Here is a 105,811-nt window from a genome sequence, read left to right as displayed (position 1 = left end):
GAGTATCAAGTAGAGTGTCTCTCGCTTGTTGAATAGTTATCTGAAAATCACTCTATGCTTCTAAGCTCTTCGAATGTGACCGAGAAGGTTAATCAGAGGCAATGTACGGGACTCGATTGTGTTTGTCATTAAATGGACTATATCGTCGTAGATAATGTGGCTACTAGAACACTACATCAGACGCGCGACTTGAATACTTCACAATAGAGCTCAGTCACTCGCGACGCTTTGCATGTACTGCAAGCCCGGAACGAAGATGTAGGAGAATCCTAGTGGCACTAGATAACGTCGGTTTGTGACTATGTGTAAGTCACGGCAGCAGCTTGCAAGCTCGTGCGGGACAATGACAGTTGGTAGAGTCCATCAACAGTCCCAACCGCTATAGAATAATCAAAGAGTCGTGGCCTGAAAACTCTCAACAAGAACCCGAGTGCAACAGATAAGCCACACGTAACCAAGCCAATACCACAACAAGCGCATCACGCCCGTGCCAGAAATCGCCAATTTGTGAAAGCCCTCGGAAAGCACAAAACATGAAGCTCGCTGCCAATCACTAGGGTTTCAGTGGGAGAGACAAGAATGGCTGAGACTGCATTCGATGATACAGGCAACCTGGGACATCTTTGGATTCCTTGCCACTGATTGCTGTTAGTACACCCTGCTTGACATGCCATGTCCCATGGAGGAAAGTCGTTAGATGAACACTCATATGAAAACTACTTATCGCTTGGAAAATATTCTGTTAGTGACTCATATTCCTGGGGAACTTCCCATCTGCTCTGCAACCTACCTAGTTCGACGTGAACCATTCGCGTGCTACCTCTTCCAGTAAGTTGCTCACTTCGTACCTGGCCCAACATTTTTATCTATCTGCCACTTGCCGAGGTCTTTGGTGGCTACTTTCCTTTCTTTGAGAGGTGTATATTCTAAGATCTTATTTGCCATAGATGGAGTGTTGCAAGACCAACCGCATACTCGCTGCTTTCCGCACAGTAATTGCTCCTGTGCGGGAAATACAGAGGGAGTCGACTACATTCAAGTCAACGATAACGAGAAAGGGGTTCACTTGATTTGTCTTGATCCATTTGTCTTTGTGCGATGCGATCCCCTTGGGACGACTCCTAGGGCAGTCCAACGTTCTCTGAGAGGGCTCGCCGAGGCTCCGCGAGTCGGACAGGAAATAGAAGAATTGTCGAAGGTGATGGCGAAGTCAATGAAAGAAGAACGGTCACTCGGAAAGGCCCGCGATAAGGTATCAGCTCTGTCTTATCGTCGCCGAGGTCTTGCGTACAAAAAATGCTACATAGCTGCGGTGTTGTTAGCTAACCGTATTTCACCATTTCAACGCGATCTGCCGTGACAGCTGCATCCCGCGAAACCCGCCCGAGTAAGTGATACGTCCCTTTTATAGCCACATCGGGGCCATGCAATTCGAGACTCCCTCATTGGCGCCGATCAAATGAGGACACAATCGTATTAGGTGCAACCCCCTGCCGCGTGTAATGCGTCTCAATGCCGCGCAAGGTGGGAGATCGCGTGCTCGGCGTGTAGTCCATAACCGGGGTGGTTGTATCATCCTCCCACCCAATGCCGACATTCGATATCGTGCTTTTGGTTGCATCCAACCGAGTCTACCTAGGTAGATAGCAGCCACTTCCGAGATATTGGCCGGGCCCGGTGGGGTGAGGCGCGCTCCGTATCTTGCATTCGGGCTTTCTACGGTAAAATGTACCTGAATAGATGGCAGGGGCGAAAAGCTCAATGCAGCGGAATCTTCATAAGAAGAAACGTATTGAACCCCAGGAAAGCCTGTACACCAATTCCCTCAGGCCTATCACCTGTCCCAGCAGTGGTGGCACAGAGTCCCTATAGAGATCTGCCCTTCTCCTTCCTGGTCTGTGCCTGTGTTTGTCTTTGAGATCACACAGTCGGTCCTGACGCCATGGTGTCCTGGAGAAAGCCGTTCAGCGGCGGCGGCGGCGAGAACGTTGTCACGGCCGATAACGCGAGCCAGATCTCCGATGGAAGTATCACTTACATCGGAGAAAAGGGAGGCAACAATGCTGCTGCTACGTACCAAGAGGCATCTGGAGCACCAGTCGAGAGTAATTCGCCTCTGGGCTACGCTGTCGGGCCTATCACCATTCTGCTAATGAACATCAGCATGATGATAGGCACTGGAATCTACTCAACGCGTAAGGTCACCTTCCGCATCCAGTTCCGTATGGAAGTTGCTAACATACCCAAGCCTCCGCTATATTGTCAGGTACTGGGTCTGTCGGTCTGAGCTTTATCTATTGGACAATCGGCTTCTTGGTATGTATTGAGTTACTTAATCAGGCAAGGTCAGCACTAATGGTTCTCCCATCATCCAGGTTTGCATCGCTTCAGGATCAGTATATCTCGAATTCACAGCGTACTTTCCCAGCCGCTCCGGATCCGAAGTGGTATTCCTCGAACAAGCCTATCCACGACCGATGTGGTTCTTCCCGACAACTTTCGCTGTTCAGAATGTCATACTTTCATTCGCCAGTAGCAATGCCATTGGTAAAGATCTTCCCAGGGTCCGGACGTCGTCGGGCCGCAGCTAATTGTGTACGCGTGCAGTGTTGGCAAACTATTTGTTTGCCATTTCCGGCAAAGAGGGTACCGACTGGCAGGTGAAAGGTGTCGCATTGGCCGGCTACACAATTGCCACTCTATGTAAGAGCGCTCGTTGCTACGCCGCATCAAAGGGTAGTTTCATGTACGCTAACAGGTTTATCAATAAGCTTTGATCTTCAACACGAAGTTCTCATACTACTTGTCCAATGCGATTGGGCTCGTCAAGATCGCAACGCTGCTATTCGTTATCGTGACTGGATTCGTTGTCCTGGGTGGCAACACTAAGATTGAAAATCCTACAGCGAATTTTCAGAACTCCTTTCACGGTACCGAAGCCGCGACGGCTTACGGCTTGACCAATGCGCTGTACAGGATCATCTTTTCATACGGCGGATATAACAATGCCTTCAATGTCGTTAATGAAGTCAAGGTATGATGGTCGGCCGCCAGCAACAACCAGTACAGAAGCTGATATCTTTCCGACTACAGAACCCGGTCAAGTCGCTCCGGAAGTATGCGTTTCTGGCCCTTTTTGTTGTCTACGTGCTCTACATGTTTGCAAACGTGGCGTTCTTCGCCGCAGGTAAGTGCACATGGATGATCAAATGTCACCTGGTTGGCTTTGAGTAGATTTTTTTGACAGTGAAAACACCCCAGTGTCCAAATATGACCTTGAGAATTCGGGTACCACGGTTGCGACATTGTTCTTTAGAGCTGTATTCGGAGATAGCGGAGCGGTGCGTGGACTGAACTTCTTAGTCGCCCTGAGCGCCTTTGGAAACATTATTGCAAGCGCCTTGGGCTCATCGCGGATGATACGGGAATGCGGCAGGTAAGCATTTAGCAAAAATCAGTTTGATACGTTTCCGAGCCATCTGACGTATTCTTCTAGACAAGGAGTCCTTCCGTGGACCAAATTTTGGGTGACGACCAGACCGTTTGGGACCCCAATTGGACCTTACTTCGTGAAGTGGGCACTCACTGCCTTGATGATACTTGCTTTACCATCAGGAGACGCCTTTAATTTTGGTGAGTCGAATTCGATCTCGCGGCATTGCCACAGAAAACGTGCTTAACGTTGTATAGTGAGCGATCTCGCTGTTCTGCCGACAGCTGCCTTCAACCTGGCGATGGCTGTCGGTCTATATGCTGTGCGGTGGAGACGCAGGCGAGCAAACTTGCCGCCTCCCGAGTTTCGGACATGGCAACCTGTTGTTGTTTTCAACATTTTGGTGCAACTCTACCTGCTCGTCATGCCTTGGTACCCTCCAGAGGGAGGCCAGTACGCCGGCGACGTGAGCTTCTGGTACGCTACTTACGTTGTCACTGGCATTGGAATGTAAGTAATGGCCTGGAATCCTCCGATTCCCATTGTGTTGCGTTTATTAATCATATTCTCTGATCAGTCTCATTGCTTGTGGCACTTACTACTGGGTCTGGGCGAAATTGATTCCTAAGTGGAAAGGATATCAACTACGACAAGAAGTCATCAAGCTGGACAACGGAGCGCAGACTCATGAGATCAAGAAGATACCTAATGCCGAATTGGCGGAGTTCGATGCGACCCATGACGCCGCAGGCCGTTTAAAGGTTACGCCCGGTGAAGTGCATGATCAGGAGAAGCTCGGCAGCGGCTCTGAGGACGGTGAGGTAGGAAAAATTGTTACTACACAGACTACTTTGCGCTTGTAAGGGAATGAATCTTTCGTCGGATGGTGCGACCGGGAAGGCCGAAGACGCGAGGCAGCAGGCTTGAAGGGCTGGGAAGTGAAAACGAGTTGTGGATAATGTGAATAAGCTTGACTACTCTGTCTCGTTGCCGCGGAAAGAACGGGTCCGAGTGCCCAGTTTATCTCACAAATATTCCCAGAGCTCATCTTACTTGATTGCACGTCATTTTGGCAAACTTTCAGCAGCTTTCTTTATTCTTATAGTGCCCATATGCCTCATCTAAGCTTCCTGAGTGCGTTGGATACATATTTTACCCCTTGATGAGTATCGAAACATTTCTAAGATACAGTCAGCGCCAGTGACTATGTGGCGAGAGCGTCATGCTCGCTGCATATATGAAGACAAAAAAAGCATCCATTGATCGCTTAGGATCAGTGACTTGTGTTAAAATCTTGAGCCTCTACTGTATCTTAACGAGAGCTGCTCACGTCGACCCGACCTCACCCGCGCCTGAGAGAGGGAACCATTGCCCTCGACAAGCTCACAGGTCAATTCTCATCTGGCTTGGTCACTCCTCTAATCGCACGAGAGAGCCCAAAGGTGAGCTTCGGAAAGAAGATTCTCAGAGAGGTGACATCTGGACACAACGAACACTTGATGGAGGTACTGAGGTACCGAATCAGCTTGTCAGCACTTCGTTCTATAGGACAAATGCCAGTCTATATTCCAACGTTGCTGGCAGCCAAAGCATCAGTGCACCCTTGAGGGTATTATCATGCTTCTTGTCAATATTGCTCGTTCAAGGGTTGTGTAGCCAAAAACACAACTCCCATGCGTCCGAAATGAAGAGACGGGGCGTAGCGTAGCAACAAGCAGCCTAGACCTGTTGCTAAATCGCGGGGAACGAACAGGTGGGGACGGGGGGCGGAAATCATGCATGGAGCATTGCCCCGGAACGAGGCCGACTGCCGCTCCGATGGGGACTGGGGTGAGGCCACTCAGACGCCAGATGAGCAAGCTATGTTGTTGTAGATTGTAACCTGATTTGGGGGTTGTGATTGCCCTGTAACGTGCTCAGGAAACCAACATGCTTTGGCATTGGGACTTTCGGTCTTTAACGGAGTGCGAATGACTTGTCGAAACCGTTGTAAGGCGTACATCTTGGCTCTTCGTCCGATGCTTTGATGTGTCGTCCAGGAGTCTGAGTTCAGCAGAATTGAGTATCGGAGAGAAAAGTTCAGATAAGACCCTGACAGCGATCAATTCTTCAGTCCTTAATTTATGAGCACATTCTTGTCATACCGTACGATCACCAAAAATCTTGGGACGAATCCGTGATGAAACCTCTTTCGGGCTGTTCTCCCGGGATGAGGAGATATGGGTTCGAGGCTAATGCTGGATCTATAGTTCGTCGGTATAAGGAGCCACCCAGGGATCACGAAGCTTAAGTGGACGGCTTGGTATGCTGATATCACCATGCTCATCCATCCATCCAGCCAGCCAGCCAGCCATTACAACAGATCAACCCACATGCACACGCGCACATAATGAGAATGGGAGACAAGACAGCAAATGAGCCCAGACTCTGAGGACGAAATGCTGGCTAATTTGGGACTGGTGGCTGGCCGTTGCCGCTCCCCCTCTCGGGATCGGTTTCTTTTTCGCAAGAGATGAGGATTACCATGCTACTAGGTCACATCCACCCGGACGCACCGCGACGCCACCCGCGCTCGGCTCCAAGTGACGGGAGCGCAGCTAAAACATTGTGGCCCTACCACAGACTTAGACTCCCTGCCTAGCCCCCAATGCTGCATGGGCTCCAGCATCCATTCCATTCCGTGTAACCAATCGCAACTACTCAACTTCATCTCGGACCCTCACCACCCAAAAACGTTCTCGTTGTGAGCAGGTCCCACGACATGTCACGTAGATCGATGATGCTTCTAGCTTATTGTCTCCCAGCGTGCTCTCGAGAAAACCATGACAAAGATGTTTCTCAGCCGAGGCATGTAATTTGAGGGGACACCCTACATAACGACTGGCAAGCCCACAAAATACAATACAACGTACGCAGGCCTTTGTGCTCACGTATAGCTACACTTGTACATATCTATGGTTTACATGACCTGCCTTTGAGGAAAATTCATTTTCTAACATTTCAATCCAAATTCTGGAGCGGCGGTATATATCTGAGAGCAATATGAGGACCAATACCTCCCTCGCTGTCCTTGTCGGCAGCGTTGTTGTCGCAACCGCGCAGAATGCACCCACTGTCAAGACCATTAACGGCACGTTGCAGGGAGCCAAATGCTCCTCCAACGACGTGAACTCATTCCTGGGTATTCCATATGCTCGACCTCCCGTGGGGGACCTGCGCTTCGCACCACCGCAGTCGTACAACCAGACATTCGACAATCGTCAGGCAACGCAGCCACCGCCGGCTTGCACACAATTCAATGTGGCTTTCTCAGAGAGAGGCCCACAGTCAGAGGACTGGTAGGCTCCCATCTGCTAGCATGATATCTTCTCGATGTGCGCCAGCTGCTAACTCATATCTGCAGTCTCTTCGTAGACGTTTGGGCACCCATCGACGCTAAATCAGACTCGAAACTTCCAGTAAAAGTATGGCTCTATGGGGGAGGAAATGAGGCCGGTGGAATTTCAAATCCGACATATGATGGCTGTACGGCCAGTGAGAAGGTCATCTCGGTGTCCATCAATTATCGTGTTGGCCCGCTTGGCTTCCTGGCACTGGATAGCCTAGGTCTTCAAGGTAACCAGGGTATTCAAGACCAACTATTGGGATTGCAGTGGGTTCAAGAGAACATCGAAGCCTTCGGTGGCGATGCGAAGAAGGTGCTCCTATTCGGACAGTCTGCAGGTGCAGCCGACACATTCATCATTAGCAGCCTTCCTCAAGCCCCATCACTCATTAGCGCAGCAATCATGCAATCCGGAGCGGGGGACGAGCTGCAGACCACATCCGATGCACTGAATGCGACCGAGGCCTTTGTCAAGGCTCTAGGCTGCAGTGTGGACGATATTGCCTGCGTTCGGGCAGCCTCAGTCTCGGCCATCAACTCGTCGAGCGTCGCTGGATCTTCGTTACCACAAGTCATCGTCGACGGGACTATTATTCCTGCGCAGCCACTCGAAGCGGGTCTCAAGGTCCCGGCCGTAGCAGGATCAACCACCGACGAAGGCACCCTCTTCATTCTCAGCCAGTATCAAGCCAGCGTGCTGACGCTGAACTACACGGATTACAACGGCTTCTTAACCAAGACGTTCGGGCCGCTGGCACAAAGAGTCAATGAGACCTACCCGCTTTCGAACTATACCACCTCATCTGGTGGCCCTGTACTGGCAGCCATGTCGGCTGTCGTGACACACTCCGAGTTTAGGTGTCCAACACGAAGGTTCATCCGTCAAGCCAGCCAGGATGGTGTCCCAGTCTGGACGTATTCGTTCAACCACACTCTCAGTTGCCCTTGGTACACCATCATCCCGAGTTATGCCCTGGACCTACTTGCATCGACGCACACGGCTGAGATCCCGTTTGTCTTCAATGGCACCGCAAATATGCCCAGACCAAATGGCACTTGCAGCCTCTCCACGGGCGAGGTTGCCCTCGCAGCGAAAATGCTAGGCGCTTGGGACAGTATGGCGGCGAATGCGAACCCGGGCAGTGACTGGCCTCAATACAACACATCCAGCTCAGTCGGTGTCAATGTCGTCGGGGATGAATTCACTGTAGGAACGGTGGACTACAGCATGTGTGACTTCTGGGATGAAATTCAGGCTGCTACTGCGAACGGAACGTCTGGTGGCGGCGCAAACGGAACCAGTTCTGGCAGCGGATCAGCGCCCACATCTACGGCTGCCGCCTGGTCCTGGTTCGAAAACAGTGTCTTGTTACTATTGATCACTGCTGGGTCGCTTGGTGTGTCAATTTGTTTGCTGTAAAATAGTAAGTACAAGGAATCATGATGTGAATGTAACCGGATCGGCCGCGATATATTGCTTTAAAAAGAAGTCGAAAGCCAGACGCAGCGCAAGGAATCTAATGAGTGGAAAATATGGAGAAATATCAGCCAAGATAATGACACGAATTTGCTGTGCACTTGAACAATCACACTTTGGCCTTCGCAGAAGTTATTACGCGGTCCTGAGAGCCAGTCGCTCACGCCGTTGGGCCAATCGTCCACGCAGGTGACATCCAGGTACCGACCTGGACAGCAACTCGGTGACAGTAAGATGGCGTGGTCTCAACTGAGTGGATGTCTTAATTGAAGCAACCAAAAAAGCGAAGTGTCGATAGGGCGACGCCCCTAATCTCGTCTGCGGTTCATATGAAATCTCCGAGCTCACCCCCGGGTCGATTCTCAAGGCCGCTCTGTGACGATCTTGTTCTCAAGCAAGCGTAGTTTGTAGCTACTTCGCTGGAAACCATCTCAGTCTAAGTCTTTATTAAGGCACAATTACTGCGGCCTGCAGAGACCTGCCTCTTTCGGGCATAACGGCCAGACGGTAGCTTGCAGCCTCTAAGACACTACCTAGGTACATCCAACGCGTCCCATTGTCACACTGTCCTTCGTACTTGCTCTTTATGCCTCTCTTCCTTTTGGAAATCCGTAAAAACCTGGTCGATGATATCGTCTCGTCTGTGCTGCAATTAATTCTCTTTGCCCCGTAAGACGCGCGCTGGAGTTACGCGGCCTCGACTTCTTCACAACAGCTCACCTCTCAATCCATTGCCGCTAATACCACTGATATCATGTTAATTTCTAATCCTGCACTTTCATCTGTATCGTTTCAAGAACTGATTCAAGTCCTTATCAGACTAGGCTCTGGTAGCTTTTATCCGGTAGCTGACACTAGGTTCATAAAACAGTTCATACGTTTGTTACTCATCTGAAAACGTCGAGGTAGCTCTGTTATTGCAGAGAAGCCAGGGCTCAGAATGACCGCTGCGAAACGGGCATGGCATGAACTAATTGAGATGCACAATTTCAAGCGAATTATGAAATGTACGAAAACAATTACCGACCGTTTGCGAGTGTGCGGTCACCAAGAAGAATTGCAGGTGATTATTAAGTAGTATATTTGTCGTGACTATCCGTATCATTCATTACTACATCCACCGAGCCTGTCCCGCAGAGGTGTTGACCACGATCATTTCTCAGATTGGCGGTTTATCCGTGTTCGGATCCACCCAATCGCCTGTTGAATATTCAGGTGGTGTTGATAGCCTGATTGAGTCCTCTGGCATTTTCGTTATTGGATTGGAATCCGCCTCCACAGGACTGCGAGCCTCCATCCCCGGTAGCTCATATGGCTCCTCCTGATACGGCCTATTATGCGCCCAGCTCGAGCGTGTGGTACTTGTGATTTGCCTCGTTATCGGTGAAGTCACAGCAGACGCAGTACCGGTGCTCCCTGCACCCGCCGGGCCTTGACCATACATCCCCAGAGCATTCGACGAGGCGAAGGCGGATGCTGGCGAAGGACACCATGATGATTCGGTGCGGAGGGTTGTGGTCCTCGATGGGAAACCCCTTGAGGGTAGGGTAAGTGGTGATGGCCATGCCGACGGGTTATGTGGTGCGTGACCATCGTATAACTGAAATACGGCACTGTCGCCGGTGAGTTCGCTCGGTGAGGCCGTCGTTCCCTGTGGACCTCCTCTCCAGGCTTGCGCTTCTGATGGGCCAGGATATGCAGGCGTGGGCGGCACGACAGTCGCGCCAAATACTTGTCCCTCGTGTCCAGCTCGAGTCACCCCTCCTTGCCCTGCCGGACTGGGCAGCCCTGGTGTCATGGCGCCTGGGCTTAGAAGGTTCCGATTCTGATCTTTGTCTTTATCCTGCGCCCGTGCTGCTGCTGCTCGCGCCTCCGCTAATAGCTGCTTGTCCTTCTTTCGCTTAGTAAAGAAGATGATCATACATGCAATGCATGCGAGTGTCATGGCGCCTGCAATGCTGGACGTAATCACGCCTATTTTGGCGCTCAACGACAACTCATCGTCCTCATGCTCGTCTGTACTCGAGTCTCCGTCCTCGTCCTCCTCGTCGCTATTTGTACGCGATGTTGATGTTGTCGATGCTGACGTCGACGATGCTGTTGATGCGGGGGTTATTGTGGTCGAGAACGTTAATACCATCGTCCCGATTGTTGTTGTTACAGTGCTGGTAACTGCCGTCTCCTCGTTTCCTTCTGCCAGCCATTGAGCCTCTGATATGCTCAGTGGCGTCTTAGTCTCGGAACAAGATTGTTGCATGATTTCATAAACCTTGCTCATGGTATCGGCGCTCCCAAGACCTCCCAAGCAATCCGCTGAATCGAGAACAAAGTTGCCGCTGTTGCTACAAAGGCAGTCGTTCATTTCGCTAACTGTATCCTTGGAGGAGCAACCAGAGGTTGCGACTGCTTCTGTGAGACATGATCGTGCTGAGGCGGGATATGCTGAGAAATCGACGTCGACGGACGCTTGCGTGGGCGAGGTGAGCAGTAGAATGTAGACGATAATCGACGACGGCAACGTATCGAGCCTCATCTTCCTTGTTGGCTACCGCCGAACAACTCCACCTCTTGCGTCTTGATTAGAACAGTGTGCGCTGAAGCGTGGTTGCGCAGCTAGCGTCGCGGTGGCTGAGAGCAGTCGATAGAGGCCTGGCGAGCCTATCTCCACCGTGAATGTCTCGGTTCCAGCTTCTTTGTCCTCCGCATAACCACCAAGCAACCCGACAGTGGACTGTAATGAACGTGCGATACCGCTAATACGGTTGAAGAGCAAATCAAAACGGGCTTGGAGTTGAAAATGGCAAGAAGACCAGCTGGGCGAGGATTCGGGAGTCATCTGGATCCTGGAGACATTGACGGGAACGTGGGCCTTCGTCCGAAATACAACCCATCATCAACCCCAGTCGAACATCGGCAAACGCATACTAAAAGAGGTTCACGGAGATATTGACGTCAAGTTTTTCCCGGGCTTTCCCAGGCATTCCCAGTGCCGCGGCCGTGGTAAGCTCGCTTGAGCAGTCTGGTGAGCTCTCCTTTGGTATTCGAGCATCTTGGCGCCTGGCGTTTGAAACAGGCCCTTTTTTCGTGTTGCGCGCGTCCACGAGTCATCATGCTTGGTGAATTTGCCTGACGGCCCCTGAGCCGCAGGGTTACTCGCGAATTGCTCTTGATTGTTTCAGGGATGACAGCTATGGGCTTCCGCGTGAACCGTGTCCCACTGCTGTGGAGAGGGTTATTATGTTCATGCGGACGCACTGCCCGGAGGCTGCGGCACTGCGCCGCAGAGATCAACGTCAATAGAAGCGCAGCACAGAGCCGGAGCCCACGAGACCGACATAGTATGACGGTACACCCTGGAGACCGAGACGTGCGACTCAGGGGACGCCGGACCTATTCCCAGTATTTCGACGAGATCCCCGACCCAGTCGGCAATTCTGACAGCTATTTAGAGAGAGACCCCGTGTGTCCGATACCGAAAGGGGGGAGCGATCGGCGGACTACGAATCTTCTCAAGGAAAATATATCGGGAGTAAGAATGGCTTCCACAATCTAAGTACTGCAAGGACGGTACTGCCGGCACCAACGGGCAGCACCTGTGATCATCACTGATTCACCGGTCCGCGGCTATCTTGGCCGAGACGAGCCGAAGGCGAGGAAGCCCCATTGGCGGCAGCGAAAAGGGACGAGATTTGATAAGTAAGGACGAAGATCGCTGGTGGTCAAGTTTAACCTCATCCAAGCTTGTGCCGGCATGTGGGCATGCCAACCCCTTGAATCCACAGGTTTATTCACGTCGCCGCGGTCATGACTCGCATGCAGCTCCGAGCTGGCAGCTTGTCTGCGAGGTGAAATGAAACAATTATGCCGCTCGTCAGGACCTGCCAACTCAAGTCGACTGATCTTGAATTCCGAACGATTATTTTGGATGGCTGCAAGTTGCAGACTTGGAATGGCGACCTAAATCCACGTGGTTCATCGATGATCTTTACATGCACTAATTGCGGTACAAGACCAACATCATCCTCGAGCACGGACCCATGGATTGTGTCGTCGTCGCGACCCGCCCTCAATTAGATGTGGAGGCGAGGCCCCGCCGATGGAGAATGACGGACCGGAGCGGTGGAGCACTTCAGCGTTGACCATCAAGTCGGGCTGTTGATTATTTATCCTTTGCAGACCCTCTATCCTCCTTGTATGTCGCGAGCTGGAGCGAGATTTCCGCAGCTGTAGACATTTGGCCGTCCATCTGCCGCCATGGACCGAACACTACGAGCTGCGATTTGTTCAGGTTACGATGCCTGAAACATAGCCCTCAGATTAGCTTGATCGGGTGCTTGCGGGGGTCCGTCCCGCTTTCGAGGTCAGGCCACGGCGTTGCTCTAGAGCTGTCGAGAGGTGGAAGCCAAGGTAGAGCCGGACTACGGATGGCAGGATATCAATCGCGCACGACCGATGTCCTCAGTTGGTCTCTTTAAGCAGCATACTATGTACTCCCAGGCGCCATGTTTGTACTCCAGCGATGCGATTTAAACGGCCTGGCTTGACAACGGCTTGCTTCTGGACTAGTGGGCAGCCAGGACACCATGATTTGGAGGAGATATAAACATGGAAAGTTTCTGAATGCGACGACTTCATTCGGCAAACTTGCTCTGCAGCAGAAGCAGGGCACTTAAATAACAGACTGCTATTCCCGGTATACACCCAGTCCCGATGCCAGCTCTCAGTCCAACCGGCACTAGTAATGATGAGGGTGTCGGCCTCCATCAAAAATAGCCATTCGAGTATCTATGACACCTCTTCGGTGCTTGCAGCCGATGATCATGGCAACGTCGAGATGCAGTTGCCACCACAAGCCTCCTTTTTTCGTACATATTTGGAAGCGCATGGCGTGGATGTTTCGCTAAAAGAGTAGTGGAATAGATTAGTACAGAAGCGGTCCAGATTAGTGTCGGCAGCTACCTACCAAGTTGCTTGTGCTAAGGATACAATGCTATTGCCCCTGCCTTAGAGTCCGCGCGCATACGCGCCGTCGACGGGCGGACTGATGAGCTTCAACATCGGCTCAACACTCGGATGAACCTGCATCGGCTGGCCTCTCCTGAGAGCCCGACATAGCGGAAGCCAAGATCTACAGGAGGTGAATTATACGATAGGCTTGCATTGCCACGCGTCAGCAAACACGCAGATTCTGTTCGGGCGGCAGTTGGGGACTCCGAGTATAGCTCAAGATGGAATTCGAACCTGAACTCTATGTTGCAGTATAAGAAGAATGCACACTCTCTGAAAACTTTCCAACTCAAAAGGCAATTCCCTGTGGCACTTTCCCATTCACTCTTTGTTTTCACTTTTCATCACTTTCTTTTACAAATCACATTCTCTTCTTACATTCTCTTGACGAGAAAATGTTGACAAAGATATCATTCGTTTTTCTGCCTTTGGCAGTCTCAGCGGGTCTACTGCCCAGCTGGCTGGCTATGGATCGTCGCACCGATATCTGCGGTGTTAAAGGGTACGACCGGAACAACGGCAACTATTTTTGGAGTGCCAGTAAGAAGCTTACATCATATTCTGGCTGCTCCACCCGATGCGCTCAGAGCGAACGCTGTGAGAGCTTTGGCTTCAACGATGAAGCCTGCATGCTCTTCGATCTCTCTCTTGCCGAAAACTTCGACGCGGATCGCCACAGTGATGTGAAGTACTACGATGTGGGCTGCGTCAAAGATGCAACTATCTCCACACCCAAAGCAGCATCTTCTCTCACGCGTACGACCACGGTATCATCGGCGACGCGAACGGTCACCCGTAGCATTGCCCTCGCCACCGGGACTGGTGTTCCTTTGCGACCTACCAACGGCACTGGCTTCTTCCCTGTGACCAGGACCGCCGCATCACACAGCCTGATAACCGCAAGCAGTGACGAGCCTGCTACGCCAACGGCAACCGCGGATAACTCCGCCGCTGAAACCACGTCGTCGAACAGCAGTGAGGGTGACAACAGCACAGAGAGCGGTAGTTCTGGAACCGGTGTTGAGTCACAGATCGGTGACGGAATTCTCCCCCCAACTAGGAACATCACACTTGCGAACAATGGCACCAGCACTGCCCTCAACTCTACAGCTGTATTCAATAGCACAAGCACAGGTACGCAAAATCCTCTGAATTGCGACTCTCACCATTCAATTCGGAATTCTCTACCCCGCTCAGACTTTCCAGCAGTCTTGGTCATCTGAATACTAACTGTAATATTTGCTGTAGGATCCATGGGTCTTGACTGAGGGCAATCACCATCACCAAATGTATGAGCTTTTGGCTAAACCAATTTCTGGTCATAAAGTCTTCGAGGAATAATCACTTCTCCAATTCGATAAAATGGACGGTTTCCTAAAGTGGGCGTTGCAATCGACAATATCAAAGAACAACCAGTCAGGTGAATACTGGTCTCTTGACTCAACTACTGTTGATGATATCGGATGGGGCGAAGCGTTCTTGCTGAGCTTTGTCCTTACTGGAGCTATAGATCGTTGTAATTTTGTGTTGATATTACCATCATTATAAAATTTAATCACCGTCCCAAATATCTTCTGCCAAGGGTTGTTGATCTTATGGCACTAGCCAAATCTCCCCCCCCCCCTCCGCCGACATATCTCTTCCAGACAGTGATTTAGTGGAATAGAACAGATACTTGCATGCTGCAATATGTATGGCATTCAAAAACATATAAAATAGCTTCATCAAGTGATAGTACCTTACATTTTCAGTCTCCTAAAAGCCGATTCGGCGCTAGCCTCAAACATTTGATCTTTTTGAATAAATATTGACTGAAACCTCCATTTAGCGTCACTGAAAGACCGAAAGCTAAGTGTTGGCATTTTATTGGTGTTTCGGAATTAATAGAAAGTAGATTTATTGATGTAAATCAAACAACTCAGAGCATATAAAGCACGTACAAACTGGGTATAGAGTATCACAATACAGAATTTGTCACCATTGAATGCTACAACACAGCACACACTCCTAATCCCATCTTTAAAATCTTGCGTCGAGTCAAGCAAGATTGGTTGCAAATTTCATATCTCAGTACAGATAATACCTGCCGTCTTCGTCAAGTGCTTCAAAATGCATGGCCCGGAGCAATGGGGTCTCGTGGAATATATTATCGATCAAGTGGAAGAGCGCGATAATCAAGCAGAATGGAATAGATGTTCTCCTAACACTCATATCACACATCTCACTGGTGAGCTGATATTCCGCGTTATCTCGAGAAATCATACACTCCCAAGCAACATGTGGGATCGTCAAAGAAGAGGAGGCCACCTGTCAGACGGTATGACCAGCGTTACCTGGATCATACATGACAATTGCATCCCAGGACGACCCGGCGCACGATGGTTTGACCTCATCTTCGCCAGACACAATCACACTGAATCTCGAGGCGGATGGAACACGGATTACGAGGAATGGCGTGAATTTGTTAGACGAGAGTGGTTAGAGTATCTGCATTCTTCAGCGCCAGTATCCTCGACGACTTTCTCACGGTAGGACACACAGGAATTTCATTGCAAAAACAACATGCTAATGACTACCACAGCAGTCGCTAACGTGACCGGTGCTGACACTGTTGGCTTTTATTTCCTGGACAACCTTTTCGAACCGCATGCCTGAGGTTAACGAGCCCAATGCGGCGAAATAATGGGCAGCTTCTTGAAACCCGATGTCTGGAGCCAACAAGGTCAGGCCCTATATGAAGCGACAAGGATGGAGACGAAGAACATTCGGAGAATCGAGCGGACACCAATGAATTAGTGAAGGCTTTATGGGTGTTAGACTCAGTTTGATTGAGAAGAGCAAGTTGTTGAATACAAATCGATACATCATAGATGATACGCGATAGCGTCCTCGCCAAGTTGCCCGTAAACTTCATCCACGGCTTCCACCACGTCCTGTGGCAACGGCCCTTGGTCAATGATGTCCAAATTTGCGGCAAGCTGAGCGGTGCTAGATGCTCCGATAATGACAGTGTCACCGTTTGCAGGATCAAGTTTGCTGTGGTACGTGGTCCATCTCAGAGCCGCCGCATGGCCGTTAATACCATGCTTGGCCGCTACTTCCGTAGTTTTGTCCACAGCGCTTGCAATCTTGGGCTTGGAGTACATGTTCATATAGTGCTGCCCCACTCGGTGCTGTTCATGCGTGAATTGATTAGTCTCATCTGTGAATAACAAGGGAGATGCGCCGATACTCACAGACGTGTCAAACCGACCACCAGACGGAGCATTTTTCTGGCCTCCCACGAAGACACCCGCAGCGGCGGGGCTGTATGCATAAAATGCGATGCCGTGTTTTTTAAGCACTGGAAACAAGCTTTCCTCCCCGGATCTAACGACCGGGTTGTACTGCCCCTGGTAGACGGTGGGAGCAACATATCCCTTCTCCTTGCCAATTGCTACGAACTGCTCCACCTCGTCTGCGGTGTAGTTCGATAACCCAAAGCGCTTGAACTTTCCTTCCTGATACGCTTGATCAATAGCCTCGTATGTCTCCTCAAACGGAGTTTCGCGGTCAGGCATGTGCAAATACATGACGTCGATCTTGACAGCAGCCGGGAGCGCCAAGTCTGCGATGGAAGCGTTGATGCTTGCCTTGATTTGCTGAGCGTTATGAAAAGGTCCATTACCAGGGAGCCCGAGGATCTTCGTGTCGATGTTGAAGCGCGACCCAGCATCTACAGCTCCGAGACGGGGCTCGGACGAGCCGACTGCTCCGGGCGAGTAGTTGCGGGAGGTATCGATATGGCGGCCGCCACGCTCATAGAAGGTATCAAGAAAGATCTTCACCTCGTCAGGCGTATCATATTTGGCCATATTATCGGCTTTCTTATCACCAACCTGATAACGCTGTTAAGAGCTGTATTATGTATATGTGGCTTGGGAATACGCACATTAGCAGCGCCGAGGACGATGATTGGATGTTGAGCTTTGGACATTTTTGCGCTTCAGATTTGAGAAGGACTCTTCTCCAAAGGAATGAAATTACAGATCTGATCTCATGAAATGGGATAGTACAGCAATGGTATTCATATATACAAGTTACCTCTTAGCACCCCGCTCTCCACACTTATACATAATCACACGTCGATCGGATTTCAAATGCTCCAGATGTTGAGTGACGTTAACGCCGGGTCCGAGTCCGGATCGGGCTGACAAATCGTCCCGAGGTCTATTTTGTTCCACATTTCAACTCCATATTCCTTGGGACACCGAATTACTTAGTTGATGTATATCTTCGAGACTGATGACCTAAGCTTCTTGTTGACTGATCAGAACTTGAATGTCTACTAATTAAAAGGGGAACGCCATGATTTTAGATTTATTAGCCACGCTCTTGACCGGTACACTTGAAATTTTAGGACACAGGTTTGTCGGGCTTACGGTTCATCCGAGTCTCCAACAGCTAGCGAATAGACTGAGCCGAGCCTGTTGTCAATCTTGAGGGGTCAGATTTTAGACAGCTAAGCTATGCAAATGTATTGCGTGTTGATCATCCTAGCTGTGGAGTCAAAGAATGGTGCCAAAGGGTGAGTACGTGGCCACCCGATCTTGCTGTTGGAGAAATCCATCAAGAAGTCCCTGATCTATCTCTCAAGCTCAAACTCTCCGTTAGACACACATCTCATGCATGTGCAACCAGACAAGGTGATCATACAATAGAAGATTCACAAGCGATGTTTCAAAGTTGGAAACCAGTGGTTCACACACGGAGGATTGATAGTCATATTGTTGTGTAACTTCTCATAATTCAACACCTAGAGTACCCTCTAAAGTGAGTCCAATATCCCTCATCAGGCTCATCACGGGTTTGTGTTTACTCATGCCTGCATGGCTCCTCGTCAGCACCCAATTGAGGTCATCCGTCGTCGTTTTCAACACTTGATACGAAGTTTCAAGGGCAGTTCGTGGATGAAATCAATACTCAGAAGGCCTGCGAACTCAAAATAGGAAGGGCCGGTACCAATGCATGGACCTGCTCCTCTTTGCGTCAGCATAGGGGCTACCTTGCTCGATGTCTGCGGGATGAATCTCTGACTTGGCTGTAGGATATGTTGATTTTTAACGGGCAGCTGTTACTTAGGTTTCGTCGGCCGGAAGAGGATCCGCAGGAGGCGTCGGGGGATCCGGCGGAGGGGTAGGGGGAGGGTCTCCATTGTCTTGAGGCATCGTTCTGATATGCTTGCGTGCCGATCGAGAAGAGCTTCTGTTTTAATATTCGAGAGTTGGTCTAGGCCTAGATTCTGTATGGGTGCCTGTCAAGCTTGTGTAAAATCACAAGTGCTCAAAGTGCAATCGATTCGAATTCGAGATATTTATAGGTAAAGAATCGTCAGTTTTATAGGTGAAGACAGGGGAAAGCTATGTTGTATGATGCTGACCCGATTTGTGGTTGTATAGTAGTAGTGACGACAGACACCGAAGTCATCCAAGAGCAAGGAAGTAACAAACGCACAGAGTGACTGTGAGGCAATTTGAACCACTGAATTGGCTGCCAACCCGTGGAAAGCTTGTCGGTGCAGTCTCGTTCTGACCATGTTCTTGAAAGGTCAGCACAAGAGCTTGAGCCAATGCATGAGACGTACTTTACAGTCTCCAGACCTGTGTAAAATTTGCATGGCTGAGAACTAAGACTGGTGAGGCTGGAGTTCGTCCATCGTTGAAGCCGCGTGCAAATTTATTGAGAGCCTAACTTTTTCGACACTCCTTTCTCACTCATCGATATGAATGGTAGATGCTCTGAAGGTATAATGTTCACTGTCTCGATGAAACTGAGCGAATCCTCTGTTGGCCTCTCTCAGGTTGTGTTTACAAGGAATGGACCAGTCACTCAGGACATGTGTGCGCGGGTGTCGACATCCTCAACATCCACAAAGATACACCGAAGTTATGCATGATTGTCACTCAGGACACTGAGAGATGTGATGAACTATGTCATGGCTCCCGTCAAGAACTTGCTAATTCTACATGCACGGTTGACGACGGATTCGGAGATGGCCTGTACAGGCTGATGTATTGGGAGGCATGTAGCAGGCCTGAACGTGCCTGAACGTGCCGGAAGCTTTGCAACCAAGAGCGGCTGCAGGGAATTATTGATTTGCAGTTACAAGTGGATGTGCAACGGTTTTCGTCCACTCTGTTCACTCACTTCACCCGCTCGATGTCGTACGTGGAGAAGGTAACTACAGCACGGCGAGTTTCCCAATGCAATACACAAGACCTTCTTTAATGAAATTACTGAGTGATTGCATGGCAGCATGGCAGCAATATTGACGGGGGAAACGTGCCGAAAAGGCCAAGGCTGGCAATGATGAAATGCATGGTACCGCGAGCTCTAGACAGCTAGCGTGCGGTTGGCGTGCGCTGTATGGTGCAGCACAGTACAGAGAGGGGACAACAAGTGCTCTAGCTGCAGTGAGAAATTGATGCGGTGGAATGGAGGTATAGCAATGGCTCCCGGTGCACACGGATAAAAGATGATGACAAACAATGATGAATGACCCTTTCAAATTAGACTACGTGTACTGTTACTGTGCTTCCTCGGTTCGCTCTCAGCTGTGCCCTTCTGCATTTAGAACACCGTTTGGCTGGAGGCCACATCCTGCGACCGTCAGCGTCGACCTTCGAATTTTGGTGTCACTGTGCCTGAGTGGATGCTAGACCCCAAGCTTGAGCCCCGGAACTTCAGGAACCGGCCAGCAGATTTCACCACTCCTGCGTCTAGACTAGACTACTGAGTAGGTTACCATCAGCACTGCTACATCCAGGCGATCCTGTTTTCCATCATTGATCACTGCCGGAGACTTGGATGGATGATGAGCTCGGTCGCTGATCCACTATCCCCATCCTCCCAGTCGGTGACTTTTGCTTATGTCCGCTCCACCTGTGTTTGATCCCTCCTCCGCCCCGCCCCAGAGATGGCCAGCCGGACGGCCGGACCTGGCCGTGGACCTGGCCTTGAATGTTGGCCTGGGGCTAGACATGCTAATGATGGATTCTGGAACTCGGACGCCTACCTCCCTTTGCCTTCTGCTGCCCCTGTTGTTTCTATTCTGTGATTCCTTACCACCATGCCCCCCAATATTGAACCTGCTAGCTGAATATGCATCACCCAGCTCACGGCCCACAATTCCAACCCCAGGGTTTCTGCTCAATGCAGCCAATTCCTTACCACTGTCCACACACGGGCCAGCCCTGCCCAGGTAAGGGTTTTTTCGTCTTGTCTAAGTGGACAGAGGCTCCCTGGCTCAGGTATGCCGACCAGCGCGCTTCGATATGCCAATAACAGTTCTGTACCAGTCACAACACATCACTCGATTGATTACCAGAATCAGAGGTTCTAGTCACCGATCTGCAGTTCAACGTCTCTCAGTCCATATCTGCGTCCAGCCGCTTGCGTTACTGACTGACGGATGAGTTGCATGCTGACCAGTCAGACTACTGACTGAGTTCTACTGCTGAGTTCCGAAGTCTACCGCCGTTTCTCCCATCGGTCACAGGCCAGGCCCGGCCGGCCAGCCTTCTCTACCCACCTCTATTTATATAGCCATCCAGCTGTCCACTTGCCCGCTTGACATGTGCCCCTGCAGGAACACATCAAGCTTATGCTGGTCGGCCTCTGTAACCAGACCTCGAAAGTGAACGAGGCTGCATCATGCCCTTCTGCGTCCTATTTAGCTCCTTACATACGTCTCGCCTGCTTTAACGCCGCCTTGAATCATTAAAGGCCTGTTTGGGACTTCAATATTCGCTGCTCTCCCCAGATCTTGGTCAATCCAGCCAGGCCATCAGTGCCAGTTCCTTCTCGATCTACTCATATATCCGCATTCATTTTGCCTCGTGGAAATACACTGACACGACGACAAACCTACTCGGTCACACCCCTGATAGATGCCCTTCAGACCTCTGATGCTGGGATTGATCAAGCAACCTCTCTCCTAATCTCATATAGTGCATTACTTTGCTCTACCGCCCCCCTCCCGGTCTGATTACCCCCACATCGCTGGGACGCTACTCGAACCCTCGATTGTTTCTGCAGTCACTACGACACCCCTCTGGGACGACGACGGATAGCCATATTTTATCTCTATAACAAGACGCTACAATGGGCAAGAAGCATGTATATGACAATCCTTCTTCTTCGGAGTCGGACTCTGATTCCTCCCCTGCGACCTCTCCCCACCGCAACCGCCGTTATGAGCGACGCTCCCACAAGCGGGCGTTAAGTCCTGCTGCTAGACGACTGTACGCTCCCGCACCACAGGCTGCCGCCGACAAAGCTTCTGAGGACAAGAAGAAAAAGTCGAAGAAACCACCGCAAGAGAGCATTGACAAAATTTGGGAGAAGTTCTCCCAGAAAAACTTTAGCAAAGCCCTGGCGGTACTGCCTTCCTCTTCTGTTTCTTCGTCAACCTCCACGGAGCGTGGCAACGAGCTCTTATGCGCCGGATACGAGCGGGCCGCCGAGGAGTGTAGGAGAAGAGTCCGCAAGATCATTGCCGAGTGCAGGAGAATCAACACCCGTTATCGCGATCCAGGCTGGGACATTGTAAGTATTCTAGCTTCGACCACCACAAACCCGGATCACGAAACACACCATCAACCCATCCAAGGGTTCCTGTCAGAACCAGAACCCTACTTGTATACTACACTGCTGACCTGATTTAATCTAAGGACTGGGACTTCAAGTGGGAAAAGGGCCATTGCTTGAACAGCCTGGGGTCTAAAAAGTTCGATATCCGTGCGTCAAATCTTACCAATACCAAAGCGAATATCCCCAAAGCCGTCAAGCGCGTGCACGAGATCTTCAAGAAGCCCACTTTCATGGAAAATGTGCTCCCCGGCGACATCAAGCAAGGTAACCTTGGCAATTGCTGGCTCATTGCAAGCTTGACGGGTCTGGCGAATGTGCCGGATGGGGTCAAGCGTATCTGCGTGGAGTATGATACCAGTAAGTACTTTTCTCGGGATTCATGTCTACAGCTTCAATGTGGTATATTGACACTTACCTCCCGCGTCACAGAGATAGGAATCTATGGCTTCGTTTTCCATCGTGACGGCGAATGGATTTACTCAATTATAGATGACAAGCTTTTCCTCAAGTCGCCATGCTGGGACTCGCCGTCCATGCAGCGTGATCTCCTGAAGCAGATCGACCGGGAAGACGTTGAAAGCGTCTATCGTGAGACGTACCAGACTGGTTCAAAAGCACTCTTCTTTGCCCAGAACAAGGACCAGAACGAGACTTGGGTCCCACTTCTTGAAAAGGCCTACGCCAAGGCGCACGGCGACTACGGCTGCCTTCACGGAGGCTGGATCGGCGAGGCATTAGAGGACTTGTCTGGTGGTGTTACAACCGAACTACTCGGGAGCGATATCTTCGACATCGATGCTTTTTGGGTCAACGAGTTGAGCAAGGTCAATCAGGAATTTCTCTTCGGTTGCTCTACCGGTCTGCTCGACGGCGGGTACGGTGAGCGAGACGGTATCTCGGAAGGTCACGCTTATGTCCTTATGGAGGCAAAGACGCTGAAGGACGGGACTCGCCTTTGTAAACTCAGGAACCCCTGGGGCCAGATCAAGAAGGGCACCTGGGAAGGTGCATGGTCTGACGGCTCCAAAGAGTGGACCACGGAGGTTAAGGAAGAGCTCAACCACAACTTCGGAAGTGATTCGACCTTTTGGATTTCTTACGAAGACCTCCTTCGCAAATATCAGCACTTCGACCGCACTCGCCTGTTCCGAGACCCAGACTGGCGTTCTTGTCAGCGATGGGTCGGGGTGGAAGTTCCCTGGAAGGCGCAGTACAACGAAAAGTTCCACATCAAACTGACAAAGGAGTCCCCAATCGTTCTTGTACTCTCGCAAATTGACATACGATACTTCCGCGGCTTACAGGGACAGTACAATTTTCGACTGCAATTCCGACTGCACGAGGAGGGCAGTCCTGGAGCTGAGGACTACATAGTCCGCAGCCACGGCAACTACCTCATGGACCGCAGTGTCTCTGTTGAGCTGCCAAGTATGCTTCCCGGAAATTACGTGGTGTTCATTTCTGTCATCGGCGAACGCGACAACGACATCTACAGCACAGAGGAGGTCATCCAGCGCGAGTGCAAGAGCCGCACAGAGAACGAAAAGCTCGCTCAGGTCGGGCAGGCGTATGATCTCGCCCACTCCAAGGCTGCCAGCCACCTTAAACGATTGGGTGAGGTCCGGAAGAAGGCCGAGGGCAAAAAGGCCAGCGAATCCCGGAGAAAAGAGCGGAGAAAGAAGTGGGAGAGGCGACAGAAAGAGCGGGAAGTCAAGGCGAAGCAAGCGAAAAAGGACAAGGAAAAGAAGCTGAGATTGAAAGCTGAGAAGAAAGCTAAGGCTGAAGCTGAGAAAAAGGTGACGGAGGAGAAGGCGGCGGAGGAAAAGGCGGCGAAGGACGCCGCTGAGAAGAAAGCTTCAGCAGAGAAGAAGGCAGCAGAGAAGGAGGCAGCAGAGAAAGCTGCAATACAGAAGGCCGCAGAGCAAGCCGAGCTCCTTCGGGCCGAAGCCATGGATGCCGACAATGCCTCAGTCACTTCTAGTTGGACCACCTCGGGTACAGCACAGCACACGCCACAAGATAGCCCAAGGAGTGAGCCTGCTCAACCTGCCGCTATTGGACAAGATAGGGTCGAAGTCCCTCCAGCCGTCAGCAGCGCCGGTGCTACTCCTATCCTATGTGGATGCACGCCTGCTGCAAAGAAGACCGAGCCGGAAGAAACAACTAGAAACAAACCGATTGAGCTCAAGATACAATGCTGCTCCTGCAACCACCAGAACAAGAAGCCGGCCGCGCCACCGGCCGAGGAGTCAGATGGCTACTCCTCTGCGTCGCCCGTCGAGGACTACGAGAATCTGTACGAGCAGGATGACGCGACCACCTCCCTCCAGCCGGCTTCCCCAACCACACCGGGGTCGGACAAGACTGAAGACGGCAAGTCAGACGACGAAGACAGCGACAGTCCCGAACCATGGAACGCCATCGCCGTAGTCGGGTTCAGGGTCTACTCAAAAGACGAGAATCTAGAATTGCGCGTTATCCTGGAGGGCGGTCTCCTAGAACAAGACGGAATGGGGACCCTGGGTGAGGCTGATCTTGATAACGCAGTCGCCAATGCTGGTGGTCAGCGCGGCAAGCAGGAAGAGGAAAGCAGCCAGAAAGCCCAGGAGACTCCAGATGATGGCAAAGCAGATGAGGCGACGAAAAAGAAGATGGCAAACAATGATGACGGCGAAAATAAAGAAGCGGGCAATGAAGAAGAGGACAACTCGTCGGCTGATGGAGATCGTATGGCGCACTACCGGACCATCATTGAGAGGAAGACGAGTGAGTTTGATCGACTCATAGGGCATGAAGGTGAAGGGGTTGATGATTCCCGGTGAGAGTTTCGATGGCGAAAAGCCTGCCATCGTTGGACCGGAGATTCTGTGAGACATGGATGCGGTCGAAGGAGAACCTGCAGATATGGTCAGGAATGGTGGGCACCCAAAGACGGCCGAGTCGGACCACGTTCCGTCTCGTGGGTGGCTTCGGAAGCAGAATGATTTTGGCGGGACTTAGGATCTTAGACCTTTCCCGATAATATGCTTGCGCAGCGAAATTCAAATGAAACCTGCAACTTACTCCAATCTTCTCACCCTAAAATCTGAGTAGAATTTGGTATTAAAATTCCGTTGTCGAGTGTTCATCACTGTGCAAGCCAAGAGCTCAGGTAGACATCATAAATTTTCTTTGGCAAGTCAAAACCACTGCATTTACGAGCATTGCGCAGCTTAGGCGAATCAATTCCCAAAGGGTGGAAGAGAATATACACTTAGTCATGCGTAATGTACCTAGGTGATGCATATTCTTTTTCATATGCCAACGCAGGTTCGGGAGCGCATCAGTGTTGTGGCTGTTTCACTCAACATTTTTCACGCCTTGGCTCGAGTCTGGCCGTGTTGTCGATGGGGAAACTGAACGCACAGCGATCCCGTTTCTAAGGTCTCCTCAATATAATAGGACAAGAATTATTTATTCGACAAAGTTGATTCGTTGCTTCTACATGTTTATGATGGGTTTCAACAATATTATATGTGTGTCAATCCTAAATTTTGTGAAGTTTGAGCACGTACAAAAGAGTTTTAAGGTCTCATGTTAAATCGTACCAACGTGATCTAGTTTCATGAGCCCGAAAGCCCCCTGACTCTCAACATGGTTCATGCAAGTTTTGATGATCAGAATTTCTGACACTCATACTTCACTTGACATTTGCGCTTGCAAAGAAACAGTTCCACGAGATTACAAGCGCACAACTCTTCGTCCACCCGCCATATCTCTTTGAAATCAGGGGATGTCGGGAATTTGGCTTGAACTGCATTTCACCGTTGGATAGGAATGGCCGCATCAATAATTCGGGTATCAAAAATTCGGCAACGTTGTGCACCGTTAACATGCATGGGATTTCGTGTACGCTGATGACTGACTGCTCAAAGCAAACAGCTCCGGAATGTGCACCAAAATCTGAAAACACGGAAAATAGCGGTTTCCCTGTATTGTTGTGTTGGAGATTCAACAAAAACAAAAGCAACCGTGGACCATGAGGCACCAGCAACCCCCAACCTGTTTGCGGAAACGTGTTTGATACAACAAAGACAATCAATGGCCAAGGAGCATTATAATTTCCGACTTGCCCAATACCGCCACGATCGTGTATTCACATGCTGAAATCCTCTGTGAGATGGAAATGATTCCAATCTAGACTGCGAATAATTTTGTCTACATTGTCGATATTCGAAAAAGCTGAGGAACATTCGGAGAAAATGTAGGCGGATATCCTTTGTTCATTGTCAAAAATGACATCGATCTATCTGACAGCTGCACTACAGGTGCATCCGTCTCAAACGTCATTATCAAACATGCAGCCATGAGCTCGAAAAGATCGTGCGTTGCGTAAGTTAGACCACAAAGCTTGCTGGACCTCAAAATTTAGTTTTGTCGACCCGGTTTTGTCTTTCCTACTTACTCATGTCCCCAAAATCGACGCTCACTGAATGGATGTGCAGGCTTTACCTTATTATTGGCATGATCAACGAGTGGACGAAGACACAGCAACCGAGCCTTTCTTTGGTTGTTTTGAATGTCTCGATGATGTTGAGGAAGATTATAATATGTCCTGTCCAGAATGGTGGGTCACAATAAAAATGACCAAACAGTCTAATCTCATCTTCGGCTCATGTGGGCTGATTTGCAACAAATACACAGCACCGGCCAAGGCAGTGTCCACAGCGAGGCAAATCTCGTAGATCGACGAGTCGTCACGGATGGCCAAACGCAGAATCCGGCAGCATATGACTTGATGAAGAAGAACTACCATCAATACCTTACTGTCTATTTGATCTGGTTCGTGAGTCACAGATATCTCAGTGAGCACTTACCCATGAAGTAGTAGCTTCGATCCTGTGTAAAAGAGCAACACATATGTAGAGAATAGCTGAAGAAAATTGAGGCAATTTACTGACAATGACCTGGCCCCAGTGTACAGAATTTGGAGGGCATATTCCAGCAACAAAGACCCTGACGTTGACTTTGACGAAGACACTTACATCGAAGCCATCGACGGCTTGGCACGCGGCTTTTGGTCTGGCCCAATCCATGATTCAATACTAAGCCGCAGCATGGACAAGATCCTGGCTGAGACCAAGTGCCGAATAGAAAAGTCTCACCAGCCTCCAGACCCTATTGGCATGTGGGAAGACAAAGAGACCCACCTCTCCGAACATGTTCCTGTTTTAAATAACGTCTCAACGGCTAGTAAGCATGCTCTGTATATAATTTTGACCCGTCCAAGAAGAGACATCTGTCATGGGCCGTTTGTTTCACCGCTTCTGCCCCAAAGCCTTTGATCAGTCTGCAGCTTCTGAGATACGTAATGAGCACGTGATGACTGATACCTCAACCATCCCATGAAGGTTTTGTTCTTTGTGCTCCGATAGCTAACTCTCAATACTATAGTGAGGAGAGGAATTGCTAAAACTATGATGGAAGACTTTGATACTGACCTAGCTATTTATTGGTGGCCTGCGCAAGCCCCTGACGTGGATGACTTCGGCAATTCAGACCTTTTTAGAACACAACCGTTTGTAAACGAAGTAGGCGAATTCCACGAACTTAGGAACGCCCTAGGAGATGATAACCTACCAGGCCCTATGAAACCGGGCACACCGCGCCTTCCGTGGGATATTTTAGAATTCGTCCCCCTATACCCCGACGAAAATAGGAGATCTCGTTCAGAACGGCTCAAACGGGATCTGTTAGATGAAATAGACCGGGCTCAGTTGGATGCGGTCAGAGGTGCCGACACACTTTTACGAGGCCGTGACATAGACACGTATTGGAGCAACGAAGAATTCATAGACAAAACTCTAGGCTTCATTTTTAATCTGCTGGCCTTCGACCCAGGTTTGTCCAGGATTCGCATGCTCGAGCTTGGGAAAATGTTCCATTCTCTTCTCATGGAGCCGTGGTACATTCAATACGGACACCCCGGACGGCCTCAGGGGCAAAGCCCGCAGTACCATGAAGATAGCAACTTAGCGCTGCGAAACATTATCATCAGGATGGACAATATGGCGACCTCTCAAGACCTTCAAGAGATACATCTTGACTACGATGGATCGTGGTGGGGTAACGTCGCCTACGATCAAGTACTCAATCAGAGGATCGACAATGCCACGGGCGAGCACCTTCAGAACGCGGCCAATGGCACTTGGCAGAGTTTCTATAAGACGTGGCTCCAAATTCTCGCTAACGTCGAGGTGAGCTTTGTGAGCGCGACCCAGGAACAGCTAGACAACGCCACCTCAGACAGCTGCGCGATATGCGGCGACGACTTCAATATGGACAATGACTACGACTGCGCGGTTGTGATTCCTTGCGGGAACAACCACATGCTTTGCAAAAAGTGCTACACACAGCTCAGCCTGACGCCAACAAGGCCATACACTAGCATGATTACCACGAAGAACTGCCCCCACTGCCGAGGCGAGATAAATTATACTGAGTCAATGAAAAACCTCACAGATGGTCTTCGGCTCATGCCGAGGCTGAACACAGATTTCCCATATACAACAATAACCAACTAACCTCGAAATTTGAGAGCGTCAACAAAAACGCGGATGGCAGATCGAATGCCATTTCTCAAACGCTTCTTGTATCCTTTTCATATCTCGCCGTAATATCGCACTAGGTTTGGCTTTCAAGAAATGGCATGCTCGTCTATGCGAGTGTTGGCTGCAGTGTGGTCCTGGGTTAGCTTGCGGTCATGTTTGCACACATGACACAGTAAACTGCCCTACCTTTCCAAAGTGCACACACTGGCCCTTTGAAGTTACCGATGGCAGTTACACAAAGACGCATTTATACCAAGTAACGAAGCTGTTGAAAGACATGGGCTGTGTGTAGTCTAGTGAGCTTGCCCCAGAATACCATTATTGCTGAAGGTGGACCAAGTAACCGTTTACTTCAAGCTTTGCCTAGATCTAGCACATATTCGGGCAAGGGCAAGTCTGCAATATGGTCACAAGCGTTAAATCAGAACGAGCAAGTTACCTTTCTTAACAAGTTTAGATTGTCTGTCGACTATAGCAGCGTCTGCTCCCTATCCATCGTGATCTCAGTTCGATCATCATCCTTGTGCAGGACGCGCAGTCTTGGTATTTCATTCTTACTCCACTTTGAAGAATACACCCCCCGATTGCGAATGATCTGGTGTGCGAGTATCCAGCTCCTGTACTCTGTTACTGACAAGTAGGCCACTGGGAACCCGAGTATGCTTGAAATGTGACTTTGAACATCACGTAATTCGTTCCAAGCCTATCCTTGTGTTCAAAGCCTTCAAAGCCGTGTCTGAAGCCCCTGAGCTCCGCAAGTCTACCAGAAAACTTGAGTTGACCCGAAAAGAGGAGCTTTTTAAGAGGAGCTCTGGCGATGTTGCTGAGTCGCGTACGCGTGCACTATTGACGGGTATTAAGATTCGATTCTCGCCGAGTCATTACCTGTCCGGGTCGGAACAAAGTGGTCTAAGGTATCAATTCTGGGGCCAGGCTTGCCTAATGCCCTCTATTCACCTGGGGCTGTGACCATAGCCTCCCAGATCATCGGATTAACCCCCCTAAGTCGCGCAGACATACCACACATTTACTCCTAGTAATACCCTGAGGTCACCCCGTTTGCTTTGTCCGCTGGTACCCCCATCATAAACCGGGAACTTTCACCTTGATACCCATCCCAAAGTAAAGTCAGGAAATTCGGCCCAGAATATGAGAAACACAAAATCGCGATAACAGCCTGGAAATTCCTTTCCCCTTCGCCCCGATTCCTCATGATAATGTCATTATATCTGTTTATGGCCGGCGTGGCCGATAATGGTTTCGAACAAGGTGGGCCTACCCCACCGACCCACGCTTCCCTGACACCTCTGCCAAGAGACATGTCATGGCAGCCGTCTCGGCTTCTCCACGGGGAAGAGAAGTTGTCAAATCGTCGAGAACGGGGAGTCAGTCGGCCCCAGGACGCCAAGTCCCGGAGAATGCCACTTGCTGGAAACTGGCTTCCCTTCACGCTGCCCGGAAAACTGCAGAAGCTAAGCGCTGCACCTGGAGTTCACACCGTTGGTTTCCGTTGCATCGTGAATGAGTCGTGCCATCGTCCGGCTTGCAGGAATTGCCCAGTGTCCCCCAACCAATTGTGCTTGCTGGTAAGGATTTGTTTTAAGTCTGTCTTGCAGTGCTGAAGATTTATGCAATTATTTCGCCATCCCTGGGACATGCCTTGAGGCATACTCTTTAGAGACCTTAGATTCTGTTGAGAGCCTCAGTCAGCATATGTCGGTCCCGATGGGGAAATAGTGCACGTGACTAGCGACTCCTGCTGGAACCTGATGCATGATAAAGTACCATGAGAAGTGGGGATGGTGATGCTCGTGTCGAATGATGCCCGGACGGATCACCGGCAGCACCCGTCGGGCTGACCGATCGGCGGGCATCACGATCGCGATGGAGACATCCGCGAGCAGATCTCGCGGTAAATGGGGAAGCGCCCACAATATAGAGAAGTGACTAACCGAGACTCGTCGGCGACGATAGAGGCGTCCCGTTGCTGGGCGTCGCGTATCCACACACCGAGTCGAGCTTCATCTCGCCGACGCTGTACAGCTCGCACTTGACGCGCTTGCTGTCGACGCCCAGGTCGATCAGCTGCTGCATCATCGTCTTCATGAATGCCTCGGGCCCGCAAATGTAGTACTCAGCGCCGCCGTGGCCCAGGTGCAGGAGTGAGGGTGAACACTTGGGCAGGTCGATGCGGCTGTTGTAGTCATAGGTAACGCCCTGGATGTCGCCTCGCGTGAGGACCGTCTTGAAGATGGTTGTGTTCAAGTTGAGGCAGCGGCGTTTGAGCACCGTCAAGCGCGTATTGAAGGGCACATCCTCGCGGCAGCCATGTATCCAGGATATGTGGCGCGTGGGCTGCTCCTCAGTGACGGCGTTGAGGATCGAGACAAGGGGGCCGACGCCGCCCCCCGCCGAGATCAGCACGATGGGGACGCTGCTGGGCACTGTCGTGTCGAGGAAGAAGTCTCCCGACGGATGGCTGCACTCGATGTCGTCGCCAGTCTTGACGCGGTCGATGAGGATGTTGGAGAGCATGCCCTCGTCATGGTAAGCTGTGTGCGCCTTCGCCCGCTTGACTGTGATCCGGTAATAGTCGCCGCCTCGTGGTGAGTCTGACATGGAGTATTGCCTCGTCTGGTAGTAACCGATCTCGGGCACAAACAGCCGGATGCTGATGTACTGTCCTGGTAGGAACTTGGGGAGCTGCATGCCGTCCTTTGGCACCAGGTAGAAGCTGAACAGGTCATCGGACTCGCAGACTTTTCGGTCCAGCTTGAACTTGCGCCATGATCCCCACTTGTATCTTTCAAAGTCCTTGTAGATGATCTTTTCTCTGCCAATCATCATATTTGAGAGGATCTTGTAGGCCTTCAACCAAGCGGCCTTGGTGTCTGGCGTCAGGGCCGGGCCCATGACATCCTCGAAGGTTTCGATGAGGAGGCCACCGAGGATCTCATAGTGCTCAGGTTTTATGCCAAGTGTGCAGTGTTTGTTGCAGACCCGCTCAAGCTTGGGGATCAGCTCTGAGATGTTGTTGACGCTGGTTGCGAATCGTAGGATGACGACGGTCAGCGCCCGCGCCAGGCGTCCGTCCTTGAGGTGGATCACGTTTAGGGTGTTGTTGAGCTCGGGATGCCTTTTGACGAGGGTGCTGTAGACGATGTCCGAGATGGATTCACCGTGCTCTTTAAGGAACGGTATGGTCCCCTTGACCAGCTGGGCCTCCTTGTATGTCAACGCCATGCTTCAGGTTGCTAGTGCCAGCCTCCGACTGGCCGTGGACCGGGGGAGATATCGGGGATCGTGGAGGAAAGGTGGGAAAGGGAAACGGACTAATGCAGATATCAAGATTCAGGATAGAGATTTGGCATCTTCTGGTTTATATCGTACGATTACATGTAAATTAGAAAACGTGGGAGCCACGTTGTAACCCACGCCCGCGGGCGATGCTTGTGCTTGTCAGCCCGGATGTAATGCTACCCCTGGGCCCCCCTATTCGAGTGGTGACCGCCCCCCCGATGGCATCTTTTTTCCCGCCCCCGCCCAAATTACTTTTCCTTGCTCAATGCGTCTTTTGCGAAGCGTGGGTCTGCTGCCAGTCATGTCCGTCCTTTGAACGCGTAGCGGCCCTGTTCCAGATATATTCGGGGAATTTTGACCGTACGCAGCCGAGGATCTCCCTGGGGGGGACGTGTGGAATTGTGGTGGCAGTGCGGCCAGTCAGTCATTTTGGGGGCAAAGCCGTTGAATGGACCCTTGCCTGTCACAACATGACGTCGGGGCTTGGGTGGATCGCTTTCGGAAACGAGGTCCTTTGCCCGGAGTATTGGGTTACTAGAGCCCCCAGCTCTGCAACAAGCGAGTGTTACTTCGCACCTGAAGCGAGTGACACTTTGGCGACCAACGGGGTGCAACAGAAGCAAGACCATGCGACAGGTCATTTAAATATGCTTTGACCACCAGCCCCTCTCGATGCACACGTGGACGGAGGCTTGAAGCTTTGACCGTTCTATCTCTCTACTGTGGTATGTGTGTGTGTGTGTGTGTGTGTGTGTGTTCGTGCTTCTGTCTATCCACATCTTTGTCTCTGTCCCCCTCGCCTTTTGGAAACGAGAGGCTGGCTGACTATCCGCCCACTATCCCTGGTTTCCACTCCTGCCTTGTGAAACCCTGAGCCCTTGAGCCTGTCAGGCCTGTCTCCACGGGGTCGTCTTGAACACCGCTGGGATTCGGGTTATATGGTGGAATTCAGGAGCTGCTTGTCTCCATTGCTACCGCTCCACATGTGTCGGCAGATTACCAGGTTGGCGTGCCCTGCGAGTCATACAGCCGCGCTGTCGGACGGGGTTGCTGCTGTCTCCGCATACATGTAAGGATCAGATCTGAATATCCAGTTTACACTTTCGTTCCGGCTTGGACCTGCTTGTGCCGGTCGGCTTCTCTCTCTCGCTCTTTTTTTTTATTTATCTTTTTATTGCGACGATCAGCGGAGATGGCGGCGTTCGTGTTCTCTTTTGATGGCCGAGTCATTTTGTACCTGACAGCATGAAGAGCCGCAAATCCCCAGAAACTCCTGCGACTTGGCCATGCTTTGCCCGGCCTGTCCGGTCCATTGATGGCCACTCAGATTGCGATGACAGAACAGTATGTGCACTTGAGCGAATAAGAAGGTTTGGGATCAAGAGTTTTTTTATCCCTGGGCATCGCTACGCCGTACATACATACTGCACAGGACCTCAGTTACTTGGTTTCGAACCAACGCAGGGCATTCGCCAATTTGTGTCCACACTCATCATTCGCTGGCGGCCCTGAAGCTTGTGGTGCAATGGCTGCGAAGGGTTTTGAGCTCGGGCTCTGCAGGATATTACCTTGTTCAGGCGCTGCAGAAGAGGTGCACAGCGGCATTTGACCAACCATGTCAAGCACGGACGACTGGTGACGGGGATTACCAACCGTGCCAAGGAGATCACCCTTGAGCCTCAGGGATACAAGGCACGGCCGCCTTGCCGAACCGAGATCTTCCCACCGAGGCCGCTTTCGACGCAGTGCTCCGTACTGTAGATATTAGCTGACTGTGCAACCTCTGCAAAGAATGTCCGCCCAAGGCCCCGGGAGGGGTCAGGGGCTCCTCCCGCTCCTCCCGCGCCGCCCCAGCACGGCAGCCTACTGTACATGTAGGCGTGCGCCAACCCCGGCAGTTCAGATTCCAGGGGGTTCTGGGGGGGTGTAGTGTGCCTGTGGTGGAGGGGCAGATCACAGCGGGGAGTGCGGAATCTGCAAGCCGGGGCCTGAACAGCTGTAGTGTAGGAGCTTGGTACTAGCAATCCTGCGCCTTATTAATCTCTTTTTGTTGTTGTCTGAGCGGTCGATGAGCAAGCTCTGAACCTTACGAAAGCCACCGAACCACTGGTCCCAACGCTATATATGCGGGCCCCACTGCTCAGGCACATACATGAGATCTCTAGCCTAGGTTTGCTACTAGTCGCTTTGAGGATCGTGATTGGAGATAGGCTCTGACACTGGCCTTGACTGCGGTGCGGCCCAATCTTGGCGGTAGGTGCTCATGCACCCTGAAAATCATTATCATGGGCCCTGTTTTGTCTGCCTGTGCCCCTAAAGAACTGGCAGAAGTTTCTTACTAACTGTGATGTGAGTGTTCAATAATGTATCAAGCTCGCCAAGACCTGACACAGGGGCCGAGGCCCGCCCAAAGCTTGCTTCTTCCTCCTCCCGACCTCTGGAGACTGGTTGGTCACTTTGGTCATGCATGAGAAAGCCTACTTTCAAGCGGTCAGTTTGGTGTTCATACTAACTACCAAAGTCAATTGGCCCTGGCACGGCACGGAGCTAGTGCTTGCAGATGGTCCTTATCAGTCTTTCAGCATCGATTCGCTGTCTCGACTACTTTCCCGGCTTCTAGCCGCCACCAAGGTGCAGTCATGTTTGCCGATAGAAGCGGCAGAAATACAGTGTACGTGCGAAGTCCGAGCGATAGCATTTGTTCCACCAAGTCATCACATGACCGTGAACCTCATCAATTGAGGTGCGAGCTCCGGTCGTATTAGCAGCAATATTTTTTTCTTGGCCCACCCCAATTATGGAGCTTTTACGGACAGCCGCGCCGGCAGATGTGAAAATCGAGGTCTCCGCCGACAATATTCAATTTGCGCGACCATGCTCCACTGGACAAAGACTCTGCGAAGATCTACAGTGCTGAATATCAGACGAGCACGGGCGTGATCCAAGGCGCCACGGCTTGCAAAAGTTCAGGGGAAATTCAGTCACCGAAGGCGTGGCGTCCGATCTCGTAGCGAGAAGCAGGCCGTGAGGGTCCTCTCGGTCAGGGAATTGCCCCACATGCACACAAGACAATACATATCATAGTACAAGAGGACTATTGACCAACCCAGCCCGTCTGATTTGTCCACGTCTGTCAAACATAGAATGAATCTTGATACAATGTTACAAGGCAATTGCTAGTCTTTCATGTATCCAGTGGCCTTCTCTGCTTGTACATTCCCATTGCTGGGGGCTAGCTGAGACAATATGCACCAAAAAACCGCTCACGATATGCCTAGGCATAGATTTGGGCACAGAGCAGACTCTTGATTGCCGGCTCGCATGCGCTGAGTTTCAAGACCCTGGAACTAGTTCTCCTTAAGAGGGGCCTAAGAAGTGCCCAAAACGGCACCCAATGTCTGTGTTGCACACTACGGGAGGTGGAGAGTTTTCCGCGTTAGCATGTCTAAGGACCAATGAGCAATTGCCCTCCAGGATAGCTCTCATCCAGTCTTTCGCCTCCAATGTTCTGTACAGGCGAGATCTTCTACAGAAAGTTTCAACTTGATACTACTTCCTGGATCGGTGAAGAGGCGCTTGGCTTCCTTCACCACTCTCCTCGCAGCTTGCGCTGTTCTAAACCTGTGAACACGACGCCGATCATCCTATGCGAACGCCGATCGATGCCCGATCCATCCAGTTCTGGAAACCTTATTCATAGAGCTTTTTGGCCCTTCTGCAAGTGTGCTCCAAACCATGCTTCCTCCAAGGTTGTACCCGTCGAACGTCAAGCCGCCCCTCCCGGGGACGTCATCTCCCGAGTCTGTGCGGATGAACAGACGGGATGCGTGCTCCCAGCGTTCCCACAAGTCAGCGCTGACTTAGGCGTCGACGACAGGAGCATCCCTAACGAATCTCGGTTCCGCTGCCAATTGTCCTGCTGTCCCAGGCGGAAATTTGGAATCCCACTTGGGAATGCTTCCATGTGTTTGCTATGGATACGACAGAGTGGGCTATTCGTCATCGCCGAAGTACTCCGTTCAACATGACTTACCCCATGCTGGCCCCTTGCTGGCAGTTCTGACTACTTCCCTGCATGTTCGTAGGCCATGTCATGATCAATGCATAGTTTTCCTGTGCTGAATTACAAAAGGGACGGCACGGGTGATCCTGAGCCACATGTGCATTGGCTTCATTCGACTCTTTGAACGATCCACTGTTCATCTCGCTGCCCGAAGACCGTAAGTACTATTTGATCTTACGGATGCGCCCCGCAGGGACAATAGGCCGAGACAAAGTGGATTGCTTCTCTCTACCGCTTTGTGAGACGATGGCGATATGACATCCACAACCAAGAAGCCCGACTTGCCAGCGGCGAGTGGCCTCACTGGCCTCACGACAGACCTGCCAGAGCCTGGCGACTTTCCAGAACTTGATGCCCAGACGCAGGTGCCAGTAATCATTGCCATCTCAGTCGTCCTCGTGCTGTTCTCAGCAACACTGGTTCTCCTCCGGCTGCACACGCGCTACAGGGTCATCAAAGCAGCTGGTTTAGACGACATATCGATAGGTGTTGCTCAGGTAATTATGTCCAACAGTCAACCATGGAGTTCATTTGGCCAGCAGCTTATTCCCTATTCAGATATTGTCCATCGGTCTCTCTATCATCACAATACTGCGTTAGTGCCCCCCCCCCCCGGTCCGTCCTCAAGTGCTTGAAAGCTGACAACAGGCTTCAGAGGCGGTATATGGCCTGGGAAGACATACATGGATGGTCTCACTGAGCGATCGAACTAAACAACTAGAGGTATAAGCATCCGAACCTTGTCCATTCTCTTGATACTAACTTCTGACCTGCATCAAGCTCCTGCTCGCCAATGAAGTTATGTTCAATGTCGCCAAGACGGTTGCAAAGGTTTCTTTACTACTCCAGTATCGCCGAATCTTCAGAGGAACCCGCACGGCAGCCGTGTGTCGGTGGCTCATGATATTCGTGCCAATCTGGTGTATTGTCACAATATTCCTTGTTTCGTTTGCTTGTACGCCGATGGCACAGTTGAACACAAACCTCACAAATATTTGCTTGCCAAGTCTTACAGTCTGGCTACTTACCTCATCGGTCAGTCTTGTGACAGACTTCGCAGTCGTTATAGCGCCTATACCTGCCACATGGGCTCTGCAACTAGACAAAAAGCAGAGGACTGTGCTCGTTGTGTTGTTCGGCGTGGGTTTCTGGTAAGTGTTTAATGTGTTGCGGTATTCAATTGTTCGCGCATCTAATCTCATCTTGGGCAGTACCGGTGTTGTCGCGTTCGCTCGTATATTTACTCTCAAGACGACTCTCCTCAACGTGGACACGTCCTGGAATGAGGCTCCCATTACCTATCTCGGTGTCATCGAGGTCAACGTCGCAATCGCATGCGCATGTGTCATCACACTACGACCCCTGCTGGCTACATGGTTCCCCCGCGTCTTCAAGAGCTCGTACGGAAACATGGACCGATACTGCGCACCCGAGAATAACGCTGCGTACTTTGGCACGAAGAAGTCGTCCCGGGATACCGGTTCCCATATCGCACCTTCCGTCGAGATATACGGTCTAGCGGACTTAGAGGTGGCTCAAGTTGTCGGGATTACGAGCAGCCAGGAAGAGTTGACTAGTCCAGCCTACTTTGAACCGGCTCACTTTGCCAACCATCGCGCCACGTCACAAGTATCTGCAAACAATGCTGTGGCGCGGGCACCTTCGAGGGTCATAACGGGCGGGCCATCTCCGGCCGGCAAGGTACAGAATCCCCACGACATCATGGTCACCACTGAGACCACGGTGGAGGTTGAGACAGTAGACAACGGCAGGAAGCTTAGGCGGGATCATCAGAGTTGGCTCACCGAGTCATCTCATGGCGGTGACGAGCGTTGATTCAATATCACGGATAACGAACCGTTTGGTCAAGGCTTTTCGGTATCATTGGCGGGAATGGCGGCTTTCCTGTAATGCGTCTACGGAGCGACCCATCTGCGCTTAGAGAGATACCCAGAGCAGCTTTTTATCAATGTCTGCAGGTTTCTGATGTACGATCAAAGGAATGAGGATTGGCATATGCGTTAATTGTAATATCACTCGGGCGGTTTACGCAGTGATGTGGCCATTCGTGAGAGCGCCATGTAACTGTGTAATTCGCATGGCGACATCAACGCGACGTGACCCATGAGGCTAATACCACGATGCAGTCCTGCCCCTGGCACATGTTTTACACTGTAGCGAATGCGACGAGTTCGCGCGATGACCGGTCACTATTCAGGGCATTTGATGCGGTGCCAGGCGAGCCAGGGTGACAGAAGAAGGCTGTGACTCCTTGTCAATAGATGCTGCTATAGCCTCCGTGGGGCGGTCCGAATGTGCTACATGGACAGGCATTGCGACCACTTCCCCTAACTTTAGCTCGTTTTGCCCTGACGAGTGTTTACCTTCAACGTAGTATCCAATGCCAACGGGACCCAGCACTTGCAGCAGCCTGGCATCGGCAGAGCGTGCATAGATACCTATAAATTTGCCCTTGCCCTTGACGTTACCGCCTTTTACATGTACGATGACCGAGTGTTAATGCATACCGACGATGTGGCGTGAAAAAGCCCCTCCATCTCAGACACCCACGCATTGCCCGACAACAATGCAGTTGCCAATTCCGGAGCCCTGATCCGATGGTTGCATGCTTATATTCCGGACAGGTGCCGCGTGTTATTGACCATGCTGGGCTGCAGCAGTATTGTCGCTGAAATGTGGTGGTCGGTTCCAAGTTCTGCGAAGGCAAGCTACTGCGGTAGGAAAAGTTTATTTGGGCCAAACGGATGGACTCCTCAGCATTTGACGAGACGTCATTTTTTTCACGTACCCCGCAGCGTGTTGGTGATCATGATTAGATTGAGAAGGCTTTTTTTTGTGGATGTGTACGAGCAACATTTCCCAGCATCTGCCCTGTCGTGACTCTGAACAGCTGGTGGTCGACAACAAGCGGCAATGGACTGTGTGATGCCAAGACGCCTGCGAGCACCAGTTTGACGAGTGTGCAAATGGGCAAACAATTTTTCCCAAGTGACCCCGGTTTCGGCGAATACGGACTGTGCGGCATCTCGATTGATGTAAATTTATCTGGCACTTGTTCAACATTGAAAGCTCAATCACACAAGCCCTGATATTTTCGAAAATGGAACAGCTGTAACAAAACAATGAATGATCAGGCAGAGATCAAATAACATGCGCTGCCCTGGAGCTTTGCACGCCACAGCATGAATGAGCTATATGGATCAAGAAATTTGATTCCGCTGCAACTTGCACTAAGGGTTCTATAGTGTAGCTGGTCATCACATCGGATTCTGATTCCCTTCATCAGTATCCTTCCGGGAACTTGGGTTCGAATCCCAATAGGACCTTCCTTTTTCATGTTTTTCAAAGTTTTTGAACTCCCTTTTGCTCAACTCTTTTTTGGGGTGGCATCAGCATTAAAGCATGCGCCATAATAAGCTGTAAATTTGTGTGATGGAAGCGTTGTGCGCGGACCATGTCGGGAATAGCCAAGCCTCCTCCCCTCCCATCTTGAGGTTCCCATCTTGTAAACCTTTGCCGATGAGCCAACTCACTCGTATGAAATCTAGCAATAGTCTTTGTTTGAGAGGACATAGTAGTCATCCTGCATCCACCTTCCACTCGACAGTCTGCCCTGATACGGCTGTCGATTCCGAAGAACAACCGGGAATTCCGGACAACCCTTTCCCTGCCTCTCACCCGCAGGCCCGCAGCTGTCTTCCCAGAGCACCGGGACGTTTACTACGGATCCATGGTGTCTATATGCGGGTCATTGTGTCTAGATCCATAAAAGCTTATTTCAACTTCATGTCTTCAGTATCGTCGTCGTTGCTGTCATCCTAACTGGTTTTGGCTGATCCTAGATACTGACGAGCTGATACTACTTACTGCTTAGATGCGCTCTGACCATATCTCGAGCTCTAGTCTATGTATCATCATTGAATATGATGACACGTTGTGTGGTGCGAGGATAACCTACTCAACAAATGCCCTCATACTCGTCTCAGTCCAGCCACTGCAATGAGAATACCCTATCTGCTGTGATAATTTCTTGTGTCTGGTCAGGGAATAGTACAGATTAGATTATGCATACACACTTGGAAATCGAGGCGGTAAGGCAAGAAATCTGACCCCTACCTACGATACTGTAATGGGCGAACAAAATCGCTGCTGGGGGATCATCCATAGCGACCACCTGTCTCAGCGCTAAGACCCAGTATCTAGTACAGCTTCTTAATTTCGACACTTTTGAGAATATTTCGGTGACCACTGTGGCAGATGGTTATAATAGGAATTGAGTAAATCCACAATTGGAAGGTAGGTTGCTTCCGGAATCATGTTATGACCTAATATTAAGTGGAGGACAATATTGTGACAACCTCGACAGGAAGGGGTATTTTCAATGTCTGTGACCACAGCCTCCATGTTGATCTGCTTGTAAGCATTGAGGTTCACATTTCTTTTCGTCTCATATGAGTGAAAAAGGCAAGTATTTCTAATCCTCCTTGATTATGTCGAGATCAAAGATTTCGTGAGCTCGAACTGTCATTGACAAGTGGAGACAATGGACCATTCCAATCATGACGAAGGCCAGATGCTCAGCTATTTGAGTCTTTAATTACTCATCCACGCTCTCAATACACGTAAACAAACTCATCGTTCTGCTTGTCCGTCAAATCTGCGAACGCAAAGTTCCCTACATCGTATTGATTATTTTCAATGATATCCACGTACCTTTCCTCCATCGAACTGTCGTGTAGACGAGCTGGCTTTTCGTGATTGATTCTTCTCCTTTCCTGGGCCCGGTTCAGGAGCACAAGGTTGACCACTTGTACTATTACCGCCCAGAATATTCCAATATACACGCCAAGCGTGATCTTCAGCCCTAAGTCGTATCGTGGTGCATCGCTGGCTTTGAATAGCAAGGGCCCGAGTATGCTGCCTGTCGACGAGGCAGCACTGTAGAAGCACACGGTGACGGATTTCTTGGCCTGTCCAGCTGTATTGGCCAGTACCCAGGACAGTATTAGGGTATTACAACCAAATATGAACGAGAGGAGGTGGTAGCCAATTAAAAACACCGCCGTGTTCGTCGTATCTTGAGGAAGCGCAAATAAAATGACAAGGCCTGTGATAACTGGCACCAAGGCACTGCCCAGTGTCAAAGATTTCCAACGGAATTTTGTAGCCAACCAGGAGACTCCGAGGACAACGATGTACTGCAACGCCCCAAATGGGATGTTCAGAAGCAAGGTAGTGTGCTCATCGTAACCCAAACGATCGAGCATCAAGGGCCCAAAGGTATTTGGTACCTGGGAGCCAAGGCTGTTGGCGAGTGACATGATGAAGAACAGAGTCGTCTTGACGTCCTTGAGTGCCTCGGAAATCTGGCTCCATCGAATTTCGCGTGAATCAGAACCTGCTTGGTTCGCTCGCAGTCGTTCGATGGCCATGGCTCGCTCGTCTTCTGAAAAGAATGATGCGGTCTGTATGTTGTCTTCAAGCTTCCAGTATAAGATTGGAACGGTGAAGATAGTCATCAGGCCAGTGGATAGAAACATGCTTGTCGCCATATTAGTGACCCAGCAGCGTTTCAAATGTCTCAATCCAGACTCACGCTTTCCACGGTTCCATGTGAGGTGATCTGATCTTTCCGAATCCGTATGAGAGCACGGCAGAAAATATCATCGCCGGACCATTCGTTCCATACCAGGCCGCGACGCGTAATGGTTGTTCTACTCGACGGTACCATGCTCCGGTCATGATTGCGAAAAGAGGAAGACAGGCAGCCTCGAAAATACCCAGCATGAACCGGGCGGCCAGAAGTCCTCCGAAGTGATAAGCGGCTGGTGTACAGGCCTGTGCAATCCCCCAGCCAAACAACATAACTGGCAACAAGGTCCTCGGCGGAAACTTCAGTATCAAGAACGCGGAGAAAGGTAGCCACACCAGCTGAGCGATGAGAACAATAGAGACCACCCAGTAGAACCGATTGCCCACTAGATCCAGGTCGCCTTGGAATCCAAGGATCGTACTGTAGTCAACAACCGTTTTATCCAGGCTCTGTAGGCTCTGTCAGTCACCGATCTCGAGTGTGGCCCGGACTGCAAGGACGTTACTTGGAGAAAGTAGACCCAGACCAAGATAACGAGAATGTTTTTATCCGTTTTGTGGCGTATCCCACGACTTTTCTCATCTGTCACCCTTACTCGGCTCCCCGACATGCGGCCGTGTTCCCAAGGACCCTGGACAAGGCTTGGTTTCTTCTTCTGAGGTATGTCGGCTTCGCTCCATATCGAAGTTGTCCACCTTGTATCCGGAATCTCATGGATGATTTCGTCTTCCACCATGTTATTTGGTGTCGTTTCCCCAATGTCATCCAGAGTTGTCGGCAACGCCATGCATGGAAATTCTCCGGACGGCTGAAAACATCTGTCAACCAAAGGTCAGACATGGGTAGGTGCGAGGCCAAGACTTCAACGCCATCTGTAGCCACGGAACCGGAAGGTTCCGTTTTATCAGGCCTCACTTTGCGTAAAGATCATGCGAGGAAACCCGTCCGCTTCCTCACTGAATCGCAAGGACAGGGAGATCGCAATAAGAGCTTAGATGGTGTCTGTGCAAAGTGACATGTGCGCATTGATGGACTTGGTGTTGGGTGACAATGCGGGGTCGCAAAAGTGAATATCAGTGACGGTTTCATTTCGATGACATCTTTCTCGCCTCTGCACTACCCAAGAGCACTTGAGGTTCATGTTGTAACATTTGATAGTCTCGTTACCTATGTGACCGAACAGGTTCTTTCAACTGCAGCAGTTCTGCAGAGTGCAGACTAGGAAAAACTTGCAGGCCATAAATATTACACGGCGCATGTATAGTAGGTCTGCTCACTAAGTACTGAGGCCAGACTCCAAGCCAACCTTGACTCCGGAGGACGTCTTGTTGTGTAGACACGAATACGACGCAAGCATGTATGTGTGCGACTGTTCTCAATGGTTTGGCCGTAAAATGGTGAGGTAGGGTCGTATCAAACCAGTGCCATTCGCATGCCATCAAAACTCAATCTCGACCAATGCTCATGTCACCTAGGTTCATCTCAACCCCAACGCACGAGCATTCAGGACGCAATCATTGCAAACTTAGATAAATAATGACACGGGCTACCATGATTCGAACCTGCTGAGATCTACAAAGCATTGACGACCACTCGTGCTTTGACCGCGATCTGGAGTCTTGGGAAACTCACGTCACAATTGGGAAGGTTCAACCAGATATCCATTCACCTCGTCGGCGATTGTTCTGGACCGATCAATGGAGGGTGATCACCAATCACTCTACGGACACATAGATGTATTCTTGTATACGACAGTCATGGAATTGCCTCCCCGAATGCTGCGTTGAGCATGAGAATTGATGACCGGAAGGCTTCCGGCGTATTTGTTCCTGAGCCTAGTTCCGCGGCACCCGCAACCGCTGAGTGGGACGGGGTGACAAGGAGTCATGAAGTGAACATACCGTACTTGTCATGTCTGACCAGAAGCCCAAGCCGCCGTTGTAGATTTCCTTGTCCTCCTCCGCACACTGACTGTCTGACTTCGCAAATGTGGCTCCATTCAATGATTCCTGAACCAGGAAAGCAGGCGGGTACTTCAATCATTTAATCTCTTCTCATATGAGAACCAATAACCAGTCCAGAGATGTCTCCACTATACCCTGTCGGGTCGGAACTCCGTTGTACAGGAGATATACATTTCTATCAAGGGTGATTGGTGTTTTCCGTCATCGATGACTGCAAACAAGAATTCAGAGAATATGGTTTGGGCATTCTCAGGTCAAAGCTCACTCACCACATGTCCAGTGTAGCATCGAGAAAGTGTGCCTGAGCTTAAACGCATGAGGGTGTCTATGCTGGGCTGCCGTCTCTGCCGGCAGGATGAGATTAATCCGATCACACCTCAATCTTCAGCCGCTCGAGGCATCTCCCATAGCAGCAGCTCCAATACGCCAGATCCTCGAATTAAAGGAAATTCTTTTGTTGTCATTGGTGGCTCCAACTGACCTCGACATGATAATCTAAGCTTTTGCAGTTGATATGCGAATAGCCCAGTGCTGAGTGATGAGACAGAATCGCTAGCGTGGAGGTTGGTCCCACCACTGCTGGCTGGTACAAAGTGTAAAGACGCATGATGGAATAAACACACGCTCTGATATTGTGACTGCCGATGTCAAGCGTGCCTGTTTCACGGACTAGCGATCTTGTTGCGGCAAAGCAAATGCTGGATCCATGGTTCGAGGGGTTCAAGATTGACCACTGAGGACTTACTTGCCTTTAATATTTGGCCTCAATGCGGAAGTCCACCGTTTCTTGGGAATTACCTTTCGACACACGCTGCACAGCTTGGAATATCTCCCGAGCATTCCTCTATACAATAGGAGGTGACGGTATTGACAAACTTTCTCCGTAAGTCGTTGAAACTACATTTGTGCTTGTTTTGCCGTCGAAGGTAAAGCATGCCCCTATGAGACCTGTAAACGTTCGTGATTCGATATATTTTCCTACCCATATAGGCTATAGACTGCTACCTTGTACTTCCTTAAGACCGATATTATTATCCAAAGATTCCAGAGTTACTCTATACCTAGGACCGAGCTATGCCTATATGGAAAATCGCAATGCAGGAGAAATGCAGGCTTCTGCCAGCCTTACACAAGAAGCATGTAATTATACGGATCCATGCTAGCTGAGAAGAGATATTTCGGAGCAGACTTGAAAACCATGTTGAAATAGAACTCACATCTCCCACGATGAGTACGGCGACGGGCTCATATGTAAAGAAGTAGAGAAATGATTGTGAATCCTGGACTGTCGTAAACTTCCCGTGCGGATGAAAACGATATGTTCCTGACTGTCAACCGGTTAGCTCGGGCTCGTGCGTCAAACCGGAACCTGCGTTATTATCGATTTGCGAGCAGCGCACGCATGTGTCAATTTATTTGCCGCACGGGCTGCAACCTTCCAAGCCATCAGCCTCATCAACAGATATCATCGCACTTTCAGCCGGCGATATGATAAAATTTCTACAAATTGATGCTTCTGCATTTAAATGTCTGATTGGAAAGCACTTGAGAACCTATCTATGTCTCTGATCAGTTTTCGCACCCGGCATTGAGGAACCAGTGGGTCCATAGCCATCCCATGATCTTCCTCACATAAAATCGATCGGACCAACAGTGACCCACCAAGGACCCTACAATTGCCCGACTGTCCATTCCGGGTTCCCCAGCCACTACCAGATCCCAAATCAGGAGATCATGCGTGGCCCCGTCTGCTCTGCCGGGTTGTCCGTCTGTTAGCAAGATGCGTCGTAAGCCACCGATTCGTCCGATTTTCACTGGGGTGACGTCTCGGGAGGCGCAGTCTTGGCAGGGTCGATTGGATTTCCGTCACTAGCGGCCCTATTTGTCGCCGCACTGCCGCGCTGTCCTCGAAGCTTCTCCTGGAAATAATGGGCCCTCCCGCCACAAACCGGAGTATGTACTGCTGTATCTCAGGGGACCCGAAGCCAGCTGTTCATGACGCAGGGGCTCATTTGCGTACCGCGTGTTTGCGACTCCATCATGTCCCCTGCCGATAGCCGCTGCCATCACGAGCGAGGAATCCCAGGCCTTGCGTAAGCTGTCTAACTGCGGCATCAAAAGTGGACCAAATCGAATCAATGATCAGGTCTTCCAACCACTCTCTTAAATGCGTTTGTTTACTCGCTTCTCTCAGCTGAATAGCTTTTCCGTTTGGTTTCGTTTCTCTGTTTTGCAAGTGAATTAAATTAGTGCATTGACTCCTTAAAGTCTTTTCGACTTGGGAATCCACCTCACTCGCTTCCCACAACCAACGCCCTTCTTTGACTCGCTTTTCTTCATCAGAAAAATACCCTGATATACATTCTTTCTCGTTAACAAGATGCATACTACCATAGGAGCTGCGGCTGTCCTCTCGCTTCTGTCCGCAGTGGCAGCGCAGACATCGACGAGCTGCAACCCTACAGAGAGTCAGTCTCAGCCCCCTCGCAAGACTCCATTTCCCCCCTGCTGAGCTTGTATGCAACATGACCGCAAATTGGTACTAACCTGCGCAAACAGAGACGTGCTCTGCAGACCAAGGTCTTGACCAGTCATCGTACAGTGTCGACTTCACTCAGGGAGAGAGCAGTGATTGGAACGCCACCTACGGAACTATCACCTACGATGACACCAACGGCGCCATCTACACCATTTCGAAGTCCGGTGATGCTCCTACAGTCCAGTCTAACTTCTATATCTTCTTTGGTGCTGTCTCCGTTGTGATGAAGGCTGCGCCAGGAACTGGCATTGTGTCCTCGGCGATTCTTGAGTCCGATGACCTCGACGAGATTGACTGGGAGTGGCTTGGTGGCACCGCAACTGAAGTGGAGACCAACTACTTCGGTAAGGGGAACACGACCACTTACGACCGTGAGACATATGTCCAAATGGCCGACTCGCAGTCCGATTTCCACAACTACACCATTGTGTGGACCGAAGAGAGCACGATCTGGATGATCGACGGCGAGTCTGTCCGCACCCTGGCGTACGCAGACGCCAACGGCGGCTCCAACTACCCCCAGACGCCGATGCGCGTCAAGTTAGGAATCTGGGCTGGAGGCGACTCGAGCAACTCCGAGGGCACAATCGAGTGGGCCGGCGGTGAGACCGACTACGACGACGGCCCTTTTACCGCCTACATCAAGAGTGTCTCCATCACCAACTACAACCCGGCCAAGTCGTACACTTACGGCGACCTGACTGGCTCATACGACTCGATCGTGCTGGGCGACACCGACGTCAACACCACCAGCACGAGCTCTTCCGACACCACGTCGTCCATGGAGGCCGGTTCGTTGCCCACTTCTCCTGTCCCCACCGGCGCGCCCGTGAATGCCTCTGGTGTCACGTCTGTCCGCCCTTCGGCGACGGGCGGTGCGTCTGGCATATCTGGTGGTGCTCCCTTCGGAAACGGTTCGAGCTCGACTAACTCTAGCTCATCGTCAGCTACCTCCGCGAACTCATCCTCTTCGACGTCATCTTCCTCTTCTTCCGACGGCTCCAGTGGCTCGTCCAGCTCCTCATCCTCCTCGTCAGCTGCCTCAGGCTCATCTTCAGCGGCGGCTGCCGCCAGTGCTGCAGAGCTGAGTGTCAGCCGTGTTGGTACTTCGGTCATCCTGGGAGTTCTAGGATGTGCTTTGGCATTCATTTAGATACGGAAGGATTGTTCTATAGAGTTGTCTTCTCAGTGGCGGGATTCTTTACTTTCATTCACGGCTGGGTGGACCCCAGATGCGTTCGAGATCCTTTTTATCTAAGCACTTTACGGCGTTGGGAGACTTGATACCTCTAGAAGACTGATGGAACTTTGATGAAGAAAGGAGACTTCACGAAAAGAGCTGCTTCTTTTATGTGTATTCACACTCTGCTGTGCGTCTGTGACGGGGTAGACTTGTATTTTTTCGTGTTCTATATATGGATCTGAGAGCTACATTTGTACCTTCTCAGAAATACCTTGGTCAATGTTCCGTTTGGGCTCCGATCTCACTGCCTTGCTCGATTGTTCTTGAAGTCTTTCCAGCTCATATTTTCTGAGGGGCTGAGCCACACCCTGCAGCGAGCCCAGAATGTTTGCGAGGTAGTGAGAAGCTCTCAGAACGATGCAAGTAAACCCTGCCCATTTACAGGAATTATTTCTATGGAAAGTATTTCCAACGTGGATTTGCACACTGAAAGATGTGTACAGGGAAGGTCACGCTCGCCTGCAGAAGATCATGACCCAGCCAAGCCCTGACGTTCCTGTCTTATGAGGACAGAATATTGGGTTTGCACGGAGATATGAGACTGATCTTTGTTGACTCTTTGACCGTCTGATGGAATGTGATGCTGATTTTTCAAAAATTTTATCGGCAGGGTTGCCCCTGGCTGGACTCACGGGAAGTCCCTCCCCTGCCAAGCTGGGCATGGCGCGTCATTCGAATCTTCCCGAGCGGCACTCACCCATGCCCTCCGCAAAGAAAACAGCACAGCCAGTCCAAGATATATTGCCTGTCTCACATCACAACCTAGGTCGCGGCTGAAAGCGAGGCCTGACGAGATACAGCCCAGAATTGCCATGTCGTACGCCTCGTCTAGGGCGGATCGCGTGGGCGGAGAAGCGTCGTCAACATCAGCAAGGCAGGGCGCGACAACCCCTACAAATGCGCTACCCACGAGGCCAATAGAGGGCCAACTGCCTGTATGGATACCAAAAGCAGCTACAATCGGGTGTATGGGCCTGGCCTACTGGCTTTCCACACGCAATGAAGGCCTGCGAGGGGTGCATGCGTTGGTGTTTCCCTTCTTCGGCAGCGACGCCAGAAACCGCTTGCAGGGGTCGTATCTTGTCTCCAACTTGATATCGCCTGTGCTGATATGGACGGTCGAAGGCCACCGTGGAGGCAGCTCGATGGCTACACTGGCATTGTGAGTACATGGCCAAGCGTATAGAAGACTTTCAACTGACTAGCTTCGTCTCCGTCAGGCAATCGCTCGCTGGAGCAGCCGTACAAATTAGCGGCATCGAAAGAATCGCACCAATATACTATCTCTTCAGCATGACCACAGGCCATTATCTTTCGTCCCCAGAAGGTCAAGCCGTCCCTCCAGAAGTGGCAAAGGCCATCCTACCGGCCACCATACTTGGCTACGTTGTTCCGACGGCCCTGATTAGCCTGGTACCATTGACAGCGACTGGAGTGTCAATGTCTATCTTCAATATTCAAAGTGCTGTAACCTACGCATTTTTCTTAGCTCCAGTTTCTGTGCCGTTCTTGACGACGCTGATATCGAGTATGATACGGCACTACCACCCCAAACTTGATCCGGGCTTAAGATCGAACAAGCCAACATCCGAAATGAGAAGGACATCTGGGAATCAGGACAGCAACAAACGGCTGTCCTCGTTGAGAACGGCCTATGCGGTGTCATTTGTCATTCAAGCCGCGCAACACATGTACACCGTCACATGCAATTTCATAAAAACGCCGAAAAGCCAACAACGGCTTACAGCTGTTTTGAGCGGCTTGTTCACGTATCCCATTGTCCCTGGACAAAAGTATTCCACTCTTGCACTCTATGCTGGCGCAACGCTGGGCTTCGGGTTATACACAGTATGGGATCTTCGAAGACGCGGTATGATAACGAACACAGACACAAAGAAAGCGGCCGTTGGGGCCATTACCGGGCAAGCCTTGTTTGGACCTGGGGCTACATATGCTGGTCTGTGGTGGTGGCGGGAGGGTGTGCTGGCTAGAGTTGCAACATCGAGCGGGAACTCCACTTAAGCCCCTTCGGAAAATCCGAGTCCAATTCGGGTCATCCGAGTCTTGCGTGGAAAATAAGTTTGGCCCAAGACATTAAATGGGTTGACAGCTCTACCTGTCTTGATTCATTGAGTTCTGCTGCGCTGCGGACCTCCATTCGGATAAGAGTGTGGCTGGAATAAACAGCATCTTACGCCCCGGCACGATGGTCCGTTTGCCCTGCCTCGCCTTCCGGTTCCCTGGGGTCGCTCGCCTCACCATCAAACGCTGCATCTGGTGAAGCACTCAAGAGTGCTCTTCGGTCTATCCTTCTTCTCCAGGGTCGGTAGACGATCACAGAACCCAGTCCTACGACGAGAAAAAGCCCACAAATACTGCCACCGATGATCTCGAAGTTGTCCCCAATGGCTTCGACGCCGTCCCAGAAGCTGCCTTCCGGCTCAGCGACGTTCAACGCGAGCGTTAGGACCTGGATGACTCCAATGAAAGCAGACACGACAATTGTAATCCCGGTCAAGACGATGGAGTAGTATAAAATCGCGATGTGGTCCCGCGAAAAGGCCTTGGAAGTGTACAGGGCCATCATGAGAGCTCCATCCGTCGTGTCGAGGAGACACATGCCGGCTGAAAGCATTGTTAGAGACTGTGGCACATTCTTATTGCAACGGTGGTAAGAACTTACCTGTAAACAGAACCGGAAACACCAAGATCAGCCACAAGCTCGTGCCAGCAGCTCCTTGGATACTGGCAATTCCTAAGATGGCGATCTCGGAGCTGGTATCGAAACCCAGGCCAAACATCACACCAAGCGGATACATCTTCCATGGCCGATCAACAATCCGAAACAATTTCCGAAATACATTGGCCAAGAAGCCGACGCCTTCGAGCGACAGCTGCCCAGCCGCGGCGTCTTCTTCCCCAGGCCCCCGGGCCTCCTCGCCGTCTCTGATCTGCTGGCGCTGTCCCTCGAGCAACGTCCTCAGCCTCTTGACCAGGCGGAACAGAACCCAGGCGTTGCCTGCACACAAGATGAGCAGGAAAGCGGCGCTGACGCTCGTACCGACGATGTTTCCGACCCTCTGGAAACCATCAAAGCGGTCCCTCAGCGCGCCGCTCGTGGCCGCGACAACCACGCAGGTGATGGCGACGATGGTGGAGTGACCCAGACTGAACCAAGTGCCGACGCTGACGGGGCGCTGGCCGGCGGCGATTAGACGCCTGGTCATAAGATCGATGGCGCTGATGTGGTCGGCATCGAGAGCATGGCGCAGGCCCAGGGTATAAGATAGGACAGCAGATGAGATAAGGACCGGGTAGAAGTGTAGGATGATACCGATGGCGACCCAGATGATGATGTTGACCGAGATGAGAAGCAGGATCTGCCATACCACGGCCGGAGGAAGGGCGCGAAGAGGTTTCGGCAATGGCAGGTGGATATCCGGCCGGGACAAGGAGAAGCGGGGCATGGCCGCCGGTGTCTACGGACCTGGGCCCGGAATACTTTCAATGCTCGGTAACAGCTCCCTGGACAACGCGATATTAATTAAGGCTGGGATGAAACGGGACGAATTGCATATGGATTTGGATTGAGGAACTAATCCCAGCCTCTATATGACAGGGCAATGAGATATGCACGGGAAAAGCCCTCAGACCTGGCGAGATCGGAAGCACACACCCATTTTTTTTCTTCTCACAGTGCTGGTATGCAAGAGCAAGTCAAGTGCAAGTGAGGGGTTCCGCGGCGACGTTCTGCCGCTGATAAGCCTCCTACCACGTTACGTGACTAACTGACTAACGCACACCGGACAGCTGTGTGGAGTGCAGCATTGTTCCGACTCCTGCGTCTCCAGGTAGGACAAACTGGTGACCTGCCCTAGCTCAGAGCCTCGTTCTTAAGATGATTTTTCAGTACTGAACAATCTTGACAGCTCTGAGGCAGCAATATATGGATGCAAATGCTCCAGCAAAATCTGTTAGGTGAACCGATCCGCCAGCGGATCCGCGTCTCCCCCATCAAGAAAAAGCACCTCGCAGCCAACAGACGCTAAAGGTACCGGAATAAGGCTAGTGAAGTGGGCCAACAGCTCGGCTCTGCCATCTGTATGGGATTAATATCAAAACCTCGTTGTCATATATCCCATGCACTGTAGAGACCCGTTTCGCGGTGCTCACCTGACCCCTGACATCCTTCATAACGGCAGTCATCCTCCGCAACATATTCAGCCGCTGTCTTAGCGCCGAGCCAGCTGCTTCCAAACCCCTGGACCTCTCCAAGGAGATCCTTGAAATCACATCAATGTGCCAGCTGAACTCGGCTGTCATTTGTCGATCGGCAGATCAGCCGAAGCCCAAGAGGCTTGGTCAACAACGCGTCAGTGACGAAGAGTGTGCAGCGCAGATTGATCGTTTCAACGTTTCGGCATAGACTCAGAACCCATGTTAGACCACCAACTCGAGAGGCAGCAATGGAAGATTTCTCTTACGACCAAGTGGGACAGTGAAGAACACTAGAACGACATTGGCCTTGGCCCGGATCAGTCACAGGGATTATATGATTTGCTTGAAACTCGTTTACCCAAAGTCTTGTTCATCCTCCGCATCGCAAATGTGGCAAGATCTACGCCAGGGTCAAGGCAATCTGTTTGTAATAATTCGGCTGCTGGTTGACTTCCAGTGGATACACATGATGTCCCTGCACATTGCTCATCATCTTATAGCAGTTCTGGATTTGAAATATCCGTTGCTCCTGGAATGTCCTCAGAATAGCTGTCCCATGTCGTCAGCCGGAGCTTGTATACTCACACCGGCGCGATGGCTTTGCTTCTTTTCTATCTTTTTGCGGCTGCGAAGTTGCTGAGCATAGCAGCAGCACACTCTCACATCGACTATGTCACTGTGAACGGCCTCACCTACCCAGGCTTTATTCCCAGGCTTGGGGCAAACAACCCACCCGAGGCGGTAGGCTGGTATCAGACCGCTCTCGACGACGGATTCGTCCCTCCCTCCAACTACACCACACCCGACATCATCTGCCACAAGAACGGTGCTCCTGCACGAGCACACGTTCCCGTCTCGCCGGGCGACAAGATCCACATGCAGTGGAATGGCTGGCCAGCATCCCACGTCGGCCCGATCCTCTCATACCTAGCCCCTTGCGACTCTACCAATACCAACAACAGCGACGGCTGCGCAAGTGTCGACAAGACGAAGCTGGAGTTCTTCAAGATCGATGATGCTGCACCTGTTTTCTTCAACGAAAGTGGAGGCCCGCCCGGATTCTGGTCCACCAACACACTGATCGCGAGCAACAACAGCTGGCTGGTCGGGCTGCCACCCACGCTGAGCCCAGGGGCCTATGTGCTGCGCCACGAGCTCATAGCCTTGCATTATGCGAACAGGACGGATGGGGCGCAGAACTACCCCCAGTGCGTGAATCTGTGGGTGACTGCTGGCGGAGGCAAGAGAGCTGCTGCTAGGTTACCTCAAGATGGAGTGAGAAGGGCTAGAGCCTTGAACAAAAGAGAGACAGGGCAACTTGCGACGGAGATGTACCACGCCGACGATCCGGGCATCAGAATCGATATATACAGCAACTTGACAACTTATCGTATTCCCGGCCCCTCACTGGCCGGTAACGCGAAGCCCATCCCTGTGGCAAGCCAATCAAACATGATAGCGAAGGCAGCGGGTACCCCGGTATTAGTGTCGGGAACCACAGCTGTTCCTTTTCCAAAGGCCACAGAAGGCCCTTGAAGGGAGAGAGCTAGGCGCAGTCGACACGAGAAATATGTGTATGCTATGACTTCAAATATCGTCCACAGTCTTCATTAATTATAGAACTCAGATTTTCATGGTAGACAACTGTCAAGTTGAGCGTATTTGATCCCGTCCAAAATGACTGAAGAGCCCCAAGGACACAATTGTTGCCCGTTGAATCGCTTCATGATAGAGATGTTGATCTTAATGCGCCTCGCACTTCCCTTGAATTCTGTATTCTATTTCCCCTTGTCGACTAATTGTATTAGTAACGAATGATCTGAGCACACGGCTAAACAAGCAGCATGTCGTATCTACTCACCAGAGACCTCCTCCTCTGAACACATTCCTCATCACGACCTTGATCGTGTCGGCTATCTTCTGTACGGAAGATGGTCGACTTGTATGGACAGCATCGTCATCGCTTCCGCGTCCTGGCCCTGCCTCTACCTTCGCAATGGTCTGGGAGTCTCCTTCAGCTCGGATCACGTCTTCTCGACAAGGGCTCCGCCGCATCGCCTTGACGCGATTGCATTGTGCTGTCCTCCTGTCCGCTGAGCGGTTGTCCCATACGAGGTATTGTCGTTCCGAGAGCTGGAACATCCTTGCCAACCAGCCACCTGCCAAGATGATATAGGCAGTATCCGAAAAAGTAGACCATGAAGACAACAAGCCGAGGGAGCCATAGCAGAGCCAGTAGAGAGTAAGTCACCTGGGGCGATAGGGCGAATCGGGTGTTGCGGAGTCCGACAAACGGCCATTGAAATATATCGTTTAGGGTATCGAAATTTTCGGCGACAGAGAGAGAGGCTATTGAGCATACGAGTCCGAATATGTAAACGATCAGGAGTGTGGTGTACCATTCATTCCATGCAGTAGTTGCGGCCGAAGATGGCTCCTGGACTGCAACGACTGATGGTGTGGGAGTCATCTGAGACATCCTGGACGGGGAGAATTGTTTAGGATGTCGAGAGATTGTAAAATGACGGAAAACTTGAGAGGCGTCGTCGTGTAAAGTAGAATGCTTCGTGGTCAAAGAAGCTGCGGGTAAAGAGTTGCCTACGTCGCTGACGATGGACTCGGAGTCAACCACGGGTACAAGACGTATTTTTGGCCCCTGGTTGTGGACATTTGCGGGGTCTAGTAATTGAGAATGCGTACTTCTGGTTTGCACTGGCTACAGACAAACGGGTGTAGCACACGATTGATTCGTGCGTCCAGCAAAACTGAATGTTGACCACAGCAGGGTCCACGCGTCACAGAGAGAGCGATGCCCTGAGACATTGAAAATAGCCACAAGATTATTTATTGAGGAAGAGGATGTATGACACGCATAATTATGAAAACAAAAGCAATACTGCAACCTTTTCTCTGTCTACAGGAAGCTAGCTGAAAGCGGTACCATAAGAATCCTGCTTGGAACCTACGAAATTCAAACCACCTGAAGCTTGCTTGATCGTTACATCTAGTATGTATGTGAAGGACAATCATAGATGGCAGTCAGCCGATCCTGCTGGGAAACGATATTTCCCCAGACTTTCATAACCCAACAAGCTTCCTTTGCAAATAGCGGGAAGCGCTATAAGGGACGAATGTGCTGTTTCATGCCACATGCCTATATTCGCTGCTTCGAAGCCACTGGCAGATTCTGAAGATACATTGTAATAAGTACGATATAAATAGGTAGCTGGCCAAATCTCAAGCTTGTATTCCTAGCCACCGAACGATCTCCAAGGTTACCCTTTCGGGTTGGTCAAGCATGATCAGATGACCAGCCTCCGGAATCGTCACCAGTCCCTTCAATCTATTTCCCAACAGCTGTTCAAGGCTCTGCATCTTTTCATAAGGGATCCATGCGTCCTTCTCTCCCCAAAGAATTTTGACGTCGCAGCGGACCTTGGAGTACAATCCATTGTCAAGGAGCTCGGCAGTATGACTATCGCTGGACTGCTTGATCTGCCGAACAAAGTTCTTTTGCGGATCATACCCCCGGCTGGAATCGGCTGCAAGACCTGCAGCTAGCCACGGCCGCGCAAGCACATCCTCCCATTGCCGGTCGAGCCCATGGCTGTTGGCTCGGGCGCTCTGGATGATTGCCCTCAGGGCTCCCTCGAACACACCGGCCGGAAGCTGTTCAAAAACAGCCGGGTTTGATCGAACTGAATTGTAAAGCTTATCACCCCACGGCAGCACGCAATTTGTATCTAAGAGACACAAACTGCGATACTCGCATCCATGCAGTAGATGCGCTCGCATAGATATCACCCCAGCGATATCATGCGCAACAATATGGGGCCTTGTCTTCTCTTCTTTACCGTCAAGGTCGAGATGGTGGAGCAAGGCTGCAAGTGACTCGGCCTGTGCCTTCACAGATGTATCTGGCTCAGACTCGTGCTGGAAATTGCTGAGTGTCTGTGACTGCCCATACCCGGGGAGGTCATAGAGGACGACGTTGAAGCTGCCACTCGCCAGCAAGGCATTTGCGAGGGGCCGGAAGACGTCTGAGGACCACGGAGTACCGTGCACAAAGACGACCCAGGGATTTGCTGAGGCAGACCGACTGTGATCGTTGCTCTGACGAGCTAGGTATCTGATTGACCAGCCATTATGAGTGAAGGTGTCCGGAAGCTCGAAGCTGTCTGCATTTGGCATCTTAGAGTGCGACATGGACGGGTCAGAGAGCTTTACAAGCCAGGGCTGAACGAAATGGGATGTCGATGATGATGTCAGAGTCTCTGAAACAAGACACGATCACTTAGCTGGGCCAGTGATGCGAAGAGCCAAGACGGATGGAAATGCGCAGATGGGGGAGAGACACCAAATACTCAAGGTAATAAGCACAGAAATCTAGTCATTTATAGCAGAAGTAGAAGGGCGTCGACTTGCGAGTTATCTGGGCGCGCCCTGCACTACGTCTATGTAGCGGTGTCTTCCAAGGCGCGCCTTACTGTTTGTGGAGTAGAGGACTGTCCGATCGACGTGTTGATGCCGCCACCCACTACCTAGATAGGCCAAACATAAGGTACACTAAACGTGAGCTCTCGATGAGAAGTGCTCAGAAAGTAGGCACCAGTTTTTCACAGCATATACTACTCCAAAACGAGGGGAATATTTCTGTAACGTGTCTAACAAACGCTTCAGCCCAAATGGAGATCAGATTTCAAACGAACCACGCGGAGTGAATGACGACACACAAACATACTTTGAACCTCTATTAACCATTCCATGCCAGAGCTACTGCTTCAGGCAAAACATTACTAATCAATACCCGAAGTTCAGGCCCTTCTCGACGGCTAATACCAATTCAAACTGCATAGAAGGGTGAAGTTGGACATCAGGAGTCAAAAAAGAAAGGAAGGGGTATAATGACCCAGCTTCTTCTCGACGGTCGATTGTCACCGATGTTCCCAATCCAGTGCGTCTCAGCCTTCAGCGTGCGTGTGTTGAAGTTCAGTGAAATAACGGTGTCCCAAACGAGTATCTCCAGGTCGACCTCGTCAGGAACATGGTGGGACCCTTTGGCCTGCACACGGAGCCTCGCGAAGACCTCATCCATGATAGTCATAATTGCGAAAGTAAGGGGCTCGTCGAGTGCTCGCCTCACCAGTGTTGATTGTGCATTGTCGGTGTCATTGTCGGCTCCAGTCGGGTCACGGGAATGAGACGAGGCCTCGTGGTAGGATGAGAAATCGAGCTCTGCGTCAACTGCGACCCAAACCTTCCACTTGAATAGCTTCTTGTGAATGGCGAATCGGAAATTGTGTGGATCGATGGCAGTGATGTTGCATGCGCCAGTGGGTTCCTCAACCACATCGAGGTATACCTTGTCCTCGTAGCTGTCTGTGAAACTCACCGGAGATCCGTTGTTCGCGGCAAAGCGGTGTGCCACATCGAAGAAGACTTGTCGCCTCTTCTCGGGGTCTTGTAGCCCGCGCGCTAGACTCAGTGTGTCTTCCAACTCTTTGTTGATGCGCCTTCGTCTCCAACGGCGCACAAACAGCACCGGGGTTGCCACAACGGCCGCGGTCACCGCCGCACCGAGTACAGTTGCTTCCATTGCCGTCGTAATTGAACGGAGCTGTTGGACCTGATGGAAAGGTGGCCTCCTTATTTGTCCCATTATTAGGCGTGGAGAAGCCAATGTCGTCGGTGATGGCTGCCGCCTGGGAGACACTAGGAATGTGGCCACTCGGGATCGATACATTGTGAAAGTCCTGATGAAATCCTAAGGATTGCGAAAGCGTGCTTCGATTCAGTTCCAAGATGCGAAAGAACCTCTCTCGAAAATATCCTGTTCAGATGTTGGGTAAGCAACATTCATCTCCGAAGCTATGGATGGATTCCTAAGGGAGGATGAGAGGCTTGGAAAGAATCAGCCATGTCGCAGCTCCCCGCTCTGCAAATACGGCTGGAACATTGCTGCCTTGCAGAGACCTACATGTTGTGCAACCAAGAGACGGCATTTGACTACAGAAAAGGAAGTTTGCGTCGGGTTGGCACCCTTCTCGTCGATGCAGTCTTCAGCTCCCTTGGCCCACGTTTACATTCCTTGGCGGTAAACCAATCGGATTTTGAAATTACACCAACAGAGATCGTGGTTGATTATGAGAGGCTGACTTTTCTTTGTGTGTCTTTGAATTGACCAGACCGCCTATAGAATGGTGTGGCAGCCTCAAGTGATGGTGTTTGCGTAAGTGTGGCAATGCCGCAAATTTGGGGTGAATGATCTGCTCGGTACAGCGGTCTCCACCGTCCCTGCAGCCAGAAAAAATGTGCAGTGACTCTTGTCAGGCGAGACACATTCATCGTAATCGGTGAGTAGAGCGAGATGAGTCACAACACGGTGAGTCGATGACTTTGGGAAGAATACAGGCAGTATCGTAGAAATGAATCGCCCTCTGCTCACTTTTGGTGTGGCTCTGTTGCATTATTTGCCTATCTGGGAGGACCTGTTACCGCCAATGAGGGCCTCAACCGTTTCTTGATAAATAATTAGACAACAGCATGGGGTCTGAAGCCAGCAAAATCACAGACTTTGGGGTAAAGATCAAATAAAGGAGCTTGACAATGAGTTGACAGCGGCTGCCATACTGTCCGTCCATAACCGTTAACGCGCTGAGTTGAGAGTGCCTAGGTAAACAGCCAGAACCGACAGCGTGCGTGTTGTGACGATCATGTGCGGTTTAACGGCCAGGGGGAAACCAAGTAACATGAAAAATAGACAGAAAGCCCATATGATGACCCTTCTCTTGTTTCTATTGTTAGTCTAAAGTCTAATCGTATAAGAATGAGATAGAAAAGTTAACCCCTGATTATAAAGAAACTAGAAAAAATTAAAAGTACAAAGATAAGGATAAAGAGAAAGGAAGCAGCCAAAATCAGGCCTTGTGCAGCCGGCCATCAGAATCCAAGACCAAGGCGTCATGGCCGACAGCAGGTTTGTTCCACAACACATTGTTAGGATCATACAGCCTCTTGATCTTCAAAAGCTTATCATACTTGTCGCCATAGTAATCCTCGCGCCAATTAGGGTTGTCATACGTGCCCTCGTTCATATAGGCACCGCCGCCGGGAACCACCGTGCGTAGCTTCTGCTCCCAGCCGTTCACCACGTCAAGCTGCTGCACGAGCTCCGGCCAGTCAGCTAGCATGTTGCCCAACAAGCCGACATTGAGCAGAAACAGCGAGTCGCGCCACATCGTGCTAACGCCGTTCGTCTCGGCCTGGTTCCCAACCCGGGCGTGCGTCACATTCGTCCCCAAGATGACAATCAGCGAGTTAGGGACGTCGAGGATGTCCTCCAGCGCCGACACCAAATCATCCACGTTGTTCGTGTCCTCGACAAAGGCGCGTGGAACTAGTTGGCTGCCGATCGTCAGGTTGCGGGTGGTATCCAATGTTCCGCTGTGGTGGGTGTAGTGGTCGAGAAAGTCATTTTGCAACGTCGTCTCGTTAAGGGACGGCGTGATTTCCAGCTCCTTCAGCGCCTCATGATACGGCAGTAGGGCCTGAAGCATTTCATCCTCGGTGCCATCGGGCAGTGTTGCCATGGCGAGGTAAAAGACGCCTTTTTGGAGGCGCACATCGGTACGGAAGCCCGGGATGGCGTCGAGCACCGGCAGGTGCTGAATCCACGCCTTGACACCCTTCGCAAACACGTCGTCGTCATCAGATGTCCACATCAATTGCGCGCCCGCCACGGGTCCGTCCTTGTGAACCTTGATCGTCATGGATAGTACGACGCCGTAGTTCCCAGCGCCGCCGCCACTCAGGGCGTAGTACAGGTCCGAGTTTTTGGTGCGTGATGCTGTCAGCCGGTCCCCTTTGACGGTCACGACGTCGAACTCGAGGGTCTGGTCCGCCCCCAGACCGTACGCCGAGCTCAGAGGCCCGTGACCGCCGCCCTGGGTAAAGCCGCCAACTGCACCGACCGAGGGGCACGATCCGGCGACGGCACGGTAGCCTTGGGCTGCAGCCGCTGTATACAGCTCGGAGACCTCAATGCCGGCACCGACGCGAGCCGCGGGGCCCGTGTAGGCGGCACTTTTGTACTGGAAGAAGCTTGTATCTTTGAGGTTGTGGGTCCAGAGCCCCAGTGAGCCTTTGCCCATAGACCGCCCAAGAAAGTCGTGGCCCGTGTTCTTGACCGTGAGTCGGATGTTGTGATCCCGGGCGAACTTGACCCCGGCAATAACGGACTCAGCATCTGTCACCTTGATGGCGTACTGAGCGAGGTTTCCCAGCGTGCAGGACGAGGTATCATGGTCCGTATTCATGGCTAAAGCGCTATCGAATGGGTTACAGGAGTTGTTGTTCCAATACAGGTCGATGGTATTAACAGGACTTTCCACACTACGAGACGGAGTTGTCAGCGATCGACATCCAAGTCCTGCGCTTCCATGGGTGCTCAACTTACAACGGGGAAATTTGCGCCCATTCATTCTGGATCGTCGAGCACTCAGCTGCATTGGCAGTGACACCATAGCAGGGCTGGGCAAGTGGCACGCCTCGAATCAGGTTACCGCCTACAGTGCGATTGAGTGTTGCCCAGTCTCGATCACTAGGCCATTCTGGGTCGCCAGGCAAGAATCGGTAGGAAGGTCTGGACGATGATCTGCGAGTTGCTGCTGACAGCGTGGTGTCCGCAGTGGCCAAGATGGCAACGAAGATTTTGAGATTGAAGGGCATAGCTGGCGTGATGTACTGTTTCTCGTGCTTAGTCCTCTACATACTGACACTCCCCCTTCATCTCGAAGTATTTCATCCCTTTATATGAACGGGTGAAGCCCTCCTCCTACCCTTAGGCGTCTGTGAATGGGGGGCGAAAACTATCGAGAATGATCTTTAATGTTCCTACTGGGGCCAGAATCATCCTTGGGGCTTGCGGGTGGCAGCTTCCACCAAAACCTCAGCCCCGTGGGATTTCGTGGCCCCTTATCATGAGACGGTAATGCCGTTATGCCCCATTGCGCCTTGTATGGTTATATATACGTGTATTCAATATCTCCGGGCTACATGCGCGCAATGTACCTCTATATGGGTCGATATGCCTCGTGTGCAAGCTGAGAACACTACTCTAGAGCCCAAGGGATGTTTTTCTTCTATTTACGAAGCGTGAGTAAACCACAGAACGTTTAATGCTGTGTGCATACAATGGAATGCTTCAGTCTTGAATGAAACTCGGCTTGAGATCTAGGCAACAGCCTACATAGGACTCGTGTAGGCTCTTCAACTGGTCCTGCTATCAATCAGCTGAGTGATAATTGCTGCTAAAATAATGGTCTGACGAAGCCTCGGCGCCCTTAGCTAAAGCTGGATATGACGAGATGTCGGTGCGTCTACACCAATCACTTTCAGCGTATTCCCCCCCCCCCCCTCTCGTGCTGTCAGCAATGTATCCAGATGCCAAGGGTCCGAACTGATAGGGTGAGATAGCGAGGCTTGACATCTAAGGATTTGTAGCAGGGTTAAAAGGTCATGTGCAGAGCGTCAGACGGGGCGAGGCATGCCATGAGGGCTGGGCCTTCATGCCACGTGGGGCGGAGCAGGGGCTTTATTTTCTGTTTCTCTTTGTTGGTCGTTGAAAGCCTTTCAAGAGAGATACACATGCATTGACTCGTCTTGCTATCTGATACATCACTTTGGCGATCCAACCGCAGTCGCCAGCCCAAAAAGCTCACGCGCGGCAGCGTCTATCTTTCTCGATTGTAAGCGTGTAAGCGTGAACTCCCGGCCTATCTGGCGTCTATTTCCGGGTAGCCGGCCAGGTAGTGTGCTCTCCATACCACACGTTTTCAGGTTCCGTTCACGATATTTCGGACGACGAGCTGCACCATGTCCTCCACCTTGCCGTATTGCACCGTCGCCGGGATCTTCTCAAGAAGCTGGTCGCCTACGTGCAGAATGCGGGTGACACTGCCATCAGTAATTTCTACAACTTGCGCGGGCAGACGCCACTACACATACTGGGTTTGAGGCTGGCGTAAATACGCTCTTGCTTGCCGGTGCCGATGTTAAGAGTAAGGCGAGGAGGTTATAACAAGCCAGGACTTGAGGAATTCCACGCCCTTATCTTCTCAGTTATCTAAGATTATTATTATTAACTATCATAGAATTAATTGTTTTACCACATCCCAACATTAGCAAGAGGAAATCATGTAAAAGGATATTAAATTTAAGAATTGAAATAAAATTATAGAAGGAACATTGATGAAAAGATTGACCTGCCTTACTTGAATTCAAAATAGTAATGTCACAGTGAGTCCAAGAATGAAATTATGTTAATTTCAGAGACAACAATCATTTCCTGAGATCACAGATCTTGGGTTCACGGTGGCGTTTCGCACAAGTGTTAGATGGCACCCATATCATCAACTGGTAATTTCCCGCACGATTGGTTGTCTCTGATAGGTGTAAGTTGCCATCGATGATCTGCTTGATACAGTCATGTCCACAGCAGCTGTTTGCAGAGGAATGTGCTATGACTGTTTAGGCTTTTGTCAAGCCTCTGATTCCGTCAACGTGATCAGTGACTAACACGAGATCAGTCGGAACACGTTAAATCGACGTGGTAAGAAAACGTCGACAACCTTCAGAAGGTTGTTCCCACCAACGCTTGTGCTTTCTCCAGTTGCTCAACGCTTGACAACCAGATCCCAGCATACCTGCAGAACTGCTCGCCTTTTAGATTTGAAAACAGCTTCTTTCGCTTTCGTTAATTCGTGAGGAAGCAACAATGAAAGTCCCATCAGGTCTCGCGTGCCTCTTCGCCCTCGGCTTAATCAGGTGCGTACTGAAACAAAATAGGCTGGTGAACCCATACATATCAACTGACTTGGGACATAAACCAAACAGAGACGTCTTTGCCCGCATTTCCATCAGGCATTGCGAATGCCAGACACCCCCAAATAAATTAAAGGATGTCAATGATGACCTCATCGCCTCGATGCTCGACGGCACGTTGTCCTGGCCCAAGGACAACGATACAACAGCCAGCTGCTGCCAGTCCATCCACACACCAGGCGAGGTTGGTCGCCCCGGCGACAAATTTGAGGCAAGTCAAACTATAAAGCCTGAACATGTGGATTTATGTATTGACTAGGGTGTTTCCCAGAATGTCTGTTCAATTCAGAAAGACCTCACGCAGGGAACTCATAACGCCGCGTTCGAGTTCTTGAAATGTTGCTACTTTGACAAGACGATGCTTGCGGATTGTTTCGATTGATGAAAGTTTTCTGGGATATTTCAGAGGCCGGAAACTGATACTCATGACGTGCCGATCTGGCGCTTGCGTCGTAGGTGGCATTGGATAGGATGTTGATCTGAGAATTTATGACAATGAAGATTACTTGATACTGCCTCCAGTATGCAGACAGTTTATACCCACGGCGACTGATGAGCCCTGGATTGAGAAAATCGTTCTGTTGAGAGCTTCTCTTGACCCCTAGCTGTTGCGACATCGAGAATTTGTAAAGATCCGGCTTGCTGGTGGGGGACGCGACCCCGAAGCTGATCGATTTTGTTTGTCCAGGTGTGACTCAAGGCACTGTAACAAGAATGTGTGACTTGAAAGCTCTTCGCTCGGAATGTGTCCTATAAAGAAGACAACAAGTAGCCGTAACACAATATGGACTTCAAATTGATCAGGAATGTCGGTCAGGGGATCTGTCTGGTCATGCTGGCTTGCTTGCTTGCTTGTTTCAGCATTTATTACCTGCGTAGGCTCACCCCAGTCCCGATCTTCACGCTGAATGTTACAAGATAGAACTTGTTTTCCTGTCAATAGATCCTCTGACAACGGAAGATCTAGACGTTGACACCGCCAATGACCTGAAACTGACGATATATGGTTCAAAATTTCTCACAGCTTGGCTAGCACGCCAGACCTCACGAGAGACTGTATGAAGGTTTTGATCGACTCAATGGCCACCGACGCAAGATTTTGGGCCCCTTCGTACGATGGATCGAATGATGCGACTGTGAGGGAGACTGGCTCGGCTGCTTTGGAAATCTCTTCAAAGCAACCGACGATATCCGTCTCCAGTAAGCCACCTGGGGCAGCGAATCGATTTGCTCTTCCGATCGAGATGTCCAAAGAGTCCACGTCAAAGTGGACCATCGTGCGACGAAGTTGTTTTCGTTGCAGCACTGTCCTGAGTTCTGCCTTGAAGTCGATGTGCCTCTCTGTGCTGCCCCAGATGACGTCGAAGCCAGCCTTTTCCACTCTGGTCCGCTCCAAGTCGTTCACATCTCTCATTCCGACGTGTACAAGCCGGTCCAAGCTGATCGCACGGTGTCCTGGGACCGTTTCCAACATTCCTTTCCAGCACTGCCCTGCGAGCATGGCGATGGGCATCGAGTCAAAATAGCCGCTCAAGACCGTGTCTGGCGTGTTGAAGTCATCATGGGCATCGAACCACACACAACCCAACTGATTGTCTTCAAATCCTCCAGATGCATGCAGTCCGGCGGCGACCCCAACAGCAGAACTGCAATTCCCGGCGAGGACAATGGGGAACGCATTCTGCTGCCGTGCTTGTGTCACAAGTTTCGCTGTGCGTCGAATCACCTCGAAACTGCGGCCAATCTCGCCCTCAAATTCATCTACAGGCTCGATCTCCACCTCATGGACAGGTAGACCAAACACTTGAAGACTCTTGGCTAGACCACGAGCCTTGAGAAAGCCAGGCCCTGCTCCTGGTCCCCTGGCGCGGAAGCCGACATGATACGGGGAAAATATGAGTGAAATCTGCTGAAGAGGTGCTCTTGGCATCTTCTCCTTTGTGCATGAAGACTACGATATTTTGATGGTTGTGGAATACAAGTATGGGAGACAGCAGTATTGTTTACCACTATAGCTCGAGCACGTTCGAGTCACCATTGTACTGTATCTACCTGCTTATCGATAAGCGCCGGTGGCGGGGTGCTAAACATCCCGCCAAAAAAGTTCGGGTTGAGTGACGCAGACGATGATTCTTCACCTGGCACTACACCGTTTCTTGGCCTGCATTGTACATAGCCGCAATGTCTCAAGAACAAGTATCAGATGCTCTGAAGGAGCCCACAACAGACCCAGTGAACACAGAGGAAGTGGGACAAGAAGAAGACGACCTCGAAGACATTTTCGAAGATGACGACTTCGACCTCGACGGCCCGGAGACCAGGTCCTTCAACCGACAAACTGCCAACGGACCAGCAGGCGCCGTTTCAAGATCAAGCAAGCCCTCAGCAAACACACAGGCCAACGTCGACGATCAAATATCTGCACTCTCGAAGCACGCCGCCAAGATCCGCCTCGACGATGTCAAGCAAACCCAGGACCGTGACAAGGACAAGGCCGACCGCGCCACGAGCGAACTCGTGTTGGACCAGCGCACCCGAATGATCCTTCTGCAGATGATCAACCGTGGCATCGTCTCCGAGGTCCACGGCGCAATCAGCACAGGCAAAGAAGCGAACGTTTACGGCGCCGTGCTGCACCCAGACGATGGCTCCGAGCCAGCACAGAAGGCGATCAAGATCTACAAGACAGCGATTCTGGTCTTCAAAGACCGCGAGAGGTACATCACTGGAGAGCACCGCTTTAAGGGCGGCTCGGAGAAGGGAAACAACCGGAAGATGGTCAAGCTGTGGGCTGAGAAAGAATTCCGGAATCTGAGGAGGATCTACTCTGCCGGCATCCCATGTCCAGAGCCGATCTCGCTGAAACTGCACGTACTGGTTATGAACTTCTTGGGAGACAAGAAGGGATGGGCATATCCAAGATTACGGGATGCTCAGGTGTCGAGTGATGACGAGTGGAGGGACCTTTATATTCAGCTGCTCGGCATTATGCGGCGAATGTACCAGGTCTGCAGGCTTGTGCACGCCGATCTGAGCGAGTACAACATTCTTTACCACGACCGCACACTATACATCATTGATGTGTCTCAGAGCGTCGAGCATGACCATCCTCGATCACTCGAGTTTTTGCGCATGGACATCAAGAACGCAGGCGATTTCTTCCGGCGAAAAGGAGTCGACACCCTGGCTGACCGCACAGTCTTCGATTTCATCATTGAATCGCAGGGGCCAGTCGAGGAAGCTGAGATGAGGAAAAGCATCGAAGTGCTTTACGAAAGCAGACCTGCGGTTGGCGAAGACGACCAAGCTATCGCAAACCTCGAGGTAGACAACGAGGTGTTCAGAAACCAGTATATCCCACAAACGCTCGAGCAGGTGTACGACATCGAGGCAGACGGTCAGAAGCTTGGCACAGGACAGGGTGACTCGCTCGTGTACCGAAGCCTCCTCGCTGATCAGGTGGTGCTCTCTAAGGACGACAAGGGCACAGGCGAGGCTGCGGACGGCAGCGCTGGCTCGGATGACGAGTCTGACGACGGCGCATCGTTGAATGAGAGCGGGAGTGAATCCGGCGAAGATGATAGTCGGCCACGGGGAAAGAGGTTTCTTGACAAAGACGAGAAAAGGGTGAGTCAACTCGTCTTCTGCTTCTTCCCGCCTGCTCTTCGAGCTCGTGCTAACTTGAAGACCAGGCCCACAAACAGGCAGTAAAAGAGTCAAAACGTGAGAAGAGGAAAGAGAAGATGCCCAAGTCTGTCAAGAAGAAACTGGTAAATTCAACCTCTAGAAGAAAGAAATAAAGAAGTCAGCCTGCGGAACCGCAGTTTGGCGTTTTCTCGACATTTGAAAATAATTCTACAATGTTCGCCTTGTACGTGTCATCAGACCCTATCAAGAGAAGAATGCAGCACTCGGATGAAGAAGCCAAATTAGCTGGGACAAGCTTGTGTTGGAGCGTTCCGGCCCTGTGTTGGAGCATCCAAGCTTGCTTGATCCTTGGTCTGAGAGCCCATGAGGCCGCTTTGATGACCAAAGAGAGCCCTGACGATTGCTGCTTTCCCTAGACTTCTCTTTGATTGTTTTTGTCTCTTGTTTACTCCAATATATGGGGCAGTCTTCTAATCTGAGACTGGCTTTATGGCAGGCACAAGTTGTGGCTTCTCTCCTTTCTCTTAATTTCTTTTCATTTTCACTTTGGCTGTTTAAAGGCTATTTTTAAAAGCTGAAAGAACAGAAAGGAGAACGAGAAAAGCGGTAAAAAAAATAGAGCAAAACAAAGTGACAAATGAGAAGGTGTTGTGACCCGAGACAGCATATGGGGTTCCAATATCTCGCAAGTTCGAGTCCTGAGGCTGCATCGCCCTTGATGGCATCCTGTTCCAAATCTCGGCTGGTCATCTCACTTTTGGGGTATTAAGGATGACCAAATGCCCTTCCAATCACCGATTATTAATTCTTCGCCGGCACAGTCCAAAAGGAGCACGCGGAAAAAAAAGTGATCGATCAGACAGGCAAACCATCTCACCCCATCCGACAGGCTTCGGGTGGATTTTGCAATGATCGACCTCTTGCAAACAATGATTCTGTGCTCCAGCCTCGATGAAAGACTTCGACCCATCACCCCTCACCTAAACGCTGCTTAACCCAGACTCATGCGCTTTCTCCTGCTGGGCGGGCGCCGGCACCGCAGGAGGTTCAGCGGGCGCCGGCCGTGAGGGATACGCCATATTGCCCTGCATCTGGTACTCCTGCCGGATGCCAGCCAGGCCGGCCGGGGCCATCAGCGGCTCGCGGTATTCGGCCTCCTTCTCCTGTTGGACGAGGTCGCACAGGACACAGCAGCACGCGGTGGCGATGTCGGTCGCGCAGTTGCCGCGGAGGTGGTACTTGTCACGCAGGTCGGCGCGCTGCATGGACATGAGGATCCAGTGCAGGCCGAAGCAGCCTGACGCGCAGAAGAGGAGGCACTGTGTCGCGGAATCCATCAGATCACAATCCCCCCCGCCGAGCACTCTGGTCAAGTGACCACTCAAACTCACAGAGGTGTTGATCGGCTCGTAGCCCTCCATCTTGCCGTCCTTGCGCAGCCTGTGGTGCGTCTTGCCGAACGTGATGCACGGCAGGCAGTAGGTCACGAGACAGAGGTCGACCGGGCTGCAGCACCCGAACAAGGAGCTGTGCCATGCCTGCGCCGTCGGGGGCGAGGCGCTCTTGACGTGCTCCGAGGGCTTGGCGAGCACTGTGTTGAAGCGCTGCTTCCAGTCCTCGACATCATGGTTGTCGATGGGCCCGGGGGAGGCCTGCTGAGGCGCGGTCTGGGAATAAGCTGGGGCGGCCATACCAATGTGCGTGTCTGATTTTCACGATGCTTGTTTGGACTGTGCTCGATATGGGCATAAGTTGCGCTGTTCAAGAGGATGGGCGAGCCCGGAGCTGGCAGCTTTGGGGCTAAGGGCCGGGAGCTGGCTTTCTAGAGGTTATCGCAAGTTCAAGAATGCCAAGGAGATGAGACACAAAGAGACGGCACGTTCCTCGAGTAACGACGTGCCTCCCTTTTGAACACTTTTGCTGCGAAGAAGATGGGTCATGAACTTCATGCCAGTCGGGCTCCAGTGGCTTCAGGCTCTTTCACGTGCAATATTTACGATGTGGCTCTTTTTCTTCTTGCTTGATGCTTCCTGATAGCCCGGCTGAACTCGCACGTGCTGCGCACAGATCCAAGAAACAATGGAAGCTCCTTTTATCTTTCAGCTGCGGAGCGCTACAGCATCTTGAGACCAGGAATCAGGGATATCGAGTATTAGCATAACCTCCGCTGACGCCACGGGCTGCGTCGCTGCGGGTTGGTAAATTTGGTGGCATTCCTAGCTGAGGCTCGGTGGGCAGGAGGCGCTGCTCTGGGCAAGTCCCTGTTTTGACCTCGAATGTCTTTTTCAGATGCCAAAAACTTGCCCAAAGGGCATTCGCACAAGGAGGGTGAGGGGGCAGAGAGACAAAGAAAATGGTATCCGCGCGGTTCAGAAGTTACATGACAGACCATCAATAATTCTCTGGTGAATTGTGTCCTGCAATAAAACGGTTGGGTCAAGCCACACCCATATATCGGAAAACGCTTAAAATTCTGTTTTGACTTGTTCAATTACACGATCTGGCCTTGAAGGCATCTCCACCAAGTCGTTAAATGTTTTTAATTACACTCTTTTGGCCCATCATCCCTTCATGCTTGGAGATTTCTTACATGCGTAGTATGTGATGCGAGGGATGAAGACCATTATGACCTATATACAGCGTCTTAATACTTTTTTGATATGAATCTCCTTCAGGTCCGAATTGCAACGATGGTCTTATAAGCTCTGTTTACTAGGATGTAAATATATAGGTAGTGGCACGGCTGTGCAGTGGTTGAAGGTAAGTAAATTTAATTCGGAGCAGGCATACATAAGAAAATAAATACCATAAATTTCGATTTTCAATTTTCAATCTTACTAAAAGAATAGGCGCTCTACTTCAACGTAGACAGGTAGTTGAGTGCCTGTTTCTGTGATAGAGCGAATCTCGTGCACGTGAGAGGGCAAATTGTGTTTGAAGCGTGATCTTTGCCAGCTAAGGGGCCCCTCCGCCCTTCCGCTTCAGCTTTCATACCAAATTTGCGTTGAAGTTTGAGTTCAGAATCCAGCATGTATAAGGCTGTGCTGCTGATGGCTTCCAACTTTGGAGTATGGGAGGAACTGCTTGAACGTACCAGTTCAGCTGCCGAGGCACATTTACGAGTGGAGCCCAGTTCCTTACAATCATGTTGACAACTAAGCTGACACCAAGGATTCCTAACCCAAGGAAGACAAATCAGAAGACTTGCTCTCCAAGAATCTGATCAAAGCGGTGAGGGCGTAAGCCATGGTGGTGTCCGAGAGGTCAGGCCAGCTCCGGCCCGAAGCCGAGCGCCGACTCGCACCTGCGCAAGTGAGCGCGGTCAAGTGGCCGTAGATAATTCGTCACGGGTAGGAAGGATTGCGTTGAAAGGGTGTGAGGCTTGGTTTGAAGACCTCAAGAATATTACTTAAGTAGCTTCTCAGACCATCTCTAGGAGTCAATCCGAGATTGTCTCCGGTATCTCGCCCTTCCTTGTGCTCCCTTCCTCGCCCATGAGTCACACTGTCTCCCGCCCTCTGCCAAAGACCTTACAAAACATCCTACTCTTAGCTTTTACCTCTACAAGATTACCACTTCCTCTGAAATTTGAGTCAAAAATGGCCGAACCATCAGTCTTTCATTTTCCAATCGAAGCACCCATCGCAAACGACCGGGTGAAGCTCGTCCCCTTCGACCTCGACCTCCACGGCGCGGCCTTCATCGCCCAGTCCGCCGACCACCCTGAGCTCTATGCCAACATCTCTTTCATACCATTCTCCACCGTGAACGACATGAAGGCAGCATTCACCAAGCCCGACACGATCCTCTCCCTGTCCAACCCGGCGCACACGACCCTGGCCATCATCGACAAGACCAGGGACCGCTCCCCGGAGGACCCAGACGGGGAGCTCGCGGGCATGGTGGCCTACATCAACACCTCCAAGGCGCACCTCAGCAGCGAGGTGGGCGCCATCATCGTGCTGCCCAGGTACCAGCGCTCGCACGTCACGTCCAACACGGTGGGGCTGATGATGCAGCACGGGTTTGCGCGGCCGGAGCAGGGCGGGATGGGCCTGCAGCGGATGCAGTGGCACTGCAGCACGGCGAATGCTGCCAGCGCCAGAGTTGCAGAGAGGATGGGATTTGAAAAGGTTGGTGTTATTCCTTACCACATGAAGTTCCCGCTGGGAAGGAGGTATGGGAAGCAGGGCAATGGCAAGCCTCTCCCGCCGGGGAGTCACCCGGATGATGTGTGGAGGGACACATTTTACTACAGCATGAGCTGGGATGTGTGGGAGAGCGAGGCTAGGGAGAAGGTTGAGAAGGTGATGAGTCGCTGAGGCGATGATAATGACGGTATCCGAATTCATATGGTAAGTGCCAAAATGTCGGGCTCGAGGTGGCAGTGCTCACACTACGCATATTCCCCTTCCAAGGTGTGCCCGCAGACATTCGAGCAAGACATAGAGTCATAGCGATGATGTCTCGTATTCCTTCAACAGCCTTATAAACAGCCTAGAAAATATTACTTGAAGATTACTCGCCACTGCCACGCCTTTAGCTGCGCCATTGGAAGGCCCACTTTGGAAAGTGTAGAGCAATTGTGATGCCATGAGAACCATGAAGCGCCATGTACTTGAATATACTTTCACATAACAAACCAAAAGTACAAGCAGGAGACAATTCAGAGCGTTCATTTTATCAGTCGATGGCTGAGAAATAGAGAAGCATTGTTTGAGCAGACTCGAAGTCGACGTATAAAAGAAACGCAAGAAGTGTGAGTGGAGATTCGCTCTCGAGTCTTCCAGGATGGGGCAGGAATGGTCTGTGCATCGACTTACAATCATCTCCGCGAACAAACTGTTGCCTAGATGCAAGCACATACCTTTGTTTCTATTTCGTAGGATATTTTCTCTTTCAATGCCCCATCAGCGGAGACCTTTGGAAGTTTACGACTTTCACACACAAATTCAAAATTGTTGCTGAGTTCTCAATGATGCCAGCTAGTCACGTTGTCGAGCCCAGAAAGGGATATGCGCACACCCACACTATCATCCTCCTCCACGGCCGCGACAGTACGAGCGCCGAGTTCGCCAGCGAGCTTTTCGAGAGCGAGGCCTCGGCCTTGGATTCATCAGAGGACAGCAAAAGGACCTTGCCGGATCTCTTGCCGACAATACGATGGGTGTTCCCTACAGCGCCGATGCTGCGGTCGGCACGCTTCGACACGGACATGTCACAGTGGTTCGACATGTGGTCCACCGAGAACCCGGACGAGCGGCCTGAAGTACAACTGCCGGGGCTGAAGGACAGCGTCTCTGCCTTGGTGGAAGTCGTCCGAGAGGAGGAGAGGGACGTGGCAAGGGACAGGATCTTTATTGGCGGTATCAGTCAGGGCTTTGTGGTCGCTGTGGCGGCTTTCTTTGCTGGGGAGGCCATGTCCGGGCTCGCTGGACTGATTGGGCTGAGCAGTTGGATGCCGTTGTCTGGCGAGCTGGGTGATGAGGACGGGCGGGAGCAGCTCAGATTAGTGTTTGGAGAGACCAGCAGTGGGCCCTTCTCGGGGCCCATCTCAGGGCCCAGAAGTCCGGTGCCTGTTTTCCTAGGCCACTCGAGTGACGATCCTGTCGTCTCTGTAAGCCATGGCAGGGCGTTGAGGGACACACTCAAGCGGTTCTCAGATATATTTGGGGAGGTGGAATGGCACGAGTACGAGGATGGAGGCCACTGGCTGAACGAGCCCCAGGGTGTGGACGATCTTGTTGCCTTTCTGAAGAAACACATGAATGCTGTGTTGAGCGCTTGAGACGGGGAGCAGGGGGAGGTTAATATTCCACGGGTGACGGTTCCATCTTAGGCGCAGGAGCTACCCCGCCATAGGGACCCTGACTGCCCAGGCTAGCGCTGATCTGCAATTGACCGGATTTGAGGAAGCTCCAATTTTAGTCAAGGCGAAGCTTAAAAAAAAAGTCCAAACCTTCACATCGAGAAAATCCAATTTCTCGTCGGAGCATGTGAAAGGCATGCGACACTGCACGATTACAACACCACGAACATGGCAGAACCTCACAAGCCTGGCGACGGGCCCTCGGCGCCTTCGAATGCCCCTTCTGCAGCGGCTGAGACCACATCAACGCCCACTGGCCAGTCCGCTTCACATGCGCCTGCCAACGATGGTGACAAGCCTGGCCGCAATAAGAACTGGGACGACAGGCGCCGCCAGAAGGCCAGGAGCCGTGGCGGCCGTGGGCAAGGAGGTCGAGGAGGCCGAGGCGATCGAGACAATCGCGACCGCGATGGCTCAAGGTCAGTCACTCTCTTCACTTCCAAAGTATTTCTCTCGTCGCCCTTGAGATACGCAGACTGAGCATGCCAAAGCGACTGACCCAATCCTCAGAGGCGACCAAGCCCGCATACCAAACCCGCGCCCCGCTGAGCGAAAAACCCGATTCGACCCGGCCCTCGTCCCCGAGTCCAACATGAGCATCCCCTTCTCCGCCGAGGAGATTGCCGCCGAGGACCGCCGCCCCAAGCGCAAGGTCGCCGTGCTGATTGGGTACGCCGGCACCGGATACAAGGGCATGCAGATGAACCACCACGAGAAGACCATCGAGGGCGACCTGTTCGCGGCCTTTGTCGCCGCCGGCGCCATTGCCAAGAGGAACGCCGACGACCCCAAGAAGTCTAGCTTCATCCGCTGCGCCAGGACTGACAAGGGCGTGCACGCTGCCGGCAACGTCGTCTCGCTCAAGCTGACCATCGAGGACCCCGACATTGTCAGCAAGATCAACGAGAAGCTGCCTGAGCAGATCCGCGTCTGGGGCATCCAGAGGACCAACAATGCCTTCAACTGCTACCAGGCCTGCGACTCGAGGTGGTACGAGTACCTGCTGCCCAGCTACTCGCTCCTGCCGCCCCACCCGCAGAGTTACCTGGGCAAGAAGATCATCAGCTCTGCCGAGGAGAAGGGCGTGTCAGAGGAACGCTTCAAGCCTTGGAACGACATCAAGGAGTTCTGGGACGATGTGGAAAAGAACGATATTCAGCCCATTCTAGCCAAGCTGGACGACAAGACCCGCGAGGAGGTCGTACGATTAATGCATCTTTCTACCGAGGAGATTCAGCCAGAAGACGAGCCCAAAGACCTCTCGTCCACCAAGCGAAAAGCCGAAGAGGAGACTGACTCCGACGCCCCATCCAAGAAGGCCAAGACTGAGCAGACCGAGGTTGACCAAAGCGCTGAGACGATTGCTTCGGGAGACGCAGAGGTAAAGGAAGGGCAGGCTGAAGAGACCAAGCTCGAGGATCCTACGGCAGCTTCAGATCCGATGGAGGTCGATGGGAAGCCAACAGATCCCCCAACTGAGAAAGTCGAAGACACAACGACCGAAAAACCCAAATACATACCCACACCCGCCGAGCTTGCCCTGCGCGAAATCAAGACGGCTTATGTGGCCGCCAAGCGCCGGTATCGAGTCTCACCTGCGCGCATCCAGCAGCTGCAGGCCGCGCTGGACCAGTACCAGGGAACCAACAACTTCCACAACTACACCATCAAGAAACCCTACAAGGACCCCTCGGCCAAACGCCACATCCGCTCCTTCGAGGTCAACCCCAGCCCCATTCAGATTCGTGACACCGAGTGGCTGTCGCTCAAGGTCCACGGCCAGAGCTTCATGATGCACCAGATCCGTAAGATGGTCGCCATGGCTGTGCTGTGTGTGCGGTGCGCCGTGCCTGTCTCAATCATCAAAGAGACCTACGGCCCGACGCGGATATCCATCCCCAAGGCGCCCGGTCTGGGCCTGCTCCTCGAACGGCCTGTTTTCGAGAGCTACAGCAAGAAGGCTACGGGGTCATTTGACAGGGAACCCCTGGAGTTCACAAAGTTCGATAAGAAGATTGAGGATTTCAAGCAGGAACATATCTATAAACGCATCTATGAGACGGAGGAGAACGAGAACTCGTAAGTCTGCGCCTACTTGAGCGGTTGCGGCTCCGGTCTGTCTTGGTTTAGGCTGACACGCTTTCCTATCAGATTCCACATCTTCTTCCATCAGCTGGATAATTTTGAGACGGACTCCTTCCTCTGGGTCACCGCACACGGCATCGAGGCCGCGTTTCAGCCTAAGGAGAGATATGATCCTAAGCTCATCAAGGCTATCCCAAAGGCATTGCAGGAGGAGGAGGAGGGCGACGAGGACCCCGAGAACGGCGAGGGCTAGATGCCCGTAGCCTTCTCGGCTTTGGCAGTTCGCTCGTTGACGCTTTCCAAAACTCAGATACAGCAATGGCTGCCCGGTCTCTCACGCGTAGCTGGAGAGCCTCGTGGGCTGATTACCTTGGAGAACCGTTAACATGTCGCGATGGCCTCATCTCTGGAGATTTAACTTCGAGCAAGAGCCTTAGCGGAATGGTCCCTTAACCACAGGACGCGCCATCATTCAGGATGCCGAGATGATCCCTGTTGTTCACTTCGGCCTGCCAGCATCGATCACCATGATCATCCCTCTGCTACTTCAGGCCTAATTCCAGGCTGTGCTACTGTAGTACACCCATTGCGCAGTAGCATATGAGATCTAGCGGTCGTGGCATTCCTGGGCACTCACCTGTAACCCGAAGCTTGTTGCTTCGGATGGTGTGGCGTAAGTCAGGCTCTGATCTTTGCCCAAGGACTCCTAAGATCTAAATCAATGGAAACACCAATACAATTGCCTTTTTGCACTTCCCACATAATTCTGTCCGTGACGTGATGGCTCCCAAGCAAACCACCGCAATGATCGTGCTTGACCCTGGAGAACATGCCCACTAATGAAGTAGTTTCGATCAGTAGACAGGCCCTCTGCATCTTGGATGATGCCCTGCTACAGGGCGGTCTAATCAGGGGTGATAACTCACAAATTCGCATAGCCACTCTTTTCGATCCGGACAATGGAGAATTAGGAGAGCGGTGGACTTAGTCTTGAATTACGACCCGATCTACATTTTTATCCACCAACTAAATTCTTCAACTCTACACATTATCTATACTTCTCTATTATCTGCTACTGTTGCATTGGGCTCGAGCTGCCAGAATCCGAGCTGCGAGAGCTTGAGCTACTAGAGCTGCTGACCTCACGTATCCTTCCACGTCCCATCCCTACCATCGGTATCGGCATCGTCATTGGGAAAAGCGGCAACGGAGGCAGAGGCGGTAGCGGTGGGAGGCCAGGCACCATCGGCACCGTCGGCGGCGCAGGAAGTCTGTGGCTCCTCCTTCTCCGCCTTCTCCTCCCGCTGCTGTTGCTGCCGCCGTCCAGTCCGCCCTCCCTCGCCGCGTCCACCTGCCTCGCCAGCACGCACCCGCCGTCCTTGCACCACTGGCACCACCGCGCCGGGTTCGCGCAGGCTCCGCCGCCGTGGCGACAGTGGTATGTGCTTCTGCACTGGCATGCTACCATGTTGGCTGGTACTTGTGCGACTTGCTCGTCGGCCATTTTGTCGTTCCTAAGATTAGTAAATTGACTTCAATTTAAGGATTCCTGAATATTTTACTGCTCTGTTTTGCTCTCTTGGAGTCTAGGGTGCATGTGAGGCAGCGGGAGAGGAGAGGAATTATATTATATCAGGCATACTGGTGACTTGGAGGGGCTGTGGGTCTGTCTGATCCTTTCCTCAGTCACAGTAAAGATCTCACGAGAAGCAAAATTCTGAAGCACGTACTCACATGAACCGAATGAATCACTGTGACGATGCTATCACACCAGCCACTTGAGCAGCGGTAATCATAGATTGGCTGACGCTAACATTGAAGCTGACATGAGTTTAGAAACGACTGCAAAAGGCATAATACGTAACTAAAGATCGTTGAGGCTGGTGGAGGACGGGTGTCAGCTATATTTACACTACACATTGTGCAGCGACAAGAGCTCTGCGGTACAACTGCGATCCGCGGGGTAGCGATATGTTACATACTAAAGTTAAGATTAAGCATATGTTCTTAGTCTTGATACAAATTAGCATATGCGGTCAGCTGATCTGCACCGTTGCGTTTCAGGGTCCGATAGAAGTCTAAATGCTGACATCTGGAACCACGTCTCGAGTACCTAGGTCAATGAAGGCGCAACGAATACCGCAACAGCTCATTGAAGCGGGGTACCCGGCTCTTTGGTCTACTTCGTTCGTGATGAGTCCCAGTATACGTGTGTGAATAACCTGACATCGTTAATTATCTCCGAAGTAAATCCATCATGACGTCCAATGCCGATGCCCCCGGAGCGGCGCCCAAAGACGATTATGTACTCACTCGTGACTTCCTGGATAACAACCGGTAAGTGGAGACACTCTGATAATATTCCACCTTCCAGTTCTATTCAGCTCTAATATGTCTCAGCATAAACTTACTGCACTGCCTTTGGGTCAAAATCTTCGGCTACGTGACTCACCCAAAGATCCCAATTCAGAGCGCCAATCTACGCGTGGCAGATGTTGGCACCGGCACCGGGTAAGCTGAGGCTCAAGTAGAGGAAGCAAACTTTTCCATGCGGTCATTCTATTCTCGATTGACAATTACGTAACCAGCATCTGGCTTTTAGACGTCCGAGAGTTGGCTGCTCCAACCGCCCGTCTCGAAGGCTTCGATATCTCCTTCGACGCTGTCCCCCCGGCCGAGACACTGCCATCAAACGTGAAATTCAGACACTGGGATGTAAAGCAGGATTTGCCTGAAGATCTTGTTGGCGCCTTTGACATCGTTCATCTGCGTTCCTTATCTTTTGTTTTGTTGAACAGCCAAGTCCCTAACGTGGTTGAACGGCTTTTCAAGATGCTCAGTGAGTTCCTTGCCTCTGGTGCTGATCATCCCGCATACCAAGAGCAGGCCACTCTGAGATGATCTCTGACGAAGCACAATCTAGAGCCGGGCGGCTACCTCCAATGGGGCGAACCTGATTTTAAATCGGTCCGCACAGACAAGACCAGGCCTGAAAATAAGACAGAGCACCTGTCTGAGTTGTTCAATCTGCTATCTGTAGAGGACCTGCGAACCAGGCCAACATGGCTCACCGATCTGCCAGTCACCTTGTCGACCGCGGGCTTCGTCCAAGTGGAGGTGGAAAAGATCGACCCCCCACCGCACATGGCATTTATTCTACACGAAGGCGGGCTGATGATGTACGAGATCTTCGGTCGCAAGACGAAGAACGAAAAGATACGGCAAGAGATCACTCGGCTGCTTCCTTTGGCAGTTGAGGAATCGAGGCAAGGGGCCTACACAACCGCGACACGGTGGACGGTGATTGGGAAAAAGCCGGAGGTATGAATCAAAAGGTGAGCTGCACGAGGATATGAGAAGCTGGCGGTGCCACACTTAGTTTTATGGTTCGTGACGTTTATCTATTTCCGACATCATTGGACCCGAATGAATAGTTGTATCCTCCAAATATCTACGTGTTAACACCGAGACCTAAATTACGAAAAACTTAGTAATTTCATCATCTTGAGAGAAGAAGAACTGTCTGATATTGAGATTGGGATAGACGGAGGTGTGCCTTCGAAATTATGACGATTATATATCAGTCTTTCTCGCTTTTCTCAATATCTATTACGATTTCACAATGACCGAAGTCTTATATCTATTGCTGAATATCTGGATTTAAATTTTATATACTCAACGCCTTTAATCTAGATCAGACTGGTATCTATTAGTTTGAAATTTTATCTTGTCCGGCCTCTCTACACACAAACTTTCCACGTATTTATGTAGTGCTCGGTGTGACCGCACGTGCGTGATGTAGGACGTAAAATAACATCCCCGGTACAGCCTGTAACTTCACCGTACCACGTTGAACCTTCTTCGTAGCAAGCGTGCATAGATTCGGCCTTACGTAACTCATCTAAGTCAACATGACTTACTGGACAGTCTGCGTACCACGACATCCGACGTAAAGTGACATGGTTTTATCTAATGTCCGAAAGACTCGGAGATGCTTATAAAGCCGAAGAAATTGTGGTTCGATGCCGAGGCTGTTAGCTTTCCTTTTGCCTGAAATCCACCTTCAAAGTTTGAGCCTCGTAATTATTGATTATTGATACATCTGTCGAACCTTCGCCGCGGACGAGGCATGATTGGCTTTCACTGCTCGAGGGGAGGTTTCAATGCGGCTCTCACGATTTACCTAGCTATTACAACCTCGCATTTTGCTGGAAGCTGTCCGAGGCCCGACCTTCTTGGGATGTCAGACGACTGTTCACGTTAAATAAAGATCCGGAGAGCTTTGACGGGACTTTGCTGACATGTGCCAATGCCCGCATTCCTTACCTGGCGGGTCGTTAAAATGTTGTCTGATTTCCGCCGGCAGACTGCTACATGATCTATAGATGTCGTGGTTGCCAGACAATGCTCCAGCTCGGTAACGAGGCGGCATGATGTCCCGGAATAAAGAGCCACTAGTTGGCAACCACATCACTTTCCGACTGCTTCCGGGAAGCTGGCAACTTGGATCTTACACAGCTCACTGTTATACAAGAGTTGTAGCCACATCAGGCCCAATCTTTGCGCCGTTTGTGTTCCGATCGAAAGTCCGTCAATACCGATCATGTCGAGCGGAAAGTGGCCACCTTCAAATGGACGTGCATAGCGTGGGTTCGGGGATTCCGCCCCAGCTAGTCTCGCTGCTGTCCGAATCCTCCTATCCCGTTCCTGAGATGCCCAGAACATACGAAACGCAATTCCAAGTGGATCGACGGTCACATCAAGAGCACACAACTGGCACATACTCCACTTGCAGTCCCCAACACATCCATCAGGCTCCAAAGGTGGCCGTAAGTCATGATGCCTCGAAATTGGCCACACCTCGACAGCCTTTAAAGAAACGTGGCAGGCCGCAGAAGATTGAAGATCCTGGTGCGCCTTTGACGTCTAAGAAGGTATGCGAAAATTCTGTCTGAATGAGCCCTGGCCTTTCCGTAGAAGCTTTTCAGAAGCTCATCTGTCGCAGCGACGCCGTACGCAAGTTCTCAATGCGCAGCGCGCCTACCAGTCACGAAAGGAAGTGACTATCTCATCTCATCCCACAAGAATAGGAATTTGAAACTGGAAGCCACGGTCGTGAAACTCAAGAATCTCGTGAAGTCGTTAGGCGAACAGCTGGCTCAGGCTGACGCCCTAGCTTCCTACCCCCATTTGGCGTCTAGCCTGCGCGATACAGTGGCTGCTTGTGCGGCTCTGGCAGAAGAAGCAGACCGAGGCAACTTTAAGGGCCATCATCATTCTGCTCAACCTCGCATACGAGATGAGAGCTCTTCGTCAGTGCTAGGAGACCCATGCGGGCTGCTCACGTACGTAACAAGCTCGGTTGCTGTTTAATAATTCAGCCCGGTTCGGCTGAATTAACAACGCTCTGCCACAGCTGTTGCCCTTTTGCTATCTCTTCTTGCCGTATAAAACGGCCAGTCGCATGCACACGATGCATGCCTGGGCAGTCAGGAAGGTGTCTCTGTTCCTCCATTTTCAAAAAGCAATCTCTCTATTCCAGCACTATCTTCCGCACTTCATTTGATCAACCATGTCTGAGTCAGCCATCAAAAAGGTTTTGGTTGTGGGAGCCACTGGCAATGTCGGTAAATCAACATTGAAAGCATTGTCAGAAGACGGATTCCAAGTCACTGGACTGAGTCGACAGGTGCCCTCGGAAAGTGCCCTCGGTGACGTGAAGCTCCTTCAGACTGACTACTCTGCTTCTTCACTGCTCGAGGCTTTCAGAGGCCAAGACGCAGTCGTCAGCGCGGTCTCCAGCACCGCGCCCGGGTCACTTGAGCTTCAAAAGTCTTTGATCGATGTTGCCATCGCAGCAGGCGTGAGGATCTTCGTCCCCTCCGAGTTCGGCATGGACACCTCGGTTCGCTCAGCACCCAACTTCATCCCGTTTCTCGCAGAGAAAATCGCCGTCCTCGATTACCTCAAAGAACGCCAGGACAAGATTTCGTGGATTGCTGTCGTCACGGGGGCGATGTTCGACTGGGGATCCAAAATTCCAGTATTTTTGGGATGGAATGTGAATGCTCGTACTGCCACAATATACGATGGTGGAGACATCTCCTACGACGCCACAAACCTGGACCAGGTTGGTAGAGCTATAGCCAAGAGCTTGAAGAAGCCCGAGCTCACCAAGAATCAATACGTCTATGTGAACAGCTTCACAGTGACGCAAAATGAGATTCTGAGAGCCCTGGAGAAGGTCACTGGCGAGAAATTTACCATATCTCAGGGCACTGTTGAAGACCTTTGGCAGGGCGGAGCCGCGCAGTTGAAGGAAGGCAAGCCACTAGGAGTATTGGGTATGCTCGCCGGAACCGTTTATGGAAAGGGAAGAATCTCGAATTTCTCGGCTACTCAAGTCTTATGGAATGTGAACATCGGCTCGGCGCAAGAAAACCTGGACGAGTCGCTCAGGAGCTTGATATCGGGGGGCAAGTGAGCTATCATCGAAGATCCGCCCGTTCACGGTTCTTTCCAGAACACAAAACGTTCAATAAGCAACCACATCGTAGTTGCCCCAGCTATTTTTTACTAATTAAATATGTATGATATTCAAAAGATTTCACCCTAGCTCAAGATCCCTAAATCATTTACAAATTACTGTTAAGTATTATATAAGCAATTTAATGTGATAGAATTAAAATGCTTTATATCCTCTGTTTGAAGCTTCTACGGCATGGTAACTTCCAAACCTGGTAATAGGACTGACGCTTATATTGCCGACCTGGTAGGCCCGTATACTGGACATCTCGGTGTTCCAGGACTTCCAAAGCTGCACTATCAGCCTACAGTATTTCTACCTCGACCCTACAACCGTTGATTTCATTCAGCGCAAGGTACAAGCTGACCTAGCCAATCAGAGAGCTGGCCTTACGTCTGATGCGAAGCTCGCTACGCATGATCCAAGACCTTAAAAGCTTGCCCCAAATTTGAGAGCTCCCCGGAACCAATAGGTCAGCAATTACGATCGATTCCATCAAGTTCTTTCCTTTTCTTCCTAGGAGCTCTTGGGCTTTGCCTTGCCGCTCGCCCCCACTGGCGCCACCTGTGGACGGGCTGTCTCATGCTTGCTTCAACCCTGCTCCTCATCAAACGCTTAAATGTCTTTCCAAAGACACTTGGAAGCTGCCCGAGGTGTTACAAACTCCTTCCCCCTTTCTGGGCCATCGAACATCCTTACGGCCTGAAACACTGACTTCTTGCCCTGCCTGCGTCGGTTACGGTATCAGCCTCTCCTTCCGGCAAGTAGCTGTCCCATTACTTTACCCGCATTAAGCACACCTCTAATACCTGCACGGAGAGCGCATCGTGTCGACTGCGCGCTAACATACCTGGGCCGGCAAGGTAGTATGCTGTTCTCAGTACTGTTTAATTGACTTCAGGGGCCATGAGCACTATTGCGAGTTCAGTTGCGGTGACCCTGTGTTTGTGTTTGTCCTGTAGAAATGTTGCTGCGACGCTGGCGGTGGTCTTGATGGAGCTGTGATATCGGTGTCGTCGGCTCAGGCGCTTGTATGTGAGCGCCAGTCCCGTTGTCAACAACAACATGTGAGCTTGGACCACGCCTCCTCTGATTGTCCCTCAACGCCATGTTTGGTGATCTGTGGGAGCTGCGATTTCTCGCATCTTCGGACGACCGTGGTCTCTTGTCTGTTTGCTTGCGGCCGGCGTCCAAGATGCTCGGCAAGGTCAGCTTTTGCCGCTTTCGCGGTTGTGGAACGGCTCCTTTCTCGCGAAGCAGTCCCGCGATTCTTTTATGTTTATTTGAAATCGCGGCTTGTAGCGCATTGCCGTAACGGCCACCTTGCGCATTGACGTTAGCGCCCTTCTCAAGAAGCAGCCGAACAGTCCTGTAGTGTCCCTTAGATGAAGCGGCTTGTAGTGCGTGGCTGCAAAGGCCGCCTTGTATATTGACATCAGCGCCGTTCTGAATGAGCAGCCGAACAATTTTGTAGCATCCGCCGAACGAAGCGGCCTGTAATGCAGTATTGTAAGGGCCGCCTTGCGCGTTAATATTGGCATCCTTTTCAACGAGCAGCTGAACAGTCTCAAGGCTTTGTATAATTGAAGCAGCCTGTAGCGCATTACCGCAGACACCGCCTTTTGCATTAACATTAGCGCCATTTTCAAGAAGTAGCTGAAAAATGTTGTAATGTCTGCGGACTAAAGCGACCTGTAATGCATTACCGTAAGGGCCGCCTTGTGCATTAACATTGGCGCCCTTCTTAAGGAGCAATTCAACAATCTTAAAGTCTCCTATAGCTGAAGCGGCCTGTAGTGCGTTGCCATGGGCGCCGCCTTGCGTGTTGACGTCGGCACCCTTCTCAAGGAGTAGCTGGACAATTCTGTAGTATCCCCTGGCTGAAGCGGCCTGTAGTGCATTACCGAAAGAGCCGCCTAGTATATTGACGTCGGTGTCGGCACCATTCTCAAGAATAACCCTGAGTAGGTTTAACAGCCCGTGAAGTGCCAATACGTAAGAGAGTCCCGCATTGTCTTCCCCAACCAGTTCTGACTCCTTATCAGAGGGGCTAGTAGCGGCGTGGAACAGTTTCCACCATTGAAACCAGAGATCTGGCTTCTGTAGCCACTTTTTGATAGACATGCGCTGGGAAATATCCGAGGAGTCGGCATGACCTTCCCGCTCCCACTTGTCATCCCTCTCTCTCACGTCTCTGGACATTGCTCTTTCGGCGTGATTCAGTATGTGGCTCGCCGCATAATCTAGGAAGGGGTCTTTGTCTTTCAATTTTCTCATATGCTGGACGCTCGTCGAAGTGGTGTCAACCTGCTCGATACAAGACCAGCATCGAGCCCACAGTCGGCCGTGGCTGGCCCTGACTGGCTCTGACCCTAGCGTTGGATCCAGTATCTGTAACCTCTTCTGTCGATACAGGAAATCGCTTACCGACAAATGTATGAATTGGACGGAAGCGGGCTCGCCTTGTCGTATCTCGACCAGGCCTTTCGACGAGGTGGTAATCCGTCGCCGGATCACGTCGATTGTGGGAAGAGCTATTCTGACTACCGCGGCGACGAGCTCATGAGGCTTCAATGGTCGTAAGCTAAGGAGCACCCATTGGAGCATGTGAACTGTCTCGGCCATGTCTGACGCGTCCTTGCTCAGAGTGGTGGAGAACATTCTCTCAAGATCGTCCGGGATGTCCTGAAGAGTCTTCCTCATCGCCTCAGTACGGCCTTCATCGTAGGCTTTGTTCAGCAGGGATACAACCATGACAACCCATAAGAAAACACCTTCGGCCCTCTTTCTGATCTCGGCTTCCATCTCGGCATCGCTAACTCGTAACATTTCTTCAATGTATTTAGCGATATCTGTTTCGTGATCTGGGTTCTTTTCCACCGTTAACTCGAGGGCCTTCTTCATTTGAATGCTAGGGTAATGGCGGCTCGAAAGACATATGCGTAGCGATCCATTGTTCGGAAAGGCATGAATGCTCAGCGATTCGAAAAAGTTAACCACCGCACGGACCTCGGACTTGTCGCATTCGTCCAGCGCGTCGACGTGAAGCAAAAGGGGCCGCGACCGTGACTGCTTGGCTACGAAGAGAATGAACTCCTGAAGTTCTGATTGGCGCCACTGCCAATTCCCCTCCTGATTTATCCGCTGCTTCTCGCGGAAGGAGGGGACGAAACATTCGTACAGTGTATCGTCGTTCTTGAGCAGCTGGTACACAATCGCCCGCAGCATGCCGAGAGGTGTCTTCTCAAGTGTCTCGCCTTGGGCATTAAAGAAGTAGGCCACTATGAGATGGCCCCTGAAGAAGTCGTCCCGGTAGCGGGAGAGTGCGTGCTTCATCAGCGTCGATTTGCCCGCCCCCGGCTTGCCTTTGATCCAAAACACTCCATTGTGGATGTGAAGGTATGCAGGGTCCCTCCATTTCTGGAACTCAGTGGTGCCGAACAGCCAGTCGCACGTATCTGGATGGGCAGGAGCGATGTGTTGGCACCGTGCATCGATTGCCCCGAACCCAAGGGACTGGAGACAGGCTGTGGTCTGTTAATGATACTGAGGCCACTATTTCTATTTAAAGCAGACCAGCGCAAACGAACGAATAGAGGATGCAATGGTTACCTTCTTTCTCGTTCGGAAGTCCTTCGGCAGCCTCAATCTGAGGTTTTTGGGGACTGGCTACCTTGCATGATCAATAAAATTGGTTATGCTTGTCAGCCGAGGCAGTGGCCGGATTATAGGATCCTTACATCCATTTCCGTTGTAGTGGTGGTAGTGGTGGTGATGAACTCCATTGTTATCTCCACCTCCGTTTCTGTTGTAGTTGTGGTGTTCTCTGAGATCTCCGACCCAAACGCGGCTATCGCCAGATGCTTCAATATGCCCTGCTGAATTCGACTTCATCTTCATTCTAGTTGTCATTTACAATGAGGATGGAAGCGTTCGCTGCAACTAAGGATTGACAGGCTGTGTTGTCGCAGATGCAAAATAAATTGTACGCCGATGCGTCGACGGCCAGTCAGACGCATCGTTTCCTCAGCCGCAACGACCCCGCACCTTGCGATCTCATAACAGCCCATTGTCACTTTCGCAACCTCGAATAGAATATGGCACCCCGTACTTAACTATTTCATACATCTTTCACTATGGCAGAAACATTTGGCGCCGTGGCCAGCGCACTAAGCATAGTGGCTTTGTTTAACAATTGTGTCGAGGCTTTTGAGTATATTCAACTGGGCCGCCATTTCGGCCGCGACTTTACGCGATGTCAGCTGAAACTCGACGTCGCCCGAACGCGTCTCAGCAGATGGGGCCAGGCCGCTGCCATATACAACGACCACCGGTTCGCCGCCATCACGCCGCCCGACAGACTTTCACAACATATCCGTGCCATCTTGGAAGAGATCGACGAGCTTTTCCAAGTAGTGCAGAAGTCCTCGAAGCGGTACGAAATTGATGCGACGCAAGAAAATTTGGAGTGCTGTACTGTGACGACTATGGATCCGCCCGCTCGCATCGTACACGATCGATTAGTCACAATAGCTACGCAAAGACAGAAACATACGGGGCTGTTGAAGAAGGTCTCATGGGCCCTTTACGGAGCGAAGAATTTCGATAAACTGATCGAGCAAATCACGGGATTCATAGACGACCTGGAGAAAGTATCTTCCCCGGAGACAGGTCGATATCGTCAGTTGGTAGATCTAGAGATCGAAGAGATTGATGAGCAAAGCCTTGGAATCTTACACGGCGCCACGGCCGGTGTTGATCAAGCCTTGTCCGAAGCTGTCCACGAAAAACTCGAGGTACTGGTTACCAGAAACCGTATTGAGAATATCCGAATGGAGCACAGCGCCCGCGTGCGTGTGGGAAATGAATGGAGTAGCGATGCGTTGCCTTATTATCGTACGGATGCCACTGGTGAGGCTTTGAATCAGGTGGGCTCAGTTGCCGCCAGCGGAAAGTCCCGAATCCATGTGGGGCAAAAATATGGCGGGCAGGGCATTTTTGATGATTAAATGAAGTTTCTCCTGCTTTACATCTATCAATCACCTTAATGGAAGACTATTGTTGGCAGATTCTTTTCCTGTACCTGCTGTTTTGCATACATCTCGTCTCCATGACTGTCCACGGCATCGGGCTAAAATATCCACAATGTAGGCGACGGCTACCGTGCCTAGAGCTATCTTGGTCACCAGCGCATTGACGGCAATTTCAAATGTAAGACCGTGTTGAAAGACATGAACATCACCAAGGAGAAAGGTCACATGAACGAGAACAAGTTCGTGCAATTGTATCAACAGAGATAAATTGGTCCGCAGTACGGATCTCTCTTCTTGGGGTATCCTCAGCCAAAATCCTGGGACACAGACATTTGTGGCCGAGTCCAAACCTCTTGAATCCATGATATACATCATTACAATCATTTTATATAGCTCTTCATGCTCCCTTGTCTGAATTCGGCGGGTATTGGGGTCTGAAGAATCCTGATTACATCCGGCAGCCTTTCTGAAGAGACGCCTGGAGCTTCCTAGATCTTCTCGCTAGGAACCTCGCTGATCGGCTCTGGCTCCGCTGACTTGTCAGCGGCCGTGTGCCCTGCATTCGGCTGCCGGCTACCCTTGTACTCGGACTTCTTAAGGTTGTTCCACATATCCTCCTCCTTGTCCAGGTCCTTGAAGCAATACCAGAATCCAATACCACCTACTGCCGCGATGATGGCGACGGATCCGTAGTTCCAGACCCAGTTCGGGTCACCAGCAAGAGGTGTCCAGGCCTGGCCGATAGCCGAGGAGATGGCAGACATGGCCAGGTTGACGCTCATGACGACGGACTTCATGTTGTCCGGAGCCTTGGAGAAGGCATACTCCAATGAGGTGGTGTTCGTGAAGATTTCAGACAAGCCCACGAGGACGTAGGGCAGGCACTGGGCCCAGACATTGATGGGAGCGGTGCACTCCTGGTCGGTGGTGTACTTGCCACAGGGAGACATCTTGTAGATGTAGTACTGCATCACGGCGGCAGCGACCATGGACATGGCTGAGAAGCCGAAACCGAAGGCCATACGCTTGAGAGGGGTGAAGTTGATACCCATCTTGCGAAGGCCAGGGTAGACGAAGCGGTCCAGGATGGGGATCATGATGACGATGGAAATAGGGTTGAGATTCTGAATCAAATCGTTTGGCGCGCCGTGCAGCTCCATTGTTGCGGCTTGACTTTTGGGCTGTTAGCTTGAGGTCATCATCCACAGTACGATGGGGGCACTTACGTGGTAAGGTTGTTGGTCATCTGGTTGTAGGCCAGGAAGAAAATTGGCAGGAAGAGGAAGACCTTGCAGGCCTTGAGACCACGGCGGACCTCATCGACCCACTCGTCGTCGTAGGTCATCCAGATTGGTCGCTGCTCGACGGGAACGTTGGATGGACGAACAACGTCCCAGGTGAACTCACGCTTGAACTTGGGAGGGTTGATCAGACTGCCCCACTTTCCTCGCATGGCCATTCCGTACATGCTGAAGAACTTGCCCAGAACCGAGCCTGTGGGTGGGCTCAATGTGTAGTGCTTCTTCATGACAAACAGAACGATAGGGCAAATAGCGAAAATGATGGTGGGAAGCAGAAACGCCAGCCAGAAGCCGACGTACAGTTCGACGTAGACCATGGAAATCTGACCTGCCAATGACCCAATGTTGATGGCCATGTAAAAGTACAGGAAGATACGGGTGTTGGTGATGGCTGGATCGACAATGACTCGCTCACCAGACTTGAGAGTCTTGACGTACATGCGACGGTCGTGGTTCTGCTCAGCCAAGAGCGGGGAAACATTGGCCTTGAAGAGGCCGGTACCGATGCAGAGCACAAGCATACCAATGACGAAGGCGGCAAGAGAGTTGTCTGGGTGGGTGATGACGGATGGAGCTGAAGCGGCCACGAGGATAACATGGGCCAACATGGAGACGCAGATGGCGATGTGAATAACCTTGTACCGGCCCAGTTTGGCGTCGGCGAGCCAGCCACTACCACGGTGTCAGTAAACGTCCCGTCCCCTCACGCGGTCTTGGCAGATAACAGCGCCATCGAGACGGACTCACCCGAATAGAGGGACCAGGTAAGCGAAGAACTGGTTTGTGAGGGAGATACCCTGACCGGCCCGAGAGCCAAGTCCCAAGGCGCCGGACTGGCCTCCGTGACCATGGCCTGCACCGGTGTTGGAGCCCTCAGGAAGAGCGTGGACGACAAAGTTGGTGTAGAGAATGCTGGAGCCATAGTAGGAGAAACGCTCTCCCAGTTCGCAGAAGGCGACTGAGTAGGCAGCCCAGTTGATGTGGCCCGAAACTCTGCGAAGCGTGTGCATATCCTCCTCACTTGGCACCTCGTCCTCGTCTAGCAGACCGCCGTCTCCATTGGAGCTGTCGGGGATCTTGGCGGTGACATCTATGCTGCCCTTGCCGGCCTTGAGCTCGTCGACAGTGCCCAGAGGCGGGCCAGGATCGAGCCCATCCTTGACCGCTTGGGCCTGGGCGATCTCTGCTCTGTCCAAGTTCACGGTTTGCGACATGGCTGAACCTGATGAATGGAAATGGGGGGAGAGGTTTGGGTGAAGGTGCGGAGAGAAAAGACCTGGGAGCAGATCTGGGACAGTCCAGGAACTTTATCTGGCCAGGGCAGGTGCATGGGCTCGGTTCATCTCGCACCTACTGTACTCGTATGCCCATGTAGGCAAAGACTAGGTGCTGGATGCAACCAGAACTGACCTAGCCGCGGTGGTGGAACTTAGTGCAGCAGGACGATTCAACTGTTAGTTCCGCCTCCGCATGGTCTCCACCTGTACACCCACCCACCACCACGGAAGGGTGAGGAGCAGGGGTCCCTGGCAGGTCGATGGGGAGGCTCAAGGGTCGGGCGACGCCAGCCGAGGTGCGCTGATTCGTCGGTGCGCGGCTGGGAGCAGACGTGCCAGGCGTGCGGTCCGTAGTGTGATCAAGACTGTAGCACGCACTACTGCAACGTTAAATCGACGAGTCCATGGGGCGGAACTGGAAGGTCTCGCAAACTGAGACCTCACCAGTACCTTGGCCACGCTGACATCTGGTGTGTATATGCGTGGTGCCTATTGCTTTCATGGCTTGGATTTGATCCTTTGTGTGCTTACCCGCCTGTCTGTCTACGCTTCGGTTGCACCTCGGCGATGCTCTTCGGGCCAGTCCAGACAGCCGGACGGGGAGGCCGGTGGATCAAGTCGAGGGAGATAGAGGGTGAGAGGTCGAGGCAAACTGAACCGCACCAATGCAACCATGCCAGTGATGGCAATGAGCGATGGGGAGTGGACTAGGGGACCTGGGGGGGCAAAAGGCACAGGTGAGAGCTAAGCGGCTTGGCAGAACATTTCGGCTCGGGTTTGGACGTTGGGATTTTTGCTTGAGAAATGCTTGGATTGCCTCGAGATCGGTCGAATACGGCTTGGTGGCTTGGCAGTCCTGCTACAATTGGCAGGTCGTGCCCCCACTGATAAGCTTGTCCAGCTTGCGTGCTCAGTGGTCGCGTGAAGAATTTGTCGAGTGTCAAACAAAACGACTCATCTTTATCAGTATGCCTGTATGCGGTGTCTGATGGATGACGGGCTGAGTGGGCACATCCGCGATTCTGCGGCTTACTGCCGACGTCTGAGAGAGCAGCAATCTCGAGGGCATCAGGAGACAATTGCAGGTGGCGGGCGGCAGCTGGCTCGATGAGGCGAGGATGATGTTCCTTGGACCCTTGATGATGGCCGTTCAGCCGTTGGCGGAAAAGAAGAACAAAGGCAAACTTGAACGGACTCCCGCTTGCGTGCTTGCGTGCTTGCGTGCTTGCGTGTACGGTAGGCTAGACTGCTGTACGAACATTGCCCTGCATGTAGTCGTCTGCAGTACAGTACAGCAGACCTCGGCAGGGCTGGGTCCACCCCACGATGGGCCTGCAGGCTGTACCCCATAGTATGCGCACGCTGCGTGTACCGTACGCACGCTGGCAGCGGGCAGTAGTCAGGCCGGAGACTACTGCATGCTGACACACGCCCTCAGCGTCGCCACTAGGCCCCCTGTGTCGAGTGGTGGTTTCTCGCCTGGCATTGGCCCTGTCGTTATCGTGCTGGACCTGGCCTGGCCTGGGGGACAGCGTTCTAGAAGGATTCTAGTGCCATCTGGACCCGGGCTTGCATGCTCGCAGGAAGGTTTCCAGCTCGTAAAAAGTTGTGGTTTCGCGGCTGCGCGGGTGGGCGAACTTGGAGGAATGCCAGGCACCTTCTGGATCGGGGCAAGCCGAGGGATCGCCAAGCTGACAAGTGTGCCGCACGAGGGAGGTCGTCGAGGGTTGATTGTCAACAGAATGCAAATCGAAAGTGGTGATTGGTGGCGGCTGTCGCGAGCAGGCCTGGCACAGCACATGTGCATGAATTGGTGCATCCGGGCAGCTACAGTACAGTAGCTGTGCTCCGATGTCCCGTCGGATTGATTGAACGATGGATGATCGGCTGGCTGGTTGGTTGGCTGGTTGGTTGGTTGGCTGGTTGGTTGATTAACGATTGATTGATTCATTGACCGAGTAGTTGACGATCATGCGTGTCCGTGAGCAGGACTGGAAGAGCCAAGAGCCAGAGCAAGGTCAGCTCCAAATCCCCAAATCCCTTGGCCAAGCTCCTTGACCTAACCCCCCAGACACCGTTTCAACCCGTTTCTGCCGTCGATACCCCGATCTTGCCGCACCTGCCCCTCCAGGTCTCACTCATTTCCGCTTCCGTTGGAGAAACGTGGTGTTGCTCCCCCTGCCTTGCCCGTCTACTCCTTGGCCTCCCGCCATCTGCTGCTCGAGAAATGAATCTTGTTGCCCAATCCGGAAAGCAGCAGCAGGTGCACTGTTCACGCGAGCTACTAACACCACAACAGAACCAACAGGAGACCAACTAGCAGCTTCCTTCCGTCTAGTTTTTTTACTGACTGGCCCGTCGATAAGAAAGGAAGGGATCGCTGCTGCCTGAAATCCGCCGTATCCAGCCATCTCTTGAGGTGATTCAGCATCTTCCAATCTTAAGGTGGTTCTGGATGCATTCGGCGAGACAAGAGAGACAGGATCATTTCTCGTACTGTTGTGTTAGCCATGACAGATCATCGCTGCTCGGCCAAGACGGGGCCTTTTGCTTCTGATGGACTTTTGCTCCGAATCTCTCAGCCAACACGAGGCCACGCCTCCACATACTGTCACGGCCAAGGCCTGCATGAGGAAGCTGTTTGCTAATACGCTTGGCCCCGGCACCTTATAGTTTGCTGCTGCGCAACTTAGATCAACATGTTAATATTGTTTGGGGGTCGTAAAAACACTTGCTTCTTTTTTGTGCATATGCCACCCAGCCATGTCCTAAGCCTCGGTGTCATATACCGAGACAAACACATAGCCACGAAAAACATTGGACAAATTGGGGAGCCAAGACGTGAAGTCGTCCACTGCATACGCCCAGTCGCGCGCTTTCTTGCCCAAAGCTTGTCAACACCCAAGCAACTACCCTCTCCTTGGCTGCCGTCCTTGTCCTGCTGGGCAAGGCGCCAGCGTTACATCCACTAGCCGCCACCTCAAAGTGAAGAGGCCGTTGGTTACAGTCCTAGACTTCCAACAGATCGTTGGCTCAATATTTCAATGTAAATACTACCTTGCTGGGCTGATTGGAATTTGTTGAAAAATTCCAGCAGAAGGTACAATGGAAACCCACACAGTCCCGTTTCTGGGTTTGCGCGTGCAGGCGACATGGTCTCTGCCAGATTGAGCTGCAGAGTCTCAATGGTTCCTAACAACGGATTTGATGAGACCGACGATGGGTGAAAGTAAGATGACTGGCCCGAAATGGTACATAAAGATCTCGTTGAAGTGAAAATGGATGTTAAGTTTCACATAGATGCTGACCTTACGGGAAGTTATCCTAAATTTGCAGTAAGTTTTTAGCTAAAGGGGTTGGAAGTCAACTCCCGGCTTGCCTACGGGGTCTAGTCGCATGCAGATTTGCCTATGATGTTTGATAAAACCATCTAAGTAATTGGTGTCTCGACACACAGATCTCGGGAGTCTGTGCTACAAGTGCTTCTTCATAGGTATGTGCTTTGCAAGGAAAATAAAAACCCAAACAGACAATAGGCTGCATCAGCCATGGGTGTAACCTTGGAAGAGCGTTGACATAGCAATTTAGAGTAACAGACATCCAGCAGGGAGGGGAATGCCTCATCGTGCCCGATCGGGATCGTTACTCTACGGCCTTGGATCCATGGTCTAAGTCTGGTCGGTGGTTACGGTGCTGTTCTTCAACCGTTGATTGGAATAGATCGTCGACTTTCGGAGCGCTGTCCACGGCGACCCATGCCACTGTGCTAATTGCCTTAGTTGGGACTGATCGCTCTAGGCATGGACGCTGTGACTGGGTAAGTAGTTTTCCACTACTGAAGGCACATTTCTGAAGACAAGTGCGGTCTAATCCTTTTATTGCCCTTAGTACTACATACTACAATGTGCATTTCGTGACCAGTGCTCGCCCAGCAATTGCCACCCTTTGCAAGCGCCCTTCATAACAGTGGACGGGTCCACATGTGAGCTGTCGTAGCCCGCAGCGCAATTGAGCTAGTACTCTGTCCAAGTGGCGTCTCAATGCCTTTCGTGACTTAATCTAGAAAAGATCCCGGGGCAAATAAGTCTTCGACCTCAACACCATATTCGCTAGACCCTGACCTCCTGTGGCCAAGGGCGTAGAGGGCCGCGGTGCTGCAGTCCTGAAAGGACCAATTGTGGTCATGGGCGGTGAGGCATAGGCTGTCAGAGTTCCCAAAGAATTTCTAGTCCGTCGGCTGTGGAGACTCTCCTGTATGCTTCACGCTCGAGCTCTCATCCTTGCTGTCATCCCGAGGCGACACGCCTACAGAGGAGCACCCAGTTGCTGCCTCGTCTTCAGGCGACGATGGCGATGTCAGAGATGAACGCGATTCGCTAGACTCATCCGTCGAGTTGGCCGGCTTGGAATCGCTGGTTTGCTGGTCCGCACTGGGGTCCTCGGCCAAGTCCTCCATTGCAGCGCTGACGCTCTCGGGTGGATAGGTCGGCGATGTCATGGTATCCTCGAAATCTTGCATCAAAGACTTGCCTTCAGGGCTCGGCTGAGTAATCTGTTGGACGAATTTCCAATCCGGGGTGCCAATAGGTGACAGTGGCGCGAAGTCGTCATCCTCTTTATCCTCATCCTCGTCTTCTGCTTGTCTTGCAGGATCGAAGCTGACGAATCCCTCTTGTGGAAACATCAGCGTGATATTTCCGTCCTCTATGGTCTCGTTTGTTATCGGTGCAGCTTCGGTGATACCGGGTCGCTCTGGTGGGATACCAGGGGCACTCATCACAAATTCGTAGCCCTTTCTCAAAGTCTCATCACGGGTTTCCCACGAAGCCATGCTGTTAGCAAGGATCTTCAGCAACGCCGAAGTCGTCTCTGGTGGGGCCGGGTACCGATGAGTAGATGTCCAGAGCCTCAAAAAGCGCACCAGATTACGTGCCAGCCCGGTGCCGGCGGACTCTGCGTCGGTTATTCCCTCTCCGTCCAACAGCATCGAAAGCTCCCTCGCGTCACCATGTGCTGATGAAAAGGCATTCTAGGCCATTTCACCATTCTGCGGTGCCGCGCCATTCGTAGGAGCCGATGTCGAGCCCGGAGCACTAGGCAAGCTGGGCTGTGTTGGTTGGGCCAGGTCGCCCACCTCAAACTGGCCGTAGCCGCCTCCCTCGCTGACGAGCTGTTGGCGCTTGTTTGCTCGCAGCTGGTTGAGAATGCCAACGACCTTTTGCACCTCAGAATCGATAGTCTCCTCGGTGCGGTCACCCTCTCCAGGCTTTCGCAGCGGGCCTACGATCCAGAGCTCACGGATACGGCGGGTCAGGGAGAGCAGGTTCTCAACTGATTTTATCTGTGGAAGCGTGAGCCATAGATTGCTACTCTGAGGGTGGGAGAGGGCACATACGAGGTTCTGAGTCTCCAGGTCCATGGCCATACTGTTGTACGAGGCCTGACCTGTCGAAGTCTTGTTGGTGATGGGCTCGGTCGCAAAATTGACGAGGTCGCGGTAGCTTCGGAGGATCTCTGCGATGATTTTACCCTCCTGATCTAAGAGGGTGTCTGGTTAGTGTCTCACGCAGCTATGAACAAGCGCTGGTCGTGGAATATGTGCTTCTCGAAGTGGACGGCCTCGGACGCGCACCACAAGCCTCGCGCGACATGCATGCGACTTGCTGCACTGTAGTTCCCCTGGCAGAGAAGTCTCGATCGTGCAAGAAGGCGAATGAAGGTTCAGCTCAGAAGAGACAACGCAATGCTAAGGCCTTCGTAGAGATGCCGACTGGGGCTGCTGTTTTGGGCGGGCGATGAACAATGGGATGAGAAGGGCGACTCACCCAGGAGACTGGCCGCTGCAGCCGGTTGATTGCGATCCATTGTTTTGTTGACCTGTCAGGCGCGTGTAGTTCTACTTGAGTGATGCGTGTCGGCTGACGAGATGAAAGGTGGAAGGCAAGCAAATGTGAGATGCTGTGCTGACTGGACAGACAGCTGAGGTCGAGATGGAAAGTGAAGTTGAGATTGAGATTGGTGTTGTTGGAGTTGAGCCTGAGCTCTGATGTACCGAAGGTGCGACAGAACCTTGATGGGCAGGGAGCTTGGGCCGTCTTGGGCTGGCGCACACTGTGGGGCCACACGGTCCAGGTCGTGAAATCGCGGGGCTTCAGCGCCTCCCTCCCATTGCTGTCCTCCCTTTCTCCTCACCATCACCTCGACAGCATCATAGACAGGCTCATTATCAGACGTAGATCCTGAATCCATCAGTCAATTCCACATATCATTCAAAGATCTATACGACGCTTATGCTTGGATGTCAAGATGCTGTGCTCTCTGCGCAAATAAAACAACAAACAGCCGAGCTCCGTGCAAATGCGACCATCTTCATACACCACCGATGCTTCACCAATGCTGTGTTTGCTCCATTTCCCTTCCATCGCGTGGCAGTCGAAATCATAGCTGCTGACTGTCAGTACTTGGGCAAGGTTCGCGAGTACTTATTAGATATCAAAAAGGCTCACCCTAAGAGGCTCGTCAAGGTCGTAATGCCCGCCACAGCTCAGCTGCGGGATCTGCTCGTAGTTATCCACCAGCTTCGCGCGAGTGGCCTGCAGGATCTGCTTTTCCATCAGCGCGTTCCGTTCATTCGTTGTCACTAACATTGTTAGGATCAGGAAATAACAAACCTGTCGATAACTCAGGTCTGGGTCCTCCCTCATCGTCCCGATAAACGCCCATGACATGGCCCCTGTTGCTGCCCCTGAGATGGTCGCATCTGCCGATGTCTGGTCATCTCGACAGCCTGAGAACATCCACACGTCCTTGCCCTCATCTTCCCAGTCCTCATCGAATTGCTCTGGCGCTAGGCCCTCGTCGTCTGCCCCGCCGTTGCGCGCGTGGTGCAACCCGTTGAAGAAGTCCGTCGCACCACCGAGCAGCATCTTGGCGTCCGCGATCTTGTCACGGCTGAACCCGCCTCGCATCAGCTGTCCCGCCGCGTGCACCAGCCCCACGCCCTTCTTTATATGGTCCAGCAGGTTGACGTTTCCCTCCGCGTCCGGCCGGAACACAAAAGGCAATTCGCAGGCCGAGCCCGAGTGACAACAGTCGAACAGTATGGTAAGTCTCGCTCGCGGGTTCATAGGGGAGACGATCTTCCGGTGCAGCTGGAAATGGGCATCGGATCAGTGGCGTTCAGACCAGGATGACGGTGTCTCGCCGAAATTGGGTTCTTTCTTACAATTTCGCTGGATATTTGCCCATGCTCTGTAAAGTCGACAGGACAGATGGTATCGTCGAAGCCCGTCGGCCGGTTATCATCGGTGTCCTTGACCTGGCCTGCCATCTGTCGGTCAGCTCAGATCTTATGCCTGCTTCTGCTTCTGAACCGGCTCCATTGATTCGACGGTCGTCCATACCTCCATGTCCCGAGTATGACAGCCATACGATGTCACCGTCTTGGTTATAGGATGTCAGCCACTTGAACGCGGCGAGGATGTTCTCGCCGCTCGGCCAGAACGGCGTGCCCTCGTTGTCTGGTGTGTCTGTCATAATAACCATATCCTTGGAGTCATCCGAGAATCCGCGGTCGTTGACAAGGAAGTCGCGCACGTTATTCACGTCATTATGGCACCCGTTGAGCGCGTTCTCGGTGCCGGTGTAGTTGATACCGATCAGCAATGCCTTCTTGCGAGTCATCTTGGCGGGTCGATCCGGCTCGGTCGTTCGATGGTGGGCAGAGATATGCACGATAGCAACGCAAGGATTGGATGTAAAAGACAACACTGGCAAACTTCACAAGAGTCAACGAGCAACGAGCAACGAACAACGAACAACGAACAACGAACAACGACACAATGCAGAGCCAAAGCACAGAAGCAAAGGAGACCACATCAACACATAAAAGACAGAAACTGTTTCCACCGCTTGATTCTGCTGCTGCTCCTTGCTTGCGACGCGAGTCACAGCCCCTCGCCCAATGCTGGCCTCCCCGCCAAACATTTGAAGCTGGACCCCTGATTCTGTGGGACCATTACGTCGTGAACGGGTCTTCTCTGGTGGGTCGGCCCGCTGTCACATCGGCTCAGCCCCCGTGGACCCTTCCAGCCTCGTGACTGCCGGCTTTAAACCTGCTGCTTCTCAGACAAGCTTTCTCGTGATCGTGCGTTCGGGATGAGCACTATTCCGCGTTCGTCTGTGGTGAACTCGGTCGTAGTCCGCTCTGGTAGCCGCCTGGCTTGTTGCACGTTGTCCTACCCCCCGGCTTGACATGCGCAGAGAGCCCGCTGACCGTCAAGGATTCATGACCCGCAAGTCGTGGCTCATGGGCTTCTCGGGTACGCACATTTGAGGCAAAAAGATAAGAGACCTAGGGCCACGAAGAAGTGTATTGGTGCCCGTTCGACAGTCATCACCACGCCTATTTCGACAGCACCTAGGCTGTATCCCCACTGCTTTGGTTGCAGCATGCCTCCTTGCATCTACTTGTTTCACGTCTCTGCTTATTTTTTGTGCCCCCCCATTCTCCTAAACCGTCGGCACATCGCCACCTAAATGAGACTTTCATTGGCTTTGAGAATATGCAATTCAATCTCCCTCGGTCACTTCGACGTGAAAGACTCCCGCTTTCATCACAGAAAATATCAAGACTAGCTAGAGCTTCAATTTGGCGGGCTTGCTCTGCTGAAATCCCAATTCCCATCAGCCGGGTTATACCTCAGATCATACGTGACTGCCTCGTCTGCCTGGCCGCCATATTCGTGGGTAAGACACAGATTGGGTTCGCCATAGTTTCCCATGAACTCGAGCTCGAGCTCGACTTGGGTCCCGGGGTCCAAGCCACCGCGGAAATCTATAATGAGAGGTTCGGAACGGGTGACGCGTCTATTGTTGCGACACCTGACGGAACGGAGAAATGTACATGGTGTCCCATCGATGTCGATACCAACTATATGAAGTTGAAATTTTCCCCGAGCATTTTGCCCGTTTCTGATGATCAGGCTTCGACGAAGAATGAATTGCGGGATGGGGATTTCCAGTTGGTTCATGACGCGGACCATCAGATCGTCCGATTTCGAGAAGACCCTGAGGTCAGCGAGACCATCCAACGGCGTCTTTTGAAGATTGCAAATCGCCAACGATGGGGCGCGTTTTCGGCCTGGAATTTCGGGGATCTCGTTGGCAGGGGTCACGGTCAACGAGGATCCCAGGACGAGAAAAACATCGGCCTTCTCCGCGTTGTCAAACGCGCGCTGCAAGTCTGCCTCAGGCAACGGCTCGCCAAAATTGATGATGCTGTCGAGCAGGATTCCGCCACATATCGCGCACTTGCGACCTGTGCGGTGGTCATGCGCTGGACGCTCGTCGGGGGCAACGGCCCGGAAATCTGGGGACGCAAAGTACAGTCAGCTCGTCAAACCGCCCGAATTTCTAGACAACTGAACATACCGCGGATGTACTCTTTCCCGCAGTCTTTGCAATACTCGCGGTTGCTGTTCCCATGGACTTCAGATATCGTGCCCTATGAAGATTCAGCCGGAGTTGCTCATGTGGCAATACCCAGGGGCAGATTTAAAAATCACAGGCAGTATCCCACTCCGTCTATGCAGACCATCACAATTCTGACTGATGAGGTACTTGAGGATCCCGCGGCTCTGCAGCTCCACGAGTGCCATGTGAGTCGGCGTGGGTATAGCTTGCAGAGTGTCGATGGATCGCAAGTCGTGTTCACGTCCCTGTGCCATCAGCGTCCAGGCGCCTTCCGGACCTCTGAAGTCAGCAATGCCGGCTGACGTCGAGACTCCAGCACCCGTGAAGACGACCAGGTGTTTGCTCCTGCGTATTTGATCCGCTAGGGCCCGCGCCTTTCGGTCCACGGCGGCGGGAGCCTCCTCACGCTCTACCTCGGCGATTTTGGGCGCCGTGTCGGCCATTTCGTATAGCGTCCGGGATCCGAGAGCGAATTTGCACTACAAGTGGAAGTGGAAAAAAAAAGGAAGCAAGGAAATTCTAGAGTTTGGAATTCCGTTACGGATCTATATGGCGACGCGACATAAGCGTGTCATTGCATTCAAGCGTTAGGCAACAGCGCCCATCGGACTCTTTAGTTGGCTAGCTCTGATCCGGTAGACAGATTGGATATGCGTTAAAACGGGACTTCGATCTAACACTAAATCTAATTCACACGGAGCATTAGATTCCGTGTGTTATTGGGGAGTTAGCCGTATCGGATTCATTGTATTTCTGTCTGCAACAAAACACTAGCAGATATTTGGTAGTACCTATACAGTCGCAAGTGAGAATCATACTACTATTGAGTTCCTGACGAAGCTAGAGCTCTGTCGACCCAAGTCGCAGTGAAGTTCTGAGATGTGAAAGTATGAATGCCTTGGTGGATATTGGAATATTCCTTTAAGAGAAAGGTCTAGGGGCGTTGCTGGGGCATCAAGAAATGATTAAGCCGAAACCGCCATTCGCATGTGGTCCGACTTGAATTCATTGGATGCGGTGGATCAACTAGATACCAGCGCCGTGTTCTCTCAAGAGCTTGACTATCTGCTCGTGGTTCCTTCTTTCAGCGGCCTGGATTGCAGTTCCGAGGGCCTTCCCTGGAGCATTCACCCCTGCGCGTCTTTGAAGTAGAACCTCAACAACATCGACGTAGCCGGCATCCCAGGCAACTTGGAGCGCGTTGGCGTTCTGACCTCCGCGGTCTTCTATATCTTTGCTGTGATCTAGAAGGTAGGCAACAGCTGCGAGGTAGCCCCGTTCACTGAACATTTGCAAACACGACCCCAAGTCCTTGAGGTCACCAAGATAGGCCCAATGGAGGTCAATCTGGGCCCCACGTACCAGAAGTAGGTCACCCAACTTCCAAGATAGACCCTTTGAGCGCATCTTCCAAAGCTGTTCCCAGTACTGGTCGGATAATGCTGGGATATGCACCATGGTCCAGCAGGATCGCGGCCGTACGTTTGTGGCCCTATTACGCGGCAAGTTGCAAAGCCGCAAAGGCGCCCCCCTCCCCCAGAAGAAAGAATTGGTGTCGATGAAACTTACTTTGAATTCATTCTAAGTTTATAACCATTGTAAATAGGAGGAGGGGGGCGGTTCAATAGAAGGGGTGATCATTGAGGTAAATATAGCGTATATTGAATTGTTAGGTCCTCTTATATACAATCAATGATTCCGGATTATGGTCTAATTCGCAAAAGATTGGGTACGCGTCTTGCGGCGAACACGACGCGACTTAGCGGGACGGATTGACGCGTTTCTGTTCTAAGACATCATCCCTGGGTAGACATCCTCTTGAACGCAACTAGTTAAAGCATGTCTAACTAGTCAGTCTATAAACCGTTCCAGCTGCATCCGCGACTAATGCTTTTATCCTACAATCGTCTCCGAAGATGATGATCTCAATTCAAGTCTAGCACTCTCTCTTACAAAGGAAGGGAGATGTAGTGCGTCCACGTGCGTCTTGACCTCAGTTGGTCTGATAGTCGAATATCATCTGGATCAGAGTTTACACACGAAGAACGCCGATCTCGTGAGATGTAGCTTCAACCCCCACCCCCCACTCTCGCGATTTCGCCATCGGGAGCATATATAGAGGGATGTATTTTGTTCGAATCTCAACTGTGGGCTATCTCACGGAATGCTGGTTTTGCCCCGTCCTGCTTGCTCCGTGTAGTGTCTTTCACCCGGCGAACTGTGTTGCCTGCGGTCACTTCCTGGTTTCCCTCTCTTTTTTTCACCATCATTCTGGCCAATATGGTCAGTTTAAAGTTACTCTCCTTGCATAGAATCGTTTGTTACCTTCCTCTGTTCTGGAAGGCCAGTCTTGCATTCGCGGGGACGGAGTGTGTATGGCCAGCTGGGATCGAAAAATGTTGGGGCTGCCCTCCAACCAACCCGGCTGATTTAACTTCAGGTGTCGGCGGTTACGGCTTCGGACCTGATGGCCTGCCTTGTTTTGGCGACACAGTTCCGAGCTGGGACCAAGGCCCATCGTCAAATGGCAACCCCTGTTCTACTGGCCCACCTGGCTTATCAGGCAGCCCGGGTCGTCGTGTCTTCTATTTGACGGTGACCTGGGGGACACGTGCACCAGATGGGAACGCTCGAGAAATTTTCCTCATCAATGATCAATTTCCAGGTCCGAAACTTGAGATTAATCAGGGTGATGATGTCGAGATACATTTGCTAAACAAGTCTCCTTTCAATACGACTATTCATTTTCATGGTGAGTTTCCGTCAGTACGTTCTCAGCCAGTGGCAATGGTGCAGGCTGACCATTGCGTGTAGGAATTGAACAACACCGTACCCCTTGGTCCGACGGCGTACCTGGAATCTCTCAGCGAGGTGTTCGTCCTGGAGAAAATTTCATTTACAGATGGAAGGCAACTCAATACGGTTCCTACTGGTATCATTCACACCAGACGTCTCAAATTGATGATGGTTTCTTCGGCCCCATCGTGATACACCCTTCCAAAGATCAGACGACACCGTTCAGCCTAATATCGAGCGATCCCAAAACTCTGTGTGCCATCCAAAGGGCTGTTGATAACGTGCGCCCACTTATGCTATCTGATTGGAGCAAGTATACTGGTTCTCAACGGGCTGACTTCACCGTCAAGTCTGGAATCGTCGACTTGTGCTACGATTCGTTGTTATTCAATGGGAAAGGAAACGTCCGCTGTTACACCCCGGCGGAGTTACGAGCCGTCACTACTCCGGCACAGAGACCAGGATTGTCACTAGTCAACGCCACGAGCCTCACTGCGAAAGGGTACACTCCCCATTGAAACCATGCTTTACATCTGCCAGTGATCTGACACACGCATTATAGATGTCTTCCTGCGAAAACCATCTCTCTCCAGGCACCCCAGGTGGTGAAAGATTTCTCAGCCTTACCAAGCGATGTGTACGATGTCTGTATTCCTACAACAGGTTCTCGGGAGGTCATCGATGTGGTCCAATCCGGAGACGGCGAGCAGTGGCTGGCGCTGGATCTCATTGCTACATTTGGCGTGCTAGCCATCATGTTCTCCATCGACAGCCACCCAATGTACATCTACGCCGTAGACGGCGCGTTTGTCGAGCCGATACCCGTAGAGGCCATACCGATTCAGAACGGGGCGAGATTTTCAGTTCTGATCAAGCTGCAAGATTTAGGGAACTTCAACATGAGGGTATCCTCCATCGGGGCGTCGCAATCCATCAGCAACTACGCTACTCTCTCATACCACCAAGCCGGCCAGCCAGCCCCAAACACGCCATCCGTAGCATACATCAACGATGTGGGAGCCAATATCACAGCAAATGTCAGGGTCTTCTCGCAGACACAGATGCGAGCGTTCCCACCAGTAACGATTTCTCAAACCGCCGACAACACCTTCGTTCTCAGCATGATTGTGGCCGGACAGACGTACCTCTGGGCTCTGAATTCAACAGTATATCCTCTGACACACCAGACCGAAGAGCCTCTTCTCTTCTTCCCAAAGCCTTTCCTGAGCAACAATGTCACCGTTTCCACGCTGAATGACACCTGGGTCGACCTCGTGTTCGTCACCGCGACCTGGCCTCAGCCACAACACCCAATGCACAAGCACGGAGACAAGATGTACATGATCGGGCAAGGCACCGGGCCTTTCCCCTGGGCAACTGTGGCTGAGGCGATGCAGGCCGTCCCGGGGAGCTTCAATCTCGCCAATCCCCCCAGGAGGGACACGTTCGCCACGGCCGCCACGGTCAGCCAACCAGCCTGGCTGGCGGTCAGGTACTACAGCAACGACCCGGGAGCGTGGTTCTTGCATTGTCACATCTCATCGCACTTCGACGGTGGCATGTCCGTGGCTATCCAGGATGGTGTAGATGTCTTCCCTGCTGTGCCTCCCGAGTATCTGAACTTCTGAATTCGGGTTAACTATTTCAAGTTTCGTTGGAGTAAGGGGATAAACTACTAAGTCAACCACCTTGGTGTGTGTAGTAATGGTGGTGCTCTTACTTAGCTGATCTTGCGACGCTTGAAAGGAGAGGTAAAACAAAATCGAGATTTCAATGTGTTGGACTGTAAATAGTGGCTTTCGCTGACCCTTCGAGTCACTGCCCACTGTGGAGTATTTAGCCCTTAGAAAGTAGCCACTTTGGCATTTCCTTCTCTCTTCTTCAGTAGCCGCAATATATTCTGCTTGCTCAGCAACCCCGGCCCCCACTATTGCTTTATTGAGATAAGTTTCAATATAAATCGAAGCAGTTTACCTATGGGGTCTGAAGGGAGTTTCCACCTGGTTTAATCGATAGTCTTTACAGAATAGATAACTTTGATTTCAGGCTGTAGTTCCCGCGGATTTCTCCTATTGCCCCGAATCACCTACCAGGCCCGATCCGGGGGAGTTCCTCACGGTCGCCGCAGTGCTCTCGCACCCTCTCTTGCCCGGCTCCGCCCACAACGGCGCTTGCGCGATGCCCCATTTAGAACAGCGCGGCGTGGTCGACAGCAAGTTAAGAGTGCACAATGTCCAGGGCCTGCGGGTTGTGGACGCGAGCGTCTTGCCGCTCATCACTATGGCGAACCCCCAAGCCACCGTCTATGGAATGGCTGAACGGGCCGTGGATCTGATCAAGGCGAGGTGGGAGGTGATGTAGGTAAAAGCATGAGGGACCCCCTTTATGCTTGTACCCTGATCGGACTAATCCAAACGACAGTGTCTATCGTCAGCTTCAACGAATGACACGATTGTACAAGCCTTTCAACATGGAAATGACGACTCGATTCGTTTCATTATTCTCCGCACGACTTTGATTGAGGTTGTGCAGGTAACAGAGGTACTAAATAGACTTGGAAGGAGGACTGATGTCAACATTGATAGCGGTCTTCTATTGGCCGCTAGGCTTCAGCGTGTGAAAACAGACCATGGAGCAGCCCCTAGTTCTTCTTATACTTCAGAGCGTGGAATCTGCCGATAAGGATTTGATAACGGCTCAGCAAGTCGTATTCGTAAAAACCACCTGAGTTGGCACCACTACGAAAGCGACCTTCGACACGCTAGCACGACTCGGGCCCGAAAACGAAATACGATGGGCTAACTTCAGTGGAGGGTGTGGCTTCTCACAAGGCTGCTGTGGAATATAAATCGGTCACTTACGTACGAAAGGCCTCTAGGCATTTCCTAGAGTGAAGGCTGTGCATGACGTTCAATTTAAGTCTCGGCGTTGTGATCCGGTACAAAAGTCACACTAACAAGATAAGAGGGCTGTGTGATTCGAATGAGCATATATGCGGACTCGTTCTGTAGAGATAGATTTGCTGGAAGAGCACAAGTCACCAAAGGTTAGGAATTTAAGCAGCTTGACATGCTGCCTATCGTTGCCACGTTCAACACTCCGATGCTTTCTCTTTGTGTCCGCTTCTGTTGATTGAAGATTTATAGGGTCAGTCATCATTTTTGTGATGACCTTGCGCTGCTCCGTTTCCGCTTCGTCTTTGCAAAGACACAGTGGCAGACGTAGAAGGAACTGTCTTACCAGGAGCGTGTGGCGGCCATGATGGGACTATATTCTTGGCAGGCTGGGACGCTGTACGGCAAATACTCGCTCCGGAATGGGAATTCGAGACGTGCACAAAGGTTATGCTCCAGCTAGGCGGCCCTAGCGGGCCATCGAGATAGCAAAGCTTGATTGCGGAGCAGCGACAACGATTTCGTTTGCCGGCCATTGGCGGGCATGTCTCGATCTGCATTCCATAAACTTTAGCCGTAACCGAAGGAATACGATTCCGAGAGGCTACTAGCAACTACAAGTACGCTATACACGGTGTATGACTAGACCCGCTTTTGCATAATTCTAGCTCGGCACCTCCATAATCCGTGCCCCATGAAGGCCGCCGCCTATTTTGTCCTGAAATTTGAAGCACCCCCCCCCAACACATGGAATACTATCAATAGGCTCATTCGCTTATTTATTTGGGTTGCTTTCAGAGGCAAGACACCATGTCCTTTTACGGCTGTTTATTTATCACGTCGTTCCTCCATTCCTATCTGCGCGCATTCCCAGGTGCGTGCCATCTAAGCTTTAACTTGACTTGTGATAATGTCATCGAGTGGCGAAACCAATGAGCCACCTAGGCAGACGCAAAGCAGAACAATCAATCCATTTGTTCATAATTCAGTGGACGACACCTTCTTCGTCGACAGCACATGCAAGACGCAAAAACGGATCCCGCAATGGCTCGACCATTTCAATGTGAAGGATCTGAAGATCCTCTTCAAGACATCGCTAGCTGTCTGGATCACAACTCTTTTCATCTTCATCAATCCCACGCTCGAGTTCATAGGACAGGCGACGTTTTTTGCATGGTAAGAACCACTCACACTCGCCTCCACCTAGTACGCGGCAGGACGTAGTAATAACACAAAGGCAGTATCGTCCTGTTCATTGTTCCTCCGTCTGGTGTTGTGTTACTCCATGTGATGACGGGCATCTCCATTTGTATTGGTGTTGCCTTGGGCTGGGTATGGGGCGTCATCACGATGAAAGCCGCATTAGCATCAAGACCAGACGAGGACCTTCAAGCTCAATATGCTAAGCTCCAACAAACTATCTCGCAAGGCGGCATTCAAGCTTCCGGGCCCACGCCAGCTTTGGAAGTTGCAATCTACGAAGGATTTCTACTAGATACAAGGGTCACAATATGTTACTTTTGCATGGTTGGCTTGTTTATTTACCTTGTTGTGAGTAACTATGTCCGCGTTCTTTCTGGGGTGATTAAGCTGAATAAAGACAAGGCACGACTACGGGTCGCAGCTCCAAAGCTGACTCTGGTTAGCATGTTCGCGTTGGTAGTTGCGGACATCTACTTGGCAACCGCCCCGATGATTCCAACCTTTCAAGGCACCATCCCGGTAGTGCTTATATTGCCTACTGCCATAGCCGTCGGAGTTGGACTCTTGTGTAACATCCTGATATTCCCACAATCAACGTCCTCTCTAGTTCTGGATTCTATGTGCGGCATCTTGACACCAATGCCTGGCTTCTTCGCTGCAACAGGCCAACATTTTCTGGATCCCAGTCGCAAATTTGACATAGAGCGACTGGAGGGGCTCAAAGGCCATACGACGATGGCGTTTAAGGATCTGGACACTTCTGTGAATTTCCTTTCGCTGGACTTCTCCTATGGACGGTGGAGTCCTGGTGATGTTGGTACTCTTCACTCACACTTTCGAGAATTCGTGTTGGTCTTTTGCGAGTTTGTCCAGCTTCAATTGACCATCTCACGATCGAGAGAGAAGAATTCAGAGCTAATGAATACATTCCTCACACTCCACGAAAGATCAGAGGCCGTGTCTCGACTGCCAGTTGCCCACCACCAACTAGTCAAAGCCCTTGCGATGCAAAGTGCTGCTAGACATCCTGATACTGCAGCATTATATACGGCCATGTATAGCGTTCTTGCAAGGTGCGCAATCCCTCTTCTTGAGGCATGGTCCAATGCCATTCGGACCATTAATGAAGGTATGAGCCACATGTCAGGCATTAAAGCAACAAACTTTGCCCAGACCCTTCAAGACAACATCGACATGGTACAAGAGCAAGGAAGACAATTTGACACTGATTCGGCCAAGCTTCTGCTGAAACCTCATTCTCATTTATTCAATGGAACCGGAGACTTGAACAACACCGAGGATGCACGCCTACTCGTCGCATATCTGCTTGGTCTCCTATATCAGGAGCGGATTCTAAGCG

At 51.5% G+C, this 105,811-nt stretch overlaps 36 protein-coding genes across 36 annotated transcripts; 19 read left to right on the top strand and 17 right to left on the bottom strand.

Annotated features, from left to right (window-relative positions):
• Positions 1–1,942: 1,942 nt before the first annotated feature.
• On the top strand, positions 1,943–4,360 carry J7T55_008028 (uncharacterized protein; the record flags this gene model as incomplete). Its single annotated transcript, XM_053131181.1, has 11 exons — positions 1,943–2,195; positions 2,249–2,316; positions 2,376–2,547; positions 2,608–2,703; positions 2,772–3,034; positions 3,094–3,187; positions 3,262–3,436; positions 3,497–3,633; positions 3,691–3,943; positions 4,011–4,254; positions 4,334–4,360. 11 exons carry the CDS (start codon positions 1,943–1,945, stop codon positions 4,358–4,360), a joined length of 1,782 nt encoding a protein of 593 aa, XP_052990863.1.
• A 2,115-nt stretch (positions 4,361–6,475) lies between these two features.
• Positions 6,476–8,674, top strand: J7T55_008027 (uncharacterized protein; the record flags this gene model as incomplete). The annotated part of the gene is made up of 4 exons (XM_053131180.1): positions 6,476–6,771; positions 6,837–8,215; positions 8,496–8,524; positions 8,594–8,674. 4 exons carry the CDS (start codon positions 6,476–6,478, stop codon positions 8,672–8,674), a joined length of 1,785 nt encoding a protein of 594 aa, XP_052990862.1.
• A 780-nt stretch (positions 8,675–9,454) lies between these two features.
• Positions 9,455–10,828, bottom strand: J7T55_008026 (uncharacterized protein; the record flags this gene model as incomplete). Its single annotated transcript, XM_053131179.1, has 1 exon — positions 9,455–10,828. The coding sequence occupies one exon, from the start codon at positions 10,826–10,828 to the stop codon at positions 9,455–9,457; it is 1,374 nt and encodes a 457-aa protein (XP_052990861.1).
• A 2,869-nt stretch (positions 10,829–13,697) lies between these two features.
• J7T55_008025 (uncharacterized protein) lies at positions 13,698–14,525 on the top strand (the record flags this gene model as incomplete). Its single annotated transcript, XM_053131178.1, has 2 exons — positions 13,698–14,436; positions 14,500–14,525. 2 exons carry the CDS (start codon positions 13,698–13,700, stop codon positions 14,523–14,525), a joined length of 765 nt encoding a protein of 254 aa, XP_052990860.1.
• A 1,641-nt stretch (positions 14,526–16,166) lies between these two features.
• J7T55_008024 (ldo keto) lies at positions 16,167–17,278 on the bottom strand (the record flags this gene model as incomplete). Its single annotated transcript, XM_053131177.1, has 3 exons — positions 16,167–16,475; positions 16,539–17,180; positions 17,234–17,278. The coding sequence occupies 3 exons, from the start codon at positions 17,276–17,278 to the stop codon at positions 16,167–16,169; spliced, it is 996 nt and encodes a 331-aa protein (XP_052990859.1).
• Positions 17,279–21,444: 4,166 nt separating this feature from the next.
• On the top strand, positions 21,445–24,933 carry J7T55_008023 (cysteine proteinase; the record flags this gene model as incomplete). Its single annotated transcript, XM_053131176.1, has 4 exons — positions 21,445–21,888; positions 22,014–22,290; positions 22,363–24,699; positions 24,836–24,933. 4 exons carry the CDS (start codon positions 21,445–21,447, stop codon positions 24,931–24,933), a joined length of 3,156 nt encoding a protein of 1,051 aa, XP_052990858.1.
• A 1,345-nt stretch (positions 24,934–26,278) lies between these two features.
• Positions 26,279–28,496, top strand: J7T55_008022 (uncharacterized protein; the record flags this gene model as incomplete). The annotated part of the gene is made up of 4 exons (XM_053131175.1): positions 26,279–26,304; positions 26,617–26,777; positions 26,890–27,165; positions 27,367–28,496. The coding sequence occupies 4 exons, from the start codon at positions 26,279–26,281 to the stop codon at positions 28,494–28,496; spliced, it is 1,593 nt and encodes a 530-aa protein (XP_052990857.1).
• Positions 28,497–30,470: 1,974 nt separating this feature from the next.
• On the bottom strand, positions 30,471–31,766 carry J7T55_008021 (globin-like protein; the record flags this gene model as incomplete). Its single annotated transcript, XM_053131174.1, has 1 exon — positions 30,471–31,766. One exon carries the CDS (start codon positions 31,764–31,766, stop codon positions 30,471–30,473), a length of 1,296 nt encoding a protein of 431 aa, XP_052990856.1.
• A 4,374-nt stretch (positions 31,767–36,140) lies between these two features.
• J7T55_008020 (uncharacterized protein) lies at positions 36,141–37,722 on the top strand (the record flags this gene model as incomplete). Its single annotated transcript, XM_053131173.1, has 4 exons — positions 36,141–36,383; positions 36,667–36,841; positions 36,902–37,037; positions 37,098–37,722. The coding sequence occupies 4 exons, from the start codon at positions 36,141–36,143 to the stop codon at positions 37,720–37,722; spliced, it is 1,179 nt and encodes a 392-aa protein (XP_052990855.1).
• A 2,798-nt stretch (positions 37,723–40,520) lies between these two features.
• Positions 40,521–42,236, bottom strand: J7T55_008019 (mfs protein; the record flags this gene model as incomplete). Its single annotated transcript, XM_053131171.1, has 3 exons — positions 40,521–41,448; positions 41,504–41,949; positions 42,096–42,236. 3 exons carry the CDS (start codon positions 42,234–42,236, stop codon positions 40,521–40,523), a joined length of 1,515 nt encoding a protein of 504 aa, XP_052990854.1.
• A 3,608-nt stretch (positions 42,237–45,844) lies between these two features.
• J7T55_008018 (extracellular cell wall glucanase crf1 allergen asp f9) lies at positions 45,845–47,156 on the top strand (the record flags this gene model as incomplete). The annotated part of the gene is made up of 2 exons (XM_053131170.1): positions 45,845–45,932; positions 46,024–47,156. 2 exons carry the CDS (start codon positions 45,845–45,847, stop codon positions 47,154–47,156), a joined length of 1,221 nt encoding a protein of 406 aa, XP_052990853.1.
• A 902-nt stretch (positions 47,157–48,058) lies between these two features.
• J7T55_008017 (uncharacterized protein) lies at positions 48,059–49,268 on the top strand (the record flags this gene model as incomplete). The annotated part of the gene is made up of 2 exons (XM_053131169.1): positions 48,059–48,408; positions 48,467–49,268. 2 exons carry the CDS (start codon positions 48,059–48,061, stop codon positions 49,266–49,268), a joined length of 1,152 nt encoding a protein of 383 aa, XP_052990852.1.
• A 169-nt stretch (positions 49,269–49,437) lies between these two features.
• J7T55_008016 (uncharacterized protein) lies at positions 49,438–50,713 on the bottom strand (the record flags this gene model as incomplete). The annotated part of the gene is made up of 2 exons (XM_053131168.1): positions 49,438–49,871; positions 49,930–50,713. 2 exons carry the CDS (start codon positions 50,711–50,713, stop codon positions 49,438–49,440), a joined length of 1,218 nt encoding a protein of 405 aa, XP_052990851.1.
• A 237-nt stretch (positions 50,714–50,950) lies between these two features.
• Positions 50,951–51,672, top strand: J7T55_008015 (uncharacterized protein; the record flags this gene model as incomplete). The annotated part of the gene is made up of 3 exons (XM_053131167.1): positions 50,951–50,973; positions 51,057–51,097; positions 51,449–51,672. 3 exons carry the CDS (start codon positions 50,951–50,953, stop codon positions 51,670–51,672), a joined length of 288 nt encoding a protein of 95 aa, XP_052990850.1.
• A 386-nt stretch (positions 51,673–52,058) lies between these two features.
• J7T55_008014 (uncharacterized protein) lies at positions 52,059–53,000 on the top strand (the record flags this gene model as incomplete). The annotated part of the gene is made up of 1 exon (XM_053131166.1): positions 52,059–53,000. One exon carries the CDS (start codon positions 52,059–52,061, stop codon positions 52,998–53,000), a length of 942 nt encoding a protein of 313 aa, XP_052990849.1.
• A 478-nt stretch (positions 53,001–53,478) lies between these two features.
• Positions 53,479–53,943, bottom strand: J7T55_008013 (uncharacterized protein; the record flags this gene model as incomplete). The annotated part of the gene is made up of 1 exon (XM_053131165.1): positions 53,479–53,943. The coding sequence occupies one exon, from the start codon at positions 53,941–53,943 to the stop codon at positions 53,479–53,481; it is 465 nt and encodes a 154-aa protein (XP_052990848.1).
• Positions 53,944–54,701: 758 nt separating this feature from the next.
• On the bottom strand, positions 54,702–55,670 carry J7T55_008012 (uncharacterized protein; the record flags this gene model as incomplete). The annotated part of the gene is made up of 2 exons (XM_053131164.1): positions 54,702–55,133; positions 55,269–55,670. The coding sequence occupies 2 exons, from the start codon at positions 55,668–55,670 to the stop codon at positions 54,702–54,704; spliced, it is 834 nt and encodes a 277-aa protein (XP_052990847.1).
• Positions 55,671–56,337: 667 nt separating this feature from the next.
• On the bottom strand, positions 56,338–57,060 carry J7T55_008011 (uncharacterized protein; the record flags this gene model as incomplete). The annotated part of the gene is made up of 1 exon (XM_053131163.1): positions 56,338–57,060. One exon carries the CDS (start codon positions 57,058–57,060, stop codon positions 56,338–56,340), a length of 723 nt encoding a protein of 240 aa, XP_052990846.1.
• A 1,321-nt stretch (positions 57,061–58,381) lies between these two features.
• Positions 58,382–60,191, bottom strand: J7T55_008010 (uncharacterized protein; the record flags this gene model as incomplete). Its single annotated transcript, XM_053131162.1, has 2 exons — positions 58,382–59,855; positions 59,920–60,191. 2 exons carry the CDS (start codon positions 60,189–60,191, stop codon positions 58,382–58,384), a joined length of 1,746 nt encoding a protein of 581 aa, XP_052990845.1.
• Positions 60,192–62,238: 2,047 nt separating this feature from the next.
• Positions 62,239–62,727, top strand: J7T55_008009 (uncharacterized protein; the record flags this gene model as incomplete). Its single annotated transcript, XM_053131160.1, has 3 exons — positions 62,239–62,288; positions 62,358–62,529; positions 62,617–62,727. The coding sequence occupies 3 exons, from the start codon at positions 62,239–62,241 to the stop codon at positions 62,725–62,727; spliced, it is 333 nt and encodes a 110-aa protein (XP_052990844.1).
• Positions 62,728–63,363: 636 nt separating this feature from the next.
• Positions 63,364–64,275, bottom strand: J7T55_008008 (Arginase; the record flags this gene model as incomplete). Its single annotated transcript, XM_053131159.1, has 1 exon — positions 63,364–64,275. One exon carries the CDS (start codon positions 64,273–64,275, stop codon positions 63,364–63,366), a length of 912 nt encoding a protein of 303 aa, XP_052990843.1.
• Positions 64,276–64,526: 251 nt separating this feature from the next.
• J7T55_008007 (serine threonine-protein kinase rio1) lies at positions 64,527–66,421 on the top strand (the record flags this gene model as incomplete). The annotated part of the gene is made up of 3 exons (XM_053131158.1): positions 64,527–65,972; positions 66,038–66,115; positions 66,410–66,421. 3 exons carry the CDS (start codon positions 64,527–64,529, stop codon positions 66,419–66,421), a joined length of 1,536 nt encoding a protein of 511 aa, XP_052990842.1.
• A 552-nt stretch (positions 66,422–66,973) lies between these two features.
• J7T55_008006 (uncharacterized protein) lies at positions 66,974–67,684 on the bottom strand (the record flags this gene model as incomplete). Its single annotated transcript, XM_053131157.1, has 2 exons — positions 66,974–67,312; positions 67,385–67,684. 2 exons carry the CDS (start codon positions 67,682–67,684, stop codon positions 66,974–66,976), a joined length of 639 nt encoding a protein of 212 aa, XP_052990841.1.
• A 1,908-nt stretch (positions 67,685–69,592) lies between these two features.
• J7T55_008005 (gnat family) lies at positions 69,593–70,315 on the top strand (the record flags this gene model as incomplete). Its single annotated transcript, XM_053131156.1, has 1 exon — positions 69,593–70,315. One exon carries the CDS (start codon positions 69,593–69,595, stop codon positions 70,313–70,315), a length of 723 nt encoding a protein of 240 aa, XP_052990840.1.
• Positions 70,316–70,971: 656 nt separating this feature from the next.
• Positions 70,972–71,781, top strand: J7T55_008004 (uncharacterized protein; the record flags this gene model as incomplete). Its single annotated transcript, XM_053131155.1, has 1 exon — positions 70,972–71,781. One exon carries the CDS (start codon positions 70,972–70,974, stop codon positions 71,779–71,781), a length of 810 nt encoding a protein of 269 aa, XP_052990839.1.
• Positions 71,782–72,030: 249 nt separating this feature from the next.
• On the top strand, positions 72,031–74,200 carry J7T55_008003 (uncharacterized protein; the record flags this gene model as incomplete). The annotated part of the gene is made up of 3 exons (XM_053131154.1): positions 72,031–72,281; positions 72,373–73,941; positions 74,014–74,200. The coding sequence occupies 3 exons, from the start codon at positions 72,031–72,033 to the stop codon at positions 74,198–74,200; spliced, it is 2,007 nt and encodes a 668-aa protein (XP_052990838.1).
• Positions 74,201–75,089: 889 nt separating this feature from the next.
• On the bottom strand, positions 75,090–75,407 carry J7T55_008002 (uncharacterized protein; the record flags this gene model as incomplete). Its single annotated transcript, XM_053131153.1, has 1 exon — positions 75,090–75,407. One exon carries the CDS (start codon positions 75,405–75,407, stop codon positions 75,090–75,092), a length of 318 nt encoding a protein of 105 aa, XP_052990837.1.
• A 797-nt stretch (positions 75,408–76,204) lies between these two features.
• J7T55_008001 (uncharacterized protein) lies at positions 76,205–77,274 on the top strand (the record flags this gene model as incomplete). Its single annotated transcript, XM_053131152.1, has 4 exons — positions 76,205–76,284; positions 76,348–76,458; positions 76,536–76,786; positions 76,871–77,274. 4 exons carry the CDS (start codon positions 76,205–76,207, stop codon positions 77,272–77,274), a joined length of 846 nt encoding a protein of 281 aa, XP_052990836.1.
• A 2,245-nt stretch (positions 77,275–79,519) lies between these two features.
• On the top strand, positions 79,520–80,431 carry J7T55_008000 (NmrA-hypothetical protein; the record flags this gene model as incomplete). The annotated part of the gene is made up of 1 exon (XM_053131151.1): positions 79,520–80,431. The coding sequence occupies one exon, from the start codon at positions 79,520–79,522 to the stop codon at positions 80,429–80,431; it is 912 nt and encodes a 303-aa protein (XP_052990835.1).
• A 966-nt stretch (positions 80,432–81,397) lies between these two features.
• On the bottom strand, positions 81,398–84,373 carry J7T55_007999 (uncharacterized protein; the record flags this gene model as incomplete). The annotated part of the gene is made up of 2 exons (XM_053131149.1): positions 81,398–84,000; positions 84,214–84,373. 2 exons carry the CDS (start codon positions 84,371–84,373, stop codon positions 81,398–81,400), a joined length of 2,763 nt encoding a protein of 920 aa, XP_052990834.1.
• A 236-nt stretch (positions 84,374–84,609) lies between these two features.
• On the top strand, positions 84,610–85,482 carry J7T55_007998 (uncharacterized protein; the record flags this gene model as incomplete). The annotated part of the gene is made up of 1 exon (XM_053131148.1): positions 84,610–85,482. The coding sequence occupies one exon, from the start codon at positions 84,610–84,612 to the stop codon at positions 85,480–85,482; it is 873 nt and encodes a 290-aa protein (XP_052990833.1).
• Positions 85,483–85,994: 512 nt separating this feature from the next.
• Positions 85,995–88,021, bottom strand: J7T55_007997 (peptide transporter ptr2; the record flags this gene model as incomplete). Its single annotated transcript, XM_053131147.1, has 3 exons — positions 85,995–86,679; positions 86,733–87,479; positions 87,555–88,021. The coding sequence occupies 3 exons, from the start codon at positions 88,019–88,021 to the stop codon at positions 85,995–85,997; spliced, it is 1,899 nt and encodes a 632-aa protein (XP_052990832.1).
• A 4,288-nt stretch (positions 88,022–92,309) lies between these two features.
• Positions 92,310–95,767, bottom strand: J7T55_007996 (metacaspase; the record flags this gene model as incomplete). Its single annotated transcript, XM_053131146.1, has 9 exons — positions 92,310–93,037; positions 93,128–93,425; positions 93,480–93,617; positions 93,910–94,195; positions 94,283–94,323; positions 94,591–94,686; positions 94,756–95,235; positions 95,310–95,407; positions 95,488–95,767. 9 exons carry the CDS (start codon positions 95,765–95,767, stop codon positions 92,310–92,312), a joined length of 2,445 nt encoding a protein of 814 aa, XP_052990831.1.
• Positions 95,768–96,729: 962 nt separating this feature from the next.
• J7T55_007995 (NAD-dependent deacetylase sirtuin-7) lies at positions 96,730–98,001 on the bottom strand (the record flags this gene model as incomplete). The annotated part of the gene is made up of 4 exons (XM_053131145.1): positions 96,730–96,920; positions 96,990–97,454; positions 97,517–97,589; positions 97,651–98,001. The coding sequence occupies 4 exons, from the start codon at positions 97,999–98,001 to the stop codon at positions 96,730–96,732; spliced, it is 1,080 nt and encodes a 359-aa protein (XP_052990830.1).
• Positions 98,002–98,584: 583 nt separating this feature from the next.
• J7T55_007994 (uncharacterized protein) lies at positions 98,585–99,016 on the bottom strand (the record flags this gene model as incomplete). Its single annotated transcript, XM_053131144.1, has 1 exon — positions 98,585–99,016. One exon carries the CDS (start codon positions 99,014–99,016, stop codon positions 98,585–98,587), a length of 432 nt encoding a protein of 143 aa, XP_052990829.1.
• An 822-nt stretch (positions 99,017–99,838) lies between these two features.
• J7T55_007993 (multicopper oxidase) lies at positions 99,839–102,960 on the top strand (the record flags this gene model as incomplete). The annotated part of the gene is made up of 7 exons (XM_053131143.1): positions 99,839–99,841; positions 99,902–100,310; positions 100,373–100,856; positions 100,917–101,966; positions 102,448–102,706; positions 102,776–102,886; positions 102,940–102,960. The coding sequence occupies 7 exons, from the start codon at positions 99,839–99,841 to the stop codon at positions 102,958–102,960; spliced, it is 2,337 nt and encodes a 778-aa protein (XP_052990828.1).
• Between the last annotated feature and the right edge of the window lie 2,851 nt (positions 102,961–105,811).

Source organism: Diaporthe amygdali (genome assembly GCF_026229845.1).
Source record: "Diaporthe amygdali strain CAA958 chromosome Unknown NODE_25_length_736740_cov_64_583793, whole genome shotgun sequence".
In the NCBI taxonomy this organism is placed as follows: domain Eukaryota; kingdom Fungi; phylum Ascomycota; class Sordariomycetes; order Diaporthales; family Diaporthaceae; genus Diaporthe; species Diaporthe amygdali.
This window is presented reverse-complemented; position numbering and strand designations above follow the sequence as displayed.